The sequence below is a fragment of the Bombina bombina genome, chromosome 4 (assembly GCF_027579735.1).
Source record: "Bombina bombina isolate aBomBom1 chromosome 4, aBomBom1.pri, whole genome shotgun sequence".
NCBI classification, from domain to species: domain Eukaryota; kingdom Metazoa; phylum Chordata; class Amphibia; order Anura; family Bombinatoridae; genus Bombina; species Bombina bombina.
Window position 1 is genome coordinate 267,107,516 of NC_069502.1, and position 121,896 is coordinate 267,229,411.

Here is a 121,896-nt window from a genome sequence, read left to right on the forward strand (position 1 = left end):
TACTTCTTCAGAACCTGTATACGTTTAAATGAGAGCTCTCTCTCATATTAATTTCTAAAGTCACTAGGAGAATTACACTAATTCTTACACACAATTTAAAACAAACAATTTAAAACAAACAACCAAACCATCACACCATAAATACTATTACACAGCAATATGTTACCAGTTTATATTAAAATTAGAAACAACTCTACTTGCAATGAAGCAGACCTAAAATGTTTTAGATACATTTAATAACATACACCTTTCTTTTCTCTTTTTCACAAACTCTTTACATAAATCTTGCAGATTCCCACAAAAAAACATACTTAAATTAACCAATTAATCACATGTCAGAAAAACTCACTTTTATTTACCACACACACATCCTCATACTTACAATTTTTATTTCACTTGCAAAAGAAACAATATATTTTATACATCTCAGATAAGTGAAAACTCACTAAATCCCTCAGAAGTCCTTATGTGTATGAAGCATGTATCATTTAAAACTAAAAATGCTATTATTGGCACATAGAATTAAGCACTGTACCTATTTTTATTATTACATGACTTTAAAAAAAAGTTACAGCAATAACACTTAAAGCAAATCATTACAGCTTCAGTTTTCCTAGCTAAGAAACACAGATACACACACAGTAAACAGCTTTAGCCTGATTAATTGCCAGTCGGAAAACACAGATAAAAAAACAAGCACCTCACTTTGCAGTGGTTGTAAGAAATACACAGACTGCATATCAACATGCATACCTTAAATCTTTCACTGAAGGCACTCACGACAATGTATTCTTAAAGGGACAGTTTACTCAAACATTTTCTCCCCTTTAATTTGTTCCCAATGATCCACTTTACCTGCTGGAGTGTATTAAACTGTTTACAAGTAGCTCCTTTACCCTTATATTGGCATTTGAAATTGTTGATTTAGCATGTGGTATCCCCACCTATTCTGAAAGTTTGTGGCCGCGCGTACCAGCTATAGATAAGCTTTGTAAACACAGCCAGCAGAAGAAATTACACTGCCAGTGCGATATAGCAGAGATAAGGTAATAAAATGTTGATTTTCCATTGTTCTCTCAAAGTACTGGTGATTGTTTTAAGGACAGATGTAAGATAAAGAAGCAGGTATATTTGCACAATGTGATACAGTAATGAGATCGGATTATACCTACAAGCTCAACCCATTTTATTAGGTTGTGGCTTCAAAACACAAAATCAGAGCTTTAATATACACAAATAAGCCTTAAAAAGCTAATTTTCATACATTTTTTACTCTGCAGTTGGTAAAAACATAATTTATGCTTACCTGATAAATGTATTTCTCTTGTAGTGTGTTCAGTCCACGGGTCATCCATTACTTATGGGATATATTCTCCTTTCCAACAGGAAGTTGCAAGAGGATCACCCAAGCAGAGCTGCTATATAGCTCCTCCCCTCACATGTCATATCCAGTCATTCGACCGAAACAAGACGAGAAAGGAGAAACTATAGGGTGCAGTGGTGACTGGAGTTTATAATTTAAAATTTAGAACCTGCCTCAAAAAGACAGGGCGGGTCGTGGACTGAACACACTACAAGAGAAATAAATTTATCAGGTAAGCATAAATTATGTTTTCTCTTGTTAAGTGTGTTCAGTCCACGGGTCATCCATTACTTATGGGATACCAATACCAAAGCTAAAGTACACGGATGATGGGAGGGACAAGGCAGGAACATTAAACAGAAGGAAACACTGCCTGTAGAACCTTTCTCCCAAAAACAGCCTCCGAAGAAGCAAAAGTGTCAAATTTGTAAAATTTGGAAAAAGTATGAAGTGAAGACCAAGTTGCAGCCTTGCAAATCTGTTCAACAGAGGCCTCATTCTTAAAGGCCCAGGTGGAAGCCACAGCTCTAGTAGAATGAGCTGTAATTCTTTCAGGAGGCTGCTGTCCAGCAGTCTCATAGGCTAAGCGTATTATGCTACAAAGCCAAAAAGAGAGAGAGGTAGCCGAAGCCTTTTGACCTCTCCTCTGTCCAGAGTAAACGACAAACAGAGAAGAAGTTTGTCGAAAATCTTTAGTTGCCTGTAAGTAGAACTTCAGGGCACGGACCACGTCTAAATTATGCAAAAGACGTTCCTTCTTTGAAGAAGGATTAGGACAGAAAGATGGAACAACTGTCAGCCGCTCTGGAATCAATCCGGGATGTAACCCAACTGCTAGCGTGAATTGAAAAGCACACGCTAGCACACTGAGAAATATCCAGGACGTGACCCACTCAGGAAGCAGATTAGAAGATAACAAAAATGAATATTGTTCCAGAATGCAGGAAAGCCACAAAGGATAAAACGTCCCTTTAAGTAGTAAAAAGAACAAAAAGGAAATGCTCTTACTTGAAGCTTCTGAAACAGGTCCTCTTTAACAGGCTTGTAAAACAAAGGAAAAGTTCTCTTTTGCAGCTTGTAAAAGTAAAAGTTCCTTTTAAGCAGGTGTATAACAAACAGAAAGGTAAAGTTCTCTTTTGCAGCTTGTAAAAGTAAATGTCCCTTTTAAGCAGGTGTATAACAAACAGAAAGGCAAAGTTCTCTTTTGCAGCTTGTAAAAGTAAAATGTCCCTTTAAGCAGGTTTATAACAAACAGAAAGGCAAAGTTCTCTTGTGCAGCTTGTAAAAGTAAAATGTCCCTTTAAGCAGGTTTATAACAAACAGAAAGGCAAAGTTCTCTTTTGCAGCTTGTAAAAGTAGAATGTCCCTTTAAGCAGGTTTTGTTTATCAAAGATAAGGTTTAAAGGTAAAGGCAAAAGCAAGGTCAGGCAGGCAGAAGTCGGCATCCAAATATCAGCAAAAGGTATAGGCAAAAGGCAAGGTCAGGCAAGCAGAAGTCGGCATCCAAGTATCAGCAAAAGGGTAAAAGCTACAGGCAAGGTCAGGCAGGCAGAAGTCTATGTCCAAATATCAGCAAGTAGGGATTAGGCAAGAGGCTTGGTCAGGCAGGCAGAAAATCGGTACACAAAAGATCAGAAAGATACGGTACTCACAATCCAAAGGTAGCAAACAAACGGGCCCAGATTCAGATCTCCCGCCGTTGTTTAAAGGGCAGGAGCGTAACCGTCATCAGAGGGGTGTGTTGAGAAAGCGTCATGTTGCTAAGCAACATGACGTCAGACACACAGAGCAGTTCCGGGAGCCGCGGCGACACGGCGATGAACGGATGCAAACATGACAACAACAATCTCTTGATTGATATTCCTGTTAGAAACAACCTTAGGTAAAAACCCAGGTTTAGTACGCAGGACTACCTTGTCTGAATGAAAGATCAGATAAGGAGAATCACAATGTAAGGCCGATAACTCAGAGACTCTTCGAGCCGAGGAAATAGCCATCAAAAACAGAACTTTCCAAGATAAAAGCTTAATATCAATGGAATGAAGGGGTTCAAACGGAACACCCTGAAGAACTTTAAGAACCAAGTTTAAGCTCCACGGAGGAGCAACAGCTTTAAACACAGGCTTAATCCTAGCCAAAGCCTGACAAAAAGCCTGGACGTCTGGATTCTCTGCCAGACGCTTGTGTAAAAGAATAGACAGAGCAGAAATCTGTCCCTTTAGTGAACTAGCGGATAAGCCCTTTTCTAAACCCTCTTGTAGAAAAGACAATATCCTAGGAATCCTAACCTTACTCCATGAGTAACTCTTGGATTCACACCAATATAAATATTCACACCATATCTTGTGGTAAATTTTTCTGGTAACAGGTTTCCGAGCCTGTATTAATGTATCAATAACCGAATCTGAAAACCCACGCTTTGATAGAATCAAGCGTTCAATTTCCAAGCAGTCAGCCTCAGAGAAATTAGGTTTGGATGGTTGAAAGGACCCTGAATTAGAAGGTCCTGCCTCAGGGGTAGAGACCATGGTGGACAGGACGACATGTCCACTAGGTCTGCATACCAGGTCCTGCAGGCGCTATCAGAATCACCGATGCTCTCTCCTGTTTGATCCTGGCAATCAGTCGAGGTAGCAACGGAAAAGGTGGAAAGATATAAGCTATGTTGAAAACCCAAGGGGCTGCTAGTGCATCTACCAGCACCGCTCCCGGGTCCCTGGAACTGGATCCGTAACAATGAAGCTTGGCGTTCTGGCGAGATGCCATGAGATCCAGATCCGGTTTGCCCCAACGATGAATCAGTTGAGCAAATACCTCCGGGTGAAGTTCCCACTCCCCCGGATGAAAAGTCTGGCGACTTAGAAAATCCGCCTCCCAGTTCTCCACGCCTGGGATGTAGATCGCTGACAGGTGGCAAGAGTGAGACTCTGCCCAGCGAATTATCTTCGAGACTTCCAACATCGCTAAGGAACTCCTGGTTCCCCCTTGATGATTGATGTAAGCCACAGTCGTGATGTTGTCCGACTGAAATCTGATGAACCTCAGTGTTGCTAACTGAGGCCAAGCTAGAAGAGCATTGAATATTGCTCTTAATTCTAGAATGTTTATCGGGAGGAGCTTCTCCTCCTGAGTCCACGATCCCTGAGCCTTCAGGGAGTTCCAGACTGCTCCCCAGCCTAGCAGGCTGGCATCTGTTGTTACAATCGTCCAATCTGGTCTGCGAAAAGTCATTCCTTTGGACAGATGAACCCGTGACAACCACCAGAGAAGAGAATCTCTGGTCTCCTGGTCCAGATTTAGCAAAGGGGACAGATCTGAGTAATCCCCGTTCCATTGACTTAGCATGCATAGTTGCAGCGGTCTGAGATGTAGGCGCGCAAATGGCACTATGTCCATTGCCGCGACCATTAAGCCGATTACTTCCATGCATTGAGCTATTTATGGGCTTGGAATGGAGTGAAGGACACAGCAAGCATTGAGAATCTTTGATAACCTGGACTCCGTCAGGTAAATCTTCATCTCTACAGAATCTATAAGAGTCCCTAGAAAAGGGACCCTTGTGAGTGGTAACAGAGAACTCTTTTCCACGTTCACTTTCCACCCATGCAACCTCAGAAATGCTAGAACTATCTCTGTATGAGACTTTGCATTTTGAAAACTTGACGCTTGTATCAGAATGTCGTCTAGGTACGGAGCCACCGCTATGCCTCGTGGTCTTAGTACCGCCAGAAGTGAGCCCAGAACCTTTGTAAAAATTCTCTGGGCCGTAGCTAACCCGAAGGGAAGCGCTACAAACTGGTAATGCCTGTCTAGAAAGGCAAACCTTAGGTACCAATAATGATCTTTGTGAATCGGTATGTGAAGGTAGGCATCCTTTAAGTCCACTGTGGTCATATATTGACCCTCTTGGATCATGGGTAGGATGGTCCGAATGGTTTCCATCTTGAACGATGGAACCCTTAGGAATTTGTTTAAGATTTTTAAGTCTAAGATTGGTCTGAAGGTACCCTCTTTCTTGGGAACCACAAACAGATTTGAATAAAACCCTTGCCCCTGTTCCGTCCGCGGAACTGGGTGGATCACTCCCATCACTAAGAGGTCTTGTACACATTGTAGAAATGCCTCTTTCTTTACTAGGTTTGTTGATAACCTTGACAGATGAAACCTCCCTTGTGGAGGAGAAGTTTTGAAATCCAGAAGGTATCCCTGAGATATAATCTCCAACGTCCAGGGATCCTGTACATCTCTTGCCCAGGCCTGGGCGAAGAGAGAAAGTCTGCCCCCCACTAGATCCGTCTCCGGAAAGGGGGCCCTGTCTTCATGCTGTCTTAGGGGCGGAAGTAGGCTTTCTGGCTTGCTTGCCCTTGTTCCATGACTGGTTGCCTTTCCAACCCTGTCTGTAACGAGCAGTAGTTCCTTCCTGTTTTGGAGCGGAGGAAGTTGATGCTGCTCCTGCCTTGAAATTTCGAAAGGCACGAAAATTAGACTGTTTGGCCTTTGATTTGGCCCTGTCCTGAGGAAAGGTGTGGCCCTTACCTCCAGTAATGTCAGCAATAATTTCCTTCAAGCCGGGCCTGAATAAGGTCTGCCCTTTGAAAGGAATGTTTAGTAGTTCAGACTTAGAAGTTACATCTGCTGACCAGGATTTAAGCCATAGCGCTCTGCGCGCCTGTATGGCGAATCCGGAATTCTTAGCCGTAAGTTTGGTTAAATGCACTACGGCATCCGAAACAAACGCATTAGCCAGCTTAAGGGTTCTAATCTTGCTCAAAGACTCATCCAATGGTGCTGTGCGAATCGCCTCTTCCAGAGACTCAAACCAGAATGCCGCTGCAGCAGTGACAGGCGCAATGCATGCAAGAGGCTGTAATATAAAACCTTGTTGAACAAACATTTTCTTAAGGTAACCCTCTAATTTTTTATCCATTGGATCTGAGAAAGCACAGCTATCCTCCACCGGGATAGTGGTACGCTTGGCTAAAGTAGAAACTGCTCCCTCCACCTTAGGGACCGTCTGCGTGTCTCGTGTGGTGGCGTCTATAGGGAACATTTTTCTAAATATCGGAGGAGGGGAAAAAGGCACACCGGGTCTATCCCACTCCTTGCTAATAATCTCTGTAAGCCTCTTTGGTATAGGAAAAACGTCAGTACACACCGGTACCGCGTAGTATTTATCCAGCCTACATAATTTCTCTGAGATTGCCACCGTGTCACAATCATTCAGAGCCGCTAACACCTCCCCTAGCAACACGCGGAGGTTCTCAAGCTTAAATTTAAAATTTGAAATTTCTGAATCCGGTCTCCCCGAATCAGAACCGTCACCCACAGAATGAAGCTCTCCGTCCTCATGTTCTGCAAATTGTGACGCAGTATCAGACATGGCTCTCGTGTCATCGGCGCGCTCTGTCCTTAACCCAGAGCTGTCGCGCTTGCCTCTTAACTCGGGCATATTGTATAATACTTCTTTCATAACATTAGCCATATCATGTAAAGTGATTTGTAAGGGCCTTGATGTACTTGGCGCCTCAATCTCACGCACCTCCCGAGTGGGAGACGAAGGTACTGACACGTGAGGAGAGTTAGACGGCATAACTGCCCCCTCGTTGTCTGGTGATAATTTCTTTATCGGTACAGATTGACTTTTATTCAAAGTAATATCAATACAATTGGTACACATATTTCTATTGGGCTCCACATCGGCTTTTAAACATAATGAACAAGCAGATTCCTCTGTATCAGACATGTTTAAACAGACTAGCAATGAAGCTAGCAAGCTTGGAAATTACTTTCAATAAGTTTACAAGCAATATAAAAAACGCTGCAGCGCTTTCAAAAAACACAGTTGAATAACAAAGAACTAATTCAGTTATAGTCAACAATTCTTTAAATGTATTAATTAGCAGAGGATTGCACCCATTAGCAAAAGGATGATTAACCCCTCAGTACCCAAAAAAACGGATATCAAATTAATATTTAACGTTTTTATCACAGTCTAACACACTGTCACAGGTCTGCTGTGACTGATTACCTCCCTCAAAAACGAATTTTGAAGACCCCTGAGCTCTCTAGAAACGTCCTGGATCAAGGAGGAAGAAGCAGGAAGACTGTGCTAGAATTTTAACTGCGCAACAAGGCGCTAAAAAAAAAAGGCCCCTCCCGCTCATTTACAACAGTGGGAGACCTGATATAACGGTTTCTATGCAGAAATATACGTTAGCCATGTGGAAAAAAAGAGAAAAAATTCATGCCCAAAAGGATTTATCACCATAGTACCTCACAAAACGAATAACATGCCAGTAAACGTTTTTTAATGTCATGCAAAGTTATCACTAAGCCTGCTACCAGTCGCTTCCACTGCAGATAAGGCTTAAGCATTATTTCAGTATTAACAGTATTTTCTCAGTCAAATTCTAGTCCCTAGAAAATAACTCTACTGTGCATACATTTATCAGCCTGATACCAGTCACTACTACTGCATTTAAGGCTGTACTTACATCATACGGGTAACAGCAGTGTTTTCTTAGTCAATTCCATTCCCAGAAAATATTGTACTGCACATACCTCATTTGCGGGGGACCCCGCATGCTATTCCCATGTTCTGAAGTTACCCCACTCCTCAGAATGTCGAGAACAGCCAGTGGATCTTAGTTATGCCTGCTAAGATCATAGAAAACGCAGGCAGTTTCTTCTTCCAAATACTGCCTGGGATAGAAAAAACAGCACACTCCGGTGCCATTTAAAATAACAAACTTTTGATTGAAGAATAATTAAGTAAAAACTCCAACCCCTCCCGCGACCTCCTTCTTTGTTGAGGGTTGCAAGAGAATGACTGTGTATGACATGTGAGGGGAGGAGCTATATAGCAGCTCTGCTTGGGTGATCCTCTTGCAACTTCCTGTTGGGAAGGAGAATATATCCCATAAGTAATGGATGACCCGTGGACTGAACACACTTAACAAGAGAAAAAGCAATTGTAAACACATTAAGGGAAAAACTATTTTACAGTATACTGTCCCTTTAAGATGTTTCAACATACATTAAACTTTTAATGTATGTTGAAACTTTTAAGACACAGGAAACACATTTTCTAAATGCTCTATCTCTGTAAGGAAAACATATAAATTTCAGATATATTAAGACAATTGAACACAAAAAGATAAAAGCTCTTTATTAAGTTTAAAATGTATTTTTAGTATTGTCCTAAATTGCTCAGATTGGCTACATCCTAGCAATTTAGGACTTCTAACAAATAATTAGACAAGATAATAAATCCTTACGAGTAACAAAAAACACAGTGAAAAACTTCTAACACATACATTACACAGAAAGGGTTTTCACATACAAAGCTATTTTTCAAGATACATCCTTTCATATCACATAACAATATTATAAACAGGGACTCAGGAATTTTTTTCATGAGAGTTAAAGGGCCATAATACCCAAATGTTTAAACACTTGAAAGTGATGCAGCATAGCTGTAAAAAGCTGACTAGAAAATATCACCTGAACATCTCTATGTAAAAAAGAAAGATATTTTACCTCAGAAGTTCCTCAGTAGCCACCTCCCATTGTAAAGGATTTCTAAGCAGCATATTAGTGTGTCTGTCCCGGGACAACTGAAAGGATGAGCATCGTGAACTCTCATATTATTTCACCAATCAGGTAAAGGAAGCTTACTATGAAATCTCATGAGAGTTAACCAAGAAAGCAGAAATCTGAGCACTCATGAGCGTTAAGTCAAATCTCATGAGATCACAGTAAGAGTTCATGACCTCAGCACTGCTGATGCTGATTGGCTGCTGTTCATTTCTTCATTTTTTATTTTTTTTTACCTGCAGCTGGGAGTAGCTGAGTATAACTTTTTAAACAGAACTTACTCTGCTGAGCTGAGGAGATGGTGAGGTAAAATATCTTCCTTTTTTACATAGAGATGCTCAGGTGATATTTTCCTGTCAGCTTTTTACAGTTATACTGCATCAGTTTCAAGTGATTTAGCATATGAGTATTATGTCCCTTTAAGTTAAGGAATCTAGCCTATCAGTGATAAATTATTCTCCATCAGAAAACTAAGGTCTGTAAGTATGATTTTCTGCCCAGCATCTCATGAAAATATTGTCAAGAGCTCTTGAAAAAATAATAATATATATATATATATATATATATATATATATATATATATATATATATATCACATTCCCACACATTCAAGCAACAACAGACTAAGCCCTGTGTTTTACTTTGAGCAAACCCCATATTCCCTTAATACTTGTATACACAGGACAGCACAATACAATACACACAAATACGCATCAATCAGTGATTAGTCAGCTCCAGTGATATCCATGTCTATCTATATAATAAGGTGCAAGACTAACTTGCAGCGGAACTTTTAACCCTTTAAATACAGTGCAAGACTCTAACTTGCAGAATACACTGCAAGACTCTAACTTGCAGAGGAACTATTAACCCTTTAAAAACAGTGCAAGACTCAAACTTGCTTAAGAGGACTACAACCCCTTTTATATATAATTAGACCGGAAAGACCTTGGGTCCAGATTCACAGAGGGAAGCAGTTGATTTAAACACTTCTTACTTATCCAGTGTGAATCCAATCTTCTGACACCAGAACTGTTAGAAGGTCTCTGAGTGCTGAGTTACCACTTCATAATCTTCATAATAACAATCAGTATTCTACACTTATCACTGGAATTGAGAATTTCACATACAAGGCTTTGGAGAGCAAGAATCAGACATGCACACACAATAGAATCATAGTCTGCTCTGGTTTATTCTTAGCAGGGCTGGGTTAAATATTATACATCACAAATATGTAATAACACAGAGGGTCTTTATACACTTCCCCCATTACAAGTTAGTTAAAGGGACACTCAAGTCAAAATTAAACTTCAATATTCTGATACAGCATGTAATTTTAAAACAACTTTCCAATTTACTTCAATTAACAAAATGTGCACAGTCTTTTTATATTTACACTTTTTGAGTCACCAGCTCCTACTGAGCATGTGCAAGAATTCACTGCATATACGTATATGCATTTGTGATTGGCTGATGGCCGTCACATGATACAGGGGGAGTGGAAATAGACATAACTTTGCAATTTATTTAACAAAAATCTACTACTCATCTGAAGTTTAGACTAAGTGCTATTGCATTGTCTTCTTATCATGCATTTGTTGATTATGCAAATCTACTGTATTGACTGGTCCTTTAATACAAGACTTAAAGAACGTTACAGAGATAAGATCTTTTGTGTAAGACTGGAGACATTCATCTTTGAAAAACAAGATAACAAGGAATGTAAAGATGCTCTTAAATTGCATGGTTACGTTAGTAACAAGGTAAGGATGTTACTCCCCAAAGAACAGATGTCATAAAACAAAATACAGAAAAAAACAACAGTTCAATATCAGTACAACAGTTCAATGTTAGTTCATAATGGCTTCATAGATACAAAATAGAAGCAGTATGGTTATATATATATATATATATATATATATATATATATATTTATTCTTACAGTAAGTGCAAAGCTTAAATACTGTAAGGACACAATCTGAAATGTATAGTAATACAAAATACAATGCACAAAGTGTATGTGTGACAAAACTCTCATATCATGAAGTGCTATATCGCACTGGGCTTGTCACTGCTTTACATACATAAATGAGAGAGATCTCGCCGTGCTGGAGAGTTCCGCACTTTTTCTTTTGAAAATTTAGTGAGGCCAGCCTTTGTGAAGTCTGAACTACAATTTCTCTCCAAGCTAGAGAACTTTTGAATATCAGGGCCCAAGTCGGAAACACTCTGGAGGCTCTCTCTCTCTCCACCTAGCAGATGGATAATTAATTAAACTGATTTGATACAACATAGGTGAGGAAAAATCCCTTTCTTATTAATCACTTTCAGCTATGTGTAAACTAAGGAGTAAACCCTCTCTCCACCTCATGGGCCCGAAAATACAGCATCTTCATTCCTAGCCACATTTTACACAATGCGTTTCCCTGGGGTTTAGAAATCAAATACACATTTCAACAATGTAGGAGAAATATAAACCTGGTCACTCCCAATTCCTTTTTTCTGCCACACATCCTCCCCTCCTGCACAGACCTATTGGTGTGAGTGGCCTCAGACCATAAAAAATAAAGCTCAAGAAAGACCATTTGCGTTACCTTTTTGTTTACCAACCCTATGCTCTATAGTATAATTAAAAGGTTGAAGATTAAGGAACCACCTGATTACTCTGGCATTTTTCTCCTTGTTATGCCTCATCCATGTTAATGGAGCAGGTAATATCTCAAAGTTTCCAAAGCCCATTTGATGGCTCAACATTTTTTCTCTACTACGGAGTACCTCTGTTCATGGGAATTCCTTTTTCTACTTCAGTACATAACTGGGTGCTCTTCTCCCCCATGCACTTGAGAAAGTACTGCTCCCAAGCCGACGTCAGATGCACCCGTCTGTACTACAAATTGCTTTAGGGAAATCTGGAGCCATCAATACTGGGTCAGCACAAAATGCATCTTTTAAAACACAAAATACATGCTCTGCTTCAGGGTTCCACTTCACCATTACCAAACATTTTGCTTTAGTGAGCTCTATCAAAGGGTTAGCAATAGTAGCAAAATTAGGGATGAACCTGCGATAATACCCTGTTATCCCCCAAAATGCCCTTATTTGTCTCTTAGTCACAGGACATGGCCAACCTGAAATAGCCTCAACTTTACTCTGTGTGGTTTTAGGAGCCCCCTACCTATTGTGTTACTGAAGTATTTTGCCTAATCCTAGAGCGCATTTTTCAGGGTTGGCAGTTAGCCCTGCAAGCCCGCAGTGCATCAACAACAGCCTGAACAGGGGGAAGATGTGTTCCCAGTCTGCACTGCGAATTACTACATCATCCAGATAGGCAGCTGCATATGCTCTATGAGGTTTAAGTATTTTATCCATCATATGATGAAAGGTGGCTGGGGGACCATGCAACCCAAATGGCAACACTTTATATTGAAATAGGCCCTCGGGTGTAGAAAAGGCTGTTTTCTGTTTTGCTCTGTCTGTCAGAGGGACCTACTAATAACTTTTGGTCAGATCTAAGGTGCTTAGATACCTAGATCTACCCAATCTCTCTATTATCTTGTCCACTTGAGGCATAGGGTAAGCGTCAAATTTAGAAATGTCATTCAATCTGCGAAAATCATTACAATACGTATTTCACCATATGGCTTAGGCCCCAAAACAATTGGATTGCTCCACTCACTTTGTGAAACCTCTATTCTTACCAACTCAAACATCTTTTTGACCTCTACACTAACTGCCTCTCTCCTGGCCTCAGGTATTCGGCATGGCTTAAAATTTATTATTTTCCCAGGTTAAGTTCTTCCTGGTTTTGGGGAGAAAACATCTCTGTTTTTAAACACAAACTCTCTGAAATCCTGCTTCTAATGGGGAGTTAGTGTCTCTGCTATATATACCTCAGTTTTTTTCTCAGCTGTAGCATTTTTTATTATCGTTAAGACCTCTCTGTCTACCTTTGTTTTAAGTAAATTTTTATGATAGATCTGTTCTGGCTTCCTTCTACCAGGCTGACACTTTATAGTTCAGATTATTGACCTGTTCAATAATCTCATATAGCCCTTGCCAACTTTCCATGAATTTACTTTCAACTGTAGGGACCAGAACTAGAATTCCAGGTTAGAAAACCCTTAGCCTTGCATTCTTATTATAACTGGCTTCCTGAGCTCTATGTGCTTTCTGCATATTTTCCCTTACTATTGGCATTATAGCTTCCATTCTTTCTTGCATTTGTGCTACATGCTCTATAACACTATGATGAGGTGTATTTTCCTGCTCCCACGTTTCTTTTGCTATATCAAGAATACCCCTGAAATGCCTACCGTATAACAATTCAAAAGGTGAAAACCCTGTGGAAACTTTGGGCACTTCCTTGATGGAAAACATAAGGTGCGGTAGCAAACAATCCCAGCTCTTTCCATCCTTGTCTACCACTACGTAACTTCCTTTTTTAGAGTTTTATTAAACCTCTCAATCAGCCCGTCAGTTTGGGGGTGACACACAGATGTTTTTAGTTGTTTAATTTTCTATTGGCTGATTTGAATTTGAAAATTACCTATCAGAATGCAAGGGCACCACTATAAAAGGTACCTCACATTCAAGCTTCAATGTGCGGCAGTGACCGCATGAAGAGGACGTTGGAGATGGAAGATCAGAAGAAAAAAAGAAGCATCAGATGGAAGATGGATGAAGACTGGGTGGAAAAGTATAGTCTCAGCGGAGCACCACCATGGATGAAGATAGATGAAGCACCCCCAGAGCTGATCACGTAGAACCTGGATTCAAGTTGGGTGAGTAGAAACTTTGGGGTTTAGCATAGGTTTTTTCTTTTCTTTTTTTTATTAGATTTTTTTTTGGATTGGCTTATTTTTAGAATAGGTATTTCCTGTTTTTGATTCACAAAAGAGCTGTAATCACTTTAGGGCATTGCCCTACCAAATGTCCTTTTCAGGGCAATCTTTTTTTAGGATAGGGATTTTTTTGTTAGCTTAGGGTTCGCTTTTTTTAGAATAGGGATTTTTTTTCATTATATTTTGGGCAAAAGAGCTATATCACTTTAGGGCAATGTCCTACCAAATGCCCTTCTCAGGGCAATGCCCTACCAAATGCTCTTCTTAGATCATTGTTTTTTTTAGGATAGGGGTATTTTAGGGTGTTTTTTTTTTAGATTAGTTTTATTTATACAGTAAAAGAGCTTTATCTATTCAGGGAAATGCCCTACCAAATGCCCTTCTCATGGCAATTTTTAGTGTAGGTTACCTTGGTTTTACAATAGGGAATTTTTTTAAAGTAAAAGAGCTGTAATCGCTTTAGGGCAATACTATACAGTAAGTTTTAGTGTTAGTATAGGGCTTTTTATTTTGGGGTGTTTAGTTTTAGTATAGGCCTAACTGTTTGGAGTCTTATTTTTGGTAGGTTTATTTTATTTATTTATTTCTTGGTAATGTTTTGTTGTTGTAATGTTAGTGTTTCTTTTTAATTTTTTTGTACCTAACGGACACTCAGGTTAAATTAAATTTTCATGATTCAGATACAGCATATAATTTTAAACATCTTCCAATTTACTTCCATTAAAAAAAAGGTGCTCAGTCTTTTATATTTACAATTTTTGAGTCACCAGATCCTACTGAGCATGTGCAAGAATTCACAGACTATACGTATATGCATTTGTGATTGGCTGATTGCCATCACATGGTACAAGGGGAGTGGAAATATATTGAAATGTGTTATAAAAAAATGTACTACTCATTTGAAGTTCAGACTAAGTGCTATTGCATTGTCTTGTTATCTTGCATTTGCTGATTATGCAAATATAATGTGTTGACTGGTCCTTTTGGGGTCTAAGGGGGTTTAGCTGTTAGGAAGATAAGTGTTGTATGGGTAGTTTGCATTGGGGGGTTTAGGGGTAATAGGTTAGAGGTTTCTTTTGATGGGGTTTGTGGCAGTTTAGTGGATAAGTAAAGTAGGGTTTCTTGCAGTGTCTTAATAAATTATGACAGATTAGGGGTTAATATTGTAGCAGAGTTAGGATGTGCTGGGGGTGAGGGTACGTAAGGGGTTAATAGTTTAGAGGAGTAGTATATGTATAAACAATGTTTAAATTATGTGCATTGTATAGATTTATTTGGCGTGTTCAAGATGTTTAAAATCTATACAATACTTAATATAGATTATAAAGGAAAATGACTATAATTTAAACATTGTATATACATGTATGAATATAGCTCCTATAATAGGGAGGGTTATTTCTTTTTTTGTCTTTATTAGCAAGGTAGAGCGAATACATGACGAAGGTATAGGTGTTCTCTGGGAGTTAGCTGGGCATTCCAGGGGAGTAATCTGGATTTTAATTGGGATGCATTGCCAGAAGTGCGATAAATAAAAAAATAAAAAAAATAAAAACACTCATAGTGAAAACTTGTGATTTTGCTATATTAAAGCTGGTGAGTATTGCTTAAAAAGATAGATAACACCTTTACTACCCATTCCCAAGTTTTGCATAACCAATATTGCAATATTAATGGGGTTTTTTTTATTGTCTGTATCCAAGCCCCTGCAGGCCACTGCTTATCGCAGTGCTTCCACAAGTTCCAATTTCACAGTTTTGCATAACCAATACTGCAGCTTTTCTCAGTGCTTATTTTTGTAGCTTTTTACAATCTTGCACTACAGCCAGATAGTGCAGGTTCATGTGTGTCATATAGGTAACATTATGCTCACTCCCATGTAGAATGATAATGAGTTTTCAAGAACCAGTACTGATTGGCTAAAATTCAAGATTGTAAAAAGCTTAAAAAAAAAAAAAGCACTGAGATAAGGGGTAATTTCTGTTATACAAATCTGTGGAATTGGTAATACAGGAATTATTTAGCTTTTAAAACAATATTGTAATGAATATATCATAATGGTTTATTCAATGTTCCAGAAGGCTGTCCCTTTAATAAATCAAAATTCAAATGAAATATCAATGACAGAAAATCAGCAAGGAAGGCCAGAACAACAGTATTTTCAATCAGAATTAGACAAATGAAGTGAAAGAAATTCTCCAGGGGTTGAGATAAAAATAAAGGAGGGAGAAGTGAGAGGGAGAAAGTGTCCCCTCTTACTCCTTTAGGACATTCTATAAGAAATAATCATCATGGTACATATGGGTGGCTCTGGTTTAGGAACTCTTTCCAAAAGAATTTAATAGAGTGGAATATATCCAATCAACTCAGTAGTCCAGGTTTCTACTGTAGGGACAAATGGCTTCTTCCAGTGTCTCAGAAGCACTGATGTTGCTCTACTATACCAAGTGCAAAGAGACTGGGCATGCATATGTCATCGAATCAATGTTAGTATTGTTGTAACATAGTAGATAAGGTTGAGAAAACACAGAAGTCCATCGAGTTCAACCTATACAAATATAAAATACTTACAAAAAGCTACAGTTAAGCTTAAATAATCCCACTAAAAGATGACCCATTTAATACAAGCAGAAATGTATCTAAACAATTTTTAAATGTATCTAGGATATTAGCATTCACTACCTCCTTTGGTAATGAGGTCCACAATTTTATTGCTCTTACAGTGAAAAAACGTTTCCGTTGCAGGAGATTAAATCTCCTTTCCTCCAACCTAAAATTGTGACCTCTTATCACAAACAATTTTCTTGGAATAAACAGAGCTTCTGCCATCTATTTATATGGGCCTTGAATATATTTATATAAAGTAAGCATGTCACCTCTCAATCGCCTTTTTTCTAAAGAAAACAGACCCAGTTTGACTAGCCTCTCCTCACAGCTTAAATTCTCCATTCCCCTTATTAGCTTTGTGGCCCTTCTCTGAACTTTTTCTAGTTCTGCACTATCTTTTTTCGCGATTGGTCCGCAGAACTGCACTCCATACTCAAGGTGAGGTCTTACCAGGGATTTATATAGTGACAAAATTATGCTTTCCTCCCTTGAATCAATGCCTCTTTTAATACATGCTAGTATCTTGTCTATGATTATGGTGTTCTAACACCGAAAACCGGTCAGACGTTTCTTCTGGTTGGTTCCTAGGATATCACATCTCCTTTGTGCTATCTATCATTTTTAATAATGTGCTAATAAAGTTTGGTTTTCACTTTATTACGTCTATCATCAAGTTTCTACTCAGGCTTACAGGACTTTTAGTTTTGCTATGCTAGTATCTTATTAGCCTTTGAAGCCTCCGCCCTGCATTGTGCACCCATCTTTAGCTTGTTATCTATTACTACTCCCAAATCCCTTTCCTTCTCTGTTTGGCTAAGTCTTATCCCATTTAAATAATAAATTGCCTGCTTATTTTTTACTTCCAAAATGTAGAACCTTGCATTTTCCCGTATTAAATCTCATTTTTCAGAAGACACCCAGTTGTACTGGGGCCTTTAAGATATTCTGAGTAGCTGTAGTGACCATAAGCCACAATATTTGGACAACTCCACCATATGTGGTACAGAGCCCAGTTACCCACAGACCTTCCAACAGTCTTGCAGGCCTGAGGTACCAGCTTGTTAATATCTTAGCATTGAGCTGGTGGCTACAAGATGAGAAGGAAGATTTTCAAGTGCTTTTAAAAATTTTCAGCCATTTCATTCCCCCTAGCGAGGATCTATTAACAAAAATTAGAGTTGAGGCGGGCAACCACTAGCCAATTGCTTATAATCCAATTAAAAACATCCCTTAAGGGGGGTTCCAGCCAGCAGACCTTTTCAAATAATGTCAGTGGGTATGCAAGGTTATGTTTCTGTGGTTGCCATTCCCTAGGGAAGCCTGGTATCATGTCCAATTTAAATTCAGCATTAAATGAGGTGAAGGACATGAAGAGATATTTGGGAAGTGGAGATTTCCCTCCACAAAGACTGTGCGTGCGAAGCACTCACATAATTTCTTCACCACTACTTTGATCGCATCTTCAGCACATTCACTAAGGAGAAGGGGTAACAGGAAGTGCCATGAGCCAGTACAAGAGTCAGTGTCTCCGCCTAACAAGCCAAAAATTCAAATTGGGCGCCATCAGTCAACGCACCAAAGCCCAAAACAACAAGCAAGCGTGAAAAAAAAGTCCTACATTTTATTTAATAAAACTAAAAGCAAATAAACAGACAAAAAATACTGGGTGCCTAAAAATCAAAGAAAATAGCAGGGGCTCCAACGCAGACGAGTTTCATGCTCTTGTGCATTTGATAACTGCTTTATAGGGCCTCGGTCTCTACATCCATATATATATGAAATGCTTTAAAGAAACAGTTGTAATAAAAATCAAATACAAAATCAACCCCCGTAGAAATGTTATTCATCATAATGCTGGAACAAACAGTATAATACAAATAATATATGATGCACAAATTTTAAAAGAATGTATCCACACTAGTATTATACACAAACACACATCTAAATAAAGAATAAACTCAATTTATGATATATGTCAAGCATAATAACCCTGATACCAATTTGAGTATTTAGTAGTAGAGATATATACGTGCTTATAAATGTTAAGAATAAATTATGTCTCTACAAAAATTGAAGTTCTTAATTTGTAATATAATTCACATAGACCTAGATTACGAGTTTTGCACTAAACAGGGTGCGAAACGAACGCAACAAAAGTTGCGTTATTTCACCCTCCATAGCGCTGTCATTACTAGTTTCTGAAAAGCCTCCTTGTGCGTGCGGTGCGATATGGTTGCGTTAAACTCCATACTGCACAAAACCAAAGGGCTGCTTTGACGTGCACGCTTTCCCCCATAGACATCAATGGGGAGAGAGTGTAAGAAAAAAAACTAACACCTAAAGCGCGGAATGGCGATCGCAGTTAAGCAACCCCATTGATATCTATGGGGGAAAAAAAGTTACGTTTAAACTTAACACCCTAACATAAACCACTAGTCTAAACACCCCTAATCTGCCGCCATGGACATTGGCGACACCTAAATAAAGTTATTAACCCCTAATCTGCCGCTCCCAACATCGCGGCCACTAATAAAAGTTATTAACCCCTATTCTGCCACTCCCCGAATTCGCCGCCACTATAATAAGGTTATTAACCACTATTCCCCCGCACCCCAACATCGCCGCCACTAATAAAAGTTATTAACCCCTATTTTGCCGCTCCCCGACATCGCCGCCACTAAATAAAGTTATTAACCCCTAAACCTCCGGCCTCCCACATCTCCGCCACTAAATAAACCTATTAACCCCTAAACCGCCACCCCCCCCACATCACAAAACACTACATTCAACTATTAACCCCTAAACCGCCACCCCCCCCCACATCACAAAACACTACATTCAACTATTAACCCCTAAACCTAACACCCCCTAACTTTAAATTAAAATTACAATATAAATCTATTTAAATAAATAAAAATTTACCTGTGAAATAAAAATAAACCTAACATTAAACTATAAATGAACCTAACCTTACTATTCTAATAAAATAAAAAAAAACTACCAATTAAAATATCTAAATTACAAATTAAAAAAACCTAACACTATGAAAAAAATAAAAAAATCTAAATTACAACTAAAAAAAAAACAAATCCTACGAAAAATCTAAAAAATCTAAGTTTACAAGAAATAATTAACACTAAAATCACGAAAAATAAAAAACACTAAGATTACAAAATATAAACAAAATTATCAAAAATAAAAACAATTACACCTAATCTAATAGCCCTATAAAAATAAAAACGCCCCCCAAAAATAAAAACACCCCCTAGCCTGCAATAAACTACCAATAGCCCTTAAAAGGGCCTTTTGTAGGGCATTGCCCTAACGAAATCAGCTCTTTTACCTGTAAAAAAATACAAAATCTCCCCAACAGTAAAACCCACCACCCAACCAACCCCCCAAAATAAAAAACCTAACTATAAAAAAAACCTACGCTACCCATTGTCCCTAAAGGGCATTTTTATGGGAATTGCCCTTAAAAGGGCATTTAGCTCTTTTGCATTGTCCTTAAAAGGGTATTCAGCTCTTTTCTAAGTGCCCATCCCTAATCTAAAAAAAAAACACCCCAAAAAATTAAAAAGAAACCTAACACTAACCCCAGAAGATCTACTCATGGTTTCTGAAGTCCAGACATCCATCTCTATTCAGATGGCGAGGTCTTCATCCAGGCGGTGACTACGGCAAGGTCTTCATCCATCCCGGGGGCGTCTTCTATCTTCATTCGGTGGCACAGAGCAGAGCCATCCTGGAAGCTGATCCCATCCTGCGCTGAGCGTCTTCTTCATATGGTCGCCGCCGTACACTGAGGTTGAATGCAAGGAAGCCGTGTCAAAATGGCGTCCCTTGCATTCCTATTGGCTGATTTGATTCTTCTGTTTAAAACAGCCAATAGGATGAGAGCTACTGAAGTCCTATTGGCTGATTTGAATTTGAAGAATCAAATCAGCCAATAGGAATGCAAGGGACGCCTTTTTGAAACGACTACCTTGCATGTAACTTCAGTGTACGGCGGCGACAGTATGAAGAGGACGCTCGACGCAGGATGGGATCAGCTTCCAGGATGGCTCCGCTCTGCGCCGCCGGGATGAAGATAGAGGATGCCCCCGGGATGGATGAAGACCTCGCTGCCTGGATGGAGATGAATGTCTGGACTTCAGAAACTGTGAGTGGATCTTCTGGGGTTAGTGTTAGGATTTTTAAAAAATTTTGGGTGTTTTTTTTTTAGATTAGAGATGGACACTTGGAAAAGAGCTGAATTCCCTTTTAAGGGCAATACAAAAGAGCTAAATGCAATGCCCATAAAAATGCCACTTTAGGGGCAATGGGTAGCTTAGGTTTTTTTTAGAGTTAGGTTTTTAATTTTGGGGGGTTGGTTGGGTGGTGGGTTTTACTGTTGGGGGGACTTTGTATTTTTTTTACCGGTAAAAGAGCTGATTTCTTTAGGGCAATGCCCTACAAAAGGCCCTTTTAAGGGCTATTGGTAGTTTATTGCGGGCTAGGGGGTGTTTTTATTTTGGGGGGGCTTTTTTATTTTTATAGGGCTATTCGATTAGGTGTAATTGTTTTTATTTTTGATAATTTTGTTTATTTTTTGTAATCTTAGTGTTTTTTATTTTTAGTGTCAATTATTGTTTGTAAACTTAGATTTTTAAAATTTTTCATAGGATGTTTTTTTTTTAGTTGTAATTTAGATGTTTTAATTTGTTTTGTAGTGTTAGGTTTTTTAAATTTGTAATTGAAATATTTTAATTGGTATTTTTTTTTATGTTATTAGAATAGTTATGTTACGTTAATTTATAGTTAAATGTTAGGTTTATTTATATTTCACAGCTAAGTTTTTATTTATTTAAATATAGTTATATTGTCATTTTAATTTAAAGTTAGGGGAGTGTTAGGTTTTGGGGTTAATAGTTTAATTTAGTGTTTTGTGATATGGGGCCGGCAGTTTAGGGGTTAATAGGTGTATTTAGTGGCAGAGATGTGGGAGGCCAGAGATATATGGGTTAATAACTTTATTTAGTGGCGGCAATGTCGGGAGCGGCGTAATAGGGGTTAATATATTTAAAAAGTGTTGGCAAAGTGGGTGGTAGGGGTTAATAGGTTTATTTAATAGCCGCAATGAGGGTGGTCGGCAGATTAGGGGTTTTTAGGTATAATTTAGTGTTTGCGATGTGGGAGGGTGGCAGTCTCTAGGGAAGTCAGATGCTTGTGGTCGGTGAGAATCTAAATGGGATTAGCGGTGCCTTCCAACCAATGACGCCATTCGGTCAAGGCCATCTTAATGGCTAAGAGTTCACGATTACCCACATCGTAATTCCTCTCTGCAGGAGTAAAGCATTTGGGAAAAAAAGGCTACAGGGTGCGACTTGGGGGTTAAAAAATCCCTTTGGATTAGAACTGCTCCAGCCCCTATCTAGGATGCATCAACCTCTAAAGTAAACTGTAGGTCAAGATCAGGATGGCGGAGCACAGGAGCAGAACAAAAAGCCTTTTTAAGATGAGTAAAGGCATATATGGCCTCAGGGGGCCAATGTTTACAGTCTTTGTTCCGTTTTGTCAAATCTGTGAGTGGAGCGACTGTTTGGGAAAAATTTCTTTATAAACTTGCGGTAATAAATGTAGAATCCCAAGAATCTCTACAATTCCTTTAATGAGTAGGTTGTTGCCACTCTAAAACTGTGGTGAGTTTAGCAGGATCCATGGCAAAACATTCTTTCAAGATGACATAGCCAAGGAACTGGATTTGAACTTGGTCACACTCACATTTTTCTAGTTTGGCTACTAAAGAATTGTCACTGAGATGTTGAAGTACCTGTCTCATGTGCTTATGATGCTCTTCCTGAATGGAAGAGAATATAAGGATGTCATCAAGGTAGACAATGACAGTGCGATTGAGGAGGTGTCAGTATATTTATGAAAATCTTAGCAGTGCTATCCAAATAATATATATAAGTTTATGGCAGGGTTATAAACACAATACAAAGAAATAGAAACCCTTATCAACCATGCACCTACTAGACCATACAATTAATATAAATATCTGAATTCTTTTATTTAGTTAATATCCATAAACATATTGAACTATATTTGCAATAAAAGGAAACTAAATAAAAGTTTATATGCGTTAGAACCAACTCTTAAGATATGCTATTCTTCTTACAAAACCCAGAACAATATACCTTCACAATTCAGCCTTATTTATTTAACACAATGGGACTAAAAACCTTTAACATCCAAGTAATACAATTCTAAACAGTGTTTATAAAACAATAGGATAAAATATATATTCTGCTATTTAACTGCAATTTATCCTAATACAAAATTAACCGACAATATCAGAACTTGTATAGATGAGTTACTTAGCCAATTCAGACACAGATTTGAACAAAACCTAGGCTTATAACTACCAATTTAAAATACAATATACTTCACCAATTTTGAACCAATTCGTAGCGGTCTTTAGGTCATCTCATTTGAAAGAAGGTTTTTGCACAAATCAAGGATAAGTTTTAAGCTCCTTGCTGAAGTGAACTTTTTTTTTTTTTTCAGGTATATCGCAGCCAAAATCAGATCACTAATTTTCAACAAGTTACAGACAACTCTCCTTGTGCATTCAACACTCCCATTATATAATCATTGATGACATCATGTGGGTGGCACTACGGGAGCTGACCTTCCCATTGGTTATCTGGGAAGTCTAAATCGGATTGGCCCTTGGAAATTTCATTTTTAACAGCCAGAAAGAACCTTCTGGCTGTAGTTCTCGCAACATAACACCAGGTGGCAGCATACAGTACAACATAGCAATACAATACAGCATTTCTGACATTTTTAAGCAAGTTAATTTTTTTTTTATAAAATGGTTATTTAATCAGATCACACTCTCTGCATTAATCATATATAACCCCAATTACAGATGGTTAATATTAGGTTATTTTTTCTGATTATTCTGATACCAAATATGTTATATTATTAACATTTTATTATATTAAGGTAATTTAATACTGCTAATTAGTAGCTTAAAATGCATTACAATTTTATCGGTATCCTGGCATTTATATGTGAATAATAGCTTATTTTTAATTCAGTATTGTACTGTATTCCAAGTGAATCCTGTCTATGTAGATCTGAAATAAGAAAATAAATGTTAATAATCACTTCTCTTCAGGTCCATAAACACCTATTCATGTTTTTAAACACACAGAGGCTAAGTAAGATCTTTTATGTTTTCAAAACATATAAATATATATACACATATATACATATATATACACACATATATATATATATATATATATACACACATACATGCACATTCACTTCTATGTAGATTTGAGATTATCTGTCTGAAAAATATAAACAAAACAGAATTTATTACACATTTTTGACTGATTAAAACAGTTACCTCCCAAGCTTAGCAAATAACCATGTAATAATAATATAGAATTAGACAATTTCCCAAATTTCTATATTTAATACATTCTGGGGCATGTATTTAAACAGAGAGAGAAAAAAAAAATGTTTATTTGCTGTCTGCTTACGTGACTTCCAGAGTCACATCTTAGCATTTGTCTGTGTTTTCCAAGGCCTTTATTGCTCCACATGGGGTCAATCCATGAGGAGTTGTAAGAGTCTTTAAAACAGCATATTTCCTGTTTAGCCAGCAGTGCAGATGTGTATTTGATTTTATTTGTGTCACCTTCCCCCAAGAGGGGTTTTTGCAGTAAGTCTTCAAATAGAGATTCAGTGAGATAGAACTGTTGTATCACACGTGTCAAATTCCAAAGGGGTCCTTGAACACATTCTTTTCTCACCTCACCAAATGTTCTGAGGTTATAAAATCTGCATATATAGTCAAATGAATAGGGTCACTGAGCTATTTCCTTTAGAAAAGAAATGTTTGTGTTTCAAAAAGGCTCTACTGATCGTCAATCCTGATAGACGTGTATTAGAAGCTGTGTTCAACAAACTCATGTTTAATTAATCCTGAGTTCTCATCTAACATATACAGTGTATAAAATATACATATATATATATATATATATATATGTACACATATGTAATATTCATCATAATATTCATATACTCTGACATAAATCCCCCTTCCAACTTCAAATAGATGTAGGACACATGTATTTGAATTGGCTTAAAGTCAGTGGTATTTGATGAGGATCAACCGTATACCTCATAGACAGTCTCTTATGAAGAAAGTTTGTTATTTTGAGCTTTCATGTTTATCAGTTAGGCATCTTTAAATTACAGTATGTCTTTAGTGCATTTGGGGATATGACACTTCATTCTCCCTCTATGACTTGTAGTTGGGACCTGGGATGACATGCCCGCAGTTGATTTATATGTACCCATTGATCTATGAAACCTTCATTTTTGGGGATCCGTATTTTATAGGCCACTGGAGATATTTTGTCAGTAATGACAAAAGGACCTTTCCATGAGGGAAGAAATTTCTTCTCCCTAACCTGATCTCTTCCAAAGTTATAAAGATAAACTTTATCATTTATTTCATATTCCTTTTTGGATGTTTTGAGATCATAATAGGTTTTAGTGGCAGTTGCGGCTCTTTCTAAATTCCTTTGAGCAAATGCAAAGGCATGTTGCAGGTGTCTCCTTAGGTTTTCCACATATTGATGTGTATTGGCAGCGTTTATCAAATTTTGGTCTGATGTACGGTACAGCAGATGCTGAGGTAGAACCATTCTTCTACCAGTCATCAGCTCAAAAGGTGACATCTTGGTAGCACTACTTGGAGTTGCTCTTAATGCCATTAAGACTAGAGGTAGTTTTATATCCCAGTCTTTACCTGTTTCACTCACAAACTTTTTGAGGATTTTAACAATGGATTGGTTGTAACGCTCTACACCACCACTTGAGGCAGCTCTATAAGCAATATGGAGCTTTCTTTTAACCCCTAGTATTTTCCACATTTTTGTCATCACTTCGCTAGTGAAGTGGGTCCCCCGATCTGATTCGATTCTTTGGGGCAAACCAAATCTGGAAAATACATGGTTGATGAGCAATGCTGCACATGTTTCAGCACTATTGTTAGGTGCACTAATGCACTCTACCCATTTAGTGAACAGGCATGTCACTGTTAACATGTACTTGTTACCTCTTGATGACCATGTTACCGGACCAATAAAATCAATTTGTATATCTGACCATGGCATTACCATCCCCCTTTTCTGCAATGGCGCTCTATGCGTTGGGGCAGTGGGTTGGAACTGTGGACAGATTAAACACCCTTGACAGTAGGTTTGAACATCTTTCAACATGTGTGGCCAAAAAGCGTAGTCACGCAATATTTCGTACGTGAGTTTGGCACCGCGATGACCAGATGTGGGAGCATCATGGGCATGTTGAAGCATTAGACCTCTGAACTTGGTGGGTACTACCCACTGTTGGATGCCAGTTTTGGAGGTTCTAATTAACAAACCATCCTGTAATTTGAATTGTGATTTAGATTTTATTAAGATTCTCAGATCTTCTTTGCCAATATAATCATCTTTTGAGATGGGGTTGCTTTCAGGATCTTCTATGTGTTTATAGAAGATGCCTACAATGGGGTCTTCTTTTTGACTAGTGATCAGGTCCTCACTAGGAGAATCCTGACTCCATTGTACCAAGTTAGGCTCACTCTGTTGTTTTGCCTGGTTTCTGGTAATGGCTTCTACCTGAATTGCACCCATTAAGTGTTCAATATTAAGGAGTTCTCCAGTTATGGCTCCTTGTTTGGCTAATGAGTCCGCAAGGTCATTGCCTTCCTTATCAGGACCTAAAACTCTGGAATGACCCTTGGTCTTTTTCCAGTGTATGGTTAAATCATTGGATACTACCAGATTATCAATCTCGCAGAACAATTTGCCATGCTTGACTGGTTTGTTATTGCTTTTCTGCATGCCATTTCTTTTCCAAGTTGGCAGGTATTCAACAAAACTGTCACGCACATAATTTGAGTCAGTTATGATCACAAATTCATGAATACCATGTTCAATAGCCATTTCAATGGTTTTGAAAACAGCAGTTAGTTCTGCAACTTGACTGGATCTTGGTCCAATGTTGAAACCTACAGATATATTTGAGAATCCGTTTGCCCCACTTATACCAATGCCAGCGACTAATCTGCGCTCATTATCAATAGTGGCATGGTAAGAACAACCATCAACATATACCCAAGGTAATGTTTGACAATGGTCCTCATTGTACATTTTATATGGGGAAAGCAATTGTTCTTCCAGAAAATCATCTTCTGATAATTCTTCCCCAGGATCTCTAGCAGTACAGTCGTGGAGCTCAGCAAGCCCTTGCGCGACTGGATTCTTTTTATTCTGCTTGTAGCGAATTTCTAAGGGCCAGCCTTGTAAGGAAAGAGTCCACGCTGTTATGCGGCTATTAGACAAATTCCCATCTCTTATTCTCTCACTTTGCAAATATAGCAAAGGCTGGTGGGCCGTTTCTACAATAATTTTCTCGCCCTGTATATAGCTGCGGAAATTTTGTAGAGCCCATACAGTAGATAAGAGGGCTTTTTCGCAATCGTTAAACTTTATTTCTACTGGGGATAGATTTTTGCTCGCATAAGCAATGGCTTTGTTCAAATTATCATGCTTTTGGTATAACACAGCACTCATGCTTATATCTGTGTAACCTGTCTCTAAGAAGAAAGGTTTGCCACCTTCAGGGTACGCTAAGCAAGGTGCTTGAGTGAGTTTTCTCTTCAGCTCTCTGATGGCTGTCTCTTGAGACTCACTCCAGTGCCATTTCACATCCTTCTTTAGAAGAAGTAGTAGTGGTTTAGCTAATTCCGCATAATTATCAATGAATTTGCGAGAATAATTTGTCATACCCAGGAATGATCTCAATTCCTTTAAGTTAGTTGGGTTTTTAGAATTCACTATAGCTTTCACCTTTTTCTTCTGGGGATTTAATCCATCAGAGGTAACTTCATGTCCCAAGAAGTTTACACGAGTGCGGCACCATTGAGCTTTTTGCAGGGATAATTTGACACCTGCCCTTTTAAGTTGGCTGAGGACGTGTTTAAGCTCTGCGATGTGTTTTTCAAAGTCTGTGCTTTTGATTAAAACATCATCAACATAAGATAAGGTCCCCCTTTCCAGTGCATCAGGCATAGCCTTATGCATGAATACAGCAAATTCATGTCCAGAATTTATGTATCCAAAAGGAAGTCTTTGAAATGCATATTGGACCTTTTGGAAGGAGAATGCTAGCTTATATTGGTCCTTTTCATGTACCTTTATGGTCCAATATCCCTGTGCACAATCAATGGCAGTGAATATTTTGGATCCTTGCATTTGTGCTAGGCACTGGTCAATGTATGGTACAGGCCAGCCAGACATGTATACTCGTTTGTTTAGCTGTCTTAAGTCAGCACACAAACGCCATTGTCCATTGGGCTTAAGGACACCTAGAATAGGATTATTATAAGAGCTGTGCACCTGTCTGATAATACCTCTTTCTTCCAAATTCCTTATGATCTCTGCAAGAGAATCATATGAGGCTAAGGGAAGTCTGTATTGTTTGACAAATACAGGTGGTGCATCGGGATCTGTTTGTATTCTTGCAATGTGCAAGTCTGTAGTACCACAGTCATAAGAATCCTTAGCAAAAATATCCTTGTACTCCATCAGGAGTTCTCGCAGCTGTTGGCGTTCATCATCGCTGGAACAGCCATTAGCTAAGGATATTTGCTCTTCGACTATTTGCTGAAATCCTGGAAAGATTTCAGGCTGTCCTATTTCATAGGCTTCTTCCAGTCTAGAGGTGAGATCCCCTTGATTATAATTTACATTGCTCCCATGACTCTGGGTATTGGGGTAATCTTGCTGTTTGATTGGCTGATCAAACACTAGAGAGGCTTCTTCAATTTTACAGATGCCTTCCTCTGAGCTGAAGGGATAAATAGACTGAATATTAAATAGACCCTCTGGCATAGATGCAAAGGATTGTTCTATTAATTGTTCTTCAGTTAGGTATCCTTCAGGTATTAGCCCAATTACATTATTCTGGAATCCAAAAGTGTAATAACTTGATTCCAGTGCATATCCTATGGTAGTTCCCTTGGATAATGTTATATCCTGTGGGGTCATGTTATGCACAATAATATTTATTGGAACAGTTCCAATATTCACCATAGGAGTGTAGGTTACTGAGACACCCAGATTTTGTATTCTATGGGAGAGGCAAATCAGTGTTTCAGAAGTTTTTAATTTCTGACCTCTCTTTACCTGTAAGGGTAAAAGAAATTTATCAGCCCCAGCAGGAATTATGACATCGCTAGATACCTGCATATTCACAGCATATGGCAATTGCTGGTTTGATTTCAGGGCTGCATTTTCATCCTGAAATACTTCAGGGTCCCCCTTTAACCTGCTCCAGAGGCAAGAATTAATCAAATCTATTTGTATGGCATATCTATGTAAGATATCATTGCCAATGTATATTTGATTATGGGGAGTATTTAAAACTAAAAACAGGTGCTTCACTGACTTATTTCCTATAGAGATAGATAATAAGCACTTAGCGGTGATGTTATAGCTTTCAGACCTGTCATCCAGGTTGCTGACACTGTGGTCTTGGGGAGAAAGATATTTAATCACTTTAGGTTCAGCTATCTGCGCTAATAAACCTTCGCTTATATAGCTAGCTTCCTGTTTTAAGTTTATTTTAGCATACTCGGTTTTACCAAGGTCATGCACTTGTATAGGGATAAATAGATCCTCTTTAACTCTCTCAATCCCTGTGAGGTATTGAGTGTGGCCTCCCCCCTTAGGGATTTTATGATCCCCCTTGTGGAGTGATATGGTTAGTACATCGCCATCTAGGGAAATATTCGCTATCTTTCCAGGCGAAATTTTAAAAGTATTACCATCAGAGCCACTAAAAGGAGTCTGATCGTCTATTTGTAGAATAGTGATTTCAGGTGCAGAGTTATTCCTGAAATGAATCTCCACAGCATCTGGTTTCTCTTCCACCACGTGACAGCTATGTCGGGCGTGAGATATACCAGATTTTTCATAATTGATAGGCCGTTTAACTTGCGACCAAATTACATTATTTATGCAATCAATTATGGTGCTTAATCGTTTCAGGAGATCACTACCAATAATTAAACGATCAGTTGGCAGATCCACTATAATGACAGGGTGTCTTATGACCCTGTTCCCCAATTTAAATTTTAACCAGGCAGTACCGTCAACTTTTAGGGAGTCACCCCCAACACCTATTAGAGAACCGTCAAATTCTTTTATTTTAGGTTTGTGGGGTGTTAGCTCATTTAGCTGTGTGTAGTATCTGTGGGATAGGATAGTTGCCTGTGACCCAGTGTCAATTAATCCCCTGATAGGGTTGGAGACTGAATCTTGCAGCTCAACTAGTACATAATATCTTCCTGCAGTTTCTATCATTTCACACATAAAATTTGCATTCTCATACATTTGTGGGCTTCGCCACGTATTACCTGAGTTTGCCATGCTTTCCGATGCAGAAGAAGCTTCATACCTACCTGTTTCCTCTATGACAGGGTCGGCTGGATTCTTTTGTACTGCATCTGTGGAAACAAGGTTAAGAGAGAGCTGCAAAGGAAGAGATTTGTTAACTTTTTCCGGCTGATGTCGCTCATTGTCACAGCTAATTTGTCCGTTTCCGGTCTGTGGGGAGATAACATAATTAGTATCATTGATATTTATTACTACATTTTGTATATCTCTCCCCTCCCCTTCAGGTGATACTGCAGTATTTATGACTGTGCCTGTGGTCCACTGCTGACCACTGGCTGTACCCCTAAAAAAGTATTGTTCGGTTGCTGAGCCGTAGATTTTTGACTCATATTAGCGATTTGTTCACTCAACCGATTTAATTGGGTAAACAGCATATCTACCTGATTGTACAAATTACCTCTACCCCTGGGCCTATCTCTTGGTGCCCCATTGTACTGATTCCTGGACCATTGGGTTCCCTCAGAATCAGGGCCACTATTTCTATTCTGGCGTGGTTGCCCCTGGGGTTCAGCTTGTTCAGCATTAGTACTTTGGGGAGCATTATATACCTGGGGTGTCTGGTTACCCTGAGAATATCTTCGCCGTCTATTGTATCTACCCTTGCGCGGATACCAATTATTCGGTGAGTATTCTCTTTGTGAGTAATTATTCACCTGATTATGTCCCCCACTTTGGTTATAGTCTCCCTGCGCCTCAACCTGTGTAGGGGGAGGGGCAGAATTAAACCTCTGTGGAGATGGCCTGTTTTGACTGGCCACCTCTGCATAAGTTCTCTTGTTAGACTCCAAATTGAGGGGTTTAGGTGACACCCTAGTTTCTGCTACAATTTTGGGTTTTGATTCCTTTTTAACCCCCTGCTCACTGGACTGCTGAATAGAGTATAATTTTGTACTCTCTTTGATCAGCCATTCCAATGAGCAGTCCTCATCAAAATCTCTAGCTAAGTTAATTTTGATGGGTGTAGGCAGTGCTTCAAAAAATAAATTTACAAATTCTGAGCCGTCAAATTTGGGATTATCTTCAGCCATACTGTACGCATTTTTCAATACAGAAAGGAATTCGATTGGACTCTGATTCGCACGACACTTTAAACCATATACCGCTATCTTCGCAGCAGTTTTAGTGCGATATTGCCCGAATTCTTTTCTGCATTGTCGTTTTACCCCATTCCAGGAATGAATATTCATATCCTTTAGTGAGGCAAAGAATTTGTGATGCTTACTGTCAAATACCCAAGGTAGAAATTCAATTTTCAATTTCTCACTTGTAACATTCATTATAGCTAACGCATTTTCAAAAGCCTGTAAATGATCAATTACAGATGTTGTTCCCTTATTGGAGAATATAGGTACTGCGCGTTGTACGAAGGTGATTATTTTATGGGAATCATAGACTTTATCAGACTTATTTTGGGACTCTCTGTTAGAGTTTCCCTCCCCCGCATCAGCTGCGCTACAGCTGTCCTCTGGATTTACATCCTGAGGGGATTGTCTATTTGGGAAATCTACTTCTGACCCGTTAGGGGTCATTTGTCTATGTTGTTCTATATATTTTCGTACCTCGTCCCTGACGCGTTCGCTAAAGGAGTTAGCATTATCTGTATTATTCTCATTGCTAATATAGGGGTTTTCATTATGGCGATATGACCTTTTTAAATCGCTTAATTCTCTCTGGCTTTGCGCAAGCTGTTTATTTAAATCTTGTATCTGCGCGATTAAGTCCATATTGTGCTTATCTAAGGTGGCTAGGTTTTGGGCAAATTCATCCATTTTATTTTTGGCTATTTTTAAACCCTCTTCGCGTCTGCGCGAGGAACGAATACTATTTTCTAGCTCCTGTATTTGCAATCGTTTGTCCGTGACACAAAACGACATTTCGTCAATTATGCATATTAAAAGGGGCCAGGATTTTAGTATTAGTTCGTCTCGCTTTTTGGGAGCTTCGCATTGATTAATCATTAATAATTCCTGGAAGAATTCATTCTCTTCATTCCACATATTATTATTAACGGTAATATTTTTAGCCCTAGTTTCAAGCATATCCATAAAATCATTTAATTCACCCGCAATATTAAACTTCCCTTTAAGGTAACTTAAGATATCTTTCTTAAGGACCTGACCTTTAGTAATAGGTATGGTTATGGGACCAATTTCATTGCTATGTATAGAATTAAATGAGTCACTTCTGGCTACAGACATTATTGTATTGGTTTAGTATTTATTTAACTAAAATGCTAATACAATTTTTGCCAATAAAAAGAGAGAAAAAATTTTATATTTCAAAAAAAAATAAAAAATATATTATTAATTTTGAAATATGAAAAATTAATATTCCGAAATATGAAAAATTAATATTTTTGATTAACTTTGAAAATATGAAAAATTTATATTTTTGATTAATTTTGAAATATGAAAAATTAATATTTTTATTAATTTTTCAAAATTAATCTTTAATAATATTTCAAGATATTAATGTCAATCTCGAAATATGAAAATTAATATTTCAACTTTTCAAAAAAAATTATATCTTCGAAATATGAATTTTTTTTTTTTTTTTCTCTTTTATAATAATTTCTATTTACTTACAAATATATTATATCAATTATGATGGATATTATTAAATCTCAGAAAAAGTGCCTCCAATTATTATGTCAGTATATTTATGAAAATCTTAGCAGTGCTATCCAAATAATATATATAAGTTTATGGCAGGGTTATAAACACAATACAAAGAAATAGAAACCCTTATCAACCATGCACCTACTAGACCATACAATTAATATAAATATCTGAATTCTTTTATTTAGTTAATATCCATAAACATATTGAACTATATTTGCAATAAAAGGAAACTAAATAAAAGTTTATATGCGTTAGAACCAACTCTTAAGATATGCTATTCTTCTTACAAAACCCAGAACAATATACCTTCACAATTCAGCCTTATTTATTTAACACAATGGGACTAAAAACCTTTAACATCCAAGTAATACAATTCTAAACAGTGTTTATAAAACAATAGGATAAAATATATATTCTGCTATTTAACTGCAATTTATCCTAATACAAAATTAACCGACAATATCAGAACTTGTATAGATGAGTTACTTAGCCAATTCAGACACAGATTTGAACAAAACCTAGGCTTATAACTACCAATTTAAAATACAATATACTTCACCAATTTTGAACCAATTCGTAGCGGTCTTTAGGTCATCTCATTTGAAAGAAGGTTTTTGCACAAATCAAGGATAAGTTTTAAGCTCCTTGCTGAAGTGAACTTTTTTTTTTTTTTCAGGTATATCGCAGCCAAAATCAGATCACTAATTTTCAACAAGTTACAGACAACTCTCCTTGTGCATTCAACACTCCCATTATATAATCATTGATGACATCATGTGGGTGGCACTACGGGAGCTGACCTTCCCATTGGTTATCTGGGAAGTCTAAATTGGATTGGCCCTTGGAAATTTCATTTTTAACAGCCAGAAAGAACCTTCTGGCTGTAGTTCTCGCAACATAACACCAGGTGGCAGCATACAGTACAACATAGCAATACAATACAGCATTTCTGACATTTTTAAGCAAGTTAATTTTTTTTTTATAAAATGGTTATTTAATCAGATCACACTCTCTGCATTAATCATATATAACCCCAATTACAGATGGTTAATATTAGGTTATTTTTTCTGATTATTCTGATACCAAATATGTTATATTATTAACATTTTATTATATTAAGGTAATTTAATACTGCTAATTAGTAGCTTAAAATGCATTACAATTTTATCGGTATCCTGGCATTTATATGTGAATAATAGCTTATTTTTAATTCAGTATTGTACTGTATTCCAAGTGAATCCTGTCTATGTAGATCTGAAATAAGAAAATAAATGTTAATAATCACTTCTCTTCAGGTCCATAAACACCTATTCATGTTTTTAAACACACAGAGGCTAAGTAAGATCTTTTATGTTTTCAAAACATATAAATATATATACACATATATACATATATATACACACATATATATATATATATATATATACACACATACATGCACATTCACTTCTATGTAGATTTGAGATTATCTGTCTGAAAAATATAAACAAAACAGAATTTATTACACATTTTTGACTGATTAAAACAGTTACCTCCCAAGCTTAGCAAATACCCATGTAATAATAATATAGAATTAGACAATTTCCCAAATTTCTATATTTAATACATTCTGGGGCATGTATTTAAACAGAGAGAGAAAAAAAAAATGTTTATTTGCTGTCTGCTTACGTGACTTCCAGAGTCACATCTTAGCATTTGTCTGTGTTTTCCAAGGCCTTTATTGCTCCACATGGGGTCAATCCATGAGGAGTTGTAAGAGTCTTTAAAACAGCATATTTCCTGTTTAGCCAGCAGTGCAGATGTGTATTTGATTTTATTTGTGTCACCTTCCCCCAAGAGGGGTTTTTGCAGTAAGTCTTCAAATAGAGATTCAGTGAGATAGAACTGTTGTATCACACGTGTCAAATTCCAAAGGGGTCCTTGAACACATTCTTTTCTCACCTCACCAAATGTTCTGAGGTTATAAAATCTGCATATATAGTCAAATGAATAGGGTCACTGAGCTATTTCCTTTAGAAAAGAAATGTTTGTGTTTCAAAAAGGCTCTACTGATCGTCAATCCTGATAGACGTGTATTAGAAGCTGTGTTCAACAAACTCATGTTTAATTAATCCTGAGTTCTCATCTAACATATACAGTGTATAAAATATACATATATATATATATATATATATATGTACACATATGTAATATTCATCATAATATTCATATACTCTGACAGAGGTCACGGAAGACATCGTTGACAAATGCCTGTAAGACTGCAGGGGCATTCAACAGCCCAAAGGGCATTACGAGGTATTTGTAATGCCCTGATCTTGTGTTGAAGGCGGTCTTCCATTCGTGGCCTGGGAAGATACGGATCAGATTGTATGCCCCACGTAAGTCCAACTTGGTGAAGAAGCAAGCATTCTGGAGTGAATCATAAAGCTCTGTGATCAAAGGAATGGGATAGCGGTTCTCAATAGTTATATTGTTCAAGGCCTGGTCTGAGCCCACCATCCTTCTTACTGTTGAGAAAGAAGCCTGCCCCAGCAGGAGAGGAGGAAGGGCAAATGAAGCCTTTAGCTAGATTCTTTTGGATATACACCTCCATAGATTTGGTTTCAGCTTTGGAGAGTGGATAAGTCCTCCCTTTAGGAAGTGGGGCTCCGGGAAAGAGGTCAATTTTGCAGTCATAAGGATGGTGGGGTGGTAGCACATTGGCTGCCATTTTCTCAAACACATCTGCAAAGTCTGTATATACTAAGGGAAGGTTTGGAGGATTCTGTATACTGGCTATGGGGATACGGAGTAGAGGCCAGTTGTCCTTCAGGTCAGTCGAACTGTGGATTGTGTATACGAAGCCAAGGAAGACCAAGGATAACAGGCTGTGGTGGGGAATGAATGACCTCGAACTGCAGCTGTTCGGTATGAAGGACTCCCACAGTCAGGGTCAGGGCGCTGACTCAAAATAAATCAACCCTGAACCAAGGGGGTGCCATCCAGAGTTGTTATTTTGAAACAATGTCTTTTCTGCAGAAGAGGTAAGCCAGCTTGAATCATAAAACGGTGATCCACAAAGTTTCCAGCTGCCCCTGAATCAATGAAGGCTTGAGTGTGGACAGTATTCTGAAGGAAGGTAAGGGTTACAGGTACCAGAATCCGAGAGGAGTGAGGGGATTTAGTAGTGATCATGCTTACAGGTACCCCAGTGTTATCCCCTAAGCATTGTCTTTTCCCGGCCGAATGTCACAGTCCTTTAGTTGGTGGGTGTTAGACCCACAATAAAAGCATAGTCTCAATCTCCTTCTTCTCTGTCTTTCAGATTCTGAAGGTTTGAAAGAGGAGAGATCCATGGGTTCCTCCACTGAGGTAACTGGAGCTGTTGAAGGGGTAGAGGATACTGCCGAACCCGGACAAATAGGAGGACGGGAGGGAAGGACCCTCCTAGTTCTGTCTCTTTCAGCTTGTCTCTCCTGGAAGCGAGAGTCCAGACTGATACAAAGCATTATAAAGTCATCCAAAGAAAAAGGAACATCACTATAAGTGAGTTTATCTGTGATGCATTCATGCAGACCCCTCCTAAAGGCTGCCTTGAGCACACTGCCATCCCAAGTGGTTTCAAGTGCCAAGGTGCGAAACTCAATGGCAAATTGTGCCACAGTTCTATTGCCCTGGCGGAGGTCCAGGAGAGAAAATTCTGCAGCAGAGGTACGGCCAGAAGTCCCAAACACAGAAGATAATGCAGAAATAAAAGCATCAGCATCATGCAGGAGTGGAGCGATCTGTTCCAAAAGGTGAGAAACCCAGGCTAGGGCCTTGTCTTTCAGTAAGGAAATTATAAAGGTGATCCTTGACTGGTGAGACTGAAAGGTGTGAGGATCATTGCTGAAGTGCAGCCTGCATTGGTTAAGAAAACCCCTGGAATCACTAGTACCTTCATACTTGTCAGGCAATGGGATCCGTGGTATACTTCCAGAAGCAGAGGAAGAAGCCGCAGTACTAGGAGCAGAGACTGGCGGTACAACAACAGGGGCGGTATTCCTCACTGTAACTAGTAAAGAGAGTTGATCGGTTATAGCCTTTAGCTTGGAATCCATATTCTGCAACTGTGTGGTATGGGTTCCCAACATCTGTCCCTGAAGATAAACTGCTTGTGCCACCTCATCTGGCTCCATGGCCCAAGTATAATGTAATGCTCATGGGATACTCCTCTATCAGACCGAACTCGGCCAGTAGTCTTGTTATCCCGGCGTTGAGAAGGAATGATAGGGAATATCCCAGAGGTAGAGTAGGTTTGTAATATGAGATAAATGGCACTCACCACAGGCAGGACAGTCCTTGGAAGCAACAGGCAAGGAAACCAGAGACAAACCACTAGGGTGGTCAGGCAGGCAATGTTTGGCAACAGTAAGGCAGTCCAGGGGTAAACCACTAGGATGGTCAGGCAGGCAGGGTTTGGCAATAGTAAGGCAGTCCAGGGGTAAATCACTAGGATGGTCAGGCAGGGTTAGGCAACAGTAAGGCAATCCAGGGCAGATAGGGGTTAACAGTTAGAGAGGTCAGATAGGCAGAGTTCAGCAACAATATCAATCCAGCAGTTAAAGTTTAAAGCGACAGAGTGGTCAGACAAGCAGAGTTCAGCAGCAGTATCAATCCAGAAGTTAAGGGTTAAAGAGGCAGAGTGGTCAGTCAAGCAGAGGTCAGCAGCAGTATCAATCCAGCAGTTAAGGGTTAAAGAGGCAGAGTAGTCAGACTAGCAGGGGTCAGCAACAAGATAACAATGCAGCATACAAATAAATAACAGCCAGGAGAACAGTAACACCTATACTTAGGCAGTGATAGGTAGGACTGAAGTTACTTACATAGGCGCAGGATTCGCGCCACAGGAGATACAGACCGGCTTCTGAAGGAGGACGTCACTGGCGCACGCACGCATGCACGCAGAGAGGAGCCGACTTCCCCCCTAGGCAACAAGCAGATAGCAGGCGCCACTTCCCTAGCAACAGCTAGAACGGCACGGCGCGACAGCCTGCACACATTTGTCTCTTGTGATTGGCTAAATAGATATTTTCAGCTTCCTGTCAGTAGTGCAATGCTGTCCCTTGTCTTTCACAATATATTTCACACTTACTATGCTTGTTTTCTCTTTTACCCCCTCTTCTAAGAGAGGGAACATGATCTATTCCCTGAACCATTAATAGATCTGCATTTGAATTATGATATTCTCATGTGGCTGTTGCTTTAAGCAATATGTTGGCAGAACAAAAAGAAAGTGTTGAGGATCTTGAGTCACAGACACCAATAGCATGTAATTTCCGAGAATATCATAATTCAAATGCAAATGTTTAATATACTTTTTTTTAATATATCCTTTTTAACAATTTTAAAGCTTTTTTTTTTTTAATGTGGTGTTGGGTGCCATCAGAATGAAGTTTGTAAGCAACAGTGGAATTCATCTTAAGAGGAAAGATTGTGAGTGAGGTCCATTAAATCCTATGAGATTACACTCAATGCTCCTGTCACACCTCATATCTTTATGGATCTCAATGCTATCAGTGAAGTGAAGTCTAGAAGTGAATTTTACTGAATCTTGCCCATTGTATCTTTTTATGCTATTCCCATTGTATTAATGAAAGTCAGCTGGAACCTATTTGTGTTAAATACTATAAGAGGCTGCGTCCATGTCAAATATGCTGTACCAAGATTTTCACCTGCTTTAATGTCCATATTATTTCATATAGGAATGGATCTAAGAATGGGAAAGCTGACATCTGCCTGACTTAGTTAAATATACTAACAACTAAGGGCTTATTTCCATTGAATAGGTAAAAATGTTGCAGTAAGTTACCAAAGCTACTGACAGCTAAAAGTAGTTTACGGCTCCATTTTAGTACCAGGTTTCCATTGTATAATATTGTGTAATGCGTCCAGTCGCTCTTTTTGTGTAGGTGTAAGTTAACATTGTGCTAACCGGTTTCTTTAAAATCGCTCCAAATTCGTTGCTATGGTACCCCGACCTTGCACTATAACATTTACATTTAACGTCTGCACTCCTTATCTGTGATCACCTCCAGAGAGAAACAAAAACAAAGATAATGTGAATTCATTAAAAAAAAAAATATTTAATGAAAAAAACGTTTTTTTGTTTATTAAATCTTTCAATTTATTGACATATGTAATATTTATTGCTGCCCTAGGCATAAGCTTCGTTGGAATTATGGAAATATGTGTTTGATTTTATTTTATATGTAGATACATGTTAATATGTTAATAGGAACATAAATCCAACTAGTCCTATACCTAGGCCAGCAATAAATATTACATATAACAATACATTTATAAAGTGAAATACTTGTATTGTTTGAAAACTTTAATATCTCAATGCAAAAGAGGCCTAAAAAAGCGTACTTTTCCTCTTTTTCACCTAGCTGAGCATGCCGTAGTATCTTAACTGTTTGCGCTTTCAATGAAAACATGGTTTAAATTTGTGCTTTCTTTCATGTAATTAGCAAGAGTCCATGAGCTAGTGACGTATGGGATATACATTTGGAGGAGTCTGTATACTGGCTATGGGGATACGGAGTAGAGGCCAGTTGTCCTTCAGGTCAGTCGAACTGTGGATTGTGTATACGAAGCCAAGGAAGACCAAGGATAACAGGCTGTGGTGGGGAATTAATGACCTCGAACTGCAGCTGTTCGGTATGAAGGACTCCCACAGTCAGGGTCAGGGCGCTGACTCAAAATAAATCAACCCTGAACCAAGGGGGTGCCATCCAGAGTTGTTATTTTGAAACAATGTCTTTTCTGCAGAAGAGGTAAGCCAGCTTGAATCATAAAACGGTGATCCACAAAGTTTCCAGCTGCCCCTGAATCAATGAAGGCTTGAGTGTGGACAGTATTCTGAAGGAAGGTAAGGGTTACAGGTACCAGAATCCGAGAGGAGTGAGGGGATTTAGTAGTGATCATGCTTACAGGTACCCCAGTGTTATCCCCTAAGCATTGTCTTTTCCCGGCCGAATGTCACAGTCCTTTAGTTGGTGGGTGTTAGACCCACAATAAAAGCATAGTCTCAATCTCCTTCTTCTCTGTCTTTCAGATTCTGAAGGTTTGAAAGAGGAGAGATCCATGGGTTCCTCCACTGAGGTAACTGGAGCTGTTGAAGGGGTAGAGGATACTGCCGAACCCGGACAAATAGGAGGACGGGAGGGAAGGACCCTCCTAGTTCTGTCTCTTTCAGCTTGTCTCTCCTGGAAGCGAGAGTCCAGACTGATACAAAGCATTATAAAGTCATCCAAAGAAAAAGGAACATCACTATAAGTGAGTTTATCTTTGATGCATTCATGCAGACCCCTCCTAAAGGCTGCCTTGAGCACACTGCCATCCCAAGTGGTTTCAAGTGCCAAGGTGCGAAACTCAATGGCAAATTGTGCCACAGTTCTATTGCCCTGGCGGAGGTCCAGGAGAGAAAATTCTGCAGCAGAGGTACGGCCAGAAGTCCCAAACACAGAAGATAATGCAGAAATAAAAGCATCAGCATCATGCAGGAGTGGAGCGATCTGTTCCAAAAGGTGAGAAACCCAGGCTAGGGCCTTGTCTTTCAGTAAGGAAATTATAAAGGTGATCCTTGACTGGTGAGACTGAAAGGTGTGAGGATCATTGCTGAAGTGCAGCCTGCATTGGTTAAGAAAACCCCTGCAATCACTAGTACCTTCATACTTGTCAGGCAATGGGATCCGTGGTATACTTCCAGAAGCAGAGGAAGAAGCCGCAGTACTAGGAGCAGAGACTGGCGGTACAACAACAGGGGCGGTATTCCTCCCTGTAACTAGTAAAGAGAGTTGATCGGTTATAGCCTTTAGCTTGGAATCCATATTCTGCAACTGTGTGGTATGGGTTCCCAACATCTGTCCCTGAAGATAAACTGCTTGTGCCACCTCATCTGGCTTCATGGCCCAAGTATAATGTAATGCTCGTGGGATACTCCTCTATCAGACCGAACTCGGCCAGTAGTCTTGTTTTCCCGGCGTTGAGAAGGAATGATAGGGAATATCCCAGAGGTAGAGTAGGTTTGTAATATGAGATAAATGGCACTCACCACAGGCAGGACAGTCCTTGGAAGCAACAGGCAAGGAAACCAGAGACAAACCACTAGGGTGGTCAGGCAGGCAATGTTTGGCAACAGTAAGGCAGTCCAGGGGTAAACCACTAGGATGGTCAGGCAGGCAGGGTTTGGCAATAGTAAGGCAGTCCAGGGGTAAATCACTAGGATGGTCAGGCAGGGTTTGGCAACAGTAAGGCAATCCAGGGCAGATAGGGGTTAACAGTTAGGGAGGTCAGATAGGCAGAGTTCAGCAACAATATCAATCCAGCAGTTAAGGTTTAAAGCGACAGAGTGGTCAGACAAGCAGAGTTCAGCAGCAGTATCAATCCAGAAGTTAAGGGTTAAAGAGGCAGAGTGGTCAGTCAAGCAGAGGTCAGCAGCAGTATCAATCCAGCAGTTAAGGGTTAAAGAGACAGACTAGTCAGACTAGCAGGGGTCAGCAACAAGATAACAATGCAGCATACAAATAAATAACAGCCAGGAGAACAGTAACACCTATACTTAGGCAGTGATAGGTAGGACTGAAGTTACTTACATAGGCGCAGGATTCGCGCCACAGGAGATACAGACCGGCTTCTGAAGGAGGACGTCACTGGCGCACGCACGCATGCACGCAGAGAGGAGCCGACTTCCCCCCTAGGCAACAAGCAGATAGCAGGCGCCACTTCCCTAGCAACAGCTAGAACGGCACGGCGCGACAGCCTGCACACATTTGTCTCTTGTGATTGGCTAAATAGATATTTTCAGCTTCCTGTCAGTAGTGCAATGCTGTCCCTTGTCTTTCACAATATATTTCACACTTACTATGCTTGTTTTCTCTTTTACCCCCTCTTCTAAGAGAGGGAACATGATCTATTCCCTGAACCATTAATAGATCTGCATTTGAATTATGATATTCTCATGTGGCTGTTGCTTTAAGCAATATGTTGGCAGAACAAAAAGAAAGTGTTGAGGATCTTGAGTCACAGACACCAATAGCATGTAATTTCCGAGAATATCATAATTCAAATGCAAATGTTTAATATACTTTTTTTAATATATCCTTTTTAACAATTTTAAAGCTTTTTTTTTTTAATGTGGTGTTGGGTGCCATCAGAATGAAGTTTGTAAGCAACAGTGGAATTCATCTTAAGAGGAAAGATTGTGAGTGAGGTCCATTAAATCCTATGAGATTACACTCAATGCTCCTGTCACACCTCATATCTTTATGGATCTCAATGCTATCAGTGAAGTGAAGTCTAGAAGTGAATTTTACTGAATCTTGCCCATTGTATCTTTTTATGCTATTCCCATTGTATTAATGAAAGTCAGCTGGAACCTATTTGTGTTAAATACTATAAGAGGCTGCGTCCATGTCAAATATGCTGTACCAAGGTTTTCACCTGCTTTAATGTCCATATTATTTCATATAGGAATGGATCTAAGAATGGGAAAGCTGACATCTGCCTGACTTAGTTAAATATACTAACAACTAAGGGCTTAATTCCATTGAATAGGTAAAAATGTTGCAGTAAGTTACCGAAGCTACCGACAGCTAAAAGTAGTTTACGGCTCCATTTTAGTACCAGGTTTCCATTGTATAATATTGTGTAATGCGTCCAGTCGCTCTTTTTGTGTAGGTGTAAGTTAACATTGTGCTAACCCTTCTATCCGGTTTCTTTAAAATCGCTCCAAATTCGTTGCTATGGTAACCCGACCTTGCACTATAACATTTACATTTAACGTCTGCACTCCTTATCTGTGATCACCTCCAGAGAGAAACAAAAACAAAGATAATGTGAATTCATTAAAAAAAATAAAAAAATATTTAATGAAAAAAACGTTTTTTTGTTTATTAAATCTTTCAATTTATTGACATATGTAATATTTATTGCTGCCCTAGGCATAAGCTTCGTTGGAATTATGGAAATATGTGTTTGATTTTATTTTATATGTAGATACATGTTAATATTTTAATAGGAACATAAATCCAACTAGTCCTATACCTAGGCCAGCAATAAATATTACATATAACAATACATTTATAAAGTGAAATAATTGTATTGTTTGAAAACTTTAATATCTCAATGCAAAAGAGGCCTAAAAAAGCGTACTTTTCCTCTTTTTCACCTAGCTGAGCATGCCGTAGTATCTTAACTGTTTGCGCTTTCAATGAAAACATGGTTTAAATTTGTGCTTTCTTTCATGTAATTAGCAAGAGTCCATGAGCTAGTGACGTATGGGATATACATTCCTACCAGGAGGGGCAAAGTTTCCCAAACCTCAAAATGCCTATAAATACACCCCTCACCACACCCACAAATCAGTTTTACAAACTTTGCCTCCCATGGAGGTGGTGAAGTAAGTTTGTGCTAGATTCTACGTTGATATGCGCTCCGCAGCAGGTTGGAGCCCGGTTTTCCTCTCAGCGTGCAGTGAATTTCAGAGGGATGTGAGGAGAGTATTGCCTATTTGAATTCAATGATCTCCTTCTACGGGGTCTATTTCATAGGTTCTCTGTTATCGGTCGTAGAGATTCATCTCTTACCTCCCTTTTCAGATCGACGATATACTCTTATTTATATACCATTTCCTCTGCTGATTTTCGTTTCAGTACTGGTTTGGCTTTCTACAACATGTAGATGAGTGTCCTGGGGTAAGTAAATCTTATTTTCTGTGACACTCTAAGCTATGGTTGGGCACTTTTTTTATAAAGTTCTAAATATATGTATTCAAACATTTATTTGCCTTGACTCAGGATGTTCAACATTCCTTATTTCAGACAGTCAGTTTCATATTTGGGATAATGCATATGAATAAATCAATTTTTTTCTTACCTTAAAAATTTGACTTTTTCCCTGTGGGCTGTTAGGCTCGCGGGGGCTGAAAATGCTTCATTTTATTGCATCATTCTTGGCGCGGACTTTTTTGGCGCAAAAATTTTTTTTCTGTTTCCGGCGTCATTTTTTACGTTCTTTTGCGCCAAAAGTGTTGGCGTTCCGGATGTGGCGTCATTTTTGGCGCCAAAAGCATTTAGGCGCCAAATAATGTGGGCGTCATTTTTGGCGCTAAAAAAATATGGGCGTCACTATTGTCTCCACATTATTTAAGTCTCATTTTTTATTGCTTCTGGTTGCTAGAAGCTTGTTCACTGGCATTTTTTTCCCATTCCTGAAACTGTCATTTAAGGAATTTGATCAATTTTGCTTTATATGTTGTTTTTTCTATTACATATTGCAAGATGTCCCACGTTGAAACTGAGTCAGAAGATACTTCTGGAAAATCGCTGCCTGGGGCTGGAGCTACCAAAGCTAAGTGTATCTACTGTAAACTTATGGTATCTGTTCCTCCAGCTGTTGTTTGTACTGTTTTGTCATGACAAACTGTTAATGCAGATAATATTTCCTTTAGTACTGTTACATTACCTGTTGCTGTTCTGTCAACATCTAATACTCAGAGTGTTCCTGATAACATAAGAGATTTTGTTTCTAAATCCATTAAGAAGGCTATGTCTGTTATTCCTCCTTCTAGTAAACGTAAAAAGTCTTTAAAAATTCTCATTTTTCAGATGAATTTTTAAATGAACATCATCATTCTGATTCTGATAATGGTTCTTCTGGTTCAGAGGATTCTGTCTCAGAGGTTGATGCTGATAAATCTTCATATTTATTTAAAATGAAATTTATTCGTTCTTTACTTAAAGAAGTCCTAATTGCATTAGAAATTGAGGATTCTGGTCCTCTTGATACTAAATCTAAACGTTTAGATAAGGTTTTAAATCTCCTGTAGTTATTCCAGAAGTTTTTCCTGTCCCTAGTGCTATTTCTGAAGTAATTTCCAGGGAATGGAATAATTTGGGTAATTCATTTACTCCTTCTAAACGTTTTAAGCAATTATATCCTGTGCCATCTGACAGATTAGAGTTTTGGGACAAAATCCCTAAAGTTGATGGGGCTGTCTCTACTCTTGTTAAGCGTACTACTATTCCTACGGCAGATGGTACTTCCTTAAGGATCCTTTAGATAGGAAAATTGAATCCTTTCTAAGAAAAGCTTACTTGTGTTCAGGTAATCTTCTTAGACCTGCTATATCTTTAGCGGATGTTGCTGCAGCTTCATCTTTTGGTTAGAAGCTTTAGCGCAACAAGTAACATATCATAATTCTCATAGCATTTTTATTCTTCAACATGCTAATAATTTTATTTTTAATGCCATCTTTGATATCATTAGAGTTAATGTCAGGTATATGTCTCTAGTTATTTTAGCTAGAAGAGCTTTATGGCTTAAGACTTGGAATGCTGATATGTCTTCTAAGTCTACTCTGCTTTCCCTTTCTTTCCAGGGTAATAATCGTTTTCGTTCCTTTCGTCACAACAAGGAACAAAAACCTGATCCTTCATCCTCAGGAGCGGTATCAGTTTGGAAACCATCTCCAGTCTGGAATAAATCCAAGCCTTTTAGAAAATCAAAGCCAGCTCCTAAGTCCACATGAAGGTGCGGCCCTCATTCCAGCTCAGCTGGTAGGGGGCAGATTACGTTTTTTTCTAAGAAATTTGGATCAATTCCGTTCACAATCTTTGGATTCAGAACATTGTTTCAGAAGGGTACAGAATTGGCTTCAAGATAAGGCCTCCTGCAAAGAGATTTTTTCTTTCCCGTGTCCCAGTAAACCCAGTGAAGGCTCAAGCATTTCTGAAATGTGTTTCAGATCTAGAGTTGACTGGAGTAATTTTGCCAGTTTCAGTTCTGGAACAGGGACTGGGGTTTTATTCAAATCTCTTCATTGTACCAAAGTTCTGGATCTAAAAATATTGAATCGTTATGTAAGGATACCAACATTCAAAATGGTAACTGTAAGGACTATCCTGCCTTTTGTTCAACAAGGGCATTATATGTCTACTATAGATTTACAGGATGCATATCTGCATATTCCGATTCATCCAGATAACTATCAGTTTCTGAGATTCTCTTTCCTAGACAAGCATTACCAGTTTGTGGCTCTGCCGTTTGGCCTAGCTACAGCTCCAAGAATTTTTACGAAGGTTCTCGGTGCCCTTCTGTCTGTATTCAGAGAACAGGGTATTGTGGTATTCCTTATTTGGACGATATCTTGGTACTTGCTCAGTCTTCACATTTAGCAGAATCTCATTAGAATCGACTTGTGTTGTTTCTTCAACATCATGGTTGGAGGATCAATTTACTAAAAAGTTCATTGATTCCTCAGACTTAGGTAACCTTTTTAGGTTTTCAGATAGATTCAGTATCCATGACTCTATCTTTCATAGACATGAGACGTCTAAAGTTGATATCAGCTTGTCGAAACCTTCAGTCACAATCATTCCCTTCGGTAGCCTTATGCATGGAAATTCTAGGTCTTATGACTGCGGCATCGGACGCGATCCCCTTTGCTCGTTTTCACATGCGGCCTCTTCAGCTCTGTATGCTGAACCAGTGGTGCAGGGATTACACAAAGATATCTCAATTATTATCTTTAAAACCGATTGTACGACACTCTCTGACGTGGTGGACAGATCACCATCGTTTAGTTCAGGGGGCTTCTTTTGTTCTTCCGACCTGGACTGTAATTTCAACAGATGCAAGTCCTACAGGTTGGGGAGCTGTGTGGGGGTCTCTGACAGCACAAGGGGTTTGGGAATCTCAGGAGGTGAGATTACCGATCAATATTTTGGAACTCCGTGCAATTTTCAGAGCTCTTCAGTCATGGCCTCTTCTAAAGAGAGAATCGTTCATTTGTTTTCAGACAGACAATGTCACAACTGTGGCATACATCAATCATCAAGGAGGGACTCACAGTCCTCTGGCTATGAAAGAAGTATCTCGAATTCTGGTATGGGCGGAATCCAGCTCCTGTCTAGTTTCTGCGGTTCATATCCCAGGTATAGACAATTGGGAAGCAGATTATCTCAGTCGCCACATGTTTCATCCGGGCGAATGGTCTCTTCTCCCAGAGGTATTTCTTCAGATTGTTCAAATATGGGGTCTTCCAGAAATAGATCTGATGGCTTCTCATCTAAACAAGAAACTTCCCAGGTATCTGTCCAGATCCAGGGATCCTCAAGCGGAAGCAGTGGATGCGTTGTCACTTCCTTGGAAGTATCATCCTGCCTATATCTTTCCGCCTCTAGTTCTTCTTCCAAGAGTAATCTCCAAGATTCTGAAGGAATGCTCATTTGTTCTGCTGGTGGCTACAGCATGGCCTCACAGGTTTTTGGTATGCGGATCCTGTCCGGATGGCCTCTTGCCAACCGTGGACTCTTCCGTTAAAACCAGACCTTCTGTCACAAGGTCCTTTTTTTCCATCAGGATCTCAAATCCTTAAATTTAAAGGTATGGAGATTGAACGCTTGATTCTTAGTCAAAGAGGTTTCTCTGACTCTGTGATTAATACTATGTTACAGGCTCGTAAATCCGTATCTAGGGAGATATATTATAGAGTCTGGAAGACTTATATTTCTTGGTGTCTTTCTCATCATTTTTCCTGGCATTCTTTTAGAATTCCGAGACTTTTACAGTTTCTTCAGGATGGTTTGGATAAAGGTTTGTCTGCAAGTTCATTGAAAAGACAAATCTCTGCTCTTTCTGTTCTTTTTCACAGAAAGATTGTTAATCTTCCTGATATTCATTGTTTTGTACCAGCTTTGGTTCGTATAAAACCTGTCATTAAGTCAATTTCTCCTCCTTGGAGTTTGAATTTGGTTCTGGGGGCTCTCCGTTTGAACCTATGCATTCTTTGGACATTAAATTACTTTCTTGAAAAGTTTTGTTCCTTTTGGCCATCTCTTCTGCCAGAAGAGTTTCTGAATTATCTGCTCTTTCTTGTGAGTCTTCTTTTCTGATTTTTCATCAGGATAAGGCGGTGTTGCGAACTTCTTTTAAATTTTTACCTAAGGTTGTGAATTCTAACAACATTAGTAGAGAAATTGTGGTTCCTTCATTTTGTCCTAATCCTAAGAATTCTAAGGAGAAATCATTGCTTTCTTTGGATGTAGTTAGAGCTTTGAAATATTATGTTGAAGCTACTAAGAATTTCCGAAAGACTTCTAGTCTATTTGTTATCTTTTCTGGTTCTAGGAAAGGTCAGAAGGCTTCTGCCATTTCTTTGGCATCTTGGTTAAAATCTTTAATTCATCATGCTTATGTCGAGTCGGGTAAAACTCCGCCTCAAAGGATTACAGCTCATTCTACTAGGTCAGTTTCTACTTCCTGGGCGTTTAGGAATGAAGCTTCGGTTGTTCAGATTTGCAAAGCAGCAACTTGGTCTTCTTTGCATACTTTTACTAAATTCTACCATTTTGATGTGTTTTCTTCTTCTGAAGCAGTTTTTGGTAGAAAAGTACTTCAGGCAGCTGTTTCAGTTTGATTCTTCTGCTTATATTTTCAGTTTTTTTCATTATAAGTTTTAAACTTTGGGTGTGGATTATTTTCAGCGGAATTGGCTGTCTTTATTTTATCCCTCTTTTTTTTTTATCTCTAGTGACTCTTGCGTGGAAGATCCACATCTTGGGTAGTCATTATCCCATACGTCACTAGCTCATGGACTCTTGCTAATTACATGAAAGAAAACATAATTTATGTAAGAACTTACCTGATAAATTCATTTCTTTCATATTAGCAAGAGTCCATGAGGCCCACCCTTTTTTGTGGTGGTTATGATTTTTTTGTATAAAGCACAATTATTCAAATTCCTTATATTTATGCTTCGCACTTTTTCTTATCACCCCACTTCTTGGCTATTCGTTAAACTGATTTGTGGGTGTGGTGAGGGGTGTATTTATAGGCATTTTGAGGTTTGGGAAACTTTGCCCCTCCTGGTAGGAATGTATATCCCATACGTCACTAGCTCATGGACTCTTGCTAATATGAAAGAAATGAATTTATCAGCTAAGTTCTTACATAAATTATGTTTTTTCGGCTTCTATTATTTTCTATTGGCCTCCTAATTCTTTTTCAGAAGCGGGTAATAATGGAAAACGTATCATTGTAAACTGACAGCAGTTTGTCTTTTACAACCCCATGAAACCCAATTGCACCTTAAAGGAAACGAGTCCTAATTGAATCTGTGACAAATTACTACTTTGGAGCAAAATGTATACTCTGGCGACATCTAGTGGTCTTAATAAATAACACATTTTAAATTGTTATTCTAGACAAAATCCCTAAAAGAATAGCTACAGGAGTAGGAGATGTATATCTACTATTTAAAATAAACCAAGACAAATACACATTAATACCTCTGAAAAGAACTGTGCCAAATACATCATATTAATTTACTACTATCTGTCAACCTATTCACTATCATATTAGCTATATTCATACCCAATAAATGAGGATATCACATTATGATATAAATGCCCGAAAGTGTTTTGAGCTTAAAAATCCAGCTTCCTGCTGATTTAATATACTCAAGTGCTTGCCACCTAAGGGCCATATTTTGAGTGGTGTGCTATTATTAGCGCTAGTAGCATAAACGCAAATGCGAGATTGTAGTGCTTTTTTTAATGCTGAAATCCATATTACAAGTGGTGCACTGTTTAAATTACTGCATATTCGTATACACAAACTTGTGGTAATTTACACTACTCATATTTTCTATGGGTGGCGCTGAGTGGCAGTGTCCGCTCATATTACAAGTTGAAAGAAAAGGCGATCACTTGAATGCAATCACATTCAACATTCAAACTTTTTACACAAACTGAAATATTGCGTAAAGAGGTTGGCCGGAGGAAAACGTTGCACTAAATTACACTATTAACCCCTAAACCACCATACCCCCACATCGCAAACTACCCCGCTACACTATTAACCCCTAAACCGCCACCCCCACATCGCTAAATCCCCACATCATTAACCCCTAAATGCCACACCCCCACATCTCAAACTACCCTGCTACATTATAAAACACTAAACCTGCCACAACCCCCATTGCAAACTACCCACTAACCTGTAAACACCCTAACTAGCTAACCCCCTAACCTAACACCCCCTAAGTTACCAGAAAAAAAAACTAACCTAACATTACATTAAAATAACAAAAGCCAAACATTAAATAGAAAGTTAACATTACAGAAAATAAAAACTAACATTACAGACAAAAAAATTCCCAAAAATAAAAATCCCAGTTATGCCTATTCTAAGAAAAACAAATAAAAAAAAAACCTATAATAACACTTAAATAAGTTATAGCGATAGCCCTTAGAGGGGATTTTTGTAGGGCACTGCCCTAAAGTGATTTAGTGATTTAAAAATTGCCCTGAAAAAAAACAAAAACTTTTTTTTTGTGTGTGGTTGATTTGAATTTAAAAATTACCATCTTTTTTTTTTTTTGGGGGGGGGGGGGGGTTACTTGTATTGTAAAATGGGCTTGTATTTTTGTATATTTTTTTGTTGGTGAAAAAGAGCTAAATTACTTTAGGACATTGCCCTACAACAAAACCTTTCTAAGGGCTATTGGGCTATTGCTATAGTTTATTATAGTGTTAGTTTAGGGTTGTTTTATTATTTTAGGGTGGCTTTTTTAAGTAGGGCTTTAGTTTTATATTAGGCATAACTGTGTTTTTTTTTGGTAATTATTTTTTTTTTTGTGCAATCAACCTTTTTTCTGTAATGTTAGCTTTTTTTTGTAATGTTAGCTTTTTTTATTTTCTGTAATGTTAGAATGTATTATTTTTTGGTAACTTAATAAGTTTTTAGGTTAGGGGTGTTAGGGGGGTTAGTTGGTTAGGGGGACTAGAGGTTAGTTGGTAGTTTGGGATGGGGATTGTGGCAGTTAAGGGTTAATGTTGCAGAGGGGTAGTTTGAGATGTGGGCGTGTGGTGGTTTAGGGGTAAATAGTGTAGCGGGGACTTATTGAAGTGGGCTATGTGGTAGTTTAGAGGTTAATAGTGTAGTGGGGACTTTGCGGTGGGCTATGTGATGGTTTAGGGGGTTATTAGAATGGGGGGTATATGGTGATTTGGGTTAGCACGCGATTAAGGGTATAATGTTTTTTCCACTTTTCTTGCTCCTTTGAAACGTCCTCATGTTCAAGACATTCCAACATTGCGTGATCACTTAATTGCCTAATGACTTCACCAACATGAGATGTGCGATCCATGAAAATCACAATGTTACCCTTAACTTTTAATAATGATATTATGACATTTCAAAGCCATCCTTTCTTTATAGGCTAAATTAGGGGTAGAAACAACTAATCTTTCTGAATGGACTGTTAATTCTTCAATTACTCTCTTATGAAACAACTCTAAGGATTTACCATGGCTTTGTAAAGGATAAAAATCTGATTTAGGTCTGCATCTTACTTTTGAAGACTCAACTTTCAACTGACATTTCCCCATATCAAGCTCTAAATGCAGATAAAGTTACTATAGGACAATTATCTCTGAAATCCAAATCAACATTGGAATCCTGATAAAGAGACAAAGTTCCTTGTGTGTCTATATGTGCTTCAACTTTTTGATGTTTTTAACTATCAAATTTCTAATGAATTTATTGACATCCACGATTGTCTGAAAAAGGTCAAAATCTCTTGAGGGTAAAAAACCAAGTCCAAATCCCAATGATCTAATGATCTCATCCACAAACAAAACACGGGAAGATAAATTTACCACATTGTTCATTGCTATTTCTTGCTCTGGTTTATTCCATTTTGCTCTATACACTTACAGCCTTTTTTCTACTCTTCTATTTATGCGATTACAAGCATGTAGATCCAGATCTCAGTGTGTTGCACATTCACAAAAATAAATTAAGCTCTAAAAATTGGCCATCATCTTCGGCATTTGGAATCGTCCAAAGTAGCCAAATGTACATGTCTACTAAGTGGAGCTGTCTGTGCTCTCTGTGTTATCCCAGAAGTCTGTTTCCTTCACAAGTGCCATTGCTGTACATGTGACTCTCCTTGATCAGAGCCGAGGTGTTCGGGTAGGAGCGGCAATAGACAAAAGAGCTCCAGGTGAGTGAGCCAGTTGAATGTCAGTCTAGCCTGTTGCAGCCAAGTAAACTTTCTTATCTTGTTATTATGTTACTGCACTTGAAGTATGCAATTCACTTAACCCTTTATGCCTCTATATGCATGGATTTATATAGTGCTTTAAAAGATGTGTTAACTGCTGGATAGACCTTGGAGAAGTTGCTTTTTCTTTTGACCTCAACTAATTATTGAGTTCAGGTATTTTAGCCACACCTTTTGCTAACAGGTGTATAAAAGCCAACACATATTCATAAAATCTCCATAGACAAACAATGGCAGTACAATGGATCATATTGAAGAGCACAGTGACTTTAAAACATGGAACTGTCATAGGATTCCACTTCTGCCATAAGTCAGTTTGTGAAATTTCTGCTCCAGTCAACTGTAAGGACCATTTTTGTGAAGTAGAAGCATCTAGGAGCAACAACAAACTAGCTACAAAGTGGTAGACCACTTAAACTCACAGGTCAGGGCCACCAAGTGCTGAATCCGGTAAAGTATCACTCACTGCAGAGTTCCAAACTCTCAAAAAAGCCCTCCACCACTGGACTCTGGAGCAGTGGAAATGAACTATCATACATGATGAATTGCGCTTTACTATCAGTCTGATTGAAGAACCTGGGTGTGGCAGATGCCAGGAGAATGCTACCTATCAGAAAGCATAGTGACTACTGTGAAGTTTAGTGGAGAAGGGATAATGGTTTGGGCTAGGCCCCTTAGCTCCAGTGAAGGGTCATTTTAATGCTACAGGATATAAAGATAATTAGATGCTTCCAACTTAGTGGCAACAGTTTGGGAAAGGCACTTTTCTGTTCCAGCATGACTGTACCCCTGTGCACAAAACAAGAGGTCCATAATGACATGGTTTGAGAAGTTGTTGTGTGGTGTAAATCAAGTGGACTGCTCAGAGCCCTGACCTCAATCCTATTGGACAACTTTGGGATGGGGATGCTGTTTGCAGACACACTCCAAAATCGTGTGGAAACTCTTTCCAAAACATTTGCAGCTCTTTTATCTGCAAAAAAGGGTTAGGTTGGGAACTCCATATAAAAGCCCTTGGTTTTGAGATGGTATGTTCAACAAGCTCATATTAGGTATGATAGTCAGGCGTCCACATACCTTTGGCCATATATTGTATCCAATCAACATGTCTCTTTATTGGAATTGGTCATGTTTAACAAGATGTTCTATCTGAATCATTAAAAAAAATAAATTGGGTTTAGTGTCCCTTTAAACTTTCTGGGATTAGAAGGAGCATGCAAGTTTAAGAGACTTCAGTTATCAGATTTACTCTGTGCTGCTTGGTATCCTTTGTTGCAAGGCATACCTAGGTAGATTCAGTAGCTGCAATGAACTACTGGGAGCTAGCTGGTGATTGTTGACTACACACATATCTCTCTTGTCATTGGCTCGCTAGATATTTTCAGGTGTATCCCAGTACTACATTGCTCTTCAGGAGCAGACTTGCATAGACATGGTGATGTCACCAAGCCCCGGAAACACAGATGTGCTAGGCTGCTACAGGAAACTGGATGGGGGAGGGGGTAAGTATTCTAACCAATCAAATGCAGCTCCCTTAAATCATAGAAACCACCAAGACCCACTGTTTGAAAGGCAATTACCTGCTCTTTAAAATAGTGTGTCTTGGGGTATAAAGTTTACTATAAAAAACACACGCAAAAAATCACAATTTTCAATGAAGGGGTCCTCAAAGACATAATACACATAGAGAGAAGCACACTCTCAGGAATGGACTACCAGCTCAATAACTTGATCAATAGCTTGTTCTATGGTGATTGACCACCTGGGTGCAGCTTCCCTTTAGCCCAGTAATGTAGGCAATGCCTCTCTAAACAAGGAACACAGCAACCCCAGATGATCATTTCAGCCTTCATTGGGCCTTGCCAGTGAGGTGTAGCCATATTCCTCTAAACACAATGAGCAAGGAGTCCACGTCTGGTTGTACCTTTTTCCCTTAAAGAGAAATAATACACATAGAGAGAAGCGTACTCTCAGGAATGAACAACCACCTCAATAACTTGTTAGCTTGTTCTATAGTGATTTACCACTTGGGTGCAGCTTCATAATAATGCTTTTCACAGAGAAGAACTTTCCTGCAGTACATCAGTATGATCCCGCCTATTACGGTCAGTCTAGCGCCGAAATACCAGGCAATTCTTCTCTGCACAAGGAACATAGCAACACCAGATGATCGTTTCGGACTACATTCAGCCTTGCCTGTGAGGTGTAGCCATATTCCTCTACGCACACTGAGCAAGGAGTTCACGTCTAGTTGCCCCTTTTTTTTTTCTTAGGGGGACATAATACACATAGAGAGAAGCGCACTGTCAGGAACGAACAACCAGCTCAATAACTTGTTAGCTTGTTCTATGGCGATTTACTACCAAAAGACCCTCTCTCTCATACATATATATATATATATATATATATATATATAGTGCAATGAATCAGAAGGCACTCACAGGGTCTTAATCATCATAATCCATTTAATTGCTATATATATATATATATATATATTTATAGAAAGGTGATCACTGTGGTAATAGTGATCACCTTATGTGAATAAATGTGCATTTCTTTTATATAAAGTATTATTGGAAGAACTTGGTGTCCTACGGTTTCATTCCTTGCCCAAAATAAAAGACAAAACCAAGAGATCTCTGCTGTACATAATGTTAAATGGGGCTAAATCTTAGTCCCCTGAAGTGCTACTCTTAGTATAACCAACTAGGATAACTCTTAGGATAACTAATCAATATAATCGATTATGAAAATAGTTGTCAACTTATCTCACTATCGATTAGTTGGCCTGCATACGGCACCAGCTGCTTTACTCCAATGAGCTCCTGCACATGGTATTGTGTTTTATGGTTATGCCCTTAGCCTAATCTACAGACATTTTACTTTTCACTTTTTCAGGACAGTATAATTTTTTAATTTTTTTTTTTAAGTTTACAACTACTCCTGTCTTATGTGCAACCCAGAAATAAAATAGGAGTCAATTTGGATTGCTTATATTAAATCAGGAGATTTTGGACTATGCTTTGCATGATATAGTGCCAAGCTTGTTATTTACACCTAGCCCTAGATTGATGGCATTTGTTATATAAATTGATGTTACTATTATCTGTTTCACACATTTTAGTGGATTGCTTGGTATTGCTGATTATATGTACTGTATAGATAAATGTGTAAGGCTGTGTCCTGTTACCAATTTATAGTCTTTTGCCTTTTTTTTGTTGTTATTATTTGCGCTCAGGTAGAATTTAATTTCATAAATTAATGAATGATTAATGGAAGTCTGCTATCAACACACAGGGAGCAAGCACTCATAACTCACTAGTACCTTAATGGTCTGCAACCTTTTCATGTGTTACATTAGTTATAATTACAGATATAATGCACTGTCCTCTATTTAATGAGCATTCTGTCGTATGTTTACCTTAATGGGATCTGCACACTTGTATTTTTCTTTCCTTTTTTGCTAATGACGCTAAAATAAAAAGTGCATTTATTTGAGTAGAGGCTCATGGGAACACCTAAGTACAGATCAAAGTTATATACATATGCTAAAGACCCTTATTTATATAATAAATCCTTCTTTTGACTATAAAGTTTAGAAGAAAAACATTATTACAAAACTTTAATATAAATATGCATTTTAAACACTACTTGTTATCTCGCATCATAATGTATGCATAAAAACATAATTTATGCTTACCTGATAAATTTATTTCTCTTGTAGTGTATCCAGTCCACGGATCATCCATTACTTGTGGGATATTCTCCTTCCCAACAGGAAGTTGCAAGAGGATCACCCACAGCAGAGCTGTTATATAGCTCCTCCCCTCACTGCCATATCCAGTCATTCGACCAAAACAAGACAAGAAAGGAGAAACCATAGGGTGCAGTGGTGACTGTAGTTTAATTAAAATTTAGACCTGCCTTAAAAGGACAGGGCGGGCCATGGACTGGATACACTACAAGAGAAATAAATTTATCAGGTAAGCATAAATTATGTTTTCTCTTGTTAAGTGTATCCAGTCCACGGATCATCCATTACTTGTGGGATACCAATACCAAAGCTAAAGTACACGGATGATGGGAGGGACAAGGCAGGAACTTAAACGGAAGGAACCACTGCCTGTAGAACCTTTCTCCCAAAAACAGCCTCCGAAGAAGTAAAAGTGTCAAATTTGTAAAATTTTGAAAAGGTGTGAAGCGAAGACCAAGTCGCAGCCTTGCAAATCTGTTCAACAGAGGCCTCATTTTTAAAGGCCCAGGTGGAAGCCACAGCTCTAGTAGAATGAGCTGTAATCCTTTCAGGGAGCTGCTGTCCAGCAGTCTCATAGGCTAAGCGTATTATGCTCCGAAGCCAAAAGGAGAGAGAGGTTGCCAAAGCTTTTTGACCTCTCCTCTGTCCAGAGTAAACGATAAACAGGGCAGATGTTTGACGAAAATCTTTAGTAGCCTGTAAGTAAAACTTCAAGGCATGGACTACGTCCAGATTATGCAAAAGACGTTCCTTCTTTGAAGAAGGATTAGGACACAATGATGGAACAACAATCTCTTGATTGATATTCCTGTTAGAAACCACCTTAGGTAAAAACCCAGGTTTGGTACGCAGAACTACCTTGTCTGAATGAAAAATCAGATAAGGAGAATCACAATGTAAGGCAGATAACTCAGAGACTCTTCGAGCCGAGGAAATAGCCATCAAAAACAGAACTTTCCAAGATAAAAGTTTAATATCAATGGAATGAAGGGGTTCAAAAGGAACTCCCTGAAGAACTTTAAGAACCAAGTTTAAGCTCCACGGGGGAGCAACAGTTTTAAACGCAGGCTTAATCCTAACCAAAGCCTGACAAAATGCCTGGACGTCTGGAACTTCTGCCAGACGCTTGTGCAAAAGAATAGACAGAGCAGAGATCTGTCCTTTTAAAGAACTAGCTGATAAGCCTTTGTCCAAACCCTCTTGGAGAAAGGACAATATCCTAGGAATCCTAACCTTACTCCATGAGTAACTCTTGGATTCTCACCAATAAAGATATTTACGCCATATGTTATGGTAGATTTTCCTGGTGACAGGCTTCCGAGCCTGTATTAAGGTATCAATGACTGACTCGGAGAAGCCACGCCTTGATAGAATCAAGCGTTCAATCTCCATGCAGTCAGTCTCAGAGAAAGTAGATTTGGATGATTGAAAGGACCTTGTATTAGAAGGTCCTGCCTCAGAGGCAGAGTCCATGGTGGAAGAGATGACATGTCCACTAGGTCTGCATACCAGGTCCTGCGTGGCCACGCAGGCGCTATCAGAATCACCGATGCTCTCTCCTGTTTGATTTTGGCAATCAGTCGAGGGAGCAGAGGAAACGGTGGAAACACATAGGCCAGGTTGAAGAACCAAGGAGCTGCTAGAGCATCTATCAGCGTTGCTCCCGGGTCCCTGGACCTGGATCCGTAACAAGGAAGCTTGGCGTTCTGGCGAGACGCCATGAGATCCAGTTCTGGTTTGCCCCAACGATGGACCAGTTGAGCAAACACCTTCGGATGGAGTTCCCACTCCCCCGTATGAAAAGTCTGACAACTTAGAAAATCCGCCTCCCAGTTCTCTACGCCTGGGATGTGGATCGCTGACAGGTGGCAAGAGTGAGACTCTGCCCAGCGAATTATCTTTGAGACTTCTAACATCGCTAGGGAACTCCTGGTTCCCCCTTGATGGTTGATGTAAGCCACAGTCGTGATGTTGTCCGACTGAAATCTGATGAACCTCAGTGTTGCTAACTGAGGCCAAGCTAGAAGAGCATTGAATATTGCTCTTAACTCCAGAATATTTATTGGGAGGAATTTCTCCTCCTGAGTCCACGATCCCTGAGCCTTCAGGGAGTTCCAGACTGCGCCCCAACCTAGAAGGCTGGCATCTGTTGTTACAATCGTCCAATCTGGCCTGCGAAAGGTCATACCCTTGGACAGATGGACCCGAGAAAGCCACCAGAGAAGAGAATCTCTGGTCTCTTGACCCAGATTTAGTAGAGGGGACAAATCTGAGTAATCCCCATTCCACTGACTTAGCATGCATAATTGCAGCGGTCTGAGATGCAGGCGCGCAAATGGCACTATGTCCATTGCCGCTACCATTAAGCCGATTTCTTCCATGCACTGAGCCACTGACGGGCGTGGAATGGAATGAAGGACACAGCAAGCATTTAGAAGTTTTGATAACCTGGACTCCGTCAGGTAAATTTTCATCTCTACAGAATCTATAAGAGTCCCTAGGAAGGAGACTCTTGTGAGTGGTGATAGAGAACTCTTTTCCACGTTCACTTTCCACCCATGCGACCTCAGAAATGCCAGAACTATCTCTGTATGAGACTTGGCAACTTGAAAGCTTGACGCCTGTATCAGGATGTCGTCTAGATACAGAGCCACCGATATGCCTCGCGGTCTTAGAACCGCCAGAAGTGAGCCCAGAACCTTTGTAAAAATTCTCGGGGCAGTGGCCAACCCGAAGGGAAGAGCTACAAATTGGTAATGCCTGTCTAGAAAGGCAAACCTTAGGAACCGATGATGATCTTTGTGAATCGGTATGTGAAGGTAGGCATCCTTTAAGTCCACTGTGGTCATGTACTGACCCTCTTGGATCATGGGTAGGATGGTCCGAATAGTTTCCATTTTGAATGATGGAACTCTGAGGAATTTGTTTAAGATCTTTAGATCCAAGATTGGTCTGAAGGTTCCCTCTTTCTTGGGAAACACAAACAGATTTGAATAAAATCCCTGTCCTTGTTCCGTCCGTGGAACTGGATGGATCACTCCCATTACTAGGAGGTCTTGCACACAGCTTAGGAATGCCTCTTTCTTTATCTGGTTTGATGATAACCTTGAAAGATGAAATCTCCCTTGTGGAGGAGAAGCTTTGAAGTCCAGAAGATATCCCTGAGATATGATCTCCAACGCCCAGGGATCCTGAACATCTCTTGCCCACGCCTGGGCGAAGAGAGAAAGGCTGCCCCCCACTAGATCCGTTTCCGGATAGGGGCCGTTCCTTCATGCTGTCTTGGGGGCAGCAGCAGGCTTCCTGGCCTGCTTGCCCTTGTTCCAGGACTGGTTAGGTTTCCAGGCGTCTGGAATGAGCAACAGTTCCCTCTTGTTTTGAAGCGGAGGAAGTTGATGCTGCTCCTGCCTTGAAATTTCGAAAGGCACGAAAATTAGACTGTTTGGCCTTTGATTTGGCCCTGTCCTGAGGAAGGGTATGACCCTTGCCTCCAGTAATGTCAGCAATAATTTCCTTCAAGCCAGGCCCGAATAAGGTCTGCCCCTTGAAAGCAATGTTGAGTAATTTAGACTTTGAAGTCACGTCAGCTGACCAGGATTTAAGCCATAGCGCCCTACGCGCCTGGATGGCGAATCCAGAATTCTTAGCCGTTAGTTTAGTCAAATGAACAATGGCATCAGAAACAAATGAGTTAGCTAGCTTAAGCGTTCTAAGCTTGTCAATAATTTCATTCAATGGAGCTGTCTGGATGGCCTCTTCCAGGGCCTCAAACTAGAATGCCGCCGCAGGAGTGACAGGCGCAATGCATGCAAGGGGCTGTAAAATAAAACCTTGTTAAATAAACATTTTCTTAAGGTAACCCTCCAATTTTTTATCCATTGGATCTGAAAAAGCACAACTGTCCACAACCGGGATAGTGGTACGCTTTGCTAAAGTACAAACTGCTCCCTCCACCTTAGGGACTGTCTGCCATAAGTCCCGTGTAGTGGCGTCTATTGGAAACATTTTTCTAAATATAGGAGGTGGGGAAAAGGGCACACCGGGTCTATCCCACTCCTTGCTAATAATTTCTGTAAGCCTTTTAGGTATAGGAAAAACGTCAGTACACACCGGCACCGCATAGTATCTATCCAGCCTACACAATTTCTCTGGAATTGCAACTGTGTTACAGTCATTCAGTGCAGCTAATACCTCCCCAAGCAATACACAGAGGTTCTCAAGCTTAAATTTAAAATGAGAAATCTCTGACTCAGGTTTCCCCGAGTCAGAGATGTCACCCACAGACTGAAGCTCTCCGTCCTCATGTTCTGCATACTGTGACGCAGTATCAGACATGGCTCTAACAGCATTTGCACGCTCTGTATCTCTCCTAACCCCAGAGCTATCGCGCTTGCCTCTTAATTCAGGCAATCTAGATAATACCTCTGACAGGGTATTATTCATGATTGCAGCCATGTCCTGCAAGGTAATCGCTATGGGCGTCCCTGATGTAATTGGCACCTTATTAGTGTGCGTCCCCTGAGCGGGAGGCGAAGGGTCTGACACGTGGGGAGAGTTAGTCGGCATAACTTCCCCCTCGACAGAACCCTCTGGTGATAATTCTTTTATAGATAAAGACTGATCTTTACTGTTTAAGGTGAAATCAATACATTTAGTACACATTCTCCTATGGGGCTCCACCATGGCTTTCAAACATAATGAACAAGTAGGTTCCTCTGTGTCAGACATGTTTAAACAGACTAGCAATGAGACTAGCAAGCTTGGAAAACACTTTAAAACAAGTTTACAAGCAATATAAAAAACGTTACTGCGCCTTTAAGAAACACAAATTTTTCCAAATTTTGAAATAACAGTGAAAAAATGCAGTTACACTAACAAAATTTTTACAGTGTATGTAATAAGTTAGCAGAGCATTGCACCCACTTGCAAATGGATGATTAACCCCTTAATACCAAAAACGGAATAACAAATGACAAAAATGTTTTTTAAACAGTCACAACAACTGCCACAGCTCTACTGTGGCTTTTTACCTCCCTCAATACGTCTTTTGAAGCCTTTTGAGCCCTTCAGAGAAGTCCTGGATCATGCAGGAAGAAGCTGGATGTCTGTGTCTGTAATTTTTGCTGTGCAAAAAAAATGCCAAAATAGGCCCCTCCCACTCATATTACAACAGTGGGAAGCCTCAGGGAACTGTTTCTAGGCAAAATTCAAGCCAGCCATGTGGAAAAAACTAGGCCCCAATAAGTTTTATCACCAAACATATGTAAAAAACGATTAAACATGCCAGCAAACGTTTTAAAATACACTTTTATAAGAGTATGTATCTCTATTAATAAGCCTGATACCAGTCGCTATCACTGCATTTAAGGCTTTACTTACATTACTTCGGTATCAGCAGCATTTTCTAGCAAATTCCATCCCTAGAAAAATATTTTAACTGCACATACCTTATTACAGGAAAACCTGCACGCTATTCCCCCTCTGAAGTTACCTCACTCCTCAGAATATGTGAGAACAGCAAAAGATCTTAGTTACTTCTGCTAAGATTATAGAAAACCCAGGAAGATTCTTCTTCTAAATACTGCCTGAGATAAACAGTACACTCCGGTACCATTTAAAAATAACAAACTTTTGATTGAAGAAATAAACTAAGTATAAAACACCACAGTCCTCTTACGACCTCCATCTTAGTTGAGAGTTGCAAGAGAATGACTGGATATGGCAGTGAGGGGAGGAGCTATATAGCAGCTCTGCTGTGGGTGATCCTCTGGCAACTTCCTGTTGGGAAGGAGAATATCCCACAAGTAATGGATGATCCGTGGACTGGATACACTTAACAAGAGAAATAATGGTATAGCTTGAATGGGCTGGAGAAAAAAAAACGCATATAATAATGTGTTTCTTACTGAAAAATGACCTACAGTAGGGCTTAAATGTGACAGCATCTTTAAAAAAAGACACACAAAAGAAAACATAGCAGCTTAGCACACCATTGTAAAATATCTCAGTAGTTTAAGGGTCTCCATCCCAAACTTCACTTGGATATTTCTGTCTCATATTCTTTTCCTGTTGTCTCCAGTCATATCAATTTTCAAGTTCTCAAACGGTCACCAGGGCCGCCATCAGGGGTAAAAGGGATGACTCCTGTCAGGGGCCCACTGTGCCAGGGTGCCCCATGAGGCAAGCACAACTATTATTTTTTTTAATTTTGGCAGCCACAAGAGAGCACTACATATGAGTGCTATTGGGCATGGGAAATGTCATAACAAGGAGTACAGCATTAGCATTTGAGAGGATTTCTGAGTGTGCACTAAACCACTATGCACAGTGTGAGACAGACTTGGCACTTCAGTTTGTACAGTGTGTGCCTGAGTCAGACAGCAGATCACTTTCATTTACATAAGAAGAAACTGTGGGCGCCTAAAAGGCAAGTCTAAAGAATGTCTAAAGAATTATATAGAAGTTGATTCAAATAAATTTATCTGTATAAAAATTGTAATGTAAATCCTATAAATCAAGAAACTGAAAAAGGGAATCTCATATGAAATAGGTGAATGAATATATGATAAATCGATAAATATAAAAATAGGTAAAAAAATAAATAAATAAAATTATATATATATATATATATATATATATATATATATATATATACATACATACATACATACATACATACATACACACTTTATATTATCCCACACTATATGACAAAGAAGAAGATCTCATATGTCTATTAGTCCAAGAAAATAATGAGCAGCAAATGCAAAGGTAAAAACCAACATACACACCATATAAATAATCAGTTAGGATAAACCGATAACTTTAACCTCTGCTGCAGACAGGGCAAGTATCGGTGCACGGAGTAGATAAAGTTTCCAGGCAGAGCGAGACAAGTCACAAACTGTCAATCCGGCGTGTTAGGTGAAATTCAGCAACTGTGCTAACAGCACAATGTGAAAAGAGAGAGTTTGTACCTTATTTGAGAGACTCTGGAGCTCCGAGTATTTATATCCAAGAGAAGGTAATTATATCACCTAGAAAACAGCTCTGGGATCCTTTTTTTTTTTTTTATCATGCATGTCACACACTGTTGCTTGAGGTGATGGCAATGTGCAGAAATGTTAACTCCTGTGAGTGTAAATGTGGGTGTCTGTTTTTATAAATTTGTGTTTTTGTTGGTTTCTCTATGAGTGTGTATTTGTTTTCTTCTGTGGGTCTCTCTGTGAGGGTGTGTGTCTGCATTTTCTGTAGATGTCTCTGTGAGGGTGTGTGTGTGTGTAAGTCTTTGTGCATTTTCTGTGTATGTCTCTGTGAGGGTGTGTATGTGTGTGTGTAAGTCTTTGTGCATTTTCTGTGGATGTCTCTGTGAGGGTATGTGTGTGTGTGTAAGTCTTTGTGCATTTTCTGTGGATGTCTCTGTGAGGGTGGGTGTGTGCGTATGTCTTTGTGCGTTTTCTGTCGGTCTCTCTAGTCTTCCCAACTCCTGATCAATGAATCTGTGGATCCCTGCAGACCTCCAGTTTCCTCATACAAAATGGATGACAAGATATGACTACCTTTTTTTTCCATAGTTCAAGTCAATCCAGAGATTTTTAAACTCCAGATCCATGACTTCCACTGAATTCATGCAACATTCCACGGTTCCTTTTGAAACCTTTGCATCCTATTTCTCCTCTTCCAATATTTATTGTAAATGGAATAGATGACTATAAAGTTGTGGCCCTCTTCTACCTATAGTAGAAAGGTTTTAGGTAAGAGAAAATGTTTTGCGATTTTGCTGAAAACACTGATATCCTATATTGGTGCTCTTCCCGATTGTCTATTGAGCGTTGTGCTTGAAATGGCTACTGTCAGATATCTTACCCTACAAGATCAAGTTATTTGCTCCTTTTAATTGGGGTCAGGTAGTCCAGAAATGCTGCCCTGTTGCACACTAAATTGTACTACACCTTGCAATACTACAGGGAGTGCAGAATTATTAGGCAAGTTGTATTTTTGAGGATTAATTTTATTATTGAACAACCACCATGTTCTCAATGAACCCAAAAAACTCAATATCAAAGCTGAAGTAGTTTTTAGTTATAGCTATTTTAGGGGGATATCTGTGTGTTCAGGTGACTATTACTGTGCATAATTATTAGGCAACTTAACAAAAAACAAATATATACCCATTTCAATTATTTATTTTAACAAGTGAAACCAATATATCATCTCAACATTCACAAATATACATTTCTGACATTCAAAAACAAAAACAAATCAGTGACCAATATAGCCACCTTTCTTTGCAAGGACACTCAAAAGCCTGCCATCCATGGATTCTGTCAGTGTTTTGATCTGTTCACCATCAACATTGCGTGCAGCAGCAACCACAGCCTCCCAGACACTGTTCAGAGAGGTGTACTGTTTTCCCTCCTTGTAAATCTCACATTTGATGATGAACCACAGGTTCTCAATGGGGTTCAGATCAGGTGAACAAAGAGGCCATGTCATTAGATTTTCTTCTTTTATACCCTTTCTTGCCAGCCACGCTGTGGAGTACTTGGACGCGTGTGATGGAGCATTGTCCTGCATGAAAATCATGCTTTTCTTGAAGGATGCAGACTTCTTCCTGTACCACTGCTTGAAGAAGGTGCATTCCAGAAACTGGCAGTAGGACTGGGAGTTGAGCTTGACTCCATCCTCAACCTGAAAAGGCCCCACAAGCTCATCTTTGATGATACCAGCCCAAACCAGTACTCCACCTCCACCTTGCTGGCGTCTGAGTCGGACTGGAGCTCTCTGCCCTTTACCAATCCAGCCACGGGCCCATCCATCTGGCCCATCAAGACTCACTCTCATTTCATCAGTCCATAAAACCTTAGAAAAATCAGTCTTGAGATATTTCTTGGCCCAGTCATGACGTTTCAGCTTGTGTGTCTTGTTCAGTGGTGGTCGTCTTTCAGCCTTTCTTACCTTGGCCATGTCTCTGAGTATTGCACACCTTGTGCTTTTGGGCACTCCAGTGATGTTGCAGCTCTGAAATATGGCCAAACTGGTGGCAAGTGGCATCTTGGCAGCTGCACGCTTGACTTTTCTCAGTTCATGGACAGTTATTTTGCGCCTTGGTTTTTCCACACGCTTCTTGCGACCCTGTTGACTATTTTGAATGAAACGCTTGATTGTTCGATGATCATGCTTCAGAAGCTTTGCAATTTTAAGAGTGCTGCATCCCTCTGCAAGATATCTCACTATTTTTTTACTTTTCTGAGCCTGTCAAGTCCTTCTTTTGACCCATTTTGCCAAAGGAAAGGAAGTTGCCTAATAATTATGCACACCTGATATAGGGTGTTGATGTCATTAGACCACACCCCTTCTCATTACAGAGATGCACATCACCTAATATGCTTAATTGGTAGTAGGCTTTCGAGCCTATACAGCTTGGAGTAAGACAACATGCATAAAGAGGATGATGTGGTCAAAATACTCATTTGCCTAATAATTCTGCACTCCCTGTATACAATCCACTTTTGCACTGTTACATGTACTAAAAACAAGTAATAGTTTTTATTGTAAAAATTAAAAATCTACAAAAGGAAAGCTTAGTACATTTTTATTAAGCAATACATCCAGAATATATAATTAAACACTTCATGATAAACACTATATAGCTTGTAAAGGGCAGACGTGCAAGGAATATACAGCAGAATGTTATATATTAGGCAACTTCCAAAAATACATTTTAACCAACAATATAGCTTTTTATAAAAATATATTTATTCACATAAATAGTAAGCTTTTATGTTTCTATTGAAACTATACCAAATTGTATACATTCACGGGATGGATCTTATGACAAATTAGAAGGGATTTTATTTTTAAAGCTATTCTAAGGGAATATAAAATATTTCCTCAAAAATGTACAGACAGTTTTAATGTTTTAGAATGAACTGAAACTACCACAACTTAACTTATATGGTAGATATGAGCATCTGAATGTGTAGAAACGTTACTTATGTAAAAAACTTATTGGTAGCATTTAGTCCTTTGTAATGTGCAATTTTTCTGCATTTTTTTTGTGTAGGTCCATAAAAAGAAATGGGGAAGGGGAGGAATTTTAAATATAAATATATTCTTATAAGTGTAATGATATAGTCATCAAAAATGATTTACAACGCTGAACACAGTAACTGACAATTTTTGGCAAACAGATGAATATTTCGTTACATAAGATAGTCATTCCATCAGTTAATTTACTGCCCAAAATCACAAATCCCTGTGTCTATTTAGATATTATGTATGTAGCACATCAACTATTACCCTAAAATGATTAAAAGGTAGCTAAAAGTTAACAGCATGCACTCACAAAGGGTGTTAAAAAAGCTCCTATAGCCTTGATTTAAAGGGATATTAAACCATAGTTATTTAGGGTCAATAATACTAGAATGACATGTTGTAATGAACTATATCCCTTCATTGATTTGTGCACTACCAGTCAGTATTTTTTACTTTTGGAATTATCAGTATTTCAACACAAGCTAATTTTCAAGATAAGGTGAGAAAATATAGGCTGATACTATAGGAACAAATCCAGCATACAATAGGAAACTGTATTTCAACATATACAATGCAGTATTTGTTAACCCTATGTTTAATTACTTTCCATAATTTATGGAGGGATTGTATTATCAAGTATAACATTTAGTAAGTGATATGTTTGATTTACTAACAGGTGCTGAAAATATCTAAACATCTAAAATAACTGATGCACATAAACCAATGTACAGTGGGTCATGATGCACAAAGCGCATGGTAGTTAACTCCGAGGATCTGGTGCTGGAGTAGCTAGTGAGGTTATGTGTTGCTGAGCGAAGATTTCAGGTTTTTACAGCAGCTAATTGGCCAGGTCATGTGAAGATGAGGGACTTATGTTCAGGGATCCCATATTTTTCCTTATTTTCCTCAAAGAGTTCTTGTAGAGCATTAAGGTACTTCTGATGAAGTGTCTCAATTTCCTCTTGTGTGGGGTTTGACATCTGTACCACTGGTATCGGCCTGCCAACTATAGAAGAAACGTATGCAATACAGTTAAATTACAGAAACTCAAGAAGATATTAAAATAGAAACTAGGCCTATTAATGTCAGTTTATATATTTAGTTGATGCGCTACATCTCTCTTACCTCAACATTTAGCAAAGTTTGATCTAAAAGTTATTAAATGTTGCCAAATTTATATATGAAAATGCTGAACCAGAAACATAAGGCATTTGCATCTAAGTGTTTTCTATCATATCCCATAAAAACATGGGCTTCTCCTCAATAAGATGCATTTGAGAACTATCATAGATAAATAATTACACTCCATTACTCAGTAGCTCTTTGCTTAGAGCAGTGTTTTTCAACCAGTGTGCCGTGAGAGATCCTCAGGTGTGCCGCGGCAGACTGACAACAGTGTGACATATTTTTAAAATTTTGCTTGTTTTTTACTCCCAGTGCAGGGGTGTCCCTCTTTCAAATTTTAAAATATTGAGAGGTATGTGACAGGCTCATCAAGCAGAAAGGCAGGCATCATTTACAACCATGACATATTGACATTCATTCACAGACAATCATTATGATTGTTTGTGAATGAATGTCAATATGTCACGTATAGTTTGTAGGAGGCATGCATTACAGCACAATACATACAGTATGTGTGTATGTATGTATATATATATATATATATATATATATATATATATTATATTATATTATATATACTGTATTGGGCTACAATGTGTGATTTTTTTAAATTTTGGGATGGTGGTGTGCCACAGGATTTTTTTTTTATGTAAAAAAGTGTGCCACGGCAAAAAAAAAGGTTGAAAAATCACTGGCTTAGAGGGAGATTTAACTGCTGGACTACAGTAGTATGGTTACTACTCGCCATGCTATTGCTTTTCATCCTGTTCCAAAGCCATTATCTTATGTTAACCCTTTGCAAGTGCTAGTTAGTGAGTCTCGCAACTCTAGACTGGGCACCGCGATCTTTGTGCTTAAGTATTCTTTTCACCTTGTGACAGAAGTGTTGAATATTAAGCCTGTTCCTACAACTGTCTTTTTAAAGACATTATATTTTTTTAACCCCTTACAAGTTTGTTATTGAGGCTCTGGGGCATATGTATCAAGCTCCAAATGGAGCTTGCCAGAAACAGCAGTTATGAAGAAGCGGTCACAAAGACCCGCAGCTCCATAACCTGTCCGCCTGCTCTGAGCAGGCGGACAGACATCGCCGGAAATCAACCCGGTCGAGTACGATCGGGTTGATTGACACCTCCCTGCTGGCGGCCTATTCTGCAGGGGGCGGCGTTGCACCAGCAGCTCTTGTGAGCTGCTGGTGCAATGCTGAATACGTATTGCTCGCCGTATTCAGCGATGTCTGTCGGACCTGATCCGCACTGTCGGATCAGGTCCGACAGACATTGATAACTAGAGGCCATTGTATCTTCACACTGGGCACTGCCATTTCGGAGCTTAAGTATTCTTTCAGTGGAAAAAGCAAAGAAGAAGGCGCCACAATAGTGCTCTATCAATAAGATAAAACAATCACGCACAGGTAAAATGCAAACTTACAGGATCCAAGGCACTTGAGAAGTGCCACAGGTACGTTCTGAACTATTAAAGCTGTTCAGCAAGCTTCTCTTTCGTGTGAGCTGAAACGACAGCCTCGCAGTTGCTAATCCAGGGTGACCAGTCAGTAAAGTGCTTGAATTCTGATATAACCACAGCCTCTGCACAAATATTCGGATAAAATAAAGCTTGTGATGACAGAAATAAAATCAACTTTTGTTTATTGTTGAAACACAACGCGTTTCCCGGTCCTCCGACCGTTTCATCAGGTGTATACATTATAATCAAACATCACAGCTTATAAATGATCAGTCGGCGTCTAACAAAATTGAGTGTGCCTGCGTACACAAATAAAAGACCAATCAGTGCATGGTAAAAAGTCGGCAAGTCCCCTATTTGTCAAAACAGAGAGTGTGTATTTTCATTGATAACAATAGCGTGTAGCAACGTTAAATGCGCTTGCCCATAAATTGAAAACCAATCAAAATACAGGGAAAACCAGCTCTTACCCCATTGGGCAAAATGGAGGGTGTGTATTGTTACTAGCGTCACCCAACACACATGCACAGCCTAAGTTATATCAAAAGATAGATGATCCATAAAATACAAAACATAAATATAAATTAAAAATTCTATACAATAATGAACTGTAGCAATATTGACATAGATATGAGTAAACATGAGTGTACATATTATTAACTCACGGACTGCTAACAAAAATGACCAGATCCGTGTTAACCTATGTATAAGCAAGTATACATCAAGTATACCATCCAAGTCAAAATATATCAAAAGTTCCCTAAACTTTTAAAAGATTCTTAAACAAAAAAATTTTAGTAAGGTAACACAAAAAAAAAAAAATGTTAACGATCAACAAGGACTAGATGATTCACATATATCGTCCCTGTATGGGGACTCCCATATAACATGACATTCTGAATGTCAGGAATCCTAGGCCTAGATTTAGAGTTGGGCGGTAGCCGTCAAAACCAGCGTTAGAGGCTCCTAACGCTGTTTTTTACCGCCCTCTGGTATTTGGAGTCAGTCAGGAAAGGGTCTAACGCTCACTTTTCAGCCGCGACTTTTCCATTCCGCAGATCCCCCTACGCCATTTGCGTATCCTATCTTTTCAATGGGATCTTTCTAACTCCGGTATTTAGAGTCGTGGATGAAGTGAGTGTTAGAAATCTAACGACAAAACTCCAGCAGCAGAAAAAAGTCAGTAGTTAAGAGCTTTCTGGGCTAACGCCGGTTTATAAAGCTCTTAACTACTGTGCTCTAAAGTACACTAACACCCATAAACTACCTATGTACCCCTAAACCGAGGTCCCCCCACATCGCCGCCACTCTATTAAATTTTTTTAACCCCTAATCTGCTGACCGCCACCTACGTTATACTTATGTACCCCTAATCTGCTGCCCCTAACACCGCCGACCCCTATATTATATTATATTTATTAACCCCTAATCTGCCCCCCTCAACTTCGCCTCCACCTGCCTACACTTATTAACCCCTAATCTGCCGAGCGGACCGCACCGCTACTATAATAAAGTTATTAACACCTAATCCGCCTCACTCCCGCCTCACTAACCCTATAATAAATAGTATTAACCCCTAATCTGCCCTCCCTAACATCGCCAACACCTAACTTCAAGTATTAACCCCTAATCTGCCGATCGGAGCTCACCGCTACTCTAATAAATTTTTTAACCCCTAAAGCTAATTTTAACCCTAACCCTAACACCCCACTAAATTAAATATAATTTTATTCTAACGAAATAAATTAACTCTTATTAAATAAATTATTCCTATTTAAAGCTAAATACTTACCTGTAAAATAAACCCTAATATAGCTACAACATAAATTATAATTATATTATAGCTATTTTAGGATTAATATTTATTTTACAGTCAACTTTGTATTTATTTTAACCAGGTACAATAGCTATTAAATAGTTAAGAACTATTTAATAGCTAAAATAGTTAAAATAATTACAAAATTAACTGTAAAATAAATCCTAACCTAAGTTACAATTAAACCTAACACTACACTATCAATAAATTAAATAAAATACCTACAATTATCTACAATTAAACCTAACACTACACTATCAATAAATTAATTAAATAAAATATCTACAAATAACTACAATGAAATAAACTAAAGTACAAAAAATAAAAAAGAACTAAGTTACAAAAAATAAAAAAATATTTACAAACATTAGAAAAATATTACAACAATTTTAAACTAATTACACCTACTCTAAGCCCCCTAATAAAATAACAAAGCCCCCCAAAATAAAAAATGCCCTACCCTATTCTAAATTAAAAAAGTTCAAAGCTCTTTTACCTTACCAGCCCTGAACAGGGCCCTTTGCGGGGCATGCCCCAAAGAATTCAGCTCTTTTGCCTGTAAAAAAAACACATACAATACCCCCCCCCCAACATTACAACCCACCACCCACATACCCCTAATCTAACCCAAACCCCCCTTAAATAAACCTAACACTAAGCCCCTGCGGCTTGATAGAAGACTTCATCCCGATGATGGACTTCCAACTTCAGCCGATGATGGATTTCTTCAGCCGCCGCTTGGATCCAGACTTCAGCCCGAGGATGGACGTCACTCTTCAGCCCCCCGCTTGGGCTTGGATCAAGACATCGGAGGCTCTTCTGGACAGATCGGGACCCGGTGAGGTGAAGACAAGGTAGAGAGATCTTCAGGGGCTTAGTGTTAGGTTTATTTAAGGGGGGTTTGGGTTAGATTAGGGGTAGGTGGGTGGTGGGTTGTAATGTTGGGGGGGGGGTATTGTATGTGTTTTTTTTACAGGCAAAAGAGCTGAATTCTTTGGGGCATGCCCCGCAAAGGGCCCTGTTCAGGGCTGGTAAGGTAAAAGAGCTTTGAACTTTTGTAATTTAGAATAGGGTAGGTTATTTTTTTTATTTTGGGGGGCTTTGTTATTTTATTAGGGGGCTTAGAGTAGGTGTAATTAGTTTAAAATTGTTGTAATATTTTTCTAATGTTTGTAACTTAGTTCTTTTTTATTTTTTGTACTTTAGTTAGTTTATTTAATTGTAGTTATTTGTAGATATTTTATTTAAATAATTTATTGATAGTGTAGTGTTAGGTTTAATTGTAGATAATTGTAGGTATTGTATTTAATTAATTTATTGATAGTGTAGTGTTAGGTTTAATTGTAACTTAGGTTAGGATTTATTATACAGGTAATTTTGTAATTATTTTAGCTATTAAATAGTTCTTAACTATTTAATAGCTATTGTACCTGGTTAAAATAAATACAAAGTCACCTGTAAAATAAATATAAATCCTAAAATAGCTATAATATAATTATAATTTATATTGTAGCTATATTAGGGTTTCTTTTACAGGTAAGTATTTAGCTTTAAATAGGAATAATTTATTTAATAATAGTTCATTTATTTCGTTAGATTTAAATTATATTTAACTTAGGGGGTGTTAGTGTTAGGGTTACACTTAGCTTTAGGGGTTAATACATTTATTAGAATAGCGGTGAGCTCCGATCGGCAGATTAGGGGTTAATACTTGAAGTTAGGTGTCGGCGATGTTAGGGAGGGCAGATTAGGGGTTAATACTATTTATTATAGGGTTAGTGAGGCGGATTAGGGGTTAATAAGTGTAGGCAGGTGGAGGCGACGTTGTGGGGGGGCAGATTAGGGGTTAATAAATATAATATAGGGGTCGGCGGTGTTAGGGGCAGCAGATTAGGGGTACATAGGGATAATGTAAGTAGCGGCGGTGTACGGAGCGGCAGAATAGGGGTTAAAAAAATATGCAGGGGTCAGCGATAGCGGGGGCGGCAGAATAGGGGTTAATAAGTGTAAGGTTAGGGGTGTTTAGACTCGGGGTACATGTTAGAGTGTTAGGTGCAGACGTAGGAAGTGTTTCCCCATAGACAACAATGGGGCTGCGTTAGGAGCTGAACGCGGCTTTTTTGCAGGTGTTAGGTTTTTTTTCAGCTCAAACAGCCCCATTGTTTTCTATGGGTGAATCGTGCACAAGCACGTTTTTGAATCTGGCTGCGTCTGTAAGCACCGCTGGTATCGAGAGTTGAAGTTGCGTTAAATATGCTCTACGCTCCTTTTTTGGAGCCTAACGCAGCCATTCTGTGAACTCTCAATACCAGCGGTATTTAAAAGGTGCGGCCAGAAAAAAGCACGCGTAGCTAACGCACCCCTTTGGCCGCAGAACTCTAAATCTAGGCGCTAGTAAATATACAGGTGGAAGATACTATAAATCCTCTATTCCTATAGAACCTATAAGTATACAAATATTAATAACCACATGTATATTACATCATACATAAAATTGAAATAAAAAAATATATAATAAATAAATAATTAAAATTACCTTACTAAAATTATTTTGTTTAAGAATCTTTTAAAAGTTTAGGGAAGTTTGATATATTTTGACTTGGATGGTATACTTGCTTATACATAGGTTAACTCGGGTCTGGTCATTTTTGTTAGCAGTCTGTGAGCAATGTTAATAATATGTACACTCATGTTTACTCATATCTATGTCAATATTGCTACAGTTCATTATTGTATAGAATTTTTAATTTATATTTATGTTTTGTATTTTATGGATCATCTATCTTTTGATATAACTTAGGCTGTGCATGTGTGTTGGGTGACACTAGTAACAATACACACCCTCCATTTTGCCCAATGGGGTAAGAGCTGGTTTTCCCTGTATTTTGATTGGTTTTCAATTTATGGGCAAGCGCATTTAACGTTGCTACGCGCTATTGTTATCAATGAAAATACACACTCTCTGTTTTGACAAATAGGGGACTTGCCGACTTTTTACCATGCACTGATTGGTCTTTTATTTGTGTACGCAGGCACACAATTTTGTTAGACGCCGACTGATCATTTATAAGCTGTGATGTTTGATTATAATGTATACACCTGATGAAACGGTCGGAGGACCGGGAAACGCGTTGTGTTTCAACAATAAACAAAAGTTGATTTTATTTCTGTCATCACAAGCTTTATTTTATCCGAATATTTGTGCAGAGGCTGTGGTTATATCAGAATTCAAGCACTTTACTGACTGGTCACCCTGGATTGGCAACTGCGAGGCTGTCGTTTCAGCTCACACGAAAGAGAAGCTTGCTGAACAGCTTTAATAGTTCAGAACGTACCTGTGGCACTTCTCAAGTGCCTTGGATCCTGTAAGTTTGCATTTTACCTGTGCGTGATTGTTTTATCTTATTGATAGAGCACTATTGTGGCGCCTTCTTCTTTGCTTTTTCCACTATCTCTTAACATTTTTCTGCATTTATTATTATTTTTGCACTGGTATATTGTTTACCTTTTTTACTTTATTTCCACTCTACACAGTGCATTTATTTTACTGTCTTTATGAATTTAAACACTAAAAACCATATGCAATATGTGCAGACACATTTTATATGTGCCTTCGACTGCACACACAGATATATATTGAGTACATGAATAGTATTTTTTAATACTATTTTACTTATGTACTTATATTGACACCATTTTGTTTTTCACCTTTGAGATTCTTTTTTATTATTTTACTGTGTTATTTTTAAGAATATCACTTTTTACGTTATAGGCGCCTTTAACTTATACCAACACTTTGACTAAGTAATCTTTCACCCTGTGACAAAATTGTTGAACATTCAAATGAATGACATTGTAATCATTTTGACAAGTCTTAATGTGCACTTTAGTTTAGTGTGCACAATACAGAGCAGGAGCATTACATTTTTTGCTGTGGCTGCATTGCTCTATATTATTCCTGAATGCTTTTTAATATTTGCTATGCAACTTTGAAACGGTGTAGAAAAAAATTGCAAAAAGTACGCAGCTTCTACTTTTTGTTGTGCAAGGTAAACCAAAGTGCAATGTACATTTGTCAAAAAGTTGACAATCACCAGTTTGTGAATGTTCATTTTATCTGACACAAGTTGTAAGAATATATGGGCTCCAAGATAACAGCACACATTATAAAGATGCAGACTAATCACCAAATTGATACAGCAAGTTGGTTAGTAATAACGGTGACGTATTGATCACATTACCCATCACCACGTTGGTACAGCTTTCCATATGGAGCAAGTTGTTCGGTAATGGGCACCAGGAAACATGGTAATGTATCTGTCATTTTGTTACCCTATCATCATTAGGCTTCATCTCTTTGGATACACCCTTTGTCATTAATGAAGTCTGATGAGCATTGGTAGATATGTGAAGGTGTATGTTAAATGAGTAATAAAGCAGATTGGTTGCCCAGGGATTTAAAAAACAACATGTACACCTAAAAACAATGGTTTGAATCTTTTTCACATTGACAAAGGCCTGTATATGGCACAAAATGGGTTTGTGTATTTTTTTCTTGTGATTCTACACTGTGGATGCTGAGGTTCAGGTTATCGGTCAGAAATTTGTGGGTGGTGGGGACACAGTATTTCTGAGCTAATGTGTGATAATTTTTAAAAAGATAATGTTGGGTTCAGTTAGATTTCTTGTGCATTTGTTTAGTATTTTGATTTATTAAATAATTTATATGATAAAAAATAAGGCTAAATGTTAGATTTAAAATAGTAGGTTGATGCATAGATCCCATACTTCTCCCTCTTTTTTGTCAATTTATACTTCATCAACTATAATGTGTTAAAATAAGAGAAAGACTTTAAAGAGGAAGATGACTGTAGGCGCAGGATGAAAAACAATAGCATGGTAAGCGGTAGTCCTACAACTGTATTTACACAGTGCATTTTAATGTGTCTAACAAACGAGGATTAAAAACAAGGTTTTACATTTCTTTTAAGACTATGGAATATGCCTGTTTTTTTTTTTTCTTCCATTTTTGAGTGAGTACTTAAAGGGACATAATACTCATATGCTAAATCACTTGAAACTGATGCAGTATAAATGTAAAAAGCCGACAGGAAAATATCACCTGAGAATCTCTATGTAAAAAAAGAAGATATTTTACCTCACAATTTCCTCAGCTCAGCAGAGTAAATTCTGTGTAAAAAGTTATACTCAGCTGCTGGCCAGCTGCAGGTAAATAAAAATAAAAAATGAAGAAATGAACTGCAGCCAATCAGCATCAACAGTGCTGAGGTCATGAACTCTTTTACTGTGATCTCATGAGATTTGACTTCTCTCTTTTTATTTATGGAAATCTCATGAGAGTTAAGCGCTCAACCTGGGAACGAACAATAGCATAATAGCTTGTTCTATGGCTAGTTACCACCCAAGAAGCTGCCTCTTTCTGCTCAACATGTGCCTTTCACAGAGAAGAACTCTCCTGAAGCACATCAGTCTGATCCTGACTTCACAGTACAGTCCAGCTCCGAAATACCAGGCAATCCCTCGAGAGAAACAGCAAAACCCCAGAGTGGCACCCTAAAATGAACAGGCACAGAAGTTTTTCTAGCTTTTGTTCTGTCTCAGCTGAGTGCATCTCTCTCTTTTTATATTTATGCAAATTGCTCTTGTATCTCCCTAAGAGTAAAAGGGGAAACCAGACGTGGACTCCTTGCACACATGCCCTTAGAAAGATGCGACTGCACCTCACTGACAAGGCTCACAGAAGGCCGAAACGATCATCTGGGGTTGTTGTTTCTCTTGTTCAGAGAAGAATTGCCTAGTATTTCGTGCTGGACTGTCATTGGGCAGGGTCAGACTGATATGCTACAGGATATTTTTTCTCTGTGAAGGGGCATAGTGTGCTAAAAGAGTATGCACCCTGAGTGGCACCCTAAAATGAACAGGCACGGAATTTTTTCTAGCTTTTGTTCTGTCTCAGCTGAGTGCATCTCTCTCTCTTTTTATATTTTTTTATTTTCATGAGATTTCATTGTAAACTTCCTTAAGCTGAATAGGGAAATAAGATGAGAGTGCATGTAAGCTCGCTCCTTCTGCTGTCCTGGGACAGACATACTGAATCGTTGCTTAGAAGTCCTTTACAATGGGATGTGGCTACTGAGAAACTTTTGATGTAAAATATATTTCTTTTTTACATAGAGATGTTCAGGTGATATTTTCTAGTCAGCTTTTTAAAGCTATGCTGCATCACTTTCAAGTGTTTAAACATTTGGGTATTATGGCCCTTTAACTATGGCATGAATGTAAGGTTTTGTTGCCATTTAATATGGAATATTAACAGCATCGCTGCATACTTCAGTACTCTAATTTTCACATCTAAGTTACTGGGCTAACAAGAAGTTATCTGTTTACAACATAAATCAATTCAAAGCCTGTTGAAAGATTAAAATCTCCTGCATAAGAAGTATCACTCACCTATGGTGTTAATGGGCATCCTGTATGGTAAAAGGCCAAAGCTATATTGGAATATACCACGAGCGTGAAATATTGGCAGAGCAAATCCCATGATTTTCTGCAGCCTCTCTTGGATTTTCCGCAGAAAAGAACCCTTTGGATTTGGCATCTGAAGGAACAACTCATTTTCTCCAAATGAAAACACAGGTACTAGGTGGGCCCTAGATAACAGATTGAGAAAAGTAAAAAAGAGCCCACTAGATGTTTAAGAATCTACTTCATATAGAAAATTAAAAAGGTCAGATGTGAATCATTCAATACTTACAATATAATATATCTTGTTTCATTAATAGTTGTTTTATCACTGAACTAAATTACCCAGGGCATTAATTTATATACTTAGTAAGTAAATTTGAAGAGAAGGGAAAACATATATAATCTTAGACTTGCTAGGTCCAGAAACAAGGTCTATCTTAAGGTATAACAAAGCAGGTCCCTCGGAAAATGCAGTACCATTACCCAATTCTCACAAGTAGGAAACGTTCCTTCTTGTTATAGATAAACAAGCACTCACTGGACTTGTAAGAAGTGAAAATAGTATTTATTCCATATACATACAAACATACAAGTGACGTTTCGGGGTGTTCACCCCTTCATCAGACCAAAAATAGTATATGCATTGAAACCCCACCCTCTGTGCAAAAAAAACAAAACCCCACCACCAACTGTTACCATGGCAACTGTTGTACTCAATCAATCAAGTGTTTATTATACATTTAAAATAATCTTAGTATGTATATCAGAGTGTATATATAACAATCCATAAATGTGACAAAATAGGGGGACATAGATATGATCATACATCTCATCTGGGGATAAATGCATGTGCATTATGTCTAATGATCGTGTCTTAGGTGTACCGGTATAATAACAGACTTGTTCTCAAACTTGTCTGCATCTAGTAATCAACATTCACCAACATAATATGGTATAGTGTATTTTCAGGGAGAAATCCTACCTCTAGAGATGTTACTGTAACACCGCGAAACATCACTTGTAAGAAGTGAAAATAATATTTATTCCATATACATACAAGTCCAGTGAGTAATTGTGCTTATGTATGTATGTATGTATGTATGTATGTATGTATGTATGTATGTATGTATGTATGTATGTATACTCCACCCCTGTACTCTTCATAACCAGGGGCAATCCAGAAAATAGGTAATATAGAATAATCTCATCATATAAAGGGCACTCGCAGGAATTGAAAATCTAACTTTATTAGTAAAGCTTCATAAAAGTCAGATGTCAACGTTTCGGCTCATAGTCGAGCCTTTATCACGACAACATGTCCTAAAAAATGCAAAACATAAAAAAAATACAACATAATCACACAAACGTGAACCCCTTAACCCCACAATTATTCTGATATCGCCTAAAGCATACCAAAAAAAAAAAATACACTAGATAAAAACATCAACATAATATGTTCCTACTCAAACTATTGTAATGTAAAGTCAAAGGAGACAGGTTCATAAAAAAAAAAAAAAACTATATTTATACCAGTACCAAATCTGGGTAGAAGCCCCACCAGTAATGGGTATACCAATCACACATCTAATTGGAACTAAGTCGTATGCAAACTAAATTTGGCATGGCAATTAGCCACAGGTCCCAAACTGTAAAAAATTGGGGAAAATAAGTTATAATAAAGCCACAAGAAATCACCAAATGACTCACATAGGTTCTGTGGTGTACGTAATCAAGAGAATACAGAACAACAATACTAAACAAACCTCGAAACTTAAACAATTCCAAGCTAGAACTAAAGAACAAATACATAAACCAGCCATAAAATAAATTTATAATAAAACAGCCCATACCTGCTTCAAAGCCCTCTATTCTTGAAATCAAAAACCAAACTAACTCACCATAGAGAGATGAGCAGGGCAGCATACAGAATACAATGGTCTAAATCAAAATCTATTGTGCCTAAAAAAATATATGACTATAATATAGTCCCATAACCACAAAATGTGAGAAGTGGATAAACAACAACTCTAAAACCCCGTATTAAATACTAGAACAAAAAAAAAAAAAAAAATATGTGTGAACAGCACTACCTGCTTGTAAGACCCATGCATGCATACATACATACACACATACATATATACATACATACACAAAAAGGAAAAAATGTCAGCACTTGGAGAGTACTGTGGGTCTATTTGTCTTATTTCACATATATATCCACATTTATTTCATATACTGTACATGTTTGAGACAGAAAATATTTATTAATCTAATAGTCCCGCACAGATTTAGAATGGATAGTCTTTGGAGCCGTAATTTTTCATACAGTCCGCAGTGCTGGTTCCTGTGTGCCAAAAAACCCGGCAGCTCGTCTGGTAAGGAGCAATCCCCTGTAAAGTGAGGTCCCTCCAACTACACAGCAGTGACAGCACCACCCGAGCACACCGGTTAATTGACTGAACAAGCAAGGCTCCATTCTTTGCCTCTATCTCTAAGGATCCGGAAACTACTGAGTCATTCAAGAAGTACTGGAGGGCTTTGACCAAGGAGTGAACATTTACTAACACTGTGCTGATAAAATACCTCATAGTGGATGAGGTAAAACCAAGTGAGTACGGATATTTCTTCTTCTTATGTGTGTATCTATATATAAAAAAAAACGTATTACACTAGGAGTGCCTCTGTGCGCTTGTCTACCTCTACATTTTTATATTTATATTTATATATATATATATATATATATATATATATATATATATATATATATATATATATATATATATATATATATATATATTATCTGAGAAGATTAGTACACATGAAAAATATTGAAAACAGCAATCCAAATCATGGTATCTCAGAACACGTCAACAAAATACCATCAGAGTAATCCAAAAGCATTTTTTATAAAAGACAATTAATAGGGCACATTAAACTCCATAAAGGGAGTGTAGATTCTTGGAACTAAGAGGGAACCTTGTTAGATTCACAAACAGGGGCAGGACTAGCATTGGTGCAGCAGGTGCAGTGGCACAGGGCCCATAGTAGCATAGGCATGTGCAGAATGTGTACAATCTTAATGCAGGGGAGATTTTTATTAGTGCACGTTGTCTATCATCTATCCTAAAAACTATTATACAGATAAGCATGTATAGTATTGCTATTGGCTATTAAAGAGTTACTTTTGGGGGGCCCAACAATTTTTTTGCACCAGGACCCTGTGTTGAGTATGTCCACTATTGTTCACAAACTAGGTACCTTAGATCCAAATGGGTTCAACCAAACTAAAATCTCGTTAGTTTGGGAACTAATTTGTATTGTTTTTTCAAATTAGGGTTGCACCGATACCATTTTTTTATGTCTGAGTACAAGTACAGATACTTGTTTTCAAATACTCGCCGATACCAATTACAGATACTTTTTTTTAATGTCATGCGACAGTTTACCAAGCACAATACAGACTAATTATTTAAGATTCCTTCTTTTTAATTATAAAGGACTGTAATTCAAAAGACATTATGAAATAATAAAAAAGTTCACAGAACATGTTTATAAATAAAAAATATTACAATAAAATATTAAATTTAAAGGGGTGATACAATTGAGTTGTAGGGTTGTTATACAACATCAAGTAGACATTTGTATGGAGGTTTGACTCTAAGTTGAACAGTCTTTCACTTTCCATACTACTGCATGGGGCAGAAAGATATTTTTGGGCCATTTTAGCCAGAGCTGTAAATCTGTTTATTAACTGCCCAGTTCTTCAGGGGTTTGTCTGAACGAGGTACAGTGATCTCTCCTACAATAATACAAATAACAGCAATTTGTATTGGCAGAACAGTAGTAAACATTTTTTAATTTAGTCTCTACTCCAGTTTAAAATGAAATGGGAACCTACAGCTGAAAAAACGCAACAAGGTAGCATACGGGTAGGAAGTGGAGGTATCGGTTTAAGTATCGGTGCATTTGAACGAGTACAAGTACTCATGCAAATACTTGGTATCGGTACCGATACTAGTATCGGTACCGATACCGATACTAGTATCGGTATCGGTGCATCCCTATTTCAAATACAACAACATTTAAAGCAAGAGTTATAACACACAAAAGGGAACACTAAATCAACAAATGGCAGCAAAGAAAATGAGGAAAAAAAGAAATATGTTTGATCAATATAACTAACAAGGTGACAAAGAGCTTCTAGGCAAAAAAAAATTCCAGCCACCACAAAATGGCAAACTGTTCTCTTTCTAATTTTATGACAGAAGAGGAAGGAGCAAAAAGAATAGGCAAACATAACAATGTGCAGAGTATAAATAGGACACAGTGAAGCCACATACAATACAGCAAGAAAAAAATAAATAAGTAGCCCAGGCTGACATTTACCCAGTTAGCTTATCAATAATCACTCAATTTGGGTGAAGAAGGTGCTAATAGCTCTGTCATTGAGGGGCTGAGCTCCAGTCAGACACTAGGGAATATAAGAGACACAAAAATAACAAATAGTTGTGCCAAAGCCTCACCATGACCACCAAAATGGGAAGAAATATAAAAAAACAAAAAGAAATACAAAGCCCATCAGTTAAAGGCATTTCATATCATGTTGGGTCATGACAGAACCAAACAAGACTGCATAATACAATTCTGTTCTCATGAAATGTTGCACCTATGGCTTTCCCAAAGGATATTTACCAAGAGCAACAGTATCAACGCCAACACCCCAAAGAAAGAAAGTCAGACTCCCAACATTCAAAATACTTTGTAACAAGGAAGAGCTGTTTTTAAGCACATCATTTGGTCAGAAAACCAAAATGAAAAGATTGTTGTGAGATTTTCTTGTTCCCAGTAGCCAATTCATGCTTACTAGGTGTTTGAACCACAAAGTGGTGAAACACATAAGCAAAGTCTTACTCTGGAGCTACAAGGATTGCAGCTCCCAAGTAGTAAACCAATTAAAATTGGTGGCTAACTGTTGCTGAATTATTGGCTCAATGTCCATATCCTGCTCAGGAGGTGCAAGACTTGTGACTCCTAAGCGTGACTTTACCTATGTGTTCAACCTCTTTGTTGAGTTGAAACACATAAGGCAAGCCCTGTTTCCATGGGAGATTTCAAGCACAAGTTGCACGAGTGAAATTGGAACAGCGAGTATATCGTGAGCATCTATGTGCTCGTATTACAAACTAAAATTAAAGGTTTTTTTGCTCAAGAGCACAAAGTTTGTACATAAGTTATCAGAGTAGCAAGTAAACTGTTTCCCTTTAATAAGTTACCATAAACATAGCAGTTTCATGCTAAACAAATACAAATCACTAATACCATGGCCATTCTCCATTCTATCATTACAGGTGTTTGCATCGATACACTGCACAGTGTGAAATGACAATAACTTATGTTACAAAATAATAGCAAAACGTGTAAATAAATTATCTATTTGAGCTGGTGCATTATGGGTATGCAATATATGTGCATATAATGTGTTATTTATATGTATTATACTGTAAAATTAATCATATTTTTCTAAACTTTTTTCAAAATTGGTTTACTATATACAAAAAAAAATAATAATAATTTTGCAATGTTTTTTTATCTAGAATCAAGAAAAGAATATTAATATCTCACAGGAAAAAAATGGCCACAAATTTTCCCCATTTACATTAGTGGGCTTGTAACTGTTTTCACGCTGTTAATCGTGCTTTGGTAAAACTAATGAGCCTCCTTTTTTTAAACCCAATGGGGTTTACTTGCAGTATCCTGTTCTATACAGGATAATTGATATGTGTCCAACTGTCAAGGGAACCTACCCTCTTTTTAGAGCCACTTTGATAAATCCTTTACGATTCAGAATGTGAAGTGTTAAACTTCCAGGATGGGCATCCAAGGATTCCTCAGCTCCCCCAATTACTATAATGGCAGCATTTCCCCCTTCCTCTCTGCTCAGGACATGTGTGACACTCTTTTTGGAAGCAGAGACCGCGCCTTAAAAACAATGTTTAATAAAATATATTAGCATCATATTAAGAGGTGTATGTAAAAGTTAACAAGGATTCTGCATACGTTAACTGGAGACCCAACATGATCTATAAACCCATTTTTCATTGTAATAGATATATACAAGAGAATAGGGAGGTAGACATTCTGGCAAAAAAGGATAAACAAACATGCTTGCATTATACTGCAACAAATTATTTTTTAAAGAACCTTATATCTAAATAAAATGTTCTTCTTGACTCATTTTATTTAGACCTCTCATATATGGCTCAGAGTTCAAAAAAATGTTGGTATATTGGTCATTATGTTTATGGAGGCCATATACATTATAGTAAACTTTGTTCTCTCTTATTAAATGGGTTTCTCACTTACCCACAGACATGACGTATTCTCGGAAGAAAGGACAACGGAACCAGAAAGGCAAAATGTGCAAGTACGATGTCAGACCAGGAAAAAGTTCCTTAAAACCAGAGTAGTTCGTACAGAAGTTTCCAAATGCCCCAGCAACCAGAACTCCATGTGGGTGGAATCCCATGATGTAATTGTACCTTGGATCCAAGTCGGTGGTCTTTACAAGCTAAAATATAGCAGAATCTGTGATTACGTAAAAGAGAAAATATGACCGATAATAAATATGAATACAGATTTTATTTTGCCCATAATGATAAAACAAAGGTATATTAAATGTATGGTTCTTTTTCTCCTCCAAAATAAATAGAACAAATAAAAAAGTTACACTAAAAGGACTAGATTGCATTACAATATTGAAAAGTTACCACTGGTATAAAAAAAAAAAAAAAAAAGAAAATGCAAGATTACAAAGCTAATGAACTAAATTGACATCAATAATAAAAAAATAAAAAAACTGCCTCAAATATATTTAACAAAATGCGGCAGAAATATTCACCAAAAAACACTCTCAGTGTGCGTATGTATATATATATATATATATATATATATATATATATATATATATATATATATATATATATATATATATATATATATATATATATACACACATATATATATATACACACATATATATATATATATATATATATATATATATATATATATATATATACACACATACACACACACACATATATATATACATATACATACATACATACATACATACACACACACACAGGGGGGGCAGAATTATTAGGCAAATGAGTATTTTGACCACATCATCCTCTTTATGCATATTGTCTTATTCCAAGCTGTATAGGCTCAAAAGCCTACTACCAATTAAGTATATTAGGTGATGTGCATCTCTGTAATGAGAAGGGGTGTGGTCTAATGACATCAACACCCTATATCAGGTGTGCATAATTATTAGGCAACTTCCTTTCCTTTGGCAAAATGGGTCAAAAGAAGGACTTGACAGGCTCAGAAAAGTCAAAAATAGTGAGATATCTTGCAGAGGGATGCAGCACTCTTAAAATTGCAAAGCTTCTGAAGCGTGATCATCGAACAATCAAGCGTTTCATTCAAAATAGTCAACAGGGTCGCAAGAAGCGTGTGGAAAAACCAAGGCGCAAAATAACTGCCCATGAACGGAGAAAAGTCAAGCGTGCAGCTGCCAAGATGCCACTTGCCACCAGTTTGGCCATATTTCAGAGCTGCAACATCACTGGAGTGCCCAAAAGCACAAGGTGTGCAATACTCAGAGACATGGCCAAGGTAAGAAAGGCTGAAAGACCACCACCACTGAACAAGACACACAAGCTGAAACGTCAAGACTGGGCCAAGAAATATCTCAAGACTGATTTTTCTAAGGTTTTATGGACTGATGAAATGAGAGTGTGTCTTGATGGGCCAGATGGATGGGCCCGTGGCTGGATTGGTAAAGGGCAGAGAGCTCCAGTCCGACTCAGACGCCAGCAAGGTGAAGGTGGAGTACTGGTTTGGGCTGGTATCATCAAAGATGAGCTTGTGGGGACTTTTTGGGTTGAGGATGGAGTCAAGCTCAACTCCCAGTCCTACTGCCAGTTTCTGGAAGACACCTTCTTCAAGCAGTGGTACAGGAAGAAGTCTGCATCCTTCAAGAAAAACATGATTTTCATGCAGGACAATGCTCCATCACACGCATCCAAGTACTCCACAGCGTGGCTGGCAAGAAAGGGTATAAAAGAAGAAAATCTAATGACATGGGTTCCTTGTTCACCTGATCTGAACCCCATTGAGAACCTGTGGTCCATCATCAAATGTGAGATTTACAAGGAGGGAAAACAGTACACCTCTCTGAACAGTGTCTGGGAGGCTGTGGTTGCTGCTGCACGCAATGTTGATGGTGAACAGATCAAAACACTGACAGAATCCATGGATGGCAGGCTTTTGGGTGTCCTTGCAAAGAAAGGTGGCTATATTGGTCACTGATTTGTTTTTGTTTTGTTTTTGAATGTCACAAATGTATATTTGTGAATGTTGAGATGTTATATTGGTTTCACTGGTAAAAATAAATAATTGAAATAGGTATATATTTGTTTTTTGCTAAGTTGCCTAATAATTATGCACAGTAATAGTCACCTGCACACACAGATATCCCCCTAAAATAGCTAAAACTAAAAACTACTTCCAAAAATATTCAGCTTTGATATTAATGAGTTTTTTGGGTTCATTGAGAACATGGTTGTTCAATAATAAAATTAATCCTCAAAAATACAACTTGCCTAATAATTCTGCACTCCCTGTATATATATATATATATATATATATATATATATATATATATATATATATATATATATATATATATATATATATATATATATATATACATATACACACATACACAGTGAAAAAGTGAAATGGATATTGTATTATCAAATAAGTTATAAATTAGATGTGATGTGGCCACTAATATTATGTTTGTTTACTAAAATAAATGCATAAGGTAGAGCAGCCAATCTCCTGACAGAAGAACATACACAGGAGCCTAGCAGCACAAAAATGGATCATTTTAATAGCATCCTTGAAAAAGTTGTACATTCACACAAGCTAAGAATTCCAAATGAATGCCAACTAAGACCTCTTTAAACATAGCAGGAAAGATAAATCTTTGGGCAAGAATTAACAGTTCAATCTCCAATCAGTCAACTTGAGAGACGGCAGATTTTTGATGAAAGAATGGGTCTTGACATAAAAGATTTGGACAACGAGGAAAATGCCATATTTGAGCACTGGACATCTGAAAAAGATCCGCATACAAAGTCTTGCCTGGCCATGCAGGAGCTATCAGAATGGTCAATGTACGCTCTTTCTTAAGACAAGCAATTACTCTTGACAGAAGCACAATTGGAGGAAAGAGATACACTAGCTGAAAATACCAAGAAACTAAAAGAGCACCTATTAATTTTGCTAGGGGTCTTTGGGTCGTACTCCATATCTGCGAAGCTTGCGATTCAGAAAAGATGCCATTAAAAAGTCTATGGGAGGCACCAACGGCAAATCAACTGATTCAATCTGGAGGTTTTCAGAGACCATTCCCCTGGATAGGGAGATTGACTACTCAAATAGTCTGCCTGCCAAATGTTAACACCTGGAATGTGAATTGCTGAAACTGCACATTGATGGGACTCTGCAAAGAAAAAAAAAAAAACAGAATTTATGTTTACCTGATAAATTTCTGTCTCCTACGGTGTGTCCGGTCCACGGCTTCATCCTTACTTGTGGGAATATTCTCTTCCCCAACAGGAAATGGCAAAGAGAGCACAGCAAAAGCTGCCCATATAGCTCCCACTCTGGCTCCGCCCCCCAGTCATTCGACCGACGGTTAGGAGAAAAAAGGAGAAACTATAGGGTGCCGTGGTGACTGTAGTGTACAGAAACAAAACATTTTTAAACCTGACTAAAAGCCAGGGCGGGCCGTGGACCGGACACACCGTAGGAGAAAGAAATTTATCAGGTAAACATAAATTCTGTTTTCTCCTACATTGGTGTGTCCGGTCCACGGCTTCATCCTTACTTGTGGGAACCAATACCAAAGCTTTAGGACACGGATGAAGGGAGGGAACAAGTCAGGTAACCTAAACGGAAGGCACCACAGCTTGCAACACCTTTCTCCCAAAAACAGCCTCCGAAGAAGCATAAGTATTGAATTTGTAAAATTTGGCAAAAGTATGCAGAGAAGACCAAGTCGCTGCCTTACAGATATGATCAACAGGAGCCTCGTTCTTGAAGGCCCATGTGGAAGCCACAGCTCTAGTAGAGTGAGCTGTGATTAGTTCAGGAGGCTGCCGTCCGGCAGTCTCATAAGCCAATCGGATGATGCTTTTCAGCCAAAAAGAAAGAGAGGTAGCAGTAGCTTTCTGCCCTCTCCTCTTACCAGAATAAACGACAAACAAAGATGATGTTTGTCTGAAATCCTTTGTTGCTTCTAAATAGAATTTTAAAGCACGGACCACATCTTGGTTGTGTAACAAACGTTCCTTCTTTGAAACTGGATTCGGACATAGAGAATGAACAACTATTTCCTGGTTAATATTCCTGTTGGAAACTACTTTTGGAAGAAAACCAGGTTTGGTACGTAAAACTACCTTATCTGCATGAAATACCAGATAGGGAGAAGTACACTGCAAAGCAGATAATTCAGAAACTCTTCTGGCAGAAGAAATAGCAACTAATAACAGAACTTTCCAAGATAGTAACTTAATATCTATGGAATGCAAAGGTTCAAATGGAACCCCTTGAAGAACTGAAAGAACTAAGTTTAGACTCCATGGAGGAGTCATAGGTCTGTAAACAGGCTTGATTCTGACTAACGCCTGTACAAACGCTTGTACATCTGGCACGGCTGCCAGACATTTGTGCAACAAGACAGACAGAGCAGATATCTGTCCCTTTAGAGAACTAGTTGACAGACCTTTCTCCAAGCCCTCTTGGAGAAAGGAAAGAATCCTAGGAATTTTGATTTTACTCCAAGAAAAACCCTTGGATTTGCACCAACGGATATATTTGTGCCATATCTTATGGTAAATCTTCCTAGTCTTTCTGGCTTGAACCAGAGTATCTATAACTGAATCTGAAAACCCACGCTTAGATAGAATCAAGCGTTCAATTTCCAAGCAGTTAGTTGCAGAGAGACGAGATTTGGATGTTCGAATGGACCTTGTACTAGAAGATCCTGTCTCAAAGGTAGCTTCCATGGTGGAGCCGATGACATATTCACCAGGTCTGCATACCAAGTCCTGCGTGGCCACGCAGGAGCTATTAGGATCACCGAGGCCTTCTCCTGTTTGATCCTGGCTACCAGCCTGGGAAGGAGAGGGAACAGTGGAAACACATAAGCTAGATTGAACGACCAAGGCGCCACTAATGCATCCACTAGTGTCGCCCTGGGATCCCTGAATCTGGACCCGTATCGAGGAACTTTGAAGTTCTGACGAGACGCCATCAGATCCATATCCGGAGTGCCCCATAGTTGAGTTAACTGGGCAAAGACCACCGGGTGGAGTTCCCACTCCCCCGGATGGAAAGTCTGACAACTCAAAAAATCCGCCTCCCAGTTGTCTACTCCTGGGATGTGGATTGCAGATAGGTGGCAGGAGTGATCCTCCGCCCATTTGATGATCTTGGATACCTCTGTCATCGCCAAGGAACTCATTGTTCCCCCCTGATGATTGATGTACGCTACAGTCGTCATGTCCGACTGAAATCTTATGAATCTGGCCTTCGCTAGGTGAGGCCAGGCCAGGAGCGCATTGAATATCGCTCTCAGTTTCAAAATGTTTATCGGGAGAAGGGACTCTTCCCGAGACCATAGACCCTGAGCTTTCAGGGAGTCCCAGACCGCGCCCCAGCCTAAGAGACTGGCGTCGGTCGTGACGATGACCCACTCTGGTCTGCGGAAACTCATTCCCTGAGACAGGTGATCCTGAGTCAACCACCAGCGGAGAGAGTCTCTGGTTACCTGGTCTACTTGAATCTGGGGAGACAAGTCTGCATAATCCCCATTCCACTGTTTGAGCATGCACAGTTGCAATGGTCTTAGATGAATTCGAGCAAAAGGAACCACGTCCATTGCTGCAACCATTAAACCTATTACCTCCATGCACTGAGCTATGGAAGGCTGGGGAATAGATTGAAGAACTTGACAAGCGTTTAGAAGTTTTAATTTTCTGACCTCTGTCAGAAAGATCTTAATTTCTACAGAATCTATTATTGTTCCCAGAAAGGGAACCCTTGTAGACGGGAACAGGGAACTCTTTTCTACGTTCACCTTCCACCCGTGAGACCTGAGAAAGGCTAATACAATGTCTGTATGAGCCCTTGATCTGGAAAGGGACGACGCTTGGATTAGGATGTCGTCTAAGTAAGATGCCACCCCAATGCCCCTCGGTCTTAGAACCGCTAGTAGGGACCCTAGCACCTTTGTGAAAATTCTGGGAGCAGTGGCTAAACCGAACGGAAGAGCCACGAACTGGTAATGTTTGTCCAGAAAGGCGAACCTTAGGAACTGATGATGATCTTTGTGGATAGGAATATGTAGGTACGCATCCTTTAAGTCCACGGTAGTCATGTATTGACCCTCCTGGATTGTTGGTAAAATCGTTCGAATGGTTTCCATTTTGAATGATGGAACTCTGAGGAATTTGTTTAGAATTTTTAAATCCAGAATTGGCCTGAAAGTTCCCTCTTTTTTGGGAACTACAAACAGGTTTGAGTAAAACCCCAGATCTTGTTCCGCTGTCGGAACTGGGTGTATCACTCCCATCTTTAATAGGTCTCCTACGCAATGAAAGAATGCCTGTCTCTTTATCTGGTCTGAAGATAAGCGAGACATGTGGAACCTTCCCCTTGGAGGAAGGTCCTTGAACTCTAGAAGATACCCCTGAGAGACTATTTCTAGTGCTCAGGGATCCGTAACATATCTTGCCCAAGCCTGAGCAAAGAGAGAAAGTCTGCCCCCTACTAGATCCGGTCCCGGATCGGGGGCTACCCCTTCATGCTGTCTTGGTAGCAGCAGCAGGCTTCTTGGCCTGTTTACCCTTGTTCCAGCCTTGCATTGGTTTCCATGCTGGTTTAGGCTGGGAAGCGTTACACTCTTGTCTAGAGGCTGCAGAGTTAGGAGACGGTCCGTTCCTGAAATTGCGAAAGGAACGAAAATTAGATTTGTTCTTAGCCTTGAAAGGCCTAGCCTGTGGGAGGGCATGGCCCTTTCCCCCAGTGATGTCTGAAATAATTTCCTTCAATTCTGGCCTGAAAAGGGTCTTACCTTTGAAAGGAATATTAAGCAGTTTTGTCTTGGACGACATATCCGCCGACCAAGATTTTAGCCAAAGCGCTCTGCGCGCCACTATTGCAAAACCTGAATTTTTCGCCGCTAATTTAGCCAATTGAAAAGCGGCATCTAAAATAAAGGAATTAGCCAACTTTAGTGCGTGAATTCTGTCCATGACTTCCTCATATAGAGTCTCCTTATGGAGCGAATTTTCTAGTTCCTCGAACCAAAAAGACGCCGCCGTTGTGACAGGAATAATGCACGAAATTGGTTGGAGAAGGAAACCTTGCTGAACAAATATCTTTTTAAGCAATCCTTCCAATTTTTAATCCATAGGATCTTTGAAAGCACAACTGTCCGCAAGAGGAATAGTCGTGCGCTTGGCCAACGTAGAAACTGCCCCCTCAACCTTAGGGACTGATTGCCATGCGTCCCTTCTGGGGTCGACAATGGGGAACATTTTCTTAAATATAGGAGGTGGGACAAAAAGGTATACCTGGATTCTCCCACTCCTTGGTCACTATGTCCGCCACCCTCTTGGGTATCGGAAAGGCCTCAGCGTGCACAGGGACCTCTAGGAATTTGTCCATTTTGCACAATTTCTCTGGAATCACCAAAAAGTCACAATCATCAAGAGTAGTTAGCACCTCCTTAAGCAGGGCGCGGAGATGTTCTAACTTAAATTTAAATGCCACAATATCAGGTTCTGCCTGCTGAGAAACTTTTCCTGAATCCGAAATTTCTCCCTCAGACAGACCCTCCCTCACTGCCAATTCAGACTGGTGTGAGGGTATAACAGAAATTATCGTCAGCGCCCACTTGCTCATCCTCTGTATTTAAAACTGAGCAATCATGCTTTCTGGGAAATGCTGGCAGTTTGGATAAAAGATTTGCTATAGAATTATCCATTACTGCAGTTAATTGCTGCATAGTAACAAGCATTGGCGCGCTAGATGTACTAGGTGTCGCCTGCGCGGGCAAAACTGGTGTTGACACAGAAGGAGAGGATGATGAACTATCCCCAATACCTTCATTTGAAGAATCATCTTGGGCAACCTTATTAAATGTGACAGTACTGTCCTTACTTTGTTTGGACGCCATGGCACAATTTGAACATACATTTAAAGGGGGAACCACCTTGGCCTCCATACACACAGAACATATGCTATCTGAAGGTATAGACATGTTAGACAGACTTTGGCAGGCTATTAATGCAATAAAACCGTTTTTAAACAAAACCGTTACTGTCTCTTTAAATAATAAAAAGAGTACACTTTATTTCTGAATGTTTGAAAAACTATGAAGGAAATATCCGATCTTTACAAAATTTGCACCCTAGTGTCTTAATGCTTTGAAAGTATTGCACACCAAATTTCCGGAGCTAATTGTTCAATTTACCAGTTTAAACCCACTACAGTCCCTGCCACAGCCTTTGCTGCGGCTTTTACCTTCCTTGGGGGTTATTCACCACAGAAATAAGCCTTCTTGAAATCGTTTTTATGGCCACAGGACCCTCTCACATGAAGCTGCATGCACTGCTTCCAGAAGTAACTGCGCAACTGAGGCACGAAAATGAGGCCTCCTCCCTCTGCATACCAGAGTGAAGGGGCCTTCCTGACTAGGATTAGATGTCTAAACAACTGCCAGGCGTAATAAAAACGTTCCCAAAAGTGTTTCAAATCACAAAACACTCCAAAAGTCATATAAATATTATATAAATCAATCGATTTAGCCCACAATAGTGTCAACCAGTAGAGAGCCCATTTATAAGCCTTCATTCTGTTATGAGTCTAAGAAAATGGCTTACCAATCCCATAAGGGAAAATGACAGTCTTCTAGCATTACTATGTCTTGTTAGAAAAGAGACTAGTCATACCTGGAGCAGAAAAGTCTGCAAACTGTTCCCCCCAACTGAAGTTCTCTGGTTTCAACAGTCCTGCGTGGGAACAGAAATGGATTTTAGTTACTGTTGCTAAAATCATACTCCTCTTTTAACAGAACTCTTCATCACTTTCTGTTGTAGAGTAAATAGTACAAACCGGCACTATTTTAAAATAACAAACTCTTGATAGCAGAAATAAAACTACAACTAACACCACATACTCTTTACCATCCCCGTGGAGATGCTACTTGTTCAGAGCGGCAAAGAGAATGACTGGGGGGCGGAGCCAGAGGGGGAGCTATATGGGCAGCTTTTGCTGTGCTCTCTTTGCCATTTCCTGTTGGAGAAGAGAATATTCCCACAAGTAAGGATGAAGCCGTGGACCAGAAACACCAATGTAGGAGAAATACATCCCACTTCTTCCATTGTAAGTGCACTGAGTAACTCCCTGATGATTGTGCAATTTTCAGGTCTCCAGTGGTAGCCTATATCAAAGTTCCAGAACATTGATTGGTAACCTCACCTCCTGAGGAGCCCAAACTCCTGCAATATCTGAGATTCCAGACTGCTCCCCAACCTGAAAGACTTGCATCTGTGTTAATTATCTCCCAAGATAAACAAAAGGAAATAGATTCCCTCAGATATGGCCTGGAGAGATGTCCATCAAGAAAGTGACTGCCTTACTGAAGGAGCCAACCAAATAAATCAGAGAGATTGTTGCAATTCTCATTCCATTGAGTCAACATGCAAAGCTGAAGCAGATCAAAATGTGCAAAAGTAATGCCACCATCAGACCCACTACCTCAATACACTGAGCCACTGAAGGAGCAGCAAAGGACTGAAGATTTAGGCAAACTTTCTGAAGTTTGAATTTGCGTTCTGTCAAATACAGATGCATGGACAGAGAGTCTATAACTTACCCCTAAGAAAGAGACCCTTGTCAGCAGAACCAGCGAGCTCTTGCCATCTTACCTTAACTTCCAACCATGACTGTGAAGACACAACTGTTTGTTGGTTTGAGAGATTGCTAAAGTTAAAGATGGAGCCTGAACAAAAATATCATCCAGATAATGAGATATACCATGATGACCTCGGACTATTGACAACAAAGCCCCTAGAACCTTGGTAAAGATTCTGGGCACCGTCGCTAATCCAAAAAGAGCTAATGATTAGTAGTGTTTGTCCTGAAGAAACCAAATTGTGATCCTTGTGAATGGGTACATGAAGATGAGCAACCTGTATGTCTATTGTGGTCATAAACTGACCCTGTTGAACTAAAGGAAGAATAGTTCTGATAGTGTCCATCTTAAAAGAAAGAACCCTCAAAAATGTATTCAGAGTTTTCATTCAAAAAAAGGGTCTGAAAGTTCTCTCCTTCGGATCGATTAAAAGATTGTAGTAGAAACCCTGACCTTGCTCCAAAGGAAAAACTGGAATAAATCACTCCCACGAACACGTTCCTGAACACACTGAAAAATAAAATTTCTCTTCTCAGAAATCCTTGGCACGAGACAGAAGGAGCATCCCCCGGAGGAGGCAGGGACCGAAAGTCTATTCTGTAACCTTATGATACTATGTTTAGTACCCAAGGGTCTTGAACAGACTATGACCAGGCCTTTTGATCAATCTGCCATCTATAAGCAATAAGTCTGGGTTGGGGGCTGCACCTTTATGTTGATTTAAGATTGGAAAGGGACTTCTTGCTCTGATTAGACTTGTTGCAGATTGGATTAGGTTTCCATGTTGGACTTCTAAGCAGAGAAAGATCTCTGTGTTTAAGACTGACAAAAAGGAACAATTATTAGGTCTACCCTTAGACTTCGCTCTTATTTTGTGGGGAAAAAAAGGCTCCTTAAGCATGTAACAGACAAAATAATGGCATTTAAACATGGACCAAACAAAACCTTTGCACAACAGCCAAACCCACATTGTTGTATCATTAATGTGGATAATTTCAATCATTGCATCACAAAAAGAGTTAGCTAGTCTAAGAAACTGTATATAGTCCTGAATATCCTCCAATGAGGCCTCATCGAAAACTATATCAGAAAAAGAGTTGCACCAAAGAGATGCCACCCCAACAACACAATCTATTCCAACAGCTGCCTTGAGCAAAACTCCCCCTAGAAAGAAGGATTTTCCAAGATAGCCTTCAAGCTTCCTGTCCATGGGATCACTGAAAGAAGTGCTATCCTCCAATGAAGGCTGTCTGAGCTAATGTGGAGATAGCTCCATCTACCTTAGGAATTTACACCTAAAGTTCCAAATTAGTAGCAGTGTTCGGAAATGGAAGAAGAGGAACACTAGGTTTGTTCAAATTCTTTAGAAATTAGTTTAGAAAACCTTCCACAGGCTTAGATGTTGGCTTAAAAATTAAGTCCAGATTGTAAATAGAGTACTAAACCCCTAAAGTCAGAATCACCCCCCCAAAGCAAAGTGCACAAAATGTAAATGTAAAATAATTTTGATCAGGAATAGATTCCTGTTCAGAGGATATTTCCCCTGATGAAGACTGATTAAAGGCATCAGAGTATGAATCCTGAACAGAACCAGATGGACAGGTAAATCACCTCTAATAGAAGGCTGAGATGAAATATGCTTTCACTTACTTGAAGGTGGCATAGTTGCCAGGTCAACTATTTCTGAAATGTTGGTCCTTAAAACCTATGTTAAAGTCTATGGGACTCCCCTGAGAGGGTCACACAGAGGGGGAACAAACCACCTTAGGAGGAACAGCTTGAGACTGAAACTCATGAGAGCTATAAAATTGAGGTTGAAACTCATGAGAGTTTGAAAGAGTTCAAGCAAGAATTGCAAGGTTAAGCTGGATGACAGAAGGAGGATGAAGGACCAGTTCCAGCAACATCTGTGGCTGGCTTCATATTTAAGTTATACAGCCCAGTATTCTCCCTCTCTTCAAAGTTTCACCTTATGAGTGAACACTGGGTAAAAAAAAAAAAAAGCTGTTCTCTTGAGCACCTCAAGTCTTCACCTATTCCTTGGAGAGGCAAAAAAAAAAAAAAAAAAGACTGGGATGGATTAAAAGTTCTGGTGTAAGTTGTAATTGCCTCCTCCTCGTGGCCAGGTACTGGTTTCCCAATAATGAGAACTCGGACCACTTTAAGAAGAAGAAAAACAACAAACACTTTCTGAGCAGGTTAAAAAACAAACAAACAAAAACAAACATATACAACATTTACTTGAAAGGTTATAGTACTGTATATAGGTGGTGTTTCAACATTCAAAAGAAGATTATAGTACAATGTCAATGTAAATCAAATGGCCTTAAATTAAAACTTTTGGTATGAAGAGAAGACAAACATAAGTGCAATGTAACATGTGCATTTCTTATTATGCTTGTTTACACTACAGCCAATTAAACCAAAATAGTCACGACCTAAAAACTTAATTTAAGGTTATCATTGCACAACACCTTTAGCAATCTTGTTAACTCCAAGCATTCTTAACCCTCCACAAACCCATGTGTTAAATATGTCTTATAAGCAGGAAAGCCTCTATGCTTTGAGAATAGAAACAAAAAATTACTCTGGAAAACAAGCAAGGACTTTAAAAACTTTTAGCAGGGAATGCTACTGTGTACTTGTTCATCAGCCAGGAGATTGGGGTGATCTGACAGGTAAATCAGCTCCTGCCGTTAGTAAAATAATGGATGTTATCAAAGAATATCAAAAGAAGACATTGAATATTTATGATCATACATTTTTCACAGACATAAATCACAAAAATAGTTCTTGTAATTTACATGTTTGACTTCATCACATATTATATATTTATTAAACCTTACTTTAACTTTTTCTTTTAAACAAAAACTACTTCAACGTTGAAGAATAATATGAAGAGCTTCAAATGTTTTCTACCAGTACATAATTCCCAAACTCTCTCAAAATAAGCAATAGCTTTAGGTATGTGATGTATTTAAATAAGACATAAACAGTCATCTTTAATGTGGAAAAATGATTTACACCGATCATTTAACAGGATACCATTAAAAAGGAACAGTAAACACTGACATTTTTATATGAAACGTTTACTTATGTGCAATTAACCTTTTACCGCCGTTATGCCATTGTATTCCGTCACAACAGCGCTAGGCTTTAAAGCCGTTATGATGTAATACAAAGTCATAGCCAACGGTTGTCCTGAAGCCTACTGCGCTTGCAGGATTTGATCGCGGTCTGGAGGGCGTTCCTAGCATCATAGGGATGCGCCCCAGACCCGATCCCATCATTGAGTGATTTCAATTTGTCTACATCGGAACGTTGTTCCGATGTAGACTTTATAACCCGGTCACGAAGGCGTTAAACAAATTTGAAATATATTTTAATTATTTATTTTGACCCCTTTTCATGTAATTTAGCTCTGAGAATTGATTAATTCCCAATTCTCAGAACTTAAAAATACACACTGCTGACTTATGTCTCAAATTGGCTTCAACAGATAACAACAACTGCAAAACAATTTACTGTATACTAACTTTATGACTATGAAGCAGTTGCAGTTCAATATGGGGGCCTACAGGGGCCAGTGCCCCTGTAAAAATGTCCTTGGCCCCCCTGAGCTTATCAGTGAAGTTGATTCCTTCTTTTGCTGCAGTGTCATTGTTATTCCGCACTCGCCTCCTGAAGTCAGAGCCCCTCACGTGACATCATCATTCTGCTGCCAGTGTTTCTCCTTATGATGTAGAATCCTTCGAAAAGGAGCAGGGAAACCGGACCTAAAGTTGGCTTATCCCCCTCCCCTAGGACCTTTGATTTATCCCATTGAAGATCCCCATTCTTCCAGCCGCTGGACTCCTAATTTGCCACCTACAGGTCCCCACATTATCCATCCCCCAGGACCACCCCCATACTCCGCGTTAACCCCCCTGGAGGATCCCCTTCACCACCCAAAAGGATAACAATATACCTTCCAGCAGATCTCCTCACACAATTCAGCGGTTCTCAGTGATCGTATACTATTGCTGCAGCAATGTCTGAAGTTCTGCCCTACACTGAGGATAAGATGGGGCATTACGGCTCTGATGCCGAGGTTGGGCAAATATCATTCAGCTGCCGCCTGCATGATACCAGTTTCTTTTTTGGGGGAATCAGCAGACGAGATCCCCCAAACTGGGGCAGGTCGGTAGAGCTAAGAGAGGTAAGAGGGATGTAAACACCTATTGGATAGAATTATGTCTGCATAATTTCCCAAATCTTTTGTCTCCATTCATTCATCTATTTCACTTGCATATTCTCTCTTCTGCAGTTTACTGCTCTCACCCCCTGCAGCCTCTAATTGGGTTTGTGTCATATATGGCAAGGGGTGCATATGTCCAATTTAACCGTTTGGCTACCAAACAGAACTGATACGCTTTAATGTTTGATTCATGGAACCAATGTGGCAGCCAAATAGGTAACGGAGTCTGGGATGCTTATGATATTTAAGGGTTATAATAAGATTTTTAACAGGTTATTCCTTTATACCACTATTGTGAAGCCTGGAGTGGATTAGTATAACGTAATTACCTCCAGGTCTCTCTTGTATGCCCATAAAAAAAATATTCTAAAGGTTGCAAGGGTGGGTATGCCCATAAAACATTCTAAAGACTGAAGAGCTGATCTGAGGTGCTTGCCTCCATGCTGTTCCTATGTTCGGAATGTCCCCCTTGATTAAAGTGAAGGTCCAGTTTGATGAATTAGTGCCCGGTTTTTAATAAACCTATTAAAAACAAGGGCACTTTAATTAATAAAAATTGACATTTCACCGTTTTCTTTAATAAAAAAAAAACAAAAAAAACCCTTACCTTTTTATCCTGAATGCCGCCCCAGTGATTCCCCGACCGTCGGAAGACTCTGCAGACGTCAGAAATGACGAATCAGGCTTCCTCCAATCACAGCTTCCCCCGGGGGAATCTTGGCCTGATGCAACACTGTGATTGGAGGAAGCCGGATTAGTCATTTTGGACCTGTGAAGACTGCTTGCGGCGGGCGGAGGAAGTGCTGGAGCAGCTGCCAGAATTAAAAGGTAAGTTTTTGAAGAAAACAGTGAAATGTCAATTTTGATGAATTAAAGTGCCCTTGTTTTTAACAGGTTTATTAAAAACCGGGCACTAATTCATCAAAATGGATCTTCACTTTAAACACTGGCCCCACATTGGCCCACCCAGTAAAATTTGTCTAGAACCGCCACTGCTATGAAGCCTTGTTGTCTGTGAACTAAAGCCCTGATTGGCCCCAGCAAATATTGGGTGGAATTTGGCTAAAATTAACTGCAAAAAAAGGATGTTAATGTTTTTCAAAAAAGTTAAGACTTCACTGATATGTTAAATCTCTAACACCACAACAGACATGTAATTTCCAAGGTGTTTACTGTCCCATTTTGCTTACCCTGATAGGAAAATAATCCTTAAAGTATTTCCATACTGTCCAGCTCCGGACCCATTCAACTCTTCTACCCCCAGCCTGGGGGGTTTCCCAGTCCAAGTAGAGCCAGAGAACATAGAGTGCAATTAGAAGCCAAAATCTTGCAAGGACCAGTAAAAGGAATATCCCTAAACAACACTGTGCTGTAGGAAGAAAGGGAAAGGAATCACATTTTGTAAACTCCTTAAAGCTGGACATGTTGTTGCTCTCAGTAGAATTTCTATGGAACATATATATATTCCCATTAACAAATGTTTTTGTAACAAAACTACAGTAAAACCAGTTGGTCTCTCAAAGATAAAATTGTTTATGTCTCCACTTAACTTGGACTGTATTGGTGATATCATGAATGAAGTATACAAAAAGGTAGAAACCGAAGTAGGAAAGATAAAGGGGTCTAAGACAGTTTCTCACTAGTGTAGAGGGGGGAAGAGTGGCCACAGCGTGGATAGTTTGATTAGTAATCACCAAATGCTGATAGAAGTAAAAGTATCCTGCATGTAAAGTCACAAGCCCTCTCCAGAGCGGCTGACAGAACAAGGCAGCACTAGATGAAGCAGGCAGAAGTAGTGTCATCTGTCTTTAGGGGGTGCTGTATAGCCCCAACAAAACAGGTAAAAGGGACAGTGTACTGTAAAATAGTTTTAACCTTAAAAGGACACTCAAGTCAAAATATTTTTTTATGATTCAGATAGAGCATGCAACTTTCCAATTTACTTTCATTAGCAAAATGTGCATAGTCTTTGTAGTTACACTTTTTGAGTCACCAGCTACTACTGAGCATGTGCAAGAATTCACAGAATATATGTATATGCATTTGTGATTGGCTGATGGCTGTCACATGATACAGGGGAAGTGGAAATAGACATAACTAGCAAAAAAAATTAATCTACTAATCATTTGGATGTTCAGACTAAGTGCTATTGCATTGTCTTTTTATTGTGCGTTTGTTGCTTGTGCAAATCTACTATCTTTACTGGTCCTTTAATGTGCTTATAATGAATTGTTAGGCTAACTGCAGAGCTAAAAATCTATGGTAAATCACTAATTTGGCTATATTTTTGTATATGAAATAGCTGCCTCAACTAATTTAAACAACAACCTAATCAAACAGGCTGAGCCTCCTGTGAGAGCAGACCTCATTAGCTTATCTCTGTATATTTACATAAAATCATCAATATCTTATCTCTCTATACACAATGAGACCAATACTAAAGGGTCTAATGTTAAAAGGATCATCACAATAGCGCAAAGTTATAACGGTATCCGCATAGTGATAGAGATTGCAGGTGAAATGTTCTAAAGGAATGAAGTCACTGTTAGAAAATGTAGTTCTAATATTGCAATCACACTATAAAAAAAAAAGTGTTCTTTTAATAAAACATTTGGTACAGTGTGATTACAATATTAGAAATAAATCAAGTTCACACTATACTGAACAAGTTTACTTCTAATACTGCAGCCGCACTGTAACAAGTGTTAATATATAATACATTCGGTACAGTGTGATTGCTATATTAGAACTAAAGTTCAGTGCAGTGTAAACTTGTAGCAGTTATACAAACACAAATGTTTAAAAAGACATTTATTTTTAAAAATACATTTTACATAGTGCAAAGTTTAAAAAATACTCTATTGTAAAATAAAAAAAATGAAAATTTCCTGTACATGAATCCTGTTTCTAAAAAAGGAAAGAACACGCCAAAGGTTAAAGTGAAGGTCAATTTTTGGTATTCTAAATACATCAGTTTGAAGTTTATGCTTAAAACATTAAAGTCGCTCACTTTATATGAATAAATATTGATTAGTTTGCAAAGAAAATCTATATTCAATGTACCTTCGTTAGCACGCTTAGCTCCGCCCATACAACACTTCCTTATTCTTCTCCTCTCACGCCGCTATGTTTATTACTACCGGACTACGCTCGTGCACCCTTGTTGTCTTTGCAGTGCGCATGCGTATAGTTAGCTCAATAGCGCATGCGGAGCAAATTAACGAGGATGCGAGTGAGCGACGCTGTGGATTGAAAGTAAGAACAATGTTAAGAGCGGACAACGCATGCGCGTAACATGAACGCGCATGCCGACGATGATGCAATGTTTCTTTACACGCATGCGCGGAAGGTCTCAATGACGAAAGTAAAAAGGGGCTGGACGCCACAGGGTCCAACAATAGATTGGAGGTTAAAAGTGTCACTCAATAGAGGCTCGCTGACAGGCGGAATATACTGCATATACGGAGCACATTAAAAACGTCAAATTTTAAACTTTTGCTTGGATTTATCGAGTATTTGATGAATGAACATCATACTTATTTGGGATAACATTAAAAAATGCTAAGCACAACCCCAGACTTGACCTTCACTTTAACACTGTTAAGATAAACTTAATTAAAATACACAATATAGTATTTTATTTCCTGCTCAGGAGCTGAGATGTGTTTGCATGGGTTAAACACATCATTAGCAAGGAACATTTGTGAACGAATTGCATGCTCTAATGAATTAGTTAATATATTGTATTATTATGTAATAGCCAAATGATTATCTAATATGTTTTGAAAAACATAATGCTACAATTTGTAACAAATATATTCTTAGAGATATGAAACACAATTTTTTTTCTTTCACGATTCCGATAAAGCAATTTTAGGCAACTTTTTAATTTTCTTCGTTCTCTTGGTATCTTTTGTTGATCGGCAAGGAGGTAAGCTCAGGAGCAGACTCATTTCTAAAACACTATATGGCAGCAGTTTTGCAAGACTGTTATCCATTTGCAAGAGCAATAGAAGGCTGCATTATTTTCTGCTAGTTTCTGTCAACAAGTTGCGTCATGCTCTTGAATCTGGTTTCCACCCTAAACACTCAACAGAAACTGCTCTTACAAAAGTAGCAAAACAATTTGCTGTCAGCTATAGCAAAAGGCCACTACTCCTTACTTATTCTTCAGGATCTATCGGCTGTTTAGGACACAGTTGACCATCCTCTAATACAAAGTCCACTTTCTTTTGGCATCAGAGATACAGGTTTGCTTCCTATCTCTCAAACCGCTAATCAAACCATCCCCAAGCCTAAAATCCTTTAAGAGATCCCTCTCTACAGATCTCAAAACAGAATGCACCTGTCATGGTTGATTATGTATTTCCTACCTCTTCTATGTTAAATGTTGCATATAGTGTGTATTAATATTGGTTTTGTATTCTATAGTACAATGTTTTATGGACCCAGGACATACTAGAAAACGAGAGAAATCTCAATGTATCCTTCCTGGTAAAATATTTTATAAATAAAATAAATAAATTTAGAGTTTCCTTTAACAGTATATCTCCTGTTCCTTTGCTCTCTCACTAGGGAACTGGGTTTCAAACCTGTCCTCAGGCATCCCTAACAGGCCACAGTGAAGTGGAGCACAGGTGAAATTTACTGCTTAGTAAACATTGTTGTTTTACCTGCTCTCATCCAAGGTAAAAACCTGGCCTGTTGGGGAGGACCGATGGCCAGGGTTGAAAATCAGTGCACTAGGGGTACTACAAGACTGTCTTGGGTCCCTTGCTTACTATAACCTAATCCTAAATGACGTTCCCTCTCCCCCCTCCATCTATCATGAAGGCTTCAGTTAGAATCATCAACCTATGACATTCATCTACATCAGCGGCCGACATTTCCTACATACACTTTAGAATACAGTTCAAAATAATAACCTTAACCTACAAAGCACTCAGCAACCTAACTCCCAACTATATTTCCTCACTCTTCTCCAAATACTACCTGACACAACCTCTGACCTACGTCTTCACTCCTATTATTTCTACTTTTCTCTCTTGTCTCCAAGACTTTCATGTGCTGCTTCTGTCCCCTGGAACGCTATACCCAGCTCCAGCTGACTGTCTCCAACCTTGTTTAGAGTTTCAGCTGCTCTTTAACTAACTAGATGAGTTTTCAGAGAGGCTAACAGCTCGCTATGGGTTTTCATCCTAAGCAATATAAAAAACTTGAACTGCCTTAAATCACTGCTGTAACTACAATCCATGTAACAAGCTACCCCAAAACTTATGTATCTGCTCCCTCAACCTCTAGACTGTAAGTTCTTTGGAACTCCTCCTCTACTAATGTGTTTTGTTTAGTCTTATTGTGAATTTGTATCTTATGACAAACCTTTGTCATTGAACAACCTGACTTTTGTACCCAGCGCTATGGAATTTGCCGGCGTTCTACAAATACATCATAATAATAAACCATACGGTAATCATTCTTAAGCACTTGATTAACATTCCTCAAATACATTATTTCTATTTTAATATGTCCCAAAATTTAAAGAGACATGAAGTTAAAAATAAAAAGTTCATGACACAGGTAGAGCGTACAAATTCAAAAGTCTTTGCAATGTACTTTAAATTACCAATTGTTCCTTTTTTTTCTTGGTATTGTTTGTTGACCCTTAGCTCCTTTCCATGAGAGCATACAGAGGTAGGTTTAGGCTCAGACGTGTTTTGAGCACTTTATGTTTAACATTGGAGCAAACAATGTCTTAAGTATGATATGGCAGCAGCTGTTAACACAAGTGCACACTTCTGAGCCAAACTAAATATGCTCAGGGAAAATCAATTATTAAAGGATACTAAGAAAAAGGAGGTAAATTTCATGATATAGCATGATATGCATGGATTGCATGCTCTGAATCCTTAATGCTTAAAGGGACATGAAACCCAAATTTTTTCTTTTGGGATTTAGAAAGAGCATGTCATTTTAAACAACTTTCTAATTTACTTCCATTATCTCATTTGCTTCATTCTCTTGATATCACTTGCTGGAAAGCATATCTAGATATGCTCAGTAGCTGCTGATTGGTTGCTGCACATATAGAGGCCTTGGGTGATTGGCTCGCACATGTGCATTGCTATTTCTTCAACAAAGGATATCTAAAGAACTGAGAAAATTAGACAATAGAAGTAAATTGGAAAGTTGTTTAAAATTGCATGCCCTATCTGAATCATGAAAGTTTAATTTTGACTAGACTGCCCCTTTAAGTTTGACTCCCATGTCCCTTTAAATGAGAGAAACCACATGAGATTAACCTATCATAGTCTAAGAATAACTTTATTTAGACTCTTGGAAAAAGTGTGTGAAAGGTGAAAGTCTGTGTTTGACTTTATGTTAATTCAACACCACCTGTGAAAGTCACGAGCTGAGAGCAGAACTTCCTCAATTTACCAGCTGGAGTTTTGACAGCCAAATGTTTAAAGGAACATCGCTACAGAAAAAAAAAAAAAAAAAAAAAAGTTTATAATATATAGTAACCTCTCTCCAATTCTGTATGTTAACTATTGAGCCACATAAATGGTTTATAGGATATTGTTTAAAACACACACACACCAACAAACCCATCTCCTACAAAATATAACCCAGTGTTCTAAGTGTTTTCTAATTTGAAATAAAGGCAACCTGCTGTCTGTGGTGTCTACAGCAAGAAACTGGAAATCTCCCTACAGCCCCTGCTTTGTATATGTGGATTATTTATAGGCTATATTTTCTCCCCAGAAGCATATATTTTAAACACAATCATGGCAAATCTACTCAATATGCAGATTTCACATTTTACTTGATTTGGACCAGAGACTCAGTTGCCTCAACCCAAATAAAATTATTATTACACTATATACCCATTTAATATAGTGGACAAGATGACCTATTCTCGGTTTTGAAAATAAATGGTAAAAATATTTAATGACTTCTGAATTAATTGACAATTTACCAACATATTGGCGATTGAGTCCTGAAAAATACAAACAAAGATACATCACAATGTGTGACAGAATGTACAATTAAAAAAAAAAAAACACAGCAACACTACCCCTTTCTGTTATCCTTGGTTAATTGGCTTCCTTCCATGACATATCTAAATATGCTAAGTTGAGTGCATGTATCTTAAATACTATATGGCAGATGCATGATAAATGTACACTCCTGGGAAAAGCTAAATGGGATCTCATAGAAGGGAGCCAAGTTTCAACAAAGAATACCAAGAGAAAGATCAAAATTGAATAAAAAGTAAGTAGGAAAGTATTTTAACATTGTGGCCTATCTAAACCATAACGTTTAATTTTGACTTCATGTCATTTTAGTCTTCTGTACAAGTGGAGTTTAAACTCATATTCTTCTTCTTATATTTCAAAAACTTTATTAAAAATAATATTAACAGAAAATGTTATCTGCAAAGTACATAGGTATACAAATTGTTACATTTGCTTAACAATTAATAAATAATGAGGTCGTGAAACAACATCAGCTAAGGCCTGGAATACAGCAGGTTGTCCCTAAACTCAGGTCGAGAATCACTAATAAAAACACCATTTTAATATTATTTGCTACAACACGAAGAGAACATGAAATATAAAGAAAACTGATGACAGACTTCTCTGTAAATTTTAAAGCAGCTAAATAAATTAAGGAATGCAAAGGGATAAATCTAGTACAACGCAAGTTTAGCGAGTCAAGATGCATGTAGCTATGACCACAGATGTCTACACTTCCTAACTGGAAAGTCACTTTCATCCAGGGTTGATAAGAATCAATGATTTAACAAAAAAAAAAAAAAAAAAAAAAAAAAAAAAGAAGAAGATGTATGTTAAATACAATTTTTTTTTAAACAAAATGATTATCTATCTAAAGACAGTTTCTCTTTAAGGATTTTTTTTAATAAAATAAAGATACAGACTTGATAAAACAATCTTAAAGGAACATAATCATGAAAGAAAACTTTTGGGTTTCAAATAAAGCATACAATTTTCAGATTTACTTCTTCTCTTGGTATCCTTTTTTGAAGGAAAGCAATGCCCTACAGGGGTATAGCTGAACAAATTTGGTGAGATAGGGAAAAGCAGCTATTTCCAAGTAGTGCATTACTTCTGAGCCTTCCTGTGTATGCTTTTCAACAAGAGAACGAAGCAAATTGGAAAATGTAATCATGAAAGTTTAAAAATTTTGACAATGCCATTGCTCCCTTGCAAATCTCCCCTGCAAATCTATGTGCACAGGATCAATCCATCCTAAGTTTCATGAAGCTTAATGCATAGAAGATTGTTTGGAGTGGAAAAGATCTGCACAAGGACCTAAGTGTGAGAAATTAAATATAATGTTTTAGTTAAATAAAACTATTTCAATTATTATTAAGGTAATCATTTTTCTCCTAATAAAGTATAGCTGAAAAGTTGACCAACTCTGAATGATTAAAGTGAATGTAAAATTGAATGAATGAGTGCACTGTTTTTAAAAATACTATATTAAAAAAACAACAACAACAACAAAAAAAACAGGGGAACTTTCATTCATTAAAATTTACATTGCAGTGTTATGTTTTTTTTTAAATACCTTTTTCTTTAGGAAACCCAGACCAGCAATCCTCCGCCCACAGCTCCTCTGTACTTAGTATATTGATGACCAAACCAGCTTCCTCCAATCGTTGCATGGCTTCACAAAATTGACGCTCCAGGGTGCACACCATGATCGGAGGAAGCAGGTTTCGTCATTGTTGTGTTAAGTACAGAGGAGGAAGCTGCGGGCGGAGGATCGCCTGTCTGGGTTTCCTAAATTAAAAGGTAAGTATTTAAAAAGACTGAAACAAATTAACAGCACTGGAATGGAAGGTTGAATCTCACACAGTAAGAGCTTGTTAACCACACACAATGTTAAATAAACACAAAAGCACTTAACCAATATTGAGTGTGAGGAATATAAACAATGTGAAATTAGGTGGATTAACATGAAAACTACAAAAGCAATGAAAGATTAATCAAACTCAATGTTCGTGAACTCTAAGAAGGTGTAAAAATTTTTTTTTTAGGCTTGGTAGGCCAATGCTATCAGTCACCAATCAGCAGTCCAGGCTTCGTAATGAAACCGCAGGTGGTTTGAAGGACAAATCTCAGGTGATTTGAAAGACAACTTTATATCCGCCCCTTAAAGTGGCTTTAACCTTCTTGATCTTCTTGGACTTTTCTTGGCACACTTTCTTTCAACAATAGGATTTATCCGGGTGCTGCTTTGGTTTGTGACAATTTCTGCTGGAAATCTATAAAAGGAAAAAACAAGCGCAACCCAGATTCAAGGTAGTAAGTCACTTTATTAAAAAGCCCTACTGCGCAAACAATATGCACTTACAGGAGGGAAGTAAAAATGTGCCTTTAAAATGTAGCTTGAAATGAAATCCTTGGCTCCTACACCGTCATAGGTCTGTCTGACTTCAAGTCCTTAGGTGAACAGTTCATAGACAGAGTGAATAGAGCTTGTAAAACCGCCTGGTTAGCGTGATAGATGCCAATTCAGTAGCTGAAAGTACCGGCTCCTCTAACCCTTTTGTTTTACCTTAACGCGTTTCCTCTGCACTAAGCAGACTTTTCGTTCATTCTGTTACACAAATCCTCTTGAGAAAGTCTGCTTAGTGCAGAGGAAACATGTTGAGGTAAAACAAAGGGGTTAGAGGAGCCGGTACGTTCAGCTACTGAATTGGCATCTATCACTCTAACCAGGCGGTTTTACAAGCTCTATTCACTCTGTCTATGAACTGTTCACCTAAGGACTTGAAGTCAGACAGACACCTATATTGACGGCATACGAGCCAAGGATTTAATTTCAAGCTACTTTTTAAAAAAGCACATTTTTACTTCCCTCCTGTAAGTGCATATTGTTTGCGCAGTAGGGCTTTTTAATAAAGTGACTTACTACCTTGAATCTGGGTTGCGCTTGTTTTTTCCTTTATAGATTTAAAAAAACGTGGCAATCTAAAGTTTAATAAATGAAAGTGCCCCTGTTTTTAATAGTATTTTTAAAAACCGGGCACTCATTCGTTCAACTTTACATTCACTGTAACCTATTAAACTTGAGATAGTTCATCTCCTAATAATTTAATTAATTTCAATTATCTATTTATGCATATATAATGATATATAACCAAATCAATAATGGTCTGATATAACTAGGAAAATAATCTGAAAAGTTATTATTCTAAAAATGAAAACCAAGACTTTAAATCAATCTTACTGACTAGTAATTTAAATCAAATCCACCCTGCTTCCATCCCAAAATGTGTAGATCTCACACACGTCATACAATATAATTCTCAAAACACAGTGTTTCAGCACTAGGTAAGTAAAAATACATTGCTTCAAAACAAAAAATATACGGCTAAATAAATCTAAAACTCTGTGTTTATTTAACAGAAATATCATCAAAGGGCTGTTTTGTAATAGAGTGATGTTCCAGGGGGGGTGGGGGTAGACAAAATGAGAAGTGATTTACAACAATTGGAGGTTTGGACAAATGACTGGGATCTAAAGTTTAACACAGCAAAGTGTAAAATTATGCTTTTAGAGAAGAAATCCAAACGTTAAATGGATAGTAAACCCCCCAAAAAATTCCCCATTGTTTGAAACATCATATCTAGTTGTTTAAATCAACAAATAACACCTATTAGCCATTTTTTAAATTTACATACAAATTGCAATTGAAAATAAATTTTATACAGTATATATATATATATATATATATATATCGGTTTAATCGGTAACGTTTCGGGGAATGCTCCCCTTCATCAGATGAAGGGGAGCATTCCCCGAAACGTTACCGATTAAACCATCTGTTTAAGTTAAGCCCAGAGAGTGCCGTTTTCTTTTCTAATAATATATATATATATATATATATATATATATATATATATATATATATATATATATATATATATATATATATATATATATATATATATATATATATATATATATATATATATATATATATATACACACACACACACACACACACACACACATACACATACATATGAATATACATACTGCCAAACCCTTATTTTCATTATGCTGCAGAATTAACAAGTTCTACCTAGGTAGAACTAATATGGCGTCATGCATGCGCATTTACACAAACTTGTTTCAATGCATGCGCATATCGGAATTCTCTCCTAGTGTTTCAGCCGCCATGTTATTACCATCTCGCCGGATGCCGTTGAAGAGTCGATTGATCGGCGATTAAGAATGTATTGCGCATGCGAGTGCCCACACATTAGATTGCGCATGCCGAGATTGAGGAGAGGCATTCATTTAAATATTGTAATTAGCTGTTCAGTGCTGCAGCACCATTGGAGGAAGGGAGGGAATGCATTATGTTACTCCAGCCTACATCTATGGGCGGCCGTTATGGCTGTTTACAGAGAAACTGATGTATAATTTTCTTAAACATTAAAGCTTCATTTTAAGGTAAGCTTTAATCATTTTTAATATATGGAACCTTAACTAAGTGGTTGTGTATTTTTTAGAATGCTGCAAAGTAAAGATTTCTAACGCTTTAATTACAGATTCAATGACACTGTACTGACTGCTATAAATGAGGAACGGATTTGGGGATTATTTTAGATGATTTAAAATGTAGTAAACAATGTAGTACTGCAGCAAGTAAGATATTTTCAGCAGAAATAGTAAGGCTCTTATGCCACTTTATAGATCATTAGTTTGGCCTCATCTTGAGTATTGTGTGCAGTTCAGGAGGCCATATCTTCAGAAGGAAATAAACAAACTTGAATCTGTGCAAAGGAGGGTTACCAAAATGGTACATGGTCTAAAAAATAAAACTTACCAGGAGAGGCTCAATGACCTAAATATGTATAGCTTAGAGGAGAGAAGGGAAAGAGGTGATATGATAGCAACTTTCAAGTACGTTAAAGGGCTTAGTAAAACTGAGGCTGTGGGTATTTTACATAAAATGGAAAATTTAAGAACAAGGGGTCATGATCTCAAGCTGAATGATAGTATATTCAGAAGTAATTTGAGGAAGCACTTAATTACAGAAAGTGTCATTGATTCATGGTATAAACTTCCACAAGAGGTAGTAATGACAAACTGTGTGGGACAAGCATACGACTATCCTACAAACTAGATAACTTTATACTTTAAGGAAATATCGGGCAGACTTGCTGGGCCTATAGCTCTTATCTGCAGTCAATATCTAAGTTTCTAAACTATTAAACTAAATATTATATTAGAATGGGAGTGAACATTTCTGCAATTCAGTACAATTGGCCCATGTTATGGATACACATCCATCATAATCCGATGCTTATACTGAAAACGATTAATGAATTTCTAGCATTAATTTAATTTACATGGGCTCAAAAAATAAAAGCCACTGTTTCCAATATTTTCCATTTGGGAATGTTGCTGTAATTATTATTAGATTTTGTTAGTGATATTGTGGTTGCTGAAATAGCGACTACCACTATGCAGTTGAATACCTTTTACATTGCAGTTTTTAAAATGCAGGTGCCAATATATGTTTTAAATTAAATTAAAATAAATAACAGTATCTTACCCAGCAAGATAAAGGAGAATACCCATTGCAGCACAGCAGCTGTCTGTAGCCTCCGGGCCAGAGGAATATTAATGGGAGCAAATTGAATCTTCATGTCTCTTCTCACTTCTTTATATAAAGATTTAATTTGCAAAGCCTGCAATAAAAAGGAGGAATTGTATCAGTGCAAGTACCTCAGACAGATCATTCCTGCCCCAATTTTTGAGACAAGAAACAAAATTAGAATGTGGAAATTAAAGAGACATTAAACACCTCTTCCTTTTGCATAAAAATTATGTTTGTCCCACGCTCCCTAGAGAGGCCAAAAACCAAAATCTATAACCTAGGTTTATAAAAGGGACATTAAAGACTAAATCCTTTTAATAAGCATAGTATTGAAGTGATTCCCCACCTCCCTCTAGACTGGTGAGTGCCACCATGTTGAAATACGGCCTTCAATGCTGATGTGTTTTCACATGTGTAGAAACCCTCCTTCAGTAACTTACAGTGAAACCTAAGTTCTAAAATTGCAACACCTATATTTAGAGGGAGGTGCATGTAGTGTTTAGTGACCCTTTAACCTCTTACTGGTAATTTCAGAGAAACAACCCAAATATACTGAAGCATTTTTAGCATTTTTGCTATCACTCCATTTAAAACCGAAATAGACCATTGTTCTGTTTTTCTTACCTATCAAAACTATATATTTATTTTAAAAGTAGACAACCCAAGGGGTTGATCTAGGCCAATTTTGGTATTTTTCATCAACTTTGGGTTTCTCTCTGAAATTTACACACTGCAGTCATAAGACAAATGGTTGTAAAGGGTTCTCAGTGGTCCCTTTGTTTAGAAATAGCAGATGTGTATTGCTTTGCAATAAGAAGACCACTAATTGCAACTGCACACCACACTTCTTAAATTCCTGGCAGTAAAGGTATTAGTTAGCTGGAAGGGGAATAGTATTTTAATGCAGGGATCCCTAACAAACATTTCTCTCACCCCACAACACACACTTCTGACCACCATCTTAGGTACTGACAGACAGTCTGCCAGTATTAAGTTTTAGTTTTTTTTGTTAATAAATTATATGTATTTTCTGCAGTGTAGGATCCCCCGTTATTCTTCCTATCTCCCTTATCATTCCCAAAAAATTATATATTTTTTGGGAATGATATATATATATTTTTTTTTTTAGGTAGTGTAACGTCCCTTCCCTCCCTCTCCCAACCACACTTATTTTTCTGCAGTGTATGGTCCTGCATCTCCTTTCCTCCCTCCACTGCTGTACCACCCACCCACCCACCTCCCTCCGTCCCTCCCACCAACACAAACAGAGATTGTTGCAGACAGGGACACAAACCTTGTCAATCTCTGTAATAATCAGGCAGTCTGCATTCATGGAAACAGAGCACATTTAATACAACTCACTCTACCGTTAGAATTCCATCTAGATAAAAATTGGAAGAGTTAATGAGTAGGCTCTGTATAGATTCTCTCCAAGTGATTGAGGGAGATATTACTTCTGATTTCCTAAGGCTCAAGCCACAATAGTTAATAATAATATATTTCTTAAAAATGTCCAGTGTTACAGGGACAGATTTAGGTAAGGTAGTTGTTCAATGAATAATCCCCAGCAAAAAAAAGTCTGCACTCCAGGAAGGTGTGAATATATAAAGCAACAAGCATCAATAAAAGAAAAGGCCAAAAGTTTACTTGACCAAACAATTGAAAAGTTAATAGCAAGAATTCAAAACTATTATTAAATTATATATAGTGCTACAATATTCTCACGATGAAATCTTTTTAGATGTAAAATACATAATTACAAATAAACTGATACAAAAACAATACAAATAAATTGTCATTTGCTTCTGTACAAAGTACTTTTGGAGGTGTGTTTAAAGGGACAGTATACACCAATTTTCATATAACTGCATGAAATAGACACTACTATAAAAGAAGAATATGCAGACACTGGTCTAAAAATCCAGTATAAAACCTTTTAAAAAAAAAAAAAACACACTTAGAAACTCACAGTTTAGCACTGTTGATGAGGTTAGGCTGGGACAGCCAGAGAAAGGGGCTGGGAAAACAGGAAGAACAGACACTCCCCCATCCCAGCATGTGAAAAGGGTAACAGATAACATATTTACATTTAGTCTGTAAACGAGCGTATACATCTGACACTGTGGGGCTAGGTTAATAGTCTGAAAATCAGCACAATGTTATTAAAAAAAATAAGTAAAACTATACATTGTTACAAAAACACTCCCAGATGGGCTATATAAATGGATCCTCTACAAAACATTTATGCAAAGAAAAATCTAGTGTACAATGTCCCTTTAAGAAGAAATCCATGGAACGACTCTATAGTTGACAAAGGACTCTTTATTACCATCACATTTTAAGAATGGTCTATGCCTTGTACTTTCCATGAACATAATGCAGAGTTGAGTTTATTTTTAAAATGCCTTGCTATTGCTGTCCATCAGTGTTCTTAATTCAAGTGCTTAAATACCCTATATCTTAAAAGGTACATGAAACCCAAACTTTTTCTATCATGATTCAGGTAGAGCATAACATTTTAAACCACTTTACTTTTATTGTGAATTTAATTGTGAATTAGCATCAATGCCCTACAGGGAGCTAGATGTACACATCGAATGAGAAAATGACACGAGGCATATATGTGCAGCCACCAATCAGCATTTAGCTCTCATTATTCCATTTCAAGAAAGGATACCAAGAGAACAAAGCAAATTAGATAATATAAGTAAATAGGTAGTTGTTTAAAATTGCATGATCTACCTGAATCATGAAATTTATTTTTTTTATTTACTGTCCCTTTAATTCTTAGTTTTTACTATGTACTGGACATGCCACCCCTACAGGCTAGTAAGTAAACAAATGTTGAAATACAGTTAAATAAATATCTGACACTATGCTGTTTGCCTGTAGCAGGATATTAAATGTCACCTCCCTCTTTAAAAAGGGACATAAAACCCAATTTTTTTCTTTCATGATTTAGATAGAACATCACATTTTAAACAACGTTCTAATTTACTTCTATTATCATATTTTCTTTGTTTTCTTGTTATTCTTATTTGAAAAGCAGAAATGGAAGCTCAAGAGTGTGCACGTGACTGCAGCACTATATAGCAGCAGTTTTGCAACAATGTTATACATTAGCAGGAGCACTAGATGGCAGCACTATTTCCTGTCATGTAGGGCTTCAGGCATGTGCACGCTACCTACCTATCTCTTCAACAAAGAATAACATGAGAATAAATTTAATAATAGAAGTAAATTGAAACTGTAGGTTCTCTTGTGAGAACCTGCAGTCGCAGAGAGGAAAAGGGCTTGATAAAATTGAGCACTTAGTAAAACTGGGGTATTTCTACAAATAATTGATTTTTAAAGAGATACTAAACCCAGATTTTTTTTCTTTCACGATTCTGATAGAGCATGCAATTTTAAGCAACTTTCTAATTTACTCCCATTTATCAATTTTTCTTTGTTCTTTTTATTTGAAAAAGCAGGAATGTAAGCTTAAGAGCCGGCCCATTTTTTGTTCAGCACCTGGGTAGTGCCTGCTGATTGGTGGCTAAATGTAGCAAACCAATCAGCAAGCTCTACCCAGGTGCTAAACCAAAAATGGGCTGGCTCCTAACAATACTTTCCTGATTTTTCAAATAAAGATAGCAGGAGAACAAAGAAAAATTGATAATAGGAGTAAATTAGAAAGTTGCTTAAAATTGCATGCTCTATCTGAATCATGTAAGAAACAAATTTGGGTTTAGTATCCCTTTAACTTTTCCTACATTGTCCTTACGAGGGCTCATTTGAGTTGTGGATATCTCAAAGCGCACATTTGTAGTCCTGCTTTTACCTAGAGCCACAAACACTATGGCACACATTCTTAGTTCTGCTTTTACATAAAACTAGTGCCTGATGTATAGCATTGTTACAAAGATTGTTCCAAACACTCAAACTTCTAATTAAAGACAGGTGCACACTTCTCAGCTCCTATGAACCTACTAAGGTTTCTTCTTTAAATTGAACGTTGCCTAAAACTCCACGCTCTGAATAGCGTAAATGTAATTTTTTACTTTATAACATCAAATATTTATAGTGAAACAATTACTAGCCCTTTTGTCATGGAGAATGTACTGATTAAATTTCAAATTCCAAAAACCTGCTACCAAACTATTGCAGTGTTTCCCCCAGGACCTATTTAATCGGCACACCACTCAGCTGATTTTACTGACCAACCGGCTAAATTTGAGCCAATATTAGGCTGAAATTAGCTAACATTTTTTTTTCAAAAGTTAGTTGCACAAAGTATCAAATCAAGGTAATTTAACTTATACTATTAAAATTGTGGTTTGGATAGCTTAACCACATAAGTGAGGATAACGATACATGGTCATCATTCACACAATGTTTTAAATGTGGATGACCACCATGTTTCATCATCCAGGGAGAGGGGCACTTTCCCCTACATTCTTTGGGGTCAAGGGGCCTGGCAACGCCAAGCCCTGGAAATCCAGAAGTGCCAGGCTGCTACAAATAGCTTAAAGGGAACTAGATGTGAGGGGTTACGTACTTAAATCCAGCTCAGTCATATATATAATAAAAACAAACAAAAACCTTGGTCCAACATAGTTTCTAACAATTAAAATGTGCTCTATTAATGCAATAAGTCCATTCAGTACATATACCATATTTTTCTATACTAATTTTAGTTATGGTGGGGGAAAAAAAAAAAAGCCATGAGATTAAAATCCTCCATTTCATAAAAGAGACAAAGAATTATGTATAGAAAAAGATAGCTAATCTAGGCAAGTACCCCTGCTTGATTTTCCCCAAGAAATACTCTGTAAAACACTGTTACCAATGTACCAGGGAACTCTGGGTAAGATTTAAACCTAGCATCTCCTGGTGAGAGTTATAAAAACAAACCAAAAAAACAAACAAACTCAAAATAGCCAAGCAGGAGTGTTTTTTATTGCTGCATCCACCCCTTAAAGGGGATTGCTGTGTTTAACCTTTTAGTTCCATTATGGCGTTATATTCCATCCAAACGGAGCTGGGCTTGAAGCCAACAGCGCTTCCTGGATGTGATCGCGCTCTGGAGGGTGTGCCTAGCATCATAGGGACGCCCCCTGGACCAGATACCATAATTAAGATCTCGCGACCGCGTTGTTCCGATGTAGACATTATGTCATGAAAGGGTTAAAACAGTACTTTGATGCACAAAGCATCAGATATTGTATATCTAATTTGCATTTCTTACCCAAAGTTCCCTGGTGCATTGGGAAGTGTATACAGAGTACTTCTGCCGAAAAGTAAACCAGCTGGTATATGGATACAAAGTATCCCTCAAAATAAACATACAAAGGTCATGGCATGCTAATTTAACATTCACATGAAAATTAATGTACGTGGCCACGCACTAACAATGTATAATTGAACGCGCTACTGTAGATAAATGATCACAGGACCAATAGTGTCACAATGTGCTTCAGATGTTAACATCTTATAAAGAGATATTCATGTGTTATCTTAGTATGTTATTCCAGAGAAATTCTTAGCTTAAAGTTCATCATCCACATGTAAGTTGCAAGCTGTCAATAAAGTGGCAAGTGGCAGAAAGGATTAAGCGGATTATAAAAGTTTTTAGCAAAGGCAAGATGCTTAAAGCAAGATGTTAAAGCAGGTTATTTTGAACAGTCCCAAAAGACAGTGCATAAGCCAAAATTGGTCAGGATAGCAGAGTAAAAAGTACTTGAAAATACAATATTTTAAAATTAACATTTCACCACCGAAATGGGCGGAGACAAGGTTTTGGGTACAGAAGCTGGCGCTTTTCAAAGGAACAGGTGCAGTTGACAGAGGGGTACATATTCAATAACGAGGTATCCTCCTGCACCGTGTCTCACAATATATATACCAAAAAACAATCCTTGTATTTTCAAGTACTTTTTTCTCTGCTATCCTGACCAACTTTGGCTTATGCACTGTCTTTTGGGACTGTTCAAAATAACCTGCTTTAACAACCCGCTTTTAACATCTTGCTTTAAACATCTTGCCTTTGCTAAAAACTTTTATAATCCGCTTAATCCTTTCTGCCACTTTATTGATAGCTTGCAATTTACATGTGGATGATGAACTTTAAGGTAAGAATTTCTCTGGAATAACATATACTAAGATAAGACATGAATGGCTCTTTATAAGATGTTAACATCTGAAGCATATCAGGACACTATTGGTCCTGTGATCATTTATCTTCAGTAGCGCGTTCAATTATACATTGTTAGTGCGTGGCCACGTACATTCATTTTCATGTGAATGTTAAATTAGCATGCCATGACCTTTGTATGTTTATTTTTAGGGATTTATAAGGTTGCATATGGATGTTGTTTAGTCCGTTCATATAGTCTTTATATAGTTCAGTGCATCACTAAAACCTATTCAGGTCTGAACTTTATGAACGGAACACACATACATCTATTCACCTTTCCCTTTTTCCATATGTCTTGCTTATAACTTTGCATTATTGTTCAATTATTTTGTATCCATATACCAGCTGGTTAATCGCAAGGGCCAGTCCTCTTGCAAACTACGATTTTTTGCTCTGGTTTGCAATTTTAATTTTGTTAGGTACTGACTATATCTTATGCTGTCTTTCGATACCTCAAGTTTTGGGCTTCAGGCCAGCTGTTTGCACTAATAAAAACAATTTTTGTATTCAATCGAGTGTTTCAAAAGAGTTCTGTATTCCCAGTCTTTCAAAAGCGCAACTATTGTGTAACGCTTTATCTCTCTGGTACAATCTTGTATATAATTATTTAAAGGGACAGTCTAGGCCAAAATAAACTTTCATGATTCAGATAGAGCATGTAATTTTAAACAATTTTCCAATTTACTTTTATCACCAATTTTGCTTTGTTCTCTTGGTATTCTTAGTTGAAAGCTTAACCTAGGAGGTTCATATGCTAATTTCTTAGACCTTGAAGCCCACCTCTTTCAGATTGCATTTGAACAGTTTTTCACCACTAGAGGGTGTTAGTTCCCGTATTTCATATAGATAACACTGTGCTCGTGCACGAGAAGTTATCTGGGAGCAGGCACTGATTGGCTAGACTGCAAGTCTGTCAAACGAACTGAAAAAAGGGGCAGTTTGCAGAGGCTTAGATACAAGATAATCACAGAGGTTAAAAGTATATTATTATAACTGTTGTTTATGCAAAACTGGGAAATGGGTAATAAAGGGATTATCTATCTTTTAAAACAATAAAAATTCTGGTGTAGACTGTCCCTTTAATGGGCCTGCACCACAGCTCCTATATGGACGTTTTAGGATTTTATTGTTGATAAAATTTCTGAGCCAATGTGAAGGTATTAATCGCAAGACTCATAAGTTATGGTGTGTATATATATATATATATATATATATATATATATATATATATATATATATATATATATATATATATATATATATATATCATACACCACCATATTGCATCATAATGCAACAATTTCTCTTTGCTACAGTCCTATTGCAACAGAAATTAATTGGATTTTTTTTCTTGTCTCTTATCATAGAGTAAGCAAGTCATAGCACATTTACTAATTTCTGTACATTATAATGTGTGAACTAAACTGCGTGACACATTTTTTGTAGTGAGTATTTGACATTTGCAAACAATATTAGGCAAACAAGACGTCTGACAACCTAGGGTGTCATAACCAGGGTCGGCTCCAGAACAAATTAAATGGAGGGGCATTTTTTTTCCACGAGGGGGCACGCATTTAAAAACCATGTATGAGAGTCAGAATAATAGCAGACCTACATATTCTGCAGGAAAGTGTAGCTTCTGACTGGCTTATCCCCCACTATTAACATTTGGAGAATATGTGCTAAATCACTAGGTAAAAGAATGAAGTCTAAATCCTATGCAGTGCACTAAAATAGAGACATTAAACTTGAGACCCCAGTGCAATAGCTCCTTAAAAACAATTCACCCCTTAATCACCATAATCCAAAACCCTTAAACTCATTCTCAAATCTCAATCATGTCCCCTAAAAAGCCATGCACCCCAACCCCCCCAATAAGCCCTTTGTTTGCAATAGCAGTGAGGATACTAGGTTTTCAGGTACTGGTAATTTTGTAGATTAGATTTAGCTATACCAGTTTGGCAATAACTAACAGATATCAGGCTACTTAATACAACCTATGTACTGTGAACCTATAAGAATATGATTGTATCATATAAATATAAGTCTATAAATGGCTAATGGCTTCTATCGACGCCTCAAAAGTGCACTCTGATCTTAGGCCCGGCCTAAGATCACAGTGCACTTTTGCGGCGTCGATAGAAGCCATTAGCCATTTATAGACTTATATTTATATGATATAATCATATTCTTATCATGGTCTATTGTTTAAGAAAATGAGTAACTCACAATAGTTAGGTAAAATTAATAGGGTTAAAGACAAGTCCAAAAAGTCTCTAACTTCCAATTCCAGCATTCAGCATTACATAACAAATCATTCTTTTATTTATTATTTTTAAAGCGTATGATCATATCATTATTTCATGAGGTGGCACAGCATTCCATTTGGGTGGGCATTGCACGCCAATTCCCCCCCTCCCTTGGAGCCGACCCTGGTCACAACCCTCATTTGTGGATGTCACATATAATTTGAACAGAGAGTTAAAAGATCTTAAAATACTCATGATATTGTTCTTTGCAATACATTAATGGGGTCCTTATGGTGCCACAGACTGTCACAAAACAGGTTTCACTGGGATCTTGATCAGGCTATGATTAACCCCCTGAATACAACAGAGGGCTGCAACACATTTTAAAATTTGCCCTAACCCAGCAGCAATTTGCCCTAACCCAGCAGCAATTTGCCCTATGAGTCTATGACACTGGTTTTCAAACATGTCCTCAGGCCTCCCTAACAGGCCAGATTTTCAGGATTACCTTGGATGAGAGCAGGTCAAGGGACCAATAAATACAGCAGATTTGCATAATCAGACAATGAAATAACACATAAGCGCCCCTGTCCACCACATCTCACATCTGATGGGCTGAATTATGTTGCCGGAATTCAGCATTGCACAAGAGTGCTATTTTGCACTCGCGTGCAATCCCGTACCCTTGCCTATGCACAGCCAATCACATGCGGGCAGGAGCTGTCAATCTCCCCGGTGCTGCTATATAAAAAAGTATTGCCAACTATCTATACAGTGTATCAAACGTATTCCTGAATAATACTGAAACATAAGATGCCCATTTAAAACATAATACTACTACTAGAACATGTAGAAAATAAAAATAAATGATATATCAATGTGTAATATACTCCAAGAATCAACACTGTTTAAATATTGCTGGGATTTTTTTAACCCATGCTTTACTTGCTGAACACCTCTAGTAGTCACTTACAACCCTACTCTGGAAGGAGTGCGCAAAATTATTAAAGAGCTACAACCACTAATTTCAGAGGACCCCACACTCAAAAAAATGTTTCCTGAACCCCCCATACTAGCATTCAAACAACCGCCTAACCTGAGACAGAGATTGGTCCGCAGCAAATTAACCACAGAACAGAAGCTTACACAGAATGGCACTGCACAATGCAACAAATCACTCTGCAAACTGTGTCAACATATATGTGACAACAACACAGCCAGACACAACAACGCGTCATACAATATTAAAGGATCCTATTCAAGCTCATCTGCTAATGTGGTGTACATAATACAGTGTACAGCGTGTGACAGAGGTTGCTACATTGGAGAAACTGGCCTAAAGCTGCATCTCAGAATGAATCTACACAGACACTCGATCAAAAACCACAAGGAAAATGAATATTGTACCCCTGTTGGTCATCACTTCACCCAGACTGGTCACTCCATCCTTAACCTCAGGATTACAATTCTTAAAGGGAATTTCAAAGACTCTCATGAACGAAAGACGTTTGAGATGAAAATCACACATTTCAATACCAGAAATGAAGGACTTAATGTAGACTCTGGCTTTCTCACACACTACCATAACTTTCTATAATCTCTCATCTTATTGTCCTATATTGGTTTCTTTTTCCTTTTGTTTTTCCTCTCATCTGGCCTATTTACTCTCCTCTGTTTATTAATTCTTTCTGGCTATTCTCAGCTATTTTCTCCTTCAGACACATTCTCTGCTTTTATAACCCCCTCTCACCCCCCCTCCCTCCCTTTTGTTGTATGTGATGTGTATCTATATCAGAATGATCAGTATTGCTTTAGACCTGAGGAAGAGAGGAAAACTCTTGAAAGCTTGTCTTTTAAAAATTATGTTAGTCCAATAAAAAAGGTATCACTGCAATACTTTGTTTTTTTGAGTATATATATATATATATATATATATATATATATATATATATATATATATATATATATATATATATATATATATATATATCCGGACCGCTACTTACCACAGTTTCCTGGAAAGCTGCATTTGTCATGGGCCATAAGCAACAACAGTCTGCAACAAAGTATCGTAATCCATGCTAGCTCGAAGCCCTAGCATACAAGTCTTACTACAAAGGTCTGGATCACAAGCAAGGAAAAAGCTTTAAGAAAATTTTCCCTTTAAACACTCTTTTCTTCATTTGGAGCCTGGGCCCAGGCAGAAACGGACTCCTTATGAACCTGTGGGTTTTTTCATATCTTTGAACCATAAGGAGGACGTTAAATCAGGTCGTATACATGATTATAGTCAATCTGTTTGGTTAATAGCTATTTCTCCCTGCTTTGCATGTATCAATTAAATGTTGCTACATTGTTGCTGCTCCAGTAATATATTACGATAGATATTTTGTTTCATTATCCCACTGCAGTGGTAGTAATATATTTTCTAGTACCGAGACAAGATGCAAATGTCTTTTCAGTATGTTTGCTACTTTTGTAAATAAATTTGTCGTTATCTGAACTCATGTGCATCCGTGTATGTGTCTCTCAATAGCTTCCAGCCAAACTCCTAACTGGGTTAAATTAAGTTCTATAGAGTGCTGAAAAACCCCATCTTTACACAGTATCTCATATAGCTCTACTGTGGCACATTATCTTTTCTAATAATTTTTGAATATATATATATATATATATATATATATATATATATATATATATATATATATATATATATATATATATATATATACACACATATACATATACATATACACACACACACACCTTTTTTTCTGAATAAAACAAGTCTTATATTGAGCGAATATATATATATATATATATATATATATATATATATATCTCAGTAGTTTAACTGTAAGATTTTAGTATAACCACATGGACAAAATAACCTCCATTTATTCCAACTTGGTTTTATTAGAATATAAAATAATGCCCAAAAATATAGAGCACATTTGGCAGCACCATACTACTCAAAAACCCATTAAATAAATATACCAAATAAAGATATAAGAATCTGAGCATTATAATTGCAGTCTAAAGAACTTGTGTTTGCTTAGGTGTGAAAATAGAATTTAATAATAACTTTTACCATTCTAAATTATTTGCTGGGGTGGAAACAATGTTTTAATTTTTTTTTTTTTAAATGGACAAACAATAGACTAAAAATGCAGCGCAGGGAGCAATTATTTATTGCCTCATATAAACATAAGGGCGACTAAATTGGAGTTCAATAGTTATTTTAAAGACACAGGCGAGGCTGAGAGTGCAAATGACTCTCCTATAGTCTTGCAGAATGTTAGAAACATAAGTGCTGTGAATTTTTTTTTTTTCTCAATGCAACTATACTATTGACACTGATATAGCGTGGGTGCTATCTTGTTATTGAGAGCAATTATCTCAGTGCTCATCCATATTTTTTAAACTAATACAAACATAATGTTTAGTAACAGTCATTTATTGTACATAGAATATAACAAATAGACAGGCTACATTTACAACGGCTAACATGAGATTTTTAGCACAGCGTTAAGTGTGAAAACAAGGAAAAGGGAAAAAGAGCAGGGCGGGGGAGTCAAACACTGGACAAGTAGTGGTAGCTGCTGCCTGTTGGTGCAACTACAAACTTGCAGATCTACTAACCTCATTAGAAGCAGCCTCTTTACAGAGGTGACGTCCTTCTAGAGCGCTGCACTTTACCAAGCTTGGGGTAGCAGACCTAGTTCCTTTTTCTGGAGGAAGCGTAGCACTTACTTTAGCACAAATATGACTACAGAGAATTGACATCGGACACCAGGGGTGGTGCTGTCTGTGAGGCACAGAGTTTGTATATGTTAACCCCTGCTAAACCACAAGGTTCCCCAATGAGTTTGCAAACCTTGTGTTGTGCAACACATGTGCTCTGCAATTCACTTGTAAAATAATGTATGTATCATTTATGTATGCAGTTATTTACACGCTATTTGTAAGTGGAAATTAACCTTTTGGCAAATTGGCTATAGAGGGCTACAGCACATTACATAATGGCCTTCTGAATACAATATTGTAAATCTATTGCTGTTAAAATGTGACTATACATTTTTAAACTAAATTTGAATCTGTATTTTAATACTAGGGGTTGTAATTACAGGGATTGGGTTACAATAGATGAAAGATTCATCTAGTGGGCACTACATAAAAGGAAATAGT

General features: G+C 38.1%; 1 protein-coding gene across 1 annotated transcript; it reads right to left on the reverse strand.

Annotated features, from left to right (window-relative positions):
- Window positions 1–64,982: 64,982 nt before the first annotated feature.
- MOGAT1 (monoacylglycerol O-acyltransferase 1) lies at window positions 64,983–121,487 on the reverse strand. The gene is made up of 7 exons (XM_053709961.1): window positions 121,351–121,487; window positions 109,237–109,372; window positions 97,827–98,005; window positions 82,700–82,904; window positions 82,141–82,315; window positions 76,322–76,521; window positions 64,983–66,448 (listed from the first exon to the last, which is right to left on the reverse strand). The coding sequence occupies exons 2-7, from the start codon at window positions 109,328–109,330 to the stop codon at window positions 66,294–66,296; spliced, it is 1,008 nt and encodes a 335-aa protein (XP_053565936.1). The 5' UTR covers window positions 109,331–109,372; window positions 121,351–121,487; the 3' UTR covers window positions 64,983–66,293.
- Window positions 121,488–121,896: the final 409 nt, after the last annotated feature.

What these genes read in the sequence shown, in the direction of transcription:
- MOGAT1 (XM_053709961.1), bottom strand. Translation starts at nt 109,330, where the DNA reads ATGAAGATTCAATTTGCTCCCATTAATATTCCTCTGGCCCGGAGGCTA. An exon ending in ATTCTCCTTTATCTTGCTGG is followed by an intron (nt 98,006 to 109,236) that starts GTAAGATACTGT and finishes TTCTTCCTACAG; the next exon opens with CACAGTGTTGTTTAGGGATA. An exon ending in AAAGTGGCTCTAAAAAGAGG is followed by an intron (nt 76,522 to 82,140) that starts GTAGGTTCCCTT and finishes TCTGTTATCTAG; the next exon opens with GGCCCACCTAGTACCTGTGT.